This window comes from Pygocentrus nattereri, chromosome 2, assembly GCF_015220715.1.
Source record: "Pygocentrus nattereri isolate fPygNat1 chromosome 2, fPygNat1.pri, whole genome shotgun sequence".
Lineage (NCBI taxonomy): Eukaryota > Metazoa > Chordata > Actinopteri > Characiformes > Serrasalmidae > Pygocentrus > Pygocentrus nattereri.
The window spans coordinates 49,678,525-49,822,703 of NC_051212.1; the positions used below are offsets into that span (position 1 = coordinate 49,678,525).

The following is a 144,179-nucleotide window of genomic DNA, read 5'->3' on the forward strand; positions in this document are numbered from 1 at the left end:
GTGGAAGCAAGGGTGGAGCTTGATTTTCGTCTCAAATGAATGAAAGCTGCTGTTTATCTGATGGGGACAGTTTTGGTGGTCTACCAGGCATTGGGGGGTTCTTATGACTCCCGTGTTCTTTGTATCTTTTAATACCCTTTTGAACTCCATTTTGGAAACTCCTGTTTTGTCACTTTGACTTTACCTTCCTTATGCAAGTGGACTATCTTATATGTAAACCTCCTGAAAAATGAATACGTTGTACTTTATTTGCAATTTTGACTGGTGTTACATAAATTTAGGTCACTTTCTGGCTTTTTCAGAGTACTGCATTCACCTTGCTTCAAAGGGCAAAGTTTTGACAGGCAGCATAGTTTTTTATTTGCATAGCTTCTACGTAGGGATAACAATAGGCAGGTACTTGTAATATTGCTTCTAGCCTTTAGACACTATGTGGCCTTTATTTCCACCCCATTTCGACTGAACCTATTCGCCAGTTCACCTTAGCTGCTTATTTGCCTGTCTATCCAAGGCCCATCAAAATGCAAATGGGCCCATCGCTCAGAGCAAATGAGACTGGGAGGCGCATCTCCTTCTCATGTGCTCTCCCGCCAAGCCCAGACTCAGGCTCTGAGGGAGCCCCTGAACCCCTAAACCAAAAGCATTCTTTCTTTGCCACTTTCTGCTCCATTCACCGGTGCGAATTAATCACTTCTTCTATAGGTAACTGATCTTGTGGTTTCCTATTACCTGCAGTCGAAGTCCTTTTGAAGGATCTGGTTTGGACTGGCCTTCTTATCGTTCCTTTGGTTTTATACTCTCTGAAAGAAGAGTCTGCCCACCTTATTAATCCAGTCATTGAATTTAGACCACAATAGAGGCTTGCGGGTAAGCTCTATTTTTCGATGTCAAACTTCTGTTTCTTTAAAGGAAGAATCCCAGGTGTGGGAGTGATCTATCCATCACTATCAATAACCTTATAGCTGCTCAGGATGACTTTGTGTCTGGGACACAGTGGCTTGAAGCGTGCTCACAGTGTATAATGTAGCACCTGTGGTCATTCCTAGTTTCTCAATGCTTATGTTTTCACATCTACAGCTCATTATTGTAAAGTACACTGCCTGGTTGCTTTATTAGAACCCCCTGCCTTGTAGCTCCAACTTACACTGTTGATGCATGGTTTGGTCAGAACTGAGGTGACTGACATCTGCCCAAAGCATGTGCCTGAATGCAAGGGCATAATGTAGCAACCCGCTACTGGCCGGCACTGACCTCTAGACGTGTGACCATGCTGACAGTGATGCCAGGAGGCTCATGGGAAGTTGGCCCCTCTGAAAAAGAGACTTCAATGTTGTTCATGTTGTTGTCTGTCAATTAAAGACATGTCGTATGTGTTTATTGTGCTGTTCTGTGCTGAAGTTTGGGCTTAGTTAGTGCGGGTTGGTGGTCACCATGAGGATGAAGTGTATGGCTGGCTGAACCTTAGTCCTTTGTATATGCCTTTCTGCCTGGGAGTTTAATAAAGAGCACTTTTAGTTGTGCAATCATAGCCCTCGTTTTGTTTTACTCTGTTACTACAATACCTTGCAAAACCAGATGCTATGCTACTGGTTATGCCAACAAAATCGTTTAAAAAAGTTGTGAATATGGAGTCACACCAGCTCTTTGCAGATAAGATTTGACACCCCTGCTTAACATTAAAGTGAACCACTGAACTGTGGATATAAAGTGTTATACTGAGATCATGAAGTGGCTGCATTAACTCAGCCAGAACTGGCTGGCTTGGCTGACAAAGCAGAATGCTTCCCTGATGCTTTTTCCACAAGTTGTACAATGTCATTTTTTTCTGATGGAAGCTGCCCTTTTGTTAATGGTGTCTCTGGACACCTCTCACTCTACGACTTTGGACCCATCATGGCAGCTCTTACAGATAGAAAACAGCAAGCTACTGTGATTTTGTGATGCTCAGAACTTTTCAGCATGGCCAATAATAATCAGTGAATAGGTGTACAACACTCTGCAAAGTCAGAGACCATTCCCTATCAGTTCCCCCATCAAGAAGGCCATTAAATTCATCTTATTTATTTGTAAGGAAATATTTCTGGGGTGATTAGATATGGCCTAATCTATAGTCCACAGCACAGTTTGCGACACAGGAGGATAAACAGCTTACAAGATGGATGGATGGATGGATGGATGGAGAAAAGATATAAAGAAAATGGGACTCCTAACAATGACCTGCAAAACCTGGTAGACCACCAAATCTGTCCCTGCCAGATAAACAGTACTTGAAGTTTCCATCTTCAAAAGGGGAAAATCAAGCTCTACTCTTTGCTTCACATCTGTAAAAACAATGCAACACTATGGGTCTGAAAGGATGTGTAGCTGTCACGAAGCCATCACTGACAATAGGAAATGAGAAAAACTGAAAATTTGCAAATCAAAGCTGCTGGTGTGATTAATAGACTGACCACCCCAGAGTCCAGACATCAAAATTACTGTCTGTGTTTTGGAATATGGAATGTGAGAAGCAGAAAATTCAACCAAGTTCTAAGATTGAACTTTGGATGTGTGAAAAAATATCCCTGCAGATTTCTTCCAAAATTGCAAATTTCCTGGGAAAAAATGAAGCTGTAATAAAGGCAAAGCGTGGGCATATTATATACTGAAAATTTATATTTATATTTCTAATATATCTTCTATAATAATCAATATTTAGTTGTTAAGACTTCTGTGTCATTTTCTGTTGCTCTGTGTTTGCATTGAAGGCCTGATCTTACCACAGAACCAATGTCCCCTACACAAACCTTGACCTAAACCTGTACATCTGTACCCTAAAACTGATTGCATGTAAGGGTGCAACTGTCCACAGCATGTCCCATCTGTGAAGTCTTTGTGTTGGGCAGCAGTGAGCTCAGCTGGCCGGAGTATGTGGGCCCCCAGGGATGGGCCAGGTGCCACACTTAGCCTGCTTTAATTGGGATCATTTGGTGGGAAGTTGTAGGGGGGAGTGATGGATGTTCTGTTGTAGGGAAGATGCACCATGCTGACGGCAGTCATTTGTCTGTCCAGGCTGGAGTCTGACTTCCGCTCCAGTCCATGCTGGACATTACTCTAGCTCTTTATTTGTCCTGCTTGACTCCTCTTGTTCTCCTCTGTTTGCTTTAATTTTGCACTTCTTCTCACTCTTTTCTCCCCTTGGATATGCATCTTTGCTCTGGCTTTTGTCTCAATTCACTGTCTCATTAAACTCTTCCTTCATCATCTTCTTGTCCCCGTGAGAGCTATAAAATCAAATTATGTGGACATATTCAGGAGACACTCCTCTGACAGTTGGGCTTTCAATGCAGAAGCAGATCTTCTCTTGCTCTCCTCTCTCTCTCTCTAAACAAATCCTCCTGAAGCTTTGCATCTACTCCGGCAATTCAGCTTCAGCCCGAGTCTTCCCTCTCGACAAAGCAAGTCCGTAACAGGGATGCGAATTACCCACGGCTTTAAAACGTGCCGATCTCCTTTTCTTCAGCAGAGGGGTGAGGGTATTTTGGCTCCTTGTGGTGGAAACAAAGTGCTTGCTTTGTCCTTTCAGTGCCTCTCAAAGTCTATGTCAGGGGGCTTGTCTTACACTTCTGTTTTGCATATGTATTCGGAGCCTTCACGAATCATTGCAGAGCGTATGTCATAAATATAGTAGAGCTGGTCTTTTTCTCCCTCTGTCTTCCCCCTCCTTGCCAAAAGGCAAGAGTATTTTTGGCTTGTTTTGCTTCTCTCAAAGGCAGACTGCTTTTGTTAGGGCTTTTTCTTGTCTTCCGCTCGCTGTTTCTACTGATCCCCTCTTGCTGTTTTCACTGATCAGGCGAACATAGCTCCGCTACTGTCGTCAAGCACAGCAGGGGGATGCCAACTCAGAGAGAGACCATACCCAACAACCCCTCCTCCCTCAAATGCACTTGCACATGAACACCCATCCTGTTCCACAAACATTGCCACTCAGCACTGTGTTGCGCGAAACCCCCCAGGGAGTGCCATCCTGACTTGTGCTTTGGCTTTTACTGCACCCAGAGAAGCAGAAACAGTACAAACTGCACCTGCCCAGCAGTGGCCCAGTACAACCTCATTGAACTTCATCTGCTTTCAGCCTCTGTACTCTGAAAGGTTAATTAAGAAAAGGGTAAATAGTTAAGATAGACTGTCTGGCTGGTCTCGGTCCATCTACATCACATTCACTTAAATGAGAAAACTGCTGGTTTAAGTAGAACCTGGAGCTGTGGATGCTTACCTTGTCCCTGTGTAATAGAAGTGTCAAATGCACTTATTTGCAGATATCAAATATGGTAATCTAAAGGGGTTTATTTGCATATCCATTTGGAATCTCATTTTCTATGTATACAGTGAGATACATAACATTTTTTTAGAAATGTTAATGTACAGTCTCTTTAGATTTAATGAAATAGTCCATGGTGGATTTTAAGGTGTGTTTTGGGTCATTGTCCTGTATAGCAGCCCGCCTCTTTTCAGCGTCGTTCATTCAGCTTCAGTGTCACATTTATTTCCAAAATATTCTGATATTTAGTGGAATCAATTCTTCCATCTACCTGTGTAGTGTTTCCTGTGCCACAGATTGCTACCCAACCCCATATCATGATAGATCCACCCATGCTTAACACCTGGCAGGTGTTCTTTTCATCAAATGCTGTTCCTGTTTTAATCCAAACATGACTTTCGCGTGTCACAAACTGCTTCACACGAGGGGCAGGAGTCAAGTGCAAGTTTAATTCCTGATGCAAGGTAGGTAATAACAAACAGGGGGTCAGAAATCCAAAAAAAGCAGGCCACAGCAAGCAGACAAATCCAAAGAGGGCAAATCCAAAAGAGTAGTCAAAAACAAACCAAGAGGCAAGGTCAAAACCAAATCATAAACATAAACACTCAGAACTGTGGAAAAACCAAACAAGACTTCGCAATGAGCGCCTGCAAACACAGGGTGTATATACACAAGATGGCAGACTAACGAGGTCAAAGGATCAAGAAATGCCTAGTATTCGGGAGACGGTGACCTCCTGTGGTGGGGAGGGGAATGGCAGGCGGCAGATGTGACATCGTGTTTGTGGCCAGAGAGTTCGATTTTTTCTTCATCAGTCCACAGCACTTGTTTCCAAAATGCCTGTGGCTTATCTAGTTGTATTGCATACTTCAGATGTTGACTTTTGTGGTGAGGTGGCAGGTTTCCTTCTGATGACTCCTCCATGCAGATCATGTTTGTACAAGCAACACTGCACAGTACAGGATGGTGCACCACCAATCTTGTGCCAGTTAAACCTTTCTCCAGGTCCTTGCTGTCATATGGTGGTTTTGCTTTGCCTTTCTGGGCAGCATCTGAGCAGTTCTATCTCAGATTTCTTGTCCAAAAGTTTAATTCTATCCACAGTTCCCCTTAACTGCCATTTCCATATCTTCAGCCAGCTGGTTATTGAGTGCATATGTGCTAGAACAAAGTGACCTCTTATTTTCAGTTAAGTTTTAAATGACTCTACACATATGTGTCAATTTTTATGAGTTTATGGGCAAGACATTTGAAAAGATATAATGAAAGACTTACACAAGCCTGTAACCAGAAGGTTGTGGATTTAAGTCCCAGGACTGACTGGGTATTCCTAGATGATTCCTAGTATTCCTGGAGAGACAGTGAGGCCTCAAAATATCCACCAATAAAGGTTGACATGGCAGATGTATCAAACCAATTTTTCTGTGGATTCATACACACATGAGATGGAGATGATGGCATCATCCTATCTAACAGGAGACCTAACATGAAGTTACTCAATGTTTGCATGATAGATCTGCTGAGAGAGCTCCTATGATGGCACGGACATTGTTTTTTTCCTCACAGAGCTTTGTGAGTGTATGTATGGTCTCATTGGTTGTGAGAATGGGGTGATATCACCCTTCACATCGGAAGTAGCTGTGCTTAGAGGATGAAGCAATAAATCATTAATGACGTTTTGAGTTGCCTGACTCAGACTCACTCAAGTCATGGCTGAAGTAAGTCTACACTGCTACCGCTTGTGAAGATCTTCTATTTGTTTTTCATTACAACTACACACACATTGCCCTACTATAATTTTTGTGCATTTCTTTGTGTGAATGTGAAGCTACAAAGCTTGGGAAACGGAGCATGTTTGCAGACCGTTTTAGATTAGTCTGGGAATCAGCCAGCGGATGATGAAGCAGAGGTGGAGAGAGGAAGGCGGTGGCTGTCGCTCGGCTCAGACTTCAGGCTCTGCTGGTCATATGATATGCAGTCTGCACTGCTAATCCATTTCATTGTAACGGTATTGTCAAAACACGCACACGCAAGAGATAGTGGGAGACATCTGAAGCTTTTTATAGAGGTGCTTGGTTTTCAGAACTAGGGCACCACCCCCTTCCTTTTATTTATTCATTCATTCATTCATTCATTCTCTCTTTCCATTTGGGAAAAACAAGAAGTGGGTCAGCGCCCTCTGTGCCTATTCCGATTGGAGTGTCGTGGCACGTGGATCGGTCTGAACGTACAGTGAAGCAGTTAGACGGATGATGAGAAGTCTCGGTTCGGTCCTCTCGGGGTGTCGAAGTGGGTCCGGGTTAGAAAAGGTGAAAGGCAGCCTAGTCTGGCCTTATTACCTTACAGTCAGGCTGAAGTGACTCAGATTCCTCAACGTCTCTTGTTCTGAGAGTGTAAGTCAGATTAGATCAGAGGCCAATATGTTCATGCAGACATTTGTTTGTAAAGTTAACAAATAGTTAATAAGTAAATGAAAACAAAGTATTTACCCATGACAAAGTATCTTGTCACTTAATATACTGTGTTCTTGAAAGCTGTTGAGCTTATCTAAATAATTTACACTATGTGGCCAAAAGTATGTGGACAGCTGGCTACTTGTGCAAAATGTGGTATCCTTAGACAGAACATGTTTATAGTCACTGAGCTTTTATGTACGACCTATCTACTGCCAGTGTTTGTCTATGTATTGCTATATGCAATGGGTGTGCCTGAAACCCCTGCAGTGTCCACATACATTTGGCCATATAGTGCACCTTTTTCTTTGAAGTGTGTTTTGACAGATTTGTTAGATTGAAGGTGCAGAGGATCAGACTGAGTCTGATGAGATGTGGATGAGGTGGTGATTGTCCGTGCAGATGATGACTCAGTGGTGCAGGGACAGGCCTATAGACCAATACACCAGCACTACTGGCTGTTCAGCAGCCTAATGGCCTGGGGGAAGAAACTGTCTCGGAACCGGCTGGTTCTGAGATGGTCCTAACCCTTAGGAGGATTTTTTTCCAAATTAAATGATTGAGATGTTATTTATTGTGTTTTGGCTTACAGCGTCGTTAACCTACTAGAATGGGGTTATTTCTTCAAAAAGTGGATGTTTTAATTAAAAGTGTACAGTAGCCAGGACTGGTGTTAGGGAGTCATTTAGTGGGGCAGTGCCTCACCAGCCAATCATCTTGTCGCATTAAACCCACTATGTTTACACATGTGTCTATACTGGGCAGGTGGCAATAAAAAAAATTTTAAAAATAAAAAATCTAAATGCTTGTCATGCTGGCCAAAATTGCTCAAAATACCATTTTATCTTACAGTAGAATGTGGATTCTACTTGTTTTGCAGAGGATCCTCTTAATGAAGTTGAAAAATGTTCATCTTAGGTAGATAAACTCTGCTCGTCATGTTTCTTCAAAGGTATTTTTCAGGCATTGCTGGTTTGTAATTTCTGATCAGCTTGTTTCTCTAGAATTCATTTCACATCAATTTGGCACTATTAGGCCAACCACAATGGAGAAACAAGAGAAAAAAAATGTTCTCGGTATCTCAGTATGGTAATAACACACACACACACACACACACATTTTATAAGCCACTTCTCCCTCAGGGTTGCAGAGGGGGTGCTGGAGCCTATCCCAGCGGTCATTGGGCGGAAGGCAGGATACACCCTAGACAGGTCGCCAGTCCATCACAGGGCAATGGTAAAAACAATGTAGGCTTATAAAATTATTTTCTCTGAAAATGGAAATTTTCCTGGAAAAAATATCCCTGAAAAAAAAAAAACATCCATGGAAAATATGCATGACCAGACAATCAAATTGCAAAATGAGATAAAGCTAATATATAAGCGAGTGAAAACAACTTCAATTGATGATACAAATCCTTGTGCCAGCCAGATGGGTGTGAGATTATGGTTGGTGTGTGGTGAAACACTGGTTTGGCCCTAACTCCCCAGAGAGAGAAGAAAGAGAGAAGAAAGAGAGACAAAGAGAAAATGCAATACAAAAAAAAACAAAACAGGACAAGGAAGAGGCCACGGTTCATTTCAAGTCTTTCACCTCCTTAACTCAGGGAAACGAAACAAGCGCACTACTAATGCAGCTCTGTGGCCACGCGTTTCCGCCAGAACACATTTACATGTGTATTATGCAGTGGCTGGTTTGTCGGTCTTGTGTTTGTTCATTCAGATGCACCTGGGAAGAGCGAATGCAGACAGAGACAATGCTGATTCAGAGGAGCTATTTTCATAGCCCATTATGAATTATATAGCACGGTATGTCTTGGCCTCTGGCGCCACCAAAACCCGTTACACAGGTTACATAAACACACACACAATGCTTCTGTTATTAATATTTAACTATCAGGATGATAGTGATACATGGTGCTTGCATATAGTTTGGACAGCAAAGAATTGAGTGAACTTTTCTGTATTGCTTTCAAACATGGATAGATTTAATCTACTACTGACTTCATTGAAATATTCGTTACTGATTAGAAGTATTTAATGTAATGATATCATTATCATGACGCAATGCAGTACATCATTATTGCGAAGATGAATACATCACTTCCGGTATCCACATCCATCTTTAGTGATTCGATCAGAAGTTGCAGCGAGACATATAGCCATTTTCACCTGGCATTACCAAGGTTCTCAAGTACATCTCTAGTAACCCCATTATTGGATTTGGTGACTGGAGCAGGCCCGGCATCAAGAATGGGCATGAACAGGCTTATACCGCGTGAGAAGTTATCAAGCACCCAAAACCCCCTGCCATCCCACCACACTCAGAGAAGGGTGAGAATGGGTTAGAAAGAAATGGGTTAAACTTATCACTTAAACGAAACTTTAAGGTAGTTCTTTAGAAGCATGCAACTTTTCATTGGATATATTTTGAAAGTGAAGCATCCTATACAATCAGAAGATATGCCTGGGGGACCTGGGGGACCTGGGGGACCTGTGAACGCAAGACCTGTCAGAGGAAAGTGTGTTTTACATCCATTTCTAAAGCCAAATACAAATTGAAATTTGCTGTGTTGGTGCGAATCAAGCCATTAAAGGTAAGATATAAATGGTCCATAAACATTTTTCACATCCACCACAGGAGTATATTATAGCTCAGGATGCTTGATGGTTTATTTTTTTATTTTACTAATGTTGTTTATCCTTGATTTGGTTGCGCAACATATATCTCAGCTGTTTGATTTTAACTGTTATGTACTCTTCACTAGGTTATAATTTGCGCCTATTGCAAGCACACATGCTTTTTTGGAAAGGCATACAAGTTAATGTGAAGGCTGACTACCACCTCCAAGGGCTGTTTGAGTGATTCTCCAAGACGCACTGGACCCTGTTCTTATGCTACATTCAACTCAACAGAACAACTTTAGTCATGTTATACCTAAATGCTAAAGGTTACATTATTTATAGAGAGCCCGAAAACAACAACCACAACAACAACAGCAGCAAGTATATTGGGACATAAATTGCATTGTAACAAGTGCCTTGTTTGCTATTATCAATTATTTATTTATTCCAGTACTTTATTTAGTAAACATACTTTTTTTTTTTATTTAAAAAGGTTTTTCAATGCCTTTTTTTTATATGGCACTACTGTGGGTGAACTTTGTTCATTACAGTTTTTGCAAATTTTTGAGAAAGTACATATTGTGGTACTTATTGCGCCTTGTAAAATTACCTTTAACGGGACGCTCTGGCCAAAATGGTAACTTTAACCATCGAGACATTTGTTGTGAACATGCTTACTTGCTTTTTTGAGTCTTTAGAGTGAGATTTTTTGCTTGAAAGAAAACGTTCTTGATGTATCTTGAAGATGGGAGGAACTTGGCTATTCTTTGGGGTGGATTTTTGGGTGTGGACTGCTATGAATTTTTGCTTTTCATTAACTGGTGAATGCAGAAGGAAGGCAGAGTAACAGCCATTATAGAGGAGAGAATAGATGGCTCAAAGAAAAGAACTGGCTTGCCAGATGCGGAGGACAGCAAGCTGAAAGCTGAATTGAGCAATGTAGCTGGCTATTTGCTTACTCTTGTCTCAGTTTGGCTTCTTTTCTCTGGCATACATTTTGTGCCAAATAAAGACAATGGCTTATTTCATTACATTTTGCTAGATGACTGAGGTAAGAGCTACATTAATGCTAGCCTGGTATTTATTAGCCAAAAAGGTCAGTGATTTTGCTAGCAGTCTGGATTGGTTGACACCACAGGGATTCCCAGTGGCTGTATGATGTATGGGCTCAACACACACTGGGCATTGTAGTGAGATTAACGAAAGAGTGAAAACAATATAAACTCATGATTGCTGCTGAACTGATAAGCTCCACCCTAGAATACTGCAGGACATGACAAATAACATATTAAGCTGTAGATTTATATAATACTTTGCCAAATCGCTGACCTTTAGTGTTGAATTTGTGCTTATTGTGTTATTGCATATGAAAATGAGGATGTAGAGGGATTAGAGTTTCTTAAAATAGCACATGAATGGCTTCCTTGGTTGAGACAGCCTTCCTTTCAGCCACAGCCATACCTTTTAACACAGTGGACAAAAGACTTACATGTAAAAGCTCTAACACGTATGAGTGGCATTGGGTTTCATTATCAACAGAAGCAGGATAATGGGCTTTGTAAGAGGTCCTTTGTTGTGCAAATACCCTGCAAACTATCAGCATTTAGGAATTGGAATTGTTGGATGACATCGCCCCGTAGGTCCTCTCCCTTTGAAGGAGAGAGAGTGAGCAAGCAAGCCTGAGAGAGAGAGAGACTGTTTCTTTGAGCTGAAGCTCCACTTACATTCCCAGCTCATGTGTCTCTGACTAATTCAAGCTGCGCCTATTGATTTCAGCAAGGGTCACCTTTATCAACACGCACTACCGTGGCCCAGAGAAAGAGAGCGATAGAGAGAAGCAACAGATAGAATCTGAGTTCAAGAGGTGCGGTATGTAAGCAACGGTAAGGAGATGTGAAGAAAAGACAGCAGTCAGTCTTGTTTTGAAGGTCAGAAAGCCAAGATGAAAAGACTATTGCAATGGAAGAACATTTTCAGTCTAGAGTGCAGAGGAGTAACTACAGTCTTTTCTTCAAGCGCAAAATAGAACATGTTCAAGATTTGTGAGCTGAGTGGTCTTAGAGTTCTGGGTGCTGTTTGAGGACGTGCAGTATATGCAATGCATGTGTACCTCGCTGAAGGGAATTCTCAGATACCTATGCAATACTAGGTGAGCTGAAGATTCTCCCTCATCTCATATCTCAGGGACCAAAGGATGAGTCCCTTCATCCATGATCCTGTGGCCTGATCAAGCACTATCAAAATGAAAGAAATGGGTAGACAAGTCTACAAATGGTACTCTGTCTTCTATACCCACACAGACCCAAGCACAAGTATAAGTCATTCCACTTCTAGCGTCTGGCTGTCTGCTTACTCTTCACTTTGGAAGCCCAAACCAGCAAGTTTTATATTGCTCTCTTAGCTCGTCTAAAGCCCACTGTAAACTCTGTGGGCTTATACGGTTATTGCAGCCCACACTGTACCAGATGATGCCAATCAAGTCTTGGCCAACTGTGCAATATCATTTGTGTTGCATGCATCTGTGCTACATGCCAGATGATTTTCCAGTGATAGGCCTGCAATGTGAGGCTGCTATTGAATATTTTTATCACAGTGGATCTCAAACCAGCCCTCAGGGACCCTCAGTTCACATTGTTGCTCTATCCCTATGTTTTGCAAGTTAGGTTGGAGCAAAAATGTGGACCGTCTGGGCTTCCTTGAGAATCAGTTTAAGAGCCACTCTTCGATCGAGAGTTCTCGCAAATATTTAAGCATTCTAGAAGAAAAAGAAAAGATGATTTTAAAGGTTTTGTTATTATCTGTTTCAAGTCAAAAAGAAAACAATCACTGAATAGCAAGTGGCATAAAGTGTTCTTCAGAGGGATCCTGCCCAATCTGGCAACCCTGCCCAGGCTCCTGAAACCTGTTTTTACAGTGGCTATAAAATGAAATTTCCACCTGTTTTGGAGCTCCCTGAGCAATATTTTGTCTTAACATAAATAAATATGATTTGATGGAAATGTATGATTTACTAAACAGCTAACAGCATTTTCATCTTCATATTTGAGAAATCAATTCAACATTTACAGTGTTATTGTGTTCAAGTTATTTTTACACTTTAGCAGTATCTCAGCACAACTGTCTATGGAAATGCTCTACGTGAACTGTTTTCACAACAAGGGGTTCTCACTCTTCCTCGCCCATCATTGCTCACTAGCAGCTCAACACAGAGTCACAGTTTTGCAATTAATGCAGTAGAGAGCAAGCAAGCTAGTAATTCAGAGCAGTAGAAAAAAAGCATTTGGACAGCACAGGGTGACTAAAAATGATCTCAATTTGAAACCACAAGCAGTTTCGACGCCTGATTACTGCTGAGGTATCATCATGGTTTTGACAGGAGAGCATCATTCGACTGGCATGAAAAAAGACCAACCATGTTTGCATGTTTTAGCATGTTGTGCAAGCAGATTACTTGGCGCTGCTACTGAGCGCTACTGGTGACATACTAGCAAGCTAATTAGCTAGTTTAGCTTTGTTTTCCATTGGGTTTTCCTTTCCATTCAAGTTGCTTTTCTGTTTCTGAGATTTTCGAATCATTAAATGTATCGGATTTTAACAAATATTCATCGTCCTTCTAAAATCCAGGCAAATGAAGACATTCTGCTTGGGTCTTCTCTCTCTTATTGGCATATGGTGTTCTTATCATGAGATTTTGGTCCAAAATTCCAAAATAACATTGTCAGATTATTTTTATTGGCCTATAGCACTATGTTGTCTGCTGGTGAAAATATCAAATTACAAAGCATTAAAATGGGGCTAATTACTGACAGTCTACAGACATTTTGCTCTGATGGGAGTGTACAATTTAACATGTTACCTATTAGGTTAAAAAGAGGGGAAAAAACAGGCCAAGCCTTATTTTCTCCTGCCAGAAACAACAACGGCAGCCATGTTAGTGACAGAAATAAGCGTTTAAATGTTTACTGTCTTTAATTATTATAATAATCTTCTCCCAGTATTGTGCGCTCGGAGTGCAGAAAATAGTAGCAAACCCCTTTTTAGTTTTATTATGGGTATTAAAGGGTCCCTATTTAGTAAACCATGACAGTCGCTTTTTAACGCCAACACAGGGTTTCGTGACAGCCCAGAATGTATGTTAATGTATCCCAAGTGTTCTTAAGCACTATTAAAGCAGAGGTGGTTACATAATGTAATTTGACTTGCCAGTTTAGCCTGGATAACACAGGTAGCCTGAATTGAAAGGTCATAGTCTGGATGGTTGTGACATCTTGAATAGGATACTATGCACTATGAAACCATCCTCAATAACAATAACAACACGTCACATAGCCAGGTTTAGTTACATCTTCCCGAATTCCTGCAAGAGGCTTAAAGAAATTTACACACCCTCAAAATTGTTTAAGATTCACACTGAATTAAAACCAAGAATTTTGTCAGCAGTCACTTAAATTGCAGAACCTCCCTAGATAAAGCTAATCCATTATGAACAGGACTTATACCCACAATTTCCACTCACAATTTGCGTTTTGTCTGTGATAACATTATCATGGCGAAAATCATAATGAGACTTGCTTAAGCTGTCACACCACTGGTCATGTGGTGTGAGATCCCTCGCTCTACCCCACACACCGTCGGCCATGGAAGTGGTGAGCACTGCGGTATGACCTCCTGGGAAATCTCCTTGTGAATTGTCTGGCCTCTGGTGGGGTGGCATGAGACATACGTATATAGCTCTCTCATTATACCCGTCTTTATTTGCCCTACTTTCCCCTTCTATTGCCTCCAATGCTTTCTGTCTCCACTTCTGTCCTTCCTTTCTCCACATTCCAAAAGTCATCCATCGATGACTATCTGACCACACCATCAATTTTCCTGTTGTCATGGAAACATACACATTTCTACACACTGGGGTTTTAGCGTCATGGAAAATGGGATTCTTTCATTACATCTCCCTTCACTTTCTGTTCCCATGTCTTAGATGACAACGTATTATTGATTTGCCTTGATCTTAAATGCATTATTTTGGCCCAATTAACTAAACGCATGTGCTGCTGTGCATTCTGGATCTTTTCTGCTCTCTCTGAATTTGATTGCATGCAGTGTGCTCATCAGGAGTCTAACTACATTGTCCTGTGGATTGAGATTATTAATCCTGGAACCCAAACCCAAAGACAGGTTGCCCTTATATTAGGGGTTGCCACATGATATGGATCATGTATTATTGTGGATACTGTGATAAGCCCCGAAATGGCAACACCCTAGCCCAAGACAGATGAATCATTATCACAAACAGCATAATAACCCATATAAGCTTTTCAAAGGAACATCTTACAGTGCCACTTCTACTAATCTCTTGCATTAAACAGTGTAGCCTTTTATACTGGCAAGCAGAGCAGCAATGTGGCATTGTTTGTGCACCAAAATCAGATCTATTTTTGCCGCTTGCCTTTTACAACCTGCCATTCATTTCCCTACTTTGGTGCATTACGATGGTTTCTCTCATCATCTCATACGAACCCCAAAATGTTTTGCATTGCCAGCCCCTCCACATTAGTGCAGATTATCATTGGTTTCTCGGTTTGCTTGCCTCTTTATGAAATAAACAGGGTGTCAGAGTGGTTAACTTAGCAAATGTGGGATAGCAAGCTCCAGGAAGTTGGTGTGGTATTTCAACTTGTTGTTAGAGTGTTGGTTGTTAGGTGGTTGCTAGGGTGTTGCAAAGCTGTGGATCTGGGATCCCTAGTGATGGCTAAGGTATTGCTAGGCCGTTGCTAAGGTAGCCAAGATGGTTGCTACTGTGTTGCTAGACCATTGCTAGGCTGGTTGATAAGGTATTCCTAGGCCATTGCCATGGTATTCCAGGTGGTTACTAAGGTGTTGCCCATATACTTTACTGAATGAGGAGGAATAGGTGGTCGAGCTATGTGCATTACGCATTATTGAAGTGAAGTGACTCAGTTTCAATTACAGTACAAACACTAAGCTGAATCACTAAAAAAGCAAAAAAAAAGCAACCTATTCAGGTAAAGGCTCTACAATCCTGCGAAGTATTACGGTTCTCACTTGAAAGCTGTAAATCTTTGATTAAAAAATACTATTACTAATAATAATAAACAAAGAACAGTAAATTTCCCAGCTAAAATAATGACAACAATTATATTATAATAGTGTTATCATCAAAGCAATGGAAAAATATCAAGATGTAAATGTAATCTTATACCGCCCAACCCTGTCTAAAGAAAAATGTCTCTCTACTTTGTGTGCTTCAAAATCACTTAAATAAAAAATAAAACCTCTTTACATTTACTTTAATTAAAAGTTAAGAATGTTTGCCCTCTTCTGCAAAGTGACTATTTTGGAGATCCCTGTTTTTGCTTTGGACAGCAATGATATGTAAACATACTTGTTCAGTAAACATTCCAAATCTGATTTTGACCTTCAAAATAGCCGGAAACTTTATTTCTGGACTTTTGAAAGGTCTGTGCAATGCCTCATGGCAGGCTACAACACAGAGGAACTGTCTGGAGCCAGCAGACGGCTTGTGGTTCTTACCTCTCCGCTTGTTGATGTGGCTTGGACAGGGTAAGTATGTGACCCGGGTGTCCTCTGACCCCAGAGTGCAGATTGCATGTTTATTTGACCATTCTTGGGGGCACGATGGAGAAAACATTAGTGAGTACAGCCTGAAACACACTGTTATGTCTCTCTCGCTCTCTCTCTTTCTCTCTTTCTCTATCTCTCTAGTGATTTTCACCTGTTCTTCCTGACAAACTTGCTCCAGGTTTTCAGGTTGGTTGGATGACACTTGTGTGCTCTGTTCAAATCACTGAATCTCAATAGAATTGGACTTGGCCATTGCAGAACATTCACCCATTCTTGTGCCTGAGATTATTGGGCCTTATTTAGCAATACTAAGGTTTTTTTCTTGGGAAAGGTCCTAAGAAAACATGTCTGTCAGACTCATGACATGTTCCTAAACCACAGAACTGTTCAGACTTTTGTGCATTTGAGTGTGTGCAGATTCTGTTTTCACCTAAGATGATGATGCTTTCACCCCCATACTTCACTGTTGGGATGGTGTTTGTTGGGGAATGGGCAGTGTTAGGTTTGTGCCATGTTGTAAGTCCAGAACCTTGACCAGTTGTATGCAGAGCTCTTGATACCATTGACTGGCGCTCCTTCACTCCAGTCTCAGCCACTGAACTCCGTAACTCCTTAAAAGTGATTGCTGGCCTCTCTATGGCTTCCCTTGTAAAGTCCCATTCTTGCTCTGATGCTGAGTTTTGAGGGACAGCCTTGTCTTGGCAGTGCAAGGTGGAATGGTGCAGCTTTCATTTATGCACAATTGATCCCAAAGTGCTCACTGGGACATCCAAACACTTGAATCTTATTTTGTGACCTATTCCTATCTTATGTTTGTGTATGTATGTTTGTATATTCTATAACTTTATCTGTAATTTGAACTTAAGCCACTGTCAGTTTGATAAATTCTTTACTCTTCCAGGTGAAGATAAACTCACTAAGCACTATTACATGACCAATGAGTGCACCAGAATATAAGATACCTTAAAGATGCTTTATAGATGTATCAGTTGCTATTTTTAGAATTATTAGAGTTCGATAAACTGACAGTCAGGAAGATAATACTAATGTTATTAGCATTTATTCTAGCTTCCACAGAATGAGTGGCTCATATTTCAAGTTCAGGGGTTTACTCCCTTCTTAGAGTAGAAGTTATCATGGAACAACATGAAGCATGAAGCAAAGTATCCAGTGAACACACCTCAAGTTCAGCCTACAGCCCATTCAGCCAATGGGAAGTCATGGTGCTGCAAACAGGATCCCACCACCCAGTCTCCATGGTAATGACTGTTAGCATGCCATGTGTTAATTCAACTTGAATATAAGGAAGCAAAATGACTGATACTAAGCATGGACACGTGCCCAGATACCTGAGCCACTAGGGGGCGCTCGTGAGCAATTATGAGTAAATGCAAACAGACTTATGATGCCAATAATGGTGGGAAATTTACAAGCAATATATGAAAATTTTTTTGCAATCCCCACCACCACCTCATCTCCTCCCTCTTCCTCAGTCACATGTTGGGTCCAGCCTTCCAGGTAGAAGCCGCCCAGAACTCCAGCCCAAACTTTCAGTTCTCCCCCCTCCATCAATCAGTCTTCCTTCATACTAGCACCATATGTTCAAGGCGTAATCCAAACACAAAAATAACATTTATCATGAAAGTTCCAGCTATCCCTCAAGCAGGTGGAAAATGAACTAGAACTTCTGTTGGTTCCTGTTTGGGTCGATTCTTATTCAATTTTAGAACGAGCTGTGGAAAAGCGCCCCGAGTTAAAAACACTTTTCAGTGACCGTTTTTAATCCCAGTGAAGGCATCGATGACGGCGGTTCCTATAGCAGTGGGGGACGAGTAGATGAGTCAGAAGAGACGAAAATGTTATTTAATCCTGATCTCTTTAGAGCTTTGTGAACCCCAGCTAACCAGATGATCCTCAAAATGGCCATCAGTAACCGCTATAGGCTGAGAATAGGTGGCTGGTGCCTTTTGATAAAGTGGACCTGGAGATGGGCGTTAAATAATGCAGAGGGATGTTGGCATGTCTGACAGTAATCGCATGCGCACACATTGAAGAGAAAGAGAAACTCTCCACTTATTTACTGTACATGTATACACTCTCTCTCTCTCCAGCTCTGGCTCTCCCTCTCTTGCCCTCACAAGCACACACATACTCACACACACACACACACACACACACACACACAAAAACACTTCTGGTGCAGCTCTTGTTGCCCAGAGAGATGCTGTGGTTGGAAAGCGGATCCGAGGCTCTTGCCTGTCGGCCAGCCAGGTAACTGGAGACTGTGTGTCTAAATATTTCAGAGAGAGGGAGGGAAATGGAGAGAGAGGGGGGGGGGGGGGGGTGGAGAGGGAGAAGCAGAAGCAGAGACACATCCGTTAGCCTCTGCATGGTAGGATGAAAGGGTCAGGTTACCGGGCCCTGTATCTACTGCGTGGTCAGGCTCTTTGGCTTAAGACTGCAGATCCATTGTGCTGATAACAGAGAAAGACAGAGGGAGTGGAATAACATATGCGCCTCTTTTAAACACTAGTACAGTCATTAGCCAGGTGCTATTCGCTGCCCTAATGACCTCTCAGCAGTGACTGGTTGCAGCAAAATGTGGATTTACTGGCGACAATTGCCAAATTGAATCAGCATAGTTTAGTGAAATCTTAGGAGAAAAGTAAAGGCCTAAAGGTCATAGCCCAAACATGTGACAAATTAGAGGAAAAGCCCACATAAAGTGTCTTAGTAAGGTGATGAGCCACCACAAGCTGCCAGAACATTTTCAGAAGGTCTTGGCATGGACACAAGAGTCTGGAACGGTACTGGAGGGATGGAACACCACAAGATTTTCACGCTTGTTTTGACGATGGTGGTGGAGTGCTGTGTTCCACATCTCCCACAGGTGTTCAGCTGGGTTGAGATCTGACCATAGCATATGATTCATATAATCTATATACTCTTTAAAACTTTCAGTCACCCCTTGTGCCCTGTGGATGCTGGAAGAGACTGTTGTGAGGACATACAGTTTAATCATGGGATGAAGATGATCAATCAAAATTACTTTATATTCATTTGTAGTGACCCTCCTCTTTGAGGGGACAAGCGGCAGCAGAATACCTCCACAATATAACCAATTGTCCTTACTTTAAGGGTCAAACATGGGCCTATACCATTCTCTTGGCCTATGCTGCACATGCACTCACCCACTTATGGTAAATATGGTGAAGGATGACTCATCTGACCTTATAACTTCTTTCCACGTCTCTGTAGACCAGTGCTGATGGCTGTTGCGCCACCGAACTCTTAAACTTGCATTCATCTTTGAAATGTTTATACACTGCAACCGTACTGTAACATCCCTAGGTAGTTGGATGGGCTGGTCTTGCTGGTACAGTCTGAACACATCCTGCATTGACACCCTCAGTTACCTGAGGAACAGTTGCTCTCCTGTTTTTCCATAATGCACTCATGCATGATCCTCAGGCCTACTGGATGTTTGCTTTCAACCACAGTTTCCATCCCTATTTACATGTCTTTCCCATAGATCTAAATGCATATATCACCTTAGACATCTATTTTTATTGAAACACTGGCCAGTTGAGGAGCTCCTGCCATTTGTGCCACAATGATTATCCCTCTTTCAAAGTCACTTAAATCTTTTCCTTTTGCCATTTTGATCCAAAATCAAGGTCACCTGGGCCTGACCACTTTTACACGCCCCAGAGCATGGTAGGATGTTAACTGTTTAAGTGTATGATGGAGTACAGCTGTTTGAAAGCAACTGCACTTGTATTCAGGTTATTTTATTTGCAACCCATCTCTATTTAACCATGCATTGATTTATTGGACGTCATTGGCACATGTGTTTTTGTGGGCGACTCTGGTGATAATGGTCGCTCCCTGTGTGGGGGTCAGCCACAATCCAACAGCTGCTATAGGGTCGGGGGTCAGTTTTGTGCAGGGGGGTTGGCGGGGGGTGAGCAAGGACTCATCAATCTGATTAAACCCTGAGCTCTGACCTCTTAGCCCTCCCTTGACCTCCCAAAAAGCTCCCTCTGTATTCAGCTTCTGTACAGGAAGATTGGGTTTCAGCAGGATGGAGCAGGGTGGAGAAAGCATTGGATTACAGCGGGAGTTTACTCAAACAAAAAATGTGGGTAAATTACCCCTAATTTTTTTCATTATTATTGTGTGGTCTGCACAATATTTCTGTAAAGGCAGAACCTCAACCTTATTGCAAACACTGGGCGTATGATAATATTAATGTGAAGACACCTGATCTATAAGTGCCTGTAATAGCATGCTGTGTTAGTTTTACCTAGGCATTTTTAGTGTAGTGGACTGTCACATGTGTCTGCATTTTTACACGTAATTGTTAAGTCGGCTTGACAAAGACAACTTACTGTTGTTTATTTTTATTCTATGCTTTTTATGCAGTTTTCATGAGTTGCGATAGTTGAGTTAGAACCAAAACATTTTGCAGGATCTTAAAGCCTATATGGGAATAGGGCACTTGTGTTTTTGGAACTCATTGCACCTACCATTTTTGTGCAGGGTTTGTTTTTCCCCATAGGAAATGAAAGGCACAATGCTGAGAAAATTCAAATATAACTACCACAAATGATCAAAAAGGTTATTAATATTATGTACAGAATGACATACACACTAGCACATTCACACATATTAGCAACCACCAGGGATACCATAGCAATGGCCTGACAACACTTTAGCAACCACCTGGGATACCATAGCAATGACCAAGAAACTCCTTAGCAACCACCTGGGATACCATAGCAATAGCCAAGAAACACTTTGGCAACCATTTGGGACACCATATCAGTATCATGTTTTTACCGTTTCAGCCAGAAAAAAGAAGCCAAACTGAAGTGATGCATCTACAGACAGGTAACTTGCTCACTTTAGCTTTCAGCTTCTCATGTAATAAGTCCTTTCTGTTTCTTTGTCATGGCATATCCAATTAGCTTGTAGGTTCTGTAAATTTTTACATTATTTAAAATAATAATCAGTTTTGTGAATACATAATAAAAATGTTTGACCCAATTCCATGGGCTTGATGAGTGTATGTCACAAGCACCAAAATGCTCTTGCAAATGTCTGGCTTCTGATGGAAATCGGAAAGAACTATCACAAATCTGAATAGCCATGGTCCACGTTTGTTACAGGCCCAAATGCTCCAAAATGCTAAAAGGAACAACATCCAACTGCTTATTACACAGTTGTGTGTGTGTGTATGTACACGCCATCATACGCCCACAGTGGTGTGTGGCTGCAATTTCCTGCAAGCGCCCACCAGCTGTACATAGAGCGAAAACATGGTACATTTTCTCATTGAAAATCTAATTTACATGCTAATGTGGCTACGTTATCTACAGCCAACGTCATAGGTCACTGCTAATTAGCAGTTTCTAGCTTTCAGAAGTGACATTAGAATTGGGCCCTGCAGTAGCCATTTTTAGCAGAAAGAAAGGAACAAGAAATAAAAAAGGGGTGGAATAGGAAACAAACAAGAGGCAGGAGGCCTAGGCAAGAAGGGAGGGGGAGGGAGAAAAAAAAAGAAGGAGCAAATCCTTCTTTTATCCTCATCCCCTCTTCTGAGATTTCCGATCATCAGCACTTTTCCACCTCTTAAGCACATCGATTCAGAATCGTTTAGCATTGTTAGCTCTGAACTCTGCTCACATTGATCAGAAATAGACTGTAATCAGATTCAGCCAGCAACGAGACTGCCTTACGCTACAGTGAGTCCATTTAATCTCGCTTGTAAACTGGTCCTGCTTATTCGTTAACTCCACTATACAGTCTTGGTTCCTTTCAGTGGTTCGTCTTAATGCTTTTAGAGGTTTTCTCTTCCTCAGTCTTGGTTCCTTTCAGTGGTTCGTCTTAATGCTTTTAGAGGGTTTCTCTTCCTCAGTCTTGGTTCCTTTCAGTGGTTCGTCTTAATGCTTTTAGAGGGTTTCTCTTCCTCAGTCTTGGTTCCTTTCAGTGGTTCGTCTTAATGCTTGTAGAGAGTTTCTCTTCCTCAGTCTTGGTTCCTTTCAATGGTTGGTCTTAATGCTTTTAGAGGGTTTCTCTTCCTCAGTCTTGGTTCCTTTCAGTGGTTCGTCTTAATGCTTTTAGAGAGTTTCTCTTCCTCAGTCTTGGTTCCTTTCAGTGGTTCGTCTTAATGCTTTTAGAGAGTTTCTCTTCCTCAGTCTTGGTTCCTTTCAGTGGTTCGTCTTAATGCTTTTAGAGAGTTTCTCTTCCTCGGTCTTGGTTCCTTTCAGTGGTTCGTCTTAATGCTTTTAGAGAGTTTCTCTTCCTCGGTCTTGGTTCCTTTCAGTGGTTCGTCTTAATGCTTTTAGAGGGTTTCTCTTCCTCAGTCTTGGTTCCTTTCAGTGGTTCGTCTTAATGCTTGTAGAGAGTTTCTCTTCCTCGGTCTTGGTTCCTTTCAGTGGTTCGTCTTAATGCTTTTAGAGAGTTTCTCTTCCTCAGTCTTGGTTCCTTTCAGTGGTTCGTCTTAATGCTTTTAGAGAGTTTCTCTTCCTCAGTCTTGGTTCCTTTCAGTGGTTCGTCTTAATGCTTTTAGAGAGTTTCTCTTCCTCAGTCTTGGTTCCTTTCAGTGGTTCGTCTTAATGCTTTTAGAGAGTTTCTCTTCCTCAGTCTTGGTTCCTTTCAGTGGTTCATCTTAATGCTTTTAGAGGGTTTCTCTTCCTCAGTCTTGGTTCCTTTCAGTGGTTCGTCTTAATGCTTTTAGAGAGTTTCTCTTCCTCAGTCTTGGTTCCTTTCAGTGGTTCGTCTTAATGCTTTTAGAGAGTTTCTCTTCCTCAGTCTTGGTTCCTTTCAGTGGTTCGTCTTAATGCTTTTAGAGAGTTTCTCTTCCTCAGTCTTGGTTCCTTTTAGTGGTTCGTCTTAATGCTTTTAACAGTCTGAACAACCAGATCGGAATTCATGCAACTTTTACATCAGTCCAACTGGACATTTGTCATGATTACGCAGTGCTGAAGCTCAATGACATTTAGGCTAATGCTTCTGTACCAAAAAATTAGAAGAGACGTATCACAACCGCTTCGTGTTTGAAGAGGTTTCAAATGGTTGAGCGCGGCCGGAGGAGACAGAGCCTGCAGCGAAAGAACAGTTTAAAGAATGCGAGGACATGAGGAAAATTGCCCGTGTCCTTTTTATAGCAAACTCAAACACATTCTGGGTGATGAGCCCAGCTGTCAACCACTGGAACTTCGTAATTGCACCTGTAATGCTGGAGAAGACTAAACTGAAAGCTCCTGGAGCAATAGGTGTTGACTGGTTACCTCTGGACGAGTCTCGTGAAGCATGCAGGTCGGTTTAGGAGCTGATCTGTTCAGACTGATGTCACATACAGCTCACATTTAAAAGATAATATGAACAGCCAAACAAAAAAATTGGATTTGGTGAGAAAATCAGATTTGGGCCACTTTTACTGTTGTGAGAGTTTTACTCTGAATTATTGTTCTTCTAGTTTTTTTCCCTTTCGAGTCTTCATTCCTCAGTGTTTCTTCTTCATGCTTTTAGGGAGTTTTTCCATTTAAGTCTTAGCTTAGTTTCTTAGTGTTTCTTGCTCATGCTCCTGGGGTTGTGGATGCTCCCTCTTCCTTTTTTAATGCCATTAATGATTGTTTCCTTTTGAGTCTTGGCTTTTCTCAGTAGTTTCTTAAGATCTTCAGGAATGGTTACCTTTAGTCTTGGTTTATTTTAACACGTGTACCTCAAACTCTTAGAGAGTTTTCCTTTTTGAGTCTTCGTTCTTCTCGTTTTTTCCCTTCTTGGCTCCTTTCAGTGATTCTCCCTCATGCTTTTAGAGAGTAGTTCTCTTTGAGTTTCAGGTGGTTCTCCCTCATGTTCCTACAGTTAGTTGTTCAGTAGATCAATGTTCAGTAGTTATTCCTCATGCACTTCATGATTGTTTTTCCTTTTGAGTTTTAGCTCCTCTGAGTGTTTCTTTCTCATGCTCTTCGGTAGTTTTTCCTTTTCAGTCTTGGTTCCTCTTAGCATGTGTTCAAGCTCTTAGAGGGTTTTCCTTTTTGATTCTTTGTTCTTGTCATTTTTTCCCTTTTAAGTCTTGGTTCTTCTTAGTGGTCAGCAGTCCCTTTTGAGTTGTGGGTCTAATAAATTATCTACTTCTTCATGTTCTTAGGGAGTTTTTTTCTTTTGAGTCTTGGATCCTTTGAATTTTTTTTTGTCCTCATAAATCCTCATTCTTCTTGATGTTTATCCCTGGTAGGGAGTTTATTCCTGATAGACAGATATGCTCATTAGAGGACTGGACTCACATTTCTGGGATGATGTATTAAAAATAAAACGCAAATAAAACAGAACCCAATCTGACTTGAAATTAAGGACACACAACAGAACAGTATGCTCTGAGACCGAAGGGAAAGATCAAACAGAATACAGTGTTGTTTGTTGCTGAGCTTCGCCGGCCAGTGTTTGTGCAAGCCGTGTTGCTATTGGCTGCCTGCGCCTGTTTGAAAGTGATGTCGTGTTTGAGTGTGTTTGATTGTTGTTTGTGGTGTCTGCATGGAAGGAGGCTATTGGTAATGTCTCTCTCTGGAGTAGCTTTGGCAAGCCTTAGTTTGGAACGCCTTGCGTTTGTTGAGCAGGGTGTGTTTTCTTGAAGTCTTTTGTGAGGTTGGTCTTGTGTGTATTTGCGAGTGTGTGTGCTTTTGAGTGTTTGTGGTCCAAGCATGTCTTCAGGGAGTTAGTTTTGTCTGCGTCTGTGTGTTTGTGGTTTCTTTATGATGTTTTGTCTGTCTCCTTTCACATCTCTTTGTAGGGAGGTTGGCATATCATGTGAGAAAGGTTTGTTATACATGCATCTTACTCCAACTCGATTTTCTCTACTGTGGAGCTACATGTTCTCCCATCCCCCTCATCTCCAGAGCCCACCCGATGGATTATCCCATCCACACACACACATACACACACAGACAAAAAAGAAGTGTCTGTGTGGGTCACAGCCTTCACACTTCATGTTTAACCACAGCAAAAATATAAGAAAAGACTTTGAATACATTTTTGGTCATGCTCTATTTTGAGTCCTTTAATTTACACCATATGGCCAAAAGTATGTGGACAATTGAAGACACCTATATGAGCTTGTTGGATTCCTTTTCCAAAACCATGGGCATTAATATGGAGTTGACGCCCTTTTTACAGATATAACAGCCTAACTTCTTCTGGGAAGGCTTTCCACTTTATTTGGAAGTGTGTCTGTGGGAATTTGTGCCCATTCCATCAAAAAAACAACTGTGAGGTCAGACACTGATGTTGGCTTGCAATCAACTTTCTAGCTCTTCCCAAAAGTGTTCAGTGGAGTTGAGGTCAGGGCTCCTTGCAGGCCATTGGAGTTCCTCCACAATAAACTCATCAAACCATGTCTTTATGGACCTCGCTTTGATCACAGGGGCACAGTCATGCTGGAACAGAAAAGGGTCTTCCACAAAATGCTGCCACAATGTTGGAAGCGTATGAAATGTCTTTGTATGCTGTTACATTAACATTATCCTTCAGTATGATTGAGAGAGGAAACCCACGTAAACAAAGTTGCATGCAGTTACACAGTTCCACCAGAGAGGTCTCCAAATCCCCCAACTTGCATAGTGTATAAGTTACACTATGTATTATCTTGTGTTAATGTGTTAATCTTCATGGGAAAGAAATAAATGTATGACAAAAAAACGAACTTTTTAACAAATTGTGAAGTCCTTCGTTTTATTAATATTTCATTAATATAGTTTAAAGATTTATTTTCTTCTGTATGTTATTATTTATTTATTTTCTTAGCATTTATTGAACTGCTGTGGCTGGGAAGCTCCCAAGCGGATGGTCACGCAGGACTTCCAAATATTCCGAAAATATCCCTGTGTATTTCCATTTTGGAATAGTGGGTGGATGCTAAAGTTAATATTTTTCATATTTATATCTGTAACTACTGATACGTAAGTGGACTACATCTAACTGGATTAGCATTTCAATTTAACATGGAGTTACAAATGCAATATAATGAATAAAAATGTGGATATTTCGGGCATAGTAACCCAACATGGCCTAAATATTCTGCTCTTCCATGGTACAATAAATACCTCATCAGTCAAATATAAACATCTTCCCAATTCTGACACATTTTTAAGCAATTATATGCCCACCATGACATCGTTTTGAAATCATTGTGCATCCCTAGTGTAGCGTACATGCACTCCGTGTACATACACCAGACATTGCTGACATAGCATGGAAAGGCTAGGCAAAGCAGCATGCCCTGATTACAGTAAACAGCTATCAGAGCCGTCTCCTCTCACATTTCTTTGTTTGTGTGTGTGTGTGTGTGTGTGTGTGCGCACTGAATGGTATCAGTCCAGGCCCAGCTGCTGCATGACTGGTTTGATGAGGGGCTGGAGTGAGTGGTGTCCTGTCACACCATGACGTAGGTGTCCATTGTGTCATCCAGGGAGAATAGTAGAGTAGGTAACCCTTATTCCCAGTCTGAGTGTCTGTGTCGGTTTATGTCTGTACATGTGCTGAGGTGTATATATCAGCAACAAACTATAATGATTAGACAAAGGCCTTCAGTTGAGCCCTAAATGTAAAAAAACACATCTCTACTACAGTGGAGTAATACCTTTTTGTAAATTAAGGCCTGTGAAAACATAGTTAGGCTGACTTGGTAGATACAGTTTCCAAACACACTGTCATAACATCAGACTATAGCCTATTCCTGACAGCTTTCCAGTCAACACCCTACCTATTCCAATGCTTCTGCCCTATGGTGATACAAAAACAGTAGCACTCAGCTTCACCTAAAACAGCCGTTAGTAGAAAGCATGCTCACCACACACCAAAGCCTATTACCACAGCAGACGGACCCAAAGAAGACACCTGAGATCAAATCAGACAGCTGTAATGCACAAAGAAGATACAAAATGTCACAGCAAACTTAAAAAAATAAATCTAATCATCATTATACGCAAAACAGCAGGCATTAAACATTTTTATGGTCCATTTATGTCTTACCTTTCACTCACCTTCCACTCCATGCACTGAAGAAACACTAGACTTTGATGTTTTCACAGAGCCTGTGATCTATGATAGTGCTCATTTCTGCTAGCATCTCTATGGGACTCTAGTATTATTTAAGCGCTAAGCTAACCGCAATTCAGACTATTATTTTTTTGACTCTCCTAGATCAAGAAAGGATATTTCAAGCTTTAAAAATATATCCTGTGCTTTTTTAGAAGCTTGTAAAAGATATTGAGTTTGCCGCTGTTTTCCATACAACTTCAGGAAACTCAATGGTCAGAATTCTCGCACTCAGCCAGTGATGTAGGTTGGACTTTCAGAAGGCCTAGAGCGATGATTTTTTTCCTCATGAAATTGGTACCACCAACTGGAAATCAAAATGTCTCACTTCCTAATTATGTTAGCGGCTAATCTGGTATGTTAGGCCTTCAGTCCAGCCTATGAAGTCCTGGGAGAGCTAGCTTGACTGTATCTACCTAGATAACACAATGAAAAAAAATCCTATACATTTTCTGATGGACTTCTCAAGAATTGAGCTCTTTCTTTGGTTTCAAGCCAAACTTTTACCAATGGAAAAAGAGTATTATTACAATACTAGCAGATGACTAGTTCGTGGTTGGATAGTGTAGTGTAGTGGTTAACACCTTTGCCTTCTACACTGTAGACTGGGGTTCAATCCCCGACCAGGGCAAGCACCCTACACTATACCAATAAGGGTCCTTGGGCAAGACTCCTAACACCACCTTGGCCTACCTGTGTAAAAATGATCAAATTGTAAGTCGCTCTGGACAAGAGCGTCAGCCAAATGCTGTAAATGTAAATTTAATGATTATGTGAAATTCAATTGAAATAAAAAAAAAAAAATCACATGGCTTATCGTAGACCTGTTCGCTTTATAGCTTAGTAATCAGTATTGCTAATCGGTAAATTGTATTGCCTTCTTATGAAGCAGATATGAAGTTTCTGCCTTAACCATTGCTAATTACATGTTTCTGCTAATTTGACTGTATCTCACACTGTATCAGTGTGACTGAAGAAATGTCATATTCATGTTTGTATGCAGGATTATACAATGGACTTTAGTGTCTCAGCCAATCAGATTTTAGAACCCGATCAACTTACCCCAACTAATACCGACTGCAGACTGCAATGGATACTAAATTTAGCATAATTTTGCTTTATTTAATATTTAATTTATTATTATTATTTAATAATACATATTCAAATATGTGACATAGAATCACAAATTGGATGTGCAGCTTGGACCACCCACATCTTAGCCAATTTATATGTTTTATGACCTTTTGTTGGTACTACTCTTCATGGTTCCACAGAAACTGGGTCCAAAATGCTATGAACTACAGGTAAATGTATATTTATTAAACATTTGATCACAGACGTCCTCCTGATAAATGACTCCTTTCCAAATGGACAGTTCCTTGATATGCTCCAGGATATTCTTCGTACAGGGCACTATTTCTCAGTAGGTGGTGAAAGACCTTGTTATTATGACTTAGTAAGTGGGAAATAACCACAAACTCAAAGCACAAAACAAGAGAAATGCATCTGTCTCCCAGCCATCCATCCACCCTCCTCCTTAAATTGCTCTCCATCTCTGCCTGTCTGTCCACTCCTGTGTGTTTGCCATCTGTGCCTGCTCAGTTTGATGACTGCCAGATGAGCATCCCCTTTAACTACCCCTCTCTTTTCTTCCTCTACCTCTCTGTTCCTCCCCCAGCTCTCCGTCCCCTCCCTCCACCCTACTCCCCCTCCCTCACTTCTGCCTGGACAATTGGCTGACTTTGTTTGTGACACGTGCGTTGCCAGGAGGTCTTTGTCCACCCCCCACTTCACCCCAAAAAGCCCTCTTTTTCTGTTATTGAAGTATTCAGATGGGAGCCCCTCTGCTCCATAGGCCCATTATCCTTGAGTATGTGTGTGTGTGTGTGTGTGTGTGTGTGGCTGGGAGGGTGGAGGGTCTCCTTTTGTCCCTCAGATTAACCCAACCCCCTCCAATCTCTTCTCTTCCCCCACTACATGCTGCTCCTAAAGTGTTAAAAAGCCCTCAAGCAGAAAACAAGGGGGCAATTTACGCCTGCCATCCCGCTGGGGTCAAGAAAAGAAGAGTTCATGGTGTAGGACAGCAAAAAATCTAAAGTATGTCATTTTCCCTTTACCCCCAAATATCAGATCAGCTGAGATGTGTTCGGTGTCCAAAGTTTACTTCTATAGTTTTGCACTGAAGCAAAGTTAATGATCTGACACTGTGCCTCACTTTTATCTTTGAAAATGGACCATTTTATAATATTATGTCCTTAGCTCTTTTCATGCATAAAGCCCAGGATTATCGATAATGTCCAGGCTTTGTGTGACACATGTGGCCCTTAAATGGTATTTGACTAGGATGCACATGTTCATATTTGCCATGAATTTCGGTCAACAGGACATGAGGTCTACTGCATGTGCAGCCAACAGATCTTTAATTTCTGAATCATGTAGAGACAAACGGCCATCCGTGACTACACAGGCTAGCAGGGTAGATTTGTACACCAAATACAACAAAATGTCGTTCATGAAAGAAATCTAAAAAACTCATCAAACCATCCTAGAAACATTCAGCTTTGCTGGCTATAAGCTAGACGTTGCTGTATTTTCTGATTAATTATGCTACCTCCTCCAAATGTTTGAACATTGAGGTGACTCCTTTTATAAAACGGTAGGTAGGACATTTTGATAGCCCACATCACTTTATCAGAAAATGCTACCAGCATTAAAATGTACAGGTAAAATAATTTGATAGCCTAAATATCCTTCTCAGGGGGGCAATTAGTAATATTAAGCTGAGTCTCTATAATATACTTGACGTAAGGCTGAATTAACTGAAAAACCCAGGCTGTTTTGTGCACATGCTCAGTAAGACAGCTCGATGGGTGGGACGAAATGTTAGAACAGTGATTCTGCATTGGCTGTGTTTGATGACGCAGAATTGAGCAGGCTTCAATCAAAATGTTCTTCGATCAACTTCTTTCATCCATAAAAATGAGATTTGGGGGGAATAGGCCTTAAACGCGTTAATAGCCAGGGCCTCCCAGTAGGCCAAAAGTCTTATTACATACTTCTGTAACCTAAAAATAGCTCAGCAAGTTTGTGTTGAAGTCCCTGTAGTTACTGAATAATACGCCTTAGTATGTAACAAGGCTGGGGTTTTAAGGGGTTCAAGGTCAGGAGTTGAGGGAAGAAGATATTATGCAGCTCAGAGGCAACAGAGCTCAACTCTAAATTCAATTCCTCCCCTAAACCTCGCTCTGCTGTGATGTTGCTGACGCAGGGCAAAATAATCAAGCGCCGCTGAATGCAGTATTTATGAGATTTTGATGGAGTTAATAGACAAGGCCTTCTGCAGCGTTGAGCCATTTTTCTCCTAAATGCCAAACTATTTCATCTGAGCTCAGCAGCCAGCTCCACATATTTTGGCTTGATCGCACATACCGCTCGATCTTTGGTGGCTTTGTGAGGTGGAAAAACAGCCAAAGTTACACCTAGTGTAGCCATCAGCAGCTCTCCTGTCTGCAGTTGCTTTTCCATAGCTGGCTGAGGGGTCATATTCCACAGCCGTAGAGGGGAGCTTGTGTATTTGGAGGAAAGGTAAATGGGCTTTAATGTGCGTCTGGGGCCGGCGACCCCCTCGCCCGTGTGTGTTTTTACAACCTTTCTTTTCAGAGGAGGCTTTTTTCTCACAGAGAGGCTCTCTGGCTTTCTGAAAAGGCTGATTTAGTTTTCTGGCGGTGGTGTGGAGAGGGGTCAGATTCAGGTGGAATCTCTCTTGCTCGCTCACTCGCTCTCTCTCGCTCCAGCATTTTGGTGTGTGGCCTCCAAGGAGAGGAAGTGGACAGGAAGTGCACGTCACTCCCAAAGTCTGAATGTATACAGACTTGGAGCAGAGAGGAGTGCGTGTTTTAGGCTTGTAATAGGGGGCTTATTGTGAGATTGGCCGTCATGTTGTTGATAAATTGCATATTAATAAGCTTTTCTGAGCGTATCGTGGATATTGTCAGTACTTAAACCCTGAGCAACTGCATGTTTTGTCATAGACAGAGCATAATTAGCACTGCTTAACTGAAATTTGTACAGTGCAGTGTAAGTAGTGTTACATACAAATCACAGTATTCATACCTTTTTATAGCATTTTGTGAAATGTGGCACAAGGGAGCTGTTCTAGCTAATTAGTCCTCAAGAAATATGATATATCAGGTAGGAAAGTGGAATTTTTAAAATTCCAATGTCCATAATAGCTTCTGAAGTCAATATAATAAAATAAATAAATACATAGATGGATAATATGGGCTGAGAATAATGTTGGTTAGCCAGGTGCTCGAGTAGCCATGCACATCCCTAATATTGTGCCTTTCCTTAATTTAAAAATGATGGTTTAAGCTGTAAAACTATTGTAAAACAATCATTTTTGTGTACTAACTTTCTGTGAGGGAGCTTACAGAGAAATCGAACTGTTTAGACATCTGGTTCCTATCACCACCATTGAAATCAAGCCTAACTTTTCTGAAATGGATTATTAAACCACTGAATAACTGTGTTTACATCTTCACCATTAAATTATGCATAATAAAATAAAATTGGGTGGAATTTCCTTTTAAGTTAGTGATGTCAAGGAAATTAAATGTGTATTATACAGTAGTCTATGAATTAGTCAATACAAACATACCTTTATATACAGGACACATTTAGGACATGCTTCCAATGTACTAGAACCTTAGGCACCAAAAACAGTTTTTCCATTCGTTTCCTCAGCCATTGGTCCAATACTGAAGGTTCCAGTTTAATGGTTTTTGGTACCCATCAAAGATACCCCCTAAAAGGACCTAATGGAACTAGATGGTGTTCTCATCTGTTCATGGTCACACTGGCAGCTGAAGCCAATTCTTTATTCTTCTAAGTGAACTAAAAGTCACCAAATACTATTATGTGAGTTAAACCATGTAGATGTGTCAATTGCTGTTTTTAGAACTATAACTTTGCAAAAAGTTCACTAAGATGACAAAGGTAGTTAGGAAGCTAATGCTAATGCTAGTGCATTTAGGCTAGTGGTCATGGAACAGAGTTTTTGTTTAAAATCAATAAGAAAAAAATGAATTAATTAGAGAGCAACTTACAGTTTGATCTTTTAATATGGGTAGATGAAGGTGGTGTTAGGAGTCTTGCCCAATGACTCTTATTGGTATAGTGTAGGGTGCTTGTCCAAGCAGGGAATTGAACCCCACTGTACAGTGCAGAAGATAGAGGTGCTACCCACTACACTATACCAACTAAAGCCTCGAGAAATCTAGCTTGCAATAGCATTCACTTTGCCCTGTGTTCTCAAAGCTTATTAGGACTAGGAGGGCTCATCCAGGATCCATTCCCGTCAGGAAAGTCGGAGGAAATAAGAGACAGATCTGATCTTAAGTTAGCACTCCTACTCTGAGAAGCCCCATAATACAGCCATATTTTTAGATGTTAATTTCATGCCTAAGTCTGTAATTAAAAAGTTGACAGTTCTGAAAACAGGTATGTTGGACCAATATTGGTATTAGCCAATAGTCAAGGTTACACAATTGGTAGAAGCAAAAGTGATAGCATGATATCTTGAACTTAGTTCATGCTAACTTTTTGTCCAAAACCTGGCCATGAACCTGAAGCCTGCTTAGAGCTTTCCTTCTGCCATCTATGCTGTGCAGACAAAAATTTGTTTTACATCAACCAACACACACACATTATATATATATATATATATATATATATACATACACACACATACACACACACACTCTAGTTCACTAGTTGAAGTGTTTAATCCTGAAGAAGCAAATCCAGGTTATCTCCAGAAACAGCCTTCACTCTGAGGCACGGATCAGAGAGACGAGGTCGTGAGGAGCAAAAGCAGGAAAACGGAGCATGTGCGGTCGTTCTCGGGTCTGATTTGCCAAGGGAGGCGAATGTTGAGGGAGGGTGGAGACTGTGGAAGCCGGGGGCGGGGCGGAGGGGTGTGCTTTCTGTCTCTCCCTGTCTCTCTCTCTCTCTCTCTCTCTCTCACCCATCTTTTCTCTCCCTATCTCTACTTGACGAGAACAGAGGATTGCCTTTCTTCAACATGAGGCAGCTGCTGCTGCTCCCAATACCTATCTCTCTGTCCTCCCTCTCTCCCTCTCCCTCTCCCTCTATCTCTCTCTCTCTGGGAGTGACTGACTGAGTGAGTGAGCCCGAGGAGTTTCGGAGCGGGACGGCCACGCCGCGGATTAGCCCCCAGGGAGGGGGGCTTTGGGAGGGAGGGAGGGAGGGAGGGAGGGGGGGTAACATCTCAGGGGCAGAAGCTTTCTTTCCTACCCCCCTCAGCAGGAGCAGAGAGCCAGAGAGAAAGGAAGAAAGAAAGAAAGAGCAGTGAAGAGAAGAGGAGAGCAGAGGCAACGTGTTTCTTCTGAAAAGAAAGGAGCTTGGGGGTTTTCCTTCTCTTGGTTTTGCTTTGCGCTGTTTCTTCCTTAGGAGAATCGCCGGACGGGAGAGTGGACTTACAGTGGACGGGACTTCCACGACTGTAAGCAGTGTGAGAGAGTGCTGTTTCTGAATGGTTGTCTTCCTCATTCTTCTCTCTCTTTTTTAATTCCTCCAATAGCAGTGGGATCCCACTGGCAGCCCTGTCTTTCTCTCTTTTTATCAAACCCCCTGCAACTCTTATATCCATAAAGAAAAAAGGAAAGGAAGCTTCCTCTGTAATGTTTGAACAAGCGGGATACTTTTGGATGGAAGAAAGGAAAAAAAAAACCTTGGTAGCTGTGAAGGAGAGAGATCTGGGGAGAGTGCTGGGGCAGGACAGTATGTGCGTTGGTGTGGATAAAGAGGTGTTTTCTTAAGGTGATGAGATAAGGTGATTAGAGAGACAGAGCGCAGGACTACGGGGGTTTCTGAGTGCACGGCAGTCCCGCTGGGTTTTCTTTCACATTTTTTGTTCTCTCTTGCTGGAAGGAGAACTCAGGAAGGACATTCTGGAATGGGATTTGAAGGCTCCTTGTTGTGCCCTCGGCTTGTGCGTGTCTGCGTGTTTGTGGCTGTGCATTGCCAACAGTGGAATGTGTTTATGTTAGGCCAGATGGAGCACCAGTGGTTTAGACTCGGAATGGAGGGGGGAGACGGGGGGTGGGGTGTAAGAGTTCATTGAGGCATGTGTGAGGTGAGTTTTGTCTGCGAGAAGTGTGGAAAGGAAGCCTGCTTCAATTGCAGTATCCCTTTGTGCATAGGTTTTCTTTTGAATTACTTTGAGTTATGATTTCACTTTAGTTTCACTTCAGTGCATTTGAGGGGAATTTGGAATTCCAGACATTTTGCAAAAGGTCTGCGTCCTAAAATAGTTCAGATGTAACATTATTCAGAGTGCATTTGTTAGAGATTCTCCATTCTACACGGTTAGAAATAAGGGTACCGTGCAGGTACAGTGTCATTCTTCAAGGTACAAACAATGTAAATGTACCCTCAAAGGTGCAGCAGTGGTTTTAAGGCCCAGCTGAGTACCTTAAATAAGTTTATCCCAGTAGAAACATACGGATTTGTACCTTACCTTTTAAAAAGCCTGGAGATGAGACGGGGTGTGTGGAGTCAGTACAACTTAGAAAATATCATTTCAGTGGATTATGGTTCAGTTAATCCCTGACTGAACGTACTGAGATGTACCCTTGAGTGTACCACCCCAGTGATAAGAGGGGTACTGCGCCGGTGACAGTTTAGTACCTTTTTTTCGGAGAGAAAAGTCAGAGTTCACCCTGGTGGTGATCCTAACCAAACTTCTGCCTTTAAGCATGAAATGGTTATAAATACAGTATGTTGCCTGATGCATGATACATTGTTTTATGGTAGTTGTGAAAGAAGATCTAGGCCTGTATTTTGTTAAATGGATTTTACACATGCAGGGCATTGTAAGGCAAAATACTCCCCAAAAACACCTTGTACCACTTTTTTGGCCACTGTCAACATTCAGTATAAAAAACATGTTACCCCTGGTTTCTATTACAACTGTACAGAGCCCTGTGAAGAAATTTAGAAAAATCCTATTTAAGTTTTTCATTTTTAGTCAGGAACTGAGGCTGAGGATTTACATCACAATTGCTTTTGATGAGTTTAAATTAGCACAACAGTAGACCAGGCTCAGCAAAGTTGAGAGCTTTACTCAAAGGCAGCACCTCCTGGACATTTAAAAGGTATTTGAATCATCCTTGACTACTCTTCATATGTTGAAGACACAAAAAGTAGTTTTAATTTTGTCACTTTTCAATTTGGTGCACTTAATCAGGTGTCAGTAATCAATCTTAATGTTGTGATTTCATGCTGGCATTGAACAAATACAGTGTTCATGTCCGTGTCAAGGTGATGGTGTTAGCCATTATTATATCCTAAAAAACAAAGATTTTTATTGCACATGAATTGGGAGCTGGTGATATCTATAGTATCATGATGCTTGAAGACATTTTCATGATACACAATATGTACCACAATGTTTGTTTTTCTGAAGTTTGAGAAAAAGCCCCAGAAATGTTGTGTTTTAGTTGAGCAGGACTATTAATGCAGTCTTGGTCAGTGTTCTTTAAGTACGGCGGATGCCTAGAAAAGCGTATTGTTACATAATTTCTTACGGTAATGATAAAATATAATCATTTTGCACATAAACTGATATGCCTTGTCTTCCCACAGTAAGCACTTATCATCTGTTTTAGAACAATTCAGCATCTGGGTTATTTTGATGGAATGTTCCACTGACCGCTGTGGTGCATGTCCATCTCCGCTGCTAGTGGCAGAATTTTCCATCACTGCTCCATTCAAAACAATGGAAAATCCAGTTTGACGTTGTCTGCCTACCATATTGCAAACACAGCATTAATAACAAGGCTTAATACTCAGTAGTAGTCAGTATTCTATACATTTTTGTTTGGCAACTACTGTGAAAAGTGTGTATGCAAAAGGTTTGGAAAGTGAAAATAAGTTCCCATGTCCTCCACATAGAGCAAACAAGTACTGTTTAACTGCTGGATTTAACATATTGGAAAATAAAACACAATAAAATGCAGCTTGTGGAAAAATTATGGCACATTTTATATTTTGTTTTTCCAACACAGCAAATAAATAGAAAACCTGGACTAAAATTAGCTGAAAATACCATATTTAGATATGTTTAAGTGTTTTCTCTGATGAAGATGTGGTAACTTATTTTTGCTTAGTAAATCAAGAGAAGATGTCATTAAACCAAGGCTGTTAAATCTTCTGCATTTGACTGTATATTATTATTTCAGTGGTGAGAGAGCATTTGAAGTGTGACTCCACATATGGGTCCCTCAGGGCTTAATGGGCTAATCAGTGTGTGTGTGTATGTGTGTGTGAGAGCGCTGGACTGAAACACACTCTGTTTCAGAAGCCCCTCTGGGATGCTGGAGGTCCCAGCTGTGCAAGGCTGTTTAGAGATGTGCACTAGTGTCTGTCCAGACCACTCCAGTGTCTCCTTTCTGGAGGGAAGCTACTGAATCGGTGCCAGTGGTGGTTCAGAGTGTGTGTGTGCATGGCTTGGTGAATGTGTGTGTGTGTGTGCTTTGTGGCTTTACTGGACAGGAGGGTGCCTTGCACATCTGCCATGTGAGAGAGAGCTGTTGTGCTGCATGTGTGTGTTGTGGACTCCTGCAATTGCTGCCTGTGGGTCGGGGGTGGACACTTTGGTCACGCTGATGAATGGCTTCAGGATTGTCACACTGCAATTGCTGTCTCACACATGCTCTTCTCTCTGTGTTGTGCTTTCTTTGGCCAGCTCAGTAGGTGCCAGTCCTGGGCCTGGAGTGACTCTGCCCAGTTTTGTTGTTTTCCCTGCTGTAACTCTGGGAGGTGGAATGTAATTGGGAATATGTATTCAGTACACAGAAAAGTGTCTGCGCTCAGTCCATGTCCCATTTTGCAAAGGCAGTATTCAGAATAGTGACTTTTTACATTTGGTTAGTCTAATTTTATGCTTTTTTTATTTGCCCTCTAAAAAAAAAAACGGATCTTAAAAGAAACACTATCAATGCTTGTAAATTAACAGTTTTAAAACCGTGGCATGTAAAGATAGACTCTACAGAATAAAGAACTTCCTGCTAAAGACTGAGTAGACTGATAAATCAATGTAATGATCAGGATTCCTGACTGTTTCAACTTTAGAAGACCTAACCAATGTTAACTCATTTTGTGATAATGATTAACGACTTTCTCTATTAACTGTGCACATCAGAACATGATATTTATGCCGAATAGCCAATTGCGTAAAGCACTAAGAGTCAGACAGTTTATTTTTAAGGAAAAGAGAAATCATACTATCTAACATTTTTAATTTGGGTTTTTATGCTAGAATATTATGAATATTTCAGGAAAAAATTGAATTGAAAATAGTACAAATGCCTTGAAATTGTGGGAATCATTTCATAATATTCTTTTCACAATCTCATAATGGGAAATGTTATATATAATGATGATTTAATACATTTTCAGTTGTTAAGATATTTTTGCAGTGAATTGGATTAATAATTGCCACCACCATTTGAAAGTTGTCTCTGATTAATCAGAAGCTTGGTCTTGATTGGTCCAAGGGTTGTTTATTATAGGTTACCCTGAACATAACCTGCCCTGAAGCAGGTTGCGCATGTATCATAAATTGGTGATATAGGTAAATAGTGATCCACCATCGTGAGGCAGAAAATCCAGGGTTACATTGAGCCAAGCCTAAAGTTAGCTTAAAGCTTCCCTGATCCAACTGATCTTCGAATTTCAAGTCCTTCCTGAGTTGAGGTGGGTGTATTTGACAAGCACAAAAAACTAAATGTGCAAGTCATTGGGTGCTTCAGGACCTGGACTGGCACAGCTGAACATCTCCTACACTCCTGAGTCAAATCAAGTATAAATTCCTTGTGTGGCCAAAAGATTTTAGGATGTCTTTGTTGGAATTTGCGGGACACCCATGAGCATTCCTTTACTTCCTCTAGCCTCTCACAGTTTCACGGATTGCTAGACTCCAAATGGTTTCCGACACACCATTTTATTGGGTCTGAGCTGTTGTGTCACCCCCTGCGGCAACGCTGGAACAGGGCAAGGCTCTGGGGCGGGGGGAGGTGAGAAGTTTAGGAAAATAGCATCTATTTGTCAGGCTGCCTGAAAGATTAGAAAAATGCATTGTTTACTTTAAAAAGTGCACTTTAAGGTTTTATAATGTACTATTGTATATCAGCATCCATGATGAGTGGTATTAGACTGAGATCAGAAAAGGCTCGGTCAGATATCAAAGGGGGAAATAGAACAAATCCTGTAACAAATCTAACCTGAAATAGCAAACATTCACAGTAGCAGAACTCACTTCAAATACCTTTGTATAATGTGAAAGCTTGTTTATAGACAAAAATATCATTTTAATTAAATAATATTTAAGGTTTCAATACTGGCTTTACTGTCAGAAAAGAAAAAGTGGTACTGTACTATATTTTAGCTGTGTTGCAGTCTTTGTAACAACCTGCAGTACATTACATTGCATAGCCATTGGTTTCCTTTGTTGATGGCAGTTTATCGACTCCCTACCGAAATAATCACATGAATTAGGGCATGCTTTGTGTAAATGATATGTACATGAAGTGCTGATAGGGTGGCGCTTGGCTTCACATACACTATATTTCCAAAAGTATTTGGTCGTTCTTCGACATCAAACTCGCTCATCCATGTCTTTATGGACCTTTCTTTGTGCACTGGTGAGCAGTCATGTGAGAACAGGAAGGGGTCATCCCCAAACTGTTCCTACAAAGTTGGGAACATGAAGTTGTCTAAAATTTCTTGGTCTACTGAAGCATTAAGAGTTCCTTTCACTGGAACTATGGGGCAGAGCACAACTCCTGAGAAACAACTCCACACCATAATCCCCCCTCCACCAAACTTTACACTTGGCACAGTGCAGTCAGACAAGTACCGTTCTCCTGGCAACCGCCGAACCCAGACTCATTTCCATTGCGCTTGGTGACGCAAGGCTTGGACGCTGCTGCTCGGCAATGGATACCCATTCCATGAAGCTCTCTACGCTGTTCTTGAGCTGATCTGAAGGCCGCATGAAGTTTGGAGGTCTGTAGTGATTGACTCTGCAGAAAGTTGGCGACCTCTGAGCACTATGCGCCTCAGCATCTGCTGACCCCACTCTCATTGTCCGTGGCCAACCGCTTCGTGGCTGAGTTGCTGTTGCTCCCAATCATTTCCACTATGTCATAATCCCACTGACAGTTGACTGTGGAATATTTAGTAGTGAGGAACTTCCACAACTGGACTTGTTGCACAGGTGGCGTCCGATCACGGTACCATGCTGGAATTCCCTGAGCTCCTGAGAGCGACCCATTCTTTCACTAATGTCTGTAGAAGCAGTCTGCAGGCCAGGTCCTTGGTTTTACACACCTGTGGCCATGGAAGTGATTGGAACACCTGAATTCACTGATTTGGATGGGTGACTGAATACTTTTTGAAATATAGTGTACTTAGGTCCTCAAATTGCTACTTGTTTCCACATTGTATGGAAGTTCCACAACTCAGACACAGAGTACATCATTAAACGTGGTCAAACCTGTGCCACTTTAATGATTACAGGTCAATGGGTCCACACTAAGTTTAAGTTACTGTTTCTGCAATAAGTTTCTGAGCACAGTGGCATTGTTTCAAGACAAAGGTTGAACTGCGTCCATGTTGTAACAGTATCTCTCAGCTCTAATTGGAGCCAGTGTTGGTGGCAGCTTCATGTTTGTCCTGGCCGAGCTTTATCCCCCCCATCTGAAGTCTCCCGCAGTCTTTGATGTGACAGTCTCCGAAGGCTGTCCGCGAATTCATCCGCCCGCGTGTCACTTCAGAGCCCATCTCACCAGTCGGAGTATGTCACGCCGGAGGAACCCACACATGCACACAAACACACAAGCACGAACACTTTAAAGGCTGTTTATGAACCCAAACCTCTCCTAGGCGCCTATGAATCATCTTTTTTTTTTATAAACAGACGAGATTGAATAACGCTGAAAGACACTCTGTGGCCAGCCCGTCCTCTCCCACCTCTTCTAGAAGGTTCTGGGCGGGAAAAAAAGCCACCACCGCCTGGCAGAACAGATGCCTGTTGTCTAGATGGTGCATATTTCTCACACCATGCGTGTGTGTCTGTGTGTGTGTGTGTGTGCGCGCTAGAGAGTTCTCACGAAGGACTGTGTGTTCAATTAGGATGAGCATGGACAGAGGGACCACAGGAGTGGATGTGTCAGTATCTCGCTGTCTGTTGGAGCACAGGCAGTGTAACCTGAGGGAGAGATAGAATGATGGTGAAGAGGCAGAGGGAGATGAGGGTGAAGAAATGTCCAAATCAAATAGAGTTGATGAGAAAAGGTAAACAACAGATGGCCAGTTTGCATTCCTCAAAGCCCCCAGTGGCCAAAGGCAATGGCGTCCATCCCCTCGCTGGTGACTGTGGCCAGGAATCGTGCACCATGAGTCCTGTCACATACCGTAGGAAGGATCCAGGTGTCAGTTAATGTGTGTATGTGTGGAAGACAGGGAAAGATAGAGCAAGGCCTTTCTTGGGCTGCAGGGCGCTGTAACATAAACACAGAACATGGACAGGGAGTGTCATAGACTAAACAATACCAATGTACACGCAGATACATCAAGGCAGACTTGACTCTTAGGAGGTCAGAACGTTTAAAATGGTGAGCAGCCTGAAATAAACTAATCCTTCAAAACTATAGAACAGAATCTAGAGCGCTCATGAGTAAATCTAGATTGCAGAAAACTCCATGACCCAGGCACTTGTACAGATAGAACCCCAGGGATGAATTGAGCCCCTGTCCTTTTGCCCTAAGACAGTACAAGTGCCTTCATGTTTGGTACGTATAATAATTGGATTTCTGCCGTTGTTCAAGGTCTGTTTCAGTGATGTACAATTGGTTCATTCTCACCCCAGGAATAGAGCTTGTGGGTTGGCTTGGCTTCCACTAGTCTTGCAGGGCCAGACGTGATCTTGTAACAAGAATGTCTGGGGACAACCATGAGAAATTTTGGGCTTGTTGTGGGTGGGAATGTAGACTTATTCGGTTGGGAAGGAACGGAGTGTGAAATTTCTAAACCAAACCAACACTTTGTGAAGGCAGTGCTCAAATTGTGATTGTGAACTTATCTGCATTGTCCAAAAGACAAGTCTGCCATTAGCAGTAAGTAAGTTAGCATATCTCAGAAGTCTCCCAGAACACCTTACCTCTCACAAGGAAAACAACAGTTCCATCACCTGATAAAGTTTTGCTACTTGGCTAGTTTTGTTTAGATTATTGACTCCAGATGTTAAAAGAACACAGTCTAGAAGAATTTGGGAAGGGGGTATCCCTTGTTTGCAGTGCAATCCAGCACCAAATGTTGTCCAAAGACAACTTTGTATTGTCAATATGAGATTGTAACAAGAATAAGCTTCACTTGGATGTTAACTTGTGGGGTTCCAACCTTTGTCTACCCAAAGTATTAATTATACACAAAATCAACTGTATATAAAATAATTATTTATTGGGTACTTAGTGTTGAGAGCCATTTTTGCTATATTTCTGGTTTCTTTTGAAAGAGAAACTGAACATTTTAGAAGGATTATAAGTTTAATTTTTAAATAAATACTCCAACATTTAAATGAAAAAGCACTCTAGCGTTCACAATTAGCTTAATCTGTCACTACTGAAACATTTGGTAAGGTCCTGGTGACTTTAGCATTGCTTTGGTAGTGGCAAAATGAAATGTTCACTTCAACAGTCCTTAAAATCCCTTAAACAGAAACTAGCAACGCTAGACCACAGAAAGCCCCATTGCCAGTTCTCCATACATTGCTTAGTCATAGACTTCAAAGAGGTTTTATTCCTCTTTGTCTTGTGGTCGCTCCATAGGACAGTTTGTTTGGTCTGGCCATTCCTTCAAGACGCCTTCATTTACTACTGCACATGATACTTTTGCCAGGACAGACAAGTGTATTATGTGACCATTAGTCATGCCATGCAAAATTGCCTTTGTCTTCTTCAAATGCATTATGTGTCACAGGAAACAAAAGCGCCTTGAAGGAATGGCACGACTGAATAAACTGTCCTGTGGAACAAGCACAGATCACAAGGGGTACAAGTCAAAGAGGAAGAAGAAAACCTTGTGTCGCCTGCACCTACCAGGGGGCACATTCAAAGCTCTGCTGTTTTGACTGGCTTGGCACCATGGTGGTTTGACTCACAGCTGTGACTGTCTTAGCCCAGAGGCGCTGCAAGTCAACGGTGATAGCAATTGTGCATTTCCAAAAGGCAACCGTATTTGGACAAAGAAGCACTGTTGCATACGTAACACTCATGAGCTCAAGTAAGCCAACCCTGTTACTTTCCTGTCTCTGTACAGAACTGTGTCTCACATTCCCGGGCAGATGAAGACGGCCATGCCCGTGATCCATTAGGACATGGTTATTGCGGTTTTAGCGTTGCTGGGGCACGGTATGTCTTGCCTCATTTACCCTGACAAGAGAGAGACCGTAACTGATGTCGTTTGTGTTCCTCAGCCTCAGGATGGATGACTGCCAACTCAGCTTAGTCACGTAGTCGTCTTCGTTCATGATGTGACTCAGTGAGTCGGCAGCGATACACCACTGCAGGCTGCTCACTGTCCCTGGGCCTTGTATGTATGATGTGTATCTGAGTGAGTGTACAGTAAAATTTGGACTCTTGCCATTTTCTCAATTAGGTCCATGAAAAAACGTGCCAGGAATCTTTTCTAACAAGTTCTACTGGTAAATTGCTGAATATTATTTTCAGGAGATATTGACAAATTCATATTTTGCCCTTTATATAAGATTATATAAAACACAGTCAGTCAATTAGGTATGTCCTACACTCTCAGAAGATAAGGTACAAAACGGTCACTGGGCAAGTATCTTGTCACTGGGGTGGTTCTCTCAAAGGTACATCTCAGTACCTTTAGTCAGGGAGCAAAATTGTATCAAAATCCATTGAAATTATATTCTTGAAGTTGACTCCACACGCCCCGTCTTGTTTCCACGCTTTTTATTTTGTTGTTCTGGTTTAAAAGGTTGGTTATGAAAAGGAACAATTATGTACTTTTCCACAAAATACACAATTGGACCTTAAAACCACTGTTGTGGGTACCTACCTTTGAGGATACATTCACATGTTTGTACCTTAATGAATGAGAAAGTGTACCTGCACCTTTATTTCTAAGAGTGTAGCTAACTACCAGTCTGCTACATGACCAAAGCCTGAAGGGGCACAAAAATATCAGGTTTTGGGCCATAATTGGTCCGGTTCACATTGTGTTTGTTTTCTAATGAACATTTTTAGTATTACATTTGTCTTTATTTTAAAGATTATGCCTACATATAGTGTTGTTAGTTAATCTTCTCTCAGTGAAGTCAAATGCTTAGTAACAAAGCAAAGGATTGTAAAACAATGTCTGCAAGAATCTCTTTTAGTGTGTGCAAATGGATTCAGGTCAGGTTTGGGTGAAACCCAAATGAAATGGCTTGTTGGGTCAGATCTCAAAGATGCAGGCACAGGTCGCTTTGGCTTCAATTTCATGTGCAGACCTCTAGTTCTCCTTTTAGCTCTTCACGTAGAGGGACGGAGTGTCTGATGTCCACTGCATATTAAAACTGGCATGTTAAACTATCGGGACTTTGTCAGTTGCTACTGATGCACCGGTTTTAATCTGGGAAACAGTTTTTTTACAGGCAGGTCAAGAATTTTAAGAGGAAAATATTAGCAGTAAGGTTGAAAACTACACATCTTTAGATCAATTGACCCTTATTAATCCCACAACGGGGAAATTTCACCTCCGCGTTTGAAACATCCATGCAGTGAAACATCATATACACTCTAGTGAACACACACACTTGGGGCAGTGAGCACACTTGCCCAGAGCAGAGGACAGCCCTATCTGCAGTGCCCAGGGAGCTGTTGGGGGTTAGGTACCTTGCTCAAGGGCACATCAGTCACACACACTTGGCTCAGAGGATTGAACTGGCGACCTTATGGTTGGAGGGTGGTTCCCTAACCTCCAGCCCCTGACTGCCCCTTTAAAAAGTTATTTAACAGTTTTCAAGTAGGCCTGCCCCTACACACCTCAAAAAACAATGTTCTACGATTTGTTACTTTGCTTGTCGGGCAGATGGTTTGTTTCTGTCAAAGTAGTTGGTTCTTGGCCATGTTAAGCAACAAAATGTACAAACACTCTCTGACAAAACACAGACGTCTGGCTATCTAGACTAAATATGTCCAGACTTTTGCCTGGTACTGATTGTGTTTATGTGAAAGACTGTCGGCGAGTCTGGCTGCCTGCTGAAATCTGCACTTGATGAGCAGTTCCAAGACCAAATAGATGCAGGTCGATGAGACAGTGGAGCATTTTAATGCATGACAATGTGCTCTGTACTAATGGTGAATTTTGGTAATGCTAACCATATCAAGATACTCTGATTCTGCATAGTTCCACATCCATTTGTGCACTTTGGCTCTGAGTTCCAGTGGAAAGAATTGATCTGGAATGAACTTTCATTACTTTGCTAGCTGCCTTTCCATCCTCCCATTTGTCCTTCTTATCACCACACTGAGGTGAGCGGCACTTCACCGGCATTTTAATTGAATTACAGAGTGGGAAAAATTGAATAACAATCAAAAGCTTGTCCTGAACTACCCTTCCCTGCTAACTTTGCAATTATGCCGCTATTGGTTTTCAGATTAGTTTAATTATGGTGATTAACGGCAAAACGGTGGCCCTGAGTGACTGAGGGGTTTTTAATCTGACTGTCTGAAACAGAGAACGGCTGATTGAATAACATTAGTGTAGCAAGCAAATCTGTTAAACCCTCTTTGTCCTGATTCAGGAGCCTTTCCAGGCACCTGAGTCACCTAGTTTTTCAAACCCAGATTGGCATTTTTGGTGAGCTGGTCTATCTGCCTGCCTGGATTTTCCTCTCTTTCTCACTCATTCTCTCTCCCCGTCCCTCATGACCTCATTTATTTTTCCCTTTAACACTAGTAACGCTTGCCCAGGATTCCCGGCTCTGACTGTCTGGATGTCTGGCCGCCCTCCTTCCTGTTGTCTGCACTCAGCCCTCTCGCATTCGCCCTCTTCCTCTCTCTGTAACCTCAGTGTGGTGAGAATGTCTGAAGCCAGTGTCTGTGTACGTGAGTGTGTGTCTGTACATTCGAGTCCCTTGGCCTGTTTGTGTGTTTGCTGTTTGACCCAGGCCATGTGCAGGCACTGTCTGATTATAGCCTGTCTGATGCATGTGTTAGCTTGATTCTTGGCTTCTTTTTCACTGTTTACGTGGGACCGCAGAGTCATAGCCTGAGCGTGTATGTGTGTGTGTGAGCTAGATCCCCTGGCAAGGCCTCGTCTTCCTCTGAACAGGAAGCCTCTACTCTCATTCCTGGAAAAAGACAATGCGTCACTGACTGTAGAAAGAACTGCCTGCTAGCATTTCATATGAAGTATGTGTGGCCGATCACTGTCTCAATCTTCCATTACACTCCATCTGTCTCTTCCCTGTACTTTGACATCAGCCTGGCCATTAAAAGGATCCCAGAAATGCCAACGTTGCTGACTGGGACCACTTAAAATGCAGTTGAAACCTGTGTCTGCTCTTTGTAAGCCACCTTAACATTTCATAACTGTTGAAGCCACAGATGTTTTCCCTTTCCCCAACTCTATTTCCTAATAGAGCTAAATGAAATATTACACAAACTCCACGCACAGTTAATCACATCTTTACCTCGTCTTCATGGGAAATTTCTGTCCGATTGGATTAAACACATTCCGATTATGAATTAGGACTGACGTGTTTATATGCTCACTTGTTAAAATCTCACTTACATGCACACTATAAGTAATCTGATCCAAAACTACTGGCGTGTACCACTTAGTGTAGACGTTACCATGACAACAAGCATCACGTGAGTCCAGTCAGCGTGAGACGAGCAGCAGTGTGTTTGCCGGAGTTTACAGCTGGAGCGCTTGTGGTTTTAATTGCTTTAAAATGATGTCAGACTCTGGAAAACGTGCTTCACACGTACTTATTAAAGAAGTCAGAGAGGAAGATGATATGCTCTGAGACACACAGGCTGGATGTCTGTTCCACTGCCGTCTTTTAAAGCTCAGAGCATAAACTATGTCTCTTCTGTAGACCCGTTTCTGCCATGTTGAACTTTCACGCATATACAGAACATTCTTTCTACTTGGGACTAATCAGATGCAGCCGTTTACATGGATATTCCTCTTGTGTTTAACATGATTTACAGGATTACCTTCCTCATTCAGCAAGATAGGACGGTCTGTTCCAAATGAGGTGAATACTTGGACGTATTCTATTCGGATTGAACTACCAGCCAGATTATTAATGGATGGTCACTCTGCATGTAAGCATGGCTAATCAGAGTGGTTGGATGTGATTTGCCCTATTTTATAGAAACCAAGTCAGAATTGTCCACAACACCAGTGATGGAAACCAGACATCCAAAGCGTTTCATCCCTCTAAACTGAAACATTGTCTTACATTCATTTTGAGACGGTTTTGGCCTAAAAATGTTATTTTACACTTTATTAACAGCAGAGGGGTGAACACAGGGTGTCGTAAGGTACCCAGGTCCCATAAAATAGTACTCAAATAATATTTTTTTCAGATTTACTGCTGTTTTACCATTGTTTACATTACATAAAATCAGAAAATAAGTTCATTGGTCATTTTGCACAGTAAACTAAATTATACTGCGCAGTTTATTCACATCCCTGGCTTCCCATCACCACCAGTACAAAGAAACTCTACAATGAATCACTTCACAGATTGAATTATGCACAAATGTTGAAAACTTCCCTTCTCATAGAGCCACGTAATCTTTAATAGTCTTGCTTATGTTTTGTCTTCCACTCAATGACACACTGTTATCTATAAAAAGGGAAAAACATGTGGTTTGTAAGCTCCAGTGCAGAACGTCATCCACCCAATATGTGTCGGGGTCCAGAGGAAATTATGTAAACATGACGTTTTGCTGAAGTATTCTTTTAATGTGGCAGCGAGCTAATGACTATCTCTTATGCAAACCACGACCTTTCTCTCCCTCTTACGTGGACGCCTGAGGCAATAGAAGACTAGGGGGGCTTGGTGCGGAAAGGGGCAGGGGGACTGGAAATAAATTATTACCCATTTTTTGTTTCCTCCCTGCTTTGTTTTGCATGCCACAGCTCTTCCAAAAGGCTCTCATTAAATATGGATCTGCTAAATTAGTCTACTTCCAGAACATTCCACCACAATGTAGAGAGCTGCTGTCTGGGCAGACACAGACAGCTCAATACTTCAATACTGCTGTTTGTTTATGCACACATGTGCACCCAGCAAGGGTTTGTCGGAGATGTGCTGCCTGTTTTTGCGATAGTGAGCTAGTGGCCTATATGACGCATCTTTAAGTAAGAGTGCTTGTGGATGGTTTTTTTGCCTGTCAGTTTCTTACATGATGCACATGGAGTGAAGTGATCTGATTTAGTCAGACTATATATGTGTGTGCGTTTGTGTGTGTGTGTGTGTGTGTGTGTGTGTTAGAGTGAGTCAGAATCAGTGTGTTTCCTCTCTGCCTCATAACCTTATTGTTAATTCATTCTTCCTCTCTATCCTTCACAATCATGCATGCATACATATGCATTTCCTCTGTCTTCTCTGTCTTGTTTTGGCCTTTCCTCTCAGGTGACATTTCCCTCTTGATTAGCTAAGCCTACTCCTTTGGTACTTCATTACGTCCCTACCACATTGGTTATAAGTAATGGTGCAACGATTCATTCGGTTTTTTGTTTTTTTTGGCGCAGTCTTTACAATTCCTCCTGATGCCGCTGCATTAGTCTTGTGTTTTTACATTTAGTGTTTGCGTAAAATTGCTTGCATTGGTCAAAAATTCATTTTAAAAGCTACGAACTGCAAAAATCATGATTGGTTACCAAAGCAAACTTCTTTAACCCTTCATAGCGACAGCATTCACTTGATGCAGCCAGCGATTTCTGCTGTTTGATCTGTTCCTCGTGCCTGCTCATGCCTTAAACTCACTCACCAGTTACTATTTTTGATTAGATGGCATGATATTGCAGAGGGGATGGTAACAAAATGAGGCTGGCGGTGCTGCAGTGAACCCAATTTAAGGTCTTTATTTGGAAAGTCACATACACTGAACTTCAATTCAGAAAAAACACTGTTCAAAAAAAGGTCTTTTTCTTGATGACCATCCCACAACCCTCCATTCTCCCGACAAAACAAATTATCTTCAGAACTGCTGACCTCTTAAATCACTGGCATTGTTTAGATGCTTTGTTCAGAGGCTCTGTGTCCAGATCATTTTGAATGGCCAAATAGAATTGCTGGATTGAACAGCAGTTTAATGTACTGAGTCAGATCAATATATTCAAATCTATATGGAAATCAACGAGTGAATCAAATCAATTTGCTGCTATGTCAAGTAGCATAACTTTTAGTAACATAACTTTTTGTATGTGTTCCCTTGCAGGGCTCCTTCGAGGCTGCATGAAGCCAGCATCTGTCGGCCCTTGCCACATTCAGCGGCTCTAGGCCTGACACCCCAGCGCTTTGATGAGGTAACGGCAGGCACCAGCCGACGACCCACCCAACTTAGCTCCACTCCCCTTCCCCACCCCTTCCCCTCTCCCCCACCACTGAGGAACCATGGGTCAGAAGATCTCTGGCAGCATCAAGTCAGTGGATGTGCGGGGTGAGCCCTCATACCGCCCTCTACGGAGGGAGCTCCGTGGGCCGGACTTCTTCAAGCCAGCCCGGCTGGACCTGCTGCTTGACATGCCACCGGCGCCCTATGAGCTGCAATTGAGGCATGCATGGAATGCTGATGACCGCTCACTCAACATCTTCATCAAGGATGATGACAAGCTAACCTTTCACCGGCACCCTGTGGCCCAAAGTACGGACTGCATCCGCGGGCGTGTGGGATACACACGGGGCCTCCATGCCTGGCGCATCCACTGGCCCGCACGCCAACGTGGCACACATGCCGTAGTGGGCGTGGCCACTGCTGAGGCACCCTTGCACTCAGTGGGGTACACGTCCTTGGTGGGCAGCGACAGCGAGTCCTGGGGCTGGGACCTGGGCCGCAACAAGCTCTACCACAACAGCAAGAACCGGCCCGCCTCATCGGCACCCACATACCCCAGCTTCCTAGAACCCGAAGAGGCCTTTGTGCTGCCTGACACCTTGGTGGTGGTGCTGGATATGGATGAGGGCACACTCAGCTTCATGGTGGATGGACAATACCTGGGTGTGGCTTTCAGAGGGCTCAAAGGGAAGAAGCTGTACCCTATCGTCAGTGCTGTCTGGGGACACTGTGAAATCTCCATGCGCTACATCAATGGCTTGGATCGTAAGTCTGCATTTAATATTGGCACTCCTGCTGGCTTTGCATGTCTTGCATGTGTTCCTGAAGTTGTGGTTCACAATCCTAGTCCTGGATTCTACTCATTAGCTAATTGACAGGCCTTTCTTGATTTGAAGTACAAGACAAAGAGCTGGGAAGATGCTAAAATATGCAGGGCAGGGTTACACCATGACTAGAATTGGGTACTTATGAAAGGAAGGAAGGAACTCTTCACCCAAAGGTTTGGATACTGCTTCTAAAGAAAGGAGGCTAACTGCATACCATTATTACTATAAATTGCTAGTCTAGGCAATGGTTTCTGATGAGTGATTCCTATGAAACAGAGTTTGGGATGCTACTTGTTGGGGTTCTACTTTTTATTGACCTGCACATGTTCTCTTTGATATACTGTGGATTCTACATCTCATATTTTTGCATATTCTTTGCTTCAAGGTCACTTTCCCTGTATACTGTCCATGCTATCCTATGATAAAATTGGTTTGGTTGTCTCCGTCTTGGCTTGGAGTGTGAGAGACCCGTACAGCGTGTCCCGTGATGTATGTTTATAGCCTTACTGTGTGTATAGACTCAAAAGGAATAAGTGATGTTACCTTTACATACTTTGGCCCCCAAGCAATCTGTCAGGACTTCAAGCACATGTTGATTATTAATGTATGAAACACGGTGTCTGCTTCACACCTGGCAACTCCCAAAACTTGTGTAGAAGGCACTTTAAAAACAAACTAGACAGCAATGCAGCCCAGCCTCCTTTGAAGGTGAAAATCGATATATGTCAATCAAAAACTATTGCAATTATAGGATTAGACCTAGATACTTGTGAACCATGTTAGAACCTATATGGATGTAACAGTAACTGCTGTATTCTTGCACATTATACTGTTAGGTCAGGACAAGGTGTTTGTTTTGTTTACAGGCATGGCCCGTTACTTTTGCTTAGGAAAATATACATGCTAGTATGTGTTTGTGTCCCCCTTTTATGGTCTCAAGGGGCCATTTAATGGGATCTCTTTGCTCCCAGTGCTTGGAAGGATTTCTTTTACGTTGCCCGTTCCACGCAGGTGCCGTGCATTTGCGCAGAGAGCCGGTTTTGATGCTGGAGGCCTGCTGTTAGGAGCTCTCACAGCTCTGCTTGATATCTGACATCAAGCCCCATGTGCACTTCTCATCCGCCAGAACAAACAGATGCCTGGGGAGGTGGAGCTGTGGAGGATCCTGGCCTACTTCCTCCATGACAGCCTCTCATGATCCCGTTTTTGTGAACATGCTTCGACAGTCATTATGCTAGGTGACTCCTAGTAGTGCTTGTAAACAGTGACAAAGTTGGCATAGCTTAAAATATATGAAGAACTATAGTAGTGAATCCTTGATGGGACATGGTGAAAGGCTGGTCTGCATTGATTTTCATTAGTTAAATCACATTTGTGATTGAGTCAGGTCTGAGTTGAGTTGATCTGTTTGCATGTAAGTCCAAACTCAAGAGTTTTTCAGTGTTGAAAATCTATTATTCAGAAGAGCAGAACTAAAGAGCTAAATTAGTTATTATGCTTGTCAGCATACTTACTGTCTGAACTATGTGTCAGCCAAACAAGTCGTTTTGCCCTTTTCTTTTGACTCCTTAAACCCCCAGGCTTATTACATACTAGGGCTTATTATTCAGTAACTACAGTGCCTTCATTGCAAACTGGCTGAGCTGTTCTTAGGTTAAAGAAGTGTACGATAAAACTTTGGGCCTGCCGGTGACTGAAGGCATTTCTATGATAAATGCTTTGCTTTTAAGCTGCATCCAACTTAATGCGGCATGGTGCAGAATGGCATTGCAGTAATGACTGCATGACCACAGCAAAGTGGACAGGAAAACCACACATGCATAACAGTTGACAGCCCTAATTGAATCAATGTGTTTTCAGTCAAAAAATCTATGAGTCTTAATTCTTGAGTCCAGGCTGAGTAGTGAGCTGGTTAAGGGTGAGTCAAGAGGTCTGAGTCAGTCAAAATGCAACAGGAGTGCAACTCGAGTCCAGGTCACCGAGTCACAAAATTACATATTGTAGACTTCTGCAATGTCAGTACTGCAAAGGCCAATATTGAGATATAGATTATATATATATATATATATATATATATATAATAATTACATTACATACATATACACACACTTATATATAAGGTCCCTGCTAGCTTTAGCACCTGAGCATATTAACTAAAGCCTTCTTTTTACTCAAATATGTAAATACACTGAATTGTTTTGACTCTTTAGATGGTGCCTCTCTGACTTTTCATATTGACACAAAGTAAACAAAGGAAGCTGATTTATTGACCAGGTAAATTAACTCACTCTTACTTTTTTATAAAGAGAAAAACAGAAAAAAAACATTGCAGTGTCCTCATCAGACCCTTGAGAAACTCACATTTATGATGGTTCAATTTACATAAATGGAACATACACACACACACACACACACACACACACACACACACACACACAGTAGTAGTAGATTATATAATATATATATAGTAGATATATAAGTACCTTTTTTCTATTCATGACCACGTCACCTGTTTGGCAGTTGTTGCAGAACTGAAGGAGGAAGTCCAAGATTAGCAGGAAGCTGCAGGATGCTAGCAGGGTGCATTTATTTCTTTTGACCTCCGTTTTAGTAGCGTCCACTACTCTCTTTTATGCCTCCATGGCAGGGGACTGAGAATGGACTGCCAGTCGTTTTTTGGAGCATTTGAAGCTGAAAGTAGTCTCGCTTGACTTCAGATAGAGGGAGCTCAGTCACGCAAATTGTAATAGGGGAAGCTCAGTGAGTGGCCAACGACGGTCTGAAAACCTCTTCAAAGCTTCCTTTTAGGGCCCCGTTTCATAGCGGATGAATTGTGTGATGATGGAGAGCCCTCACTTCAGGCTTAGAAGTAAGAGCCCCTGCAGAAAAGTGTTCCTCCCTCTGGAAAAGAGCTTTTTTCCACTTCAGCTTGGTTGTGGAAAACTCTGTTGAAAGCTGATGCCACCATCCGCAAATCATCTACAGTCATGAAAAGGGATGATGGATAAGATGTAGAGAGGACAGGTGTGATCACAGAAGGCCTGTATGTCATTTCCCTCAATGTAAATGATAGAAAGTGAGTCATCTTAAGACCATAAGCATCTGCATTTGAATAGGCAGAGATATTTTTTTATGAGGATAGTGCACTTGGCTGGCACCTAGACAGCTTTATAGCTGTCCAACATCCAAACATGGCAAGTATCAACATGCATTTCCTTTGCACATATCAGTATGTTCATGCATACCCATGCATGGGCCCTTTCTAAGACTCTCCACGGAGAAGCAAACAAAGCCTCTCTGTTCCTGCTTTGTTTTTAAATGCATTTTTGATTTGCATCAGCAGGTCCCAGGCTCCCATGGGCACCCCAAGGTCTATCATGAGTGTGTCGATCTCTATTCAACTTGCTAGGTTAAACAAGTATACATCATAGGACTGTGATACACAGTGGGTATCCCCCCCAATTGGTTTCCCCTGTGATACACAGTGGGTATACCCCAATTGGTATCTCCTGTAATGCCCAATGCATATCCCCCCAGTTGGTTTCCCCTGTGATTCATGGGTATCCCCTAATGGGTATCCCCTGTAATACCCAATGAGTATTCCTCTAATTGATTTCCTTTGAGATACCCAGTGGGTATCCCCAACAGGTATCCCCTGTGATACATAATGGGTATCCCCCATTAGGAACCTCTTGGATTTAATACCAGTCAAAAACTAGACCTATTCAGAATTTTGAGTTGTTGGCTGCAAAGCAAATTACTGAGTCTACTTTGCCTATTGCTGCCTGTTTTTAGCTGGATTGGGTCTACGATGGATCAAATGCAAAGATTATTCTTGTTTACAACATACCAGACTCTGATGGTAGGCTTTAGAGACTACTGTCTCATGTTTTTAGAAATGTATTGTGATTTAAGCTTGGCAAAATAATGAATAACAAATTTTGATGTAATTAACAACATGAAGGCCACCATATAAGGTCGCGTGCATGGGGTTATAGGGCAGTTGAATCCACTTAGGACAGCACTAACTGCTTTCTTTTGCGAAAGTAAGCAGCACTGCTGTAGATCTCATGTCATGGCAATAGGATGCAGTCCTCTTAGCCTTGTGTTCTTGTTTTTAACTCCACTGTCTGACCTGTAACCTGAACTGCATTAAGCATTAATATGAGAGAAAATGCGCATTAGAGACAGACCATGGATACAACATACATTAATGCCAAGCAGCTCAGCGAGAGGGAGAGATTAGTCGATTTCTAAGAGGAATGTTTCTGGAATGTGCAGATAATTGTGTGTGTCTGTGTGTCTGTGTGTCTGTGTGTGTGTGGCAAGTCTGAAAGCCCTGATCATGTGAAGCTGGAGGAACCCAGACGGAGTGTGGGAGAGATGATGTGTGCATGCAGCTTTCTGTGGACCATGACCACATGCTCTGTTACAGGGTGTCTCAAGCAGGAGTGGAAACGTCCAGGTTTTACCGAGGACCCTTATTTTGTGTGATGGGCTCATAAAGGCTTATTTCAATAGATGTTGTCTATTATAATGGCTGCATTTGTCAACGTTCATGTGAAGCTGATCTAGCATTTATGTCAGGTGACATTAATATTTCTGACACTGGCTTGTTTTGACACTTGGGTGAAATGGCAGGTTGTAACAACTGAGTTTGTAGCTTAAGGACACTGCATGCTGAACACGTTGCATAGCATCGTCTAGCAAAATGATGCTGTATTACATAGAATGTGTTGCAGTGAGAGTGCCAAGTTCATTTTTACATGTTATTCATATACATTTAATGAAATTACACTTCCAATATCATTTCTCTCCTTTCCATCACTTTACTACCTCTTCTCAGCTGGTTGCTTGCTGTAAGATACAATGTACAGAATAGACTAGGCTCTTAATATTGGCTGAGAACTTACCACTAGCATTTGTCCGTTTCTCTAAAAGACGGCTGCCTTTTTTCTGTGTAAAAGTGATCTACTATGGCTTTCTGTGGTCTTTATATAGCTTCAATTTAATGTAGTAATGGCAGAATGCTGAGTGGCATGTTCTGATGTACAGATAAATTGAGCATTGGTGTCCTTACCTTCATCAAAAACAATGGGTTCCAATTTTTTGACGCCGTCACTTCATGCCCAGTGTGCGTTGATCTTTAGTGTATATCACAATGACATACTACTGATATCATACCTCAGATCTTATAAATGACATTGTATTATTAGGGGCAGTCGTGGGCTGGAGGTTAGGGAACCAGCCGTGTGACTGGAAGGTCGCCAGTTCGATCCCCAGAGCCGACAGCACATGACTGAGGTGTCCTTGAGCAAGACACCTAACCCCCAACTGCTCCCTGGGCGCTGCGGATTGGGCTGCCCACCACTCTGGGCAAGTGTGCTCACTGCCCCCTAGTGTGTGTGTGTGCTCACTAGAGTGTATGTGGTGTTTTACTTCATGGAGGGGTTAAATGCAGAGGTGAAATTTCCCCATTGTGGGACTAATAAGGGTCACTTAATCTTAATTATCAGCATTATGGCACTGTGCCAAAATGTCAGAGAAAGCATCATGATACAACCTAAGAGCCAATGTAGGTGTGAAGGAACACTGCAGTAGTGTGGCTGTTTTTATTAGGAGTTTTTCTTTGCTAAAGCTGAAAGAACTCAAATTCTGCATGTTGCCAGCAACAGGACTGTTGCTAAACCTCAGTCCTAGAGTAGGGAAATGTAGGAAACCTTATGAAGAAAAGTCCAGAAAAGAGGACGTACATGACAAAGCATAATAGGCTCAAACTAATCAATTTTTAAAAAGTTAAATGAAGAGCACCACATAAAACCTCTCCGTAATGGAGCGCCCAAAACCAAGCCTTTCATCAAGGCAGAGAAAACGTCAAACGCCATCTAAAACTTCCAAACTATCTTGCTCATATATCATGTGATGTGCTCAGCTAGAATGGTCTAGTTCCCATTGTGTCCCAAGAAAACCCTGATCTCCATTTTTGCCCATTTTTATTTTTCTACACTTCAACACACCCACTGTCCTTTACGATGTATGAAAATTTCAAGACATATGGACCAACAGAAATGTTCTAAAATCACTTGGAATCAAACATTAATTACAATGAAAGTTAAGACGTTTTGTCTTCTCCTGTAAAATAATTATTTGAGATGCACATTTTTCTCTGGACATACATCTAAGACGCCATGAACAGCTGACGTTAGTAGGCTATGTAAGGCTTCAAGCACAGTCAGAAGCTCGCAGATGAAACTTATTAAAAGGGCTTTACTGAGAGAAAGAGTTCCAAGTCGTAGTCGATAAACAGGCAGAGTTCAGATCCAGAAGGCACAAAATACACAGACGAAAATCAGACAAAGCATTAATCCAAAAAGGGAAAGCAGTAGCGTTGCTGAAGGTACAGGCAAATGGTCATAATCCAAAATGAGAGAAATAGCAACCAAATGCAAAGGGCAGAGCAAAAAGGGCAGAGACGAGAAAATGAAAAGTTCAAGTTCAAAGTGTTTGTCATTTGCACAGAGGAAACAGGTTTCCTTATATACAATGAGTAGCTTACTTTGCTCCTCGCTAAGAATGCCAGATATAACATTAAAAATACAAAAGAGTATATATACAAGCATATATATTAATCAAGAAATAACAGGTTAGGTTACAGTGTATAAATTACAGTGGTATGGATGGATAGTGCTGTGCCTTGATTATCATGATTATCTGCCGCAGAAATGAGTGGTAAAGTGCAATAGTGCAGTTGTAAACATGTGCTACAGTAAAGTGGCAGTAGGTGCAGGTTATTCCTGAGGAAAGAGTTCTTTACCAAGAGCGCTCAGTAGATCTCGAAATAGATACAATACCTCACAACTCTACTAGGCTACGGCCTGGGCTTAAATACTATCCTAAGTGTATCATATGACACATTACACAGGTGAATCTTATCAAAACTCCGGACACCTAGAGCGCTGATAGGAGCGCAGTGTCACGTGAGATGTTATGACTTCCTAGATGATTCTGGGATATTGAGTCTGTCTCAGTCTTATCGCCAATGGGAAGATCGGTGAATCTTACGGGAGAGTCCAAATCGGCCTCGGGTGTCGGGGGCTGTGTGATAGGCTAGTTGACAATCTTTACATGTGCTTTTTTATTTTGTGGCCATTTCAAAATTGGCTCGCTGACTGAAATTTTCAAATCAGTGAAAATTAATTGCATAGATTAGACTAGACATTAAAAATTTGAGCAAAATATAAAGCTTGCATTGCTTTTATTATTGCCTGTAGAGTTTTTTTTACATGGAGACTGGGTGATCAAATCTGCTCTACTGCAGCTTACCATTGGCTAGACTTGGGTTGCATTCAACACCACTTTGGTTCATGCATGTGCATTAGAAGCAATGTACAACAACAGTATCCATTTTCCATTTTAAACATCATTGTTTAGATTGCAAAATCAGAGTCCCGACTTTTACTCCTGGAACAGTTTTCCCTGTGAGTTCCAGTCCATTCCCACCAATACTGTCAAGTGCTTAGAGGGAGACCATGTGTTTTACCATAATAGCAGGGCACCTTTTGCTAACAGGTCATTTATTACTGCTATAATGTTTTATTTGATTGCAAATGAAAGCAGCAAACAAAGTGACTTACACACCTCAGTTCTCCTAATACGGCATGGGAAACCACTGGGAGGGAGCGGTTATGTGTTGCCAAGCCCTCCGGCACTGGACAGACAGAAGGGCAGACTGGCATCAGAAGCAGCAGTGAATAATGACAGTTTTTCGTGGATGCAGGACACGATGTACCATCCAACTGCATGTCCGAGACTAATGTGTCCATAATGAGGTCCATGGGAGCATTGGCTCCACGTCAGTTATGACGAGGCATGGCAATGAGGCGTGTTCACTTCACACTAATTACCAGCATTGCAACAAAGCAAGGAACGGCAAAGCTGGTCTAATTGTGAACAGACAGCGCAACATGGAAATAATTTGGTCATTTGGATAGTCTGGTGTCTTTGACTCTCCCTCCTTGCCTTCCTCCATCACCCCCTCCCCCTTTTTTTTCTTTAGATGAGTTGTCATAAATTAACTATACACTTCAAATAAGTGCATATAATGTGACATTATACAAACAGTGCGAACCACAGTAAGCTAAGCACCGAGTCAAGGATGTTTAAATCACTTTCAAATGAAAACGAAGACGCAGCAGTCCCAGAATCACCTCCCGCTCTCTACGTCTTTATATCTAAAGTAGCCCATTTTATGAGCCCTGCTACATAGCACTGACATAAAGGCAACGGTTGTACATAATACTGGGTCTCACTTTATTTGGATGGTCCATTATAGTCCCCTATCGATTATCTACAGATTTTCAAAACCATCTGTAGAAATTAAACAGTGGTGGGGTTCGAGTTAGGATTTGGACCAGGGTGAGGGTTGGGTTTAGGTCTTAGGTTGAGGTTAAGATTAGAGCAGGTTTAGAGTTAAAGAATTATGGTCCGTTTAGTAGATATTTAGTTGAATGTAACTTGAAAGTAAATTAAATACATACAAAGCATCAACAATGGAGTATCCAAATGAGGTATTACCCAATACTGTAGTATTACTGGAAATGATCCATCATGACATGGTAATGTTACATTACAGGGTTCAAGGAAAGTAGTACCCTACTTTGTGTTCGAAGCAGGAGACACAAAGGAATGGGTGGTCTTTTGGGGTCAGCCTTACACATGTCTAACAGACACCAGACCGATTGTTATGTCTATGAATAAGCACTCAATCACAAATTTCATTGTCAAGTAGCACAAATAAATCTCTGATTCTGCTTTCTTGCACACAAGAAGCAGAGCAAAGACGCAGACTGAAGGTGATTTGGAAATGTGGATGTGAAAGTCGAGTGAAAAGACTAAATGTTTATGGATTCCCCTCTTACACTACCAAGTCATCATCTGATCAGATGCTTCAACGTGTGTAGAAAATTTGTTCCACGGATGCGTATGCCCTGCTTAAATATTTGTAATGGACAAGGGGCAGTGTAGACTAGCCAACTCATCAACTAAAGTTGACTGTTGGCAGCAGTCAATTACTTAAGGACAGTGCCTGAAACAAGAGGCAGGAGCAGAGAACAGAAATCAGCTTTTCTACTAAACACAAAGCCCAAAGTACGGCATGAAATTCCACTGCAAGCTGCATAAGATTCAGCTTAAGGACTGCCATGGGCAGGTTTCAAGATTTTAATAGGAAAGGGCCATTAAACTGACCTGCAAACCATCCCGTCACAGATCATTCAGTGTGACAAAAATTTGGATTAGCTCATGCACAAGGGTGTCTTGTTTCCTATGAATGGTTTCAAACGCAATCCGGTTTCAAAAGGGATATCATGAATGTTTCCTGGATCAGTGCTTATGCTTCGTTCTGAAAGGCTTTTCAGAGAGTAGATGCCACTGCTTGCTAATAGCAAGGACCACAGCCAGAATCTTCCAGGCAAGCTACTTAAACACTTCACCCACATCCAGAATACTCTTTGTGATAATAACTGATTGACTGATTTTTTGGATGACTAGTGAACGATTGGAAATACACACCCATGGAACTTCACACCCATGGCAAAAACAAGGACTCATGGTGGTACAAATGCAAAAGACAGATGTGTTGAATGTGCCCAGCCACATTCCTTGCTGTCTACTTATCAAATCAGTCAGGATGGATGTTAAGACCATGCATAAACATTGCTGCATAAACATTGCCTCTGACAATACTTTTGAACATTATCGGTAATAGATACTTTGTTTGCTCTCTCTCTCTCTCTGTCTCTCTCTCTCTCTCTGTCTCTCTCTCTCTCTGGCAGCAGGTTCTTGTCACGGCGACCCCTCTTGTCTGGGATTAAGTGCAGCAATTAGCCATGCTTTGATTCTGCAAACAATCGCGTCTGATCCTTTGTGCTTTTTCCTCTCTTGCAATATGCGTCCGCCCCATCTGCTCCAGGTAAAGGACGAGGGAAGAACAAGAGAGATTGTGGGGGTGGGGGGTGGGGGTTTGGGCGATGGAGGATGGAGATGAGAGTGAGCAGGTGAGACAGGGAGAGAGAGATGAGACGAGACTGTGGCAGGTGGACAGAGAAATGTGGGACGAGCGTCATCGAGATAATTGCTGTCATTCAGAGAGACGGAGGCAGGGAGTGAAAGAGACAGGGTCATTGTCACACACAGACAGTAGCTGGGAAACTACAGTGTTCCAATTCTGCCTTCAGCTTCCTGTATGAGTATGTTTGCCCTTGGAGTTTCTGGGACTTCTGGGTCCTCGTCTTGCGCGAGGGCATTTGAGTTTGGTTTTTTTGGGTGTGCCTGATTTTTTTTTTGTCCAGTGTGCTTCTCTGCACTAAGTGCGTTGTGTAAGTACTGTAGTGGAAGGCCGCTATGTGGGTCAGTGGGTTAGCGCTGCTACAATCCAAAACCCGAGGGCTACGCCTACTGAGTCTGAGGGATCATCTGCATCTTATCAGAGCGATTAGTGTCCTCTCAGGCTTTCAGAAGCTTGTGTGTGTGTACGCATATGTGAGTGAGTGGATTGTGAACACCAATCCTTGTGTCTGCAGCTAAGTGCCAAAAATGTAACACTGTAAGGCGTTATCACTGTAAGGCGTTATCACTTGAAGGCGTTTCCGTGATACACAATTTGTGCAGATGCTCCAAGATACATTTTAACACTTTAACACCAGTACAACACCAAACTGGGATTCTTTGTGTAGAGAATGCCTGTAAAAGAATTCCAACCTTTGCCGACTGCACTAACTATACCATAAAGCACAGAAGCACTGGGTCTGTTTTTCTCATAGTTGTATCAATGGGTTTTTAATTCACTGAGCTCAGAGCAAGAGGTTTTGGATGCAAACCTCTCAAAGAGACTGTTGAAATGATCTGACACACCAGCTGATTTTGAAAGAAGGAAAAAGCTGGTAGACACATAAAAAGATGGTTCTTCAAGGGTTCTTTAACAAAGGAAGTTGATAGAACCATGAACATGCAAAGAACCCTTTGCATGACTAAAAGGTTTTTTTGCATTGTAGAAAGGTTCTTCAGACTGATACAGATGTGCTTTATATGGTTCTATATAGCACCTTTTTGAAAGGGTTCTATATATTACCAAAAGGATTCTGCTATTGAGTGTTCATGTAGTACATAGAACATTTTCTTTACTAAAGAACCCTTGAAGAACCATCAAGGTTTTGAAGAATCTTGTGTCAGATGATCTGTTTAAAATAAGTACCACTTGGTTTGATATTTTATCTCCAAACCAAGTATTGTTTTAAGGTATGGCACAAACATTCAAATACTTTTGGGGGCATCTCTTTCACAATATTTAGTTTGTTCACAAACCCTAGAAAAATCTGGAATGGATAAATTGTAAAATAGTGGTGTTACGTTTGAAAAAGGCTATGACAACTATCCTAATGAACATGGCATGTAACTAACTCACTCACATATAGCAGGCTGAAGATTCTCCACAAGGGGGAGCTATTAGTAATAGTAATTTGGTGCTTAAATCAGTGACACTGTGCATCCTTAACAGCTTCACTTAAGATGATCAAAAGTTGTTACGGGATGGCGGGGAGGCGGACCCAAGTGCAAAACTGAAACCCAACAAAAAAGAAAGATATATGGGGTAACAGAGTGTGTGATTAACATTGCTGCTAGTGAGGTGACCTGGACCCAGGTTTGAACTGCTGCTGTTATGGTCAGCGGTCCATGGCGTTACCTCTGCGCCACTGGAGCGCGTAGGTGACCACAGGCAAAGCACCTCAAGGAAGGTGGAAGTGTGGGGGCGGGGAAGAATGGCAAACCAAGGCAACGCCAAGCATGGCGTGCTCAAACAAAGGCTGAGTTAGAGAAAGGTGAAACAAAAAGGTAAACAGAAAAGAAGGCACTTCCTCTGCGAGTGTCAGCTTTAGGTTCAGTCGGTTTGCTCTTCCAGTTTTGCATAGCTTTTTTTTGTGTTATGAGTAATTTGGAGGTAATTACTCTTTTTTGTTTTTTGTGGCAATTTCTTTTCTCAGCCCTCTTTTATTTTTCGTTTTGGGGTAGCTTTGTCTCTTTTCTTTTCTTTTCAAAGAATAGGTACCATACCAGTCACCCCTCTACAAAGTTATGACAAACACTGGCGTTTGCTTCAGCCTTAAATAGGGGAGTTCACAGGTGTGTCGGGTTAGCCTGATTAGTCTGCTGCACCTTGCTCCCAATGCCCTCTGCTGGCAGCAGGCAGGGCAGGCTGGGCGCTTGCTGCCGATGCCCTCTGCAGGCAGCAGGCAGTGCAGGTTGGGTTCCTTGCTGCCAATAACCCTCTGCTGGCAACAGGCGGTGCAGGCTGGACCCTTACAAAAGTAGGCTGTCATACTCAAACTTGGGGCCGTAGATGCAGTGAGGCAGCAATTAGATTGCTGGTTTAAATCCCAGCATTGACTTAACCTCCAACTAATGCAGCTGGTGACTCTGTGCTGCTCTTAAGAATGGACACTGTTATTCAGGTAACTATCCCTTGTGGTACCTGATTTGTTATATACTTACGCTACTCTAACACTCAACTTTCCATAAGGAAGAAATGCACAATTTACAACACATTATATACTGTGACATACACATATATATATATACTGATATACTATAGCATAATATATCATAATAATAATGTCATATTACTCAACAACACTGACTTCAGATTGGAGGTCTGCATTGCTAGCTTTACAACCTGTTTCCTCCCAAATAAGAGGTCAGCAGTGCCATTTGAAAACATCTGTACAACACAGATGTCCAGTGGAGATGAATGGGAAAGGTCTGGTTTGACAGGCTGATGTCTGAGTGACATTGCTACTCTCAAGCATCCATGTTACCCGGCTTATACATCATTTGATTTGACAGCAGGGCTGGTGTGTGGGCAGTGAACAGCAGACGATCTCCCAAGGGAACAATTTTCTGATGCTTCCTAATGTGTTTATAGGTAATGTAATTATGGTCAGTAATTGGCTAAACAATTAAATAAGTCACAACAACCTTTTTACAGATTATTAAACATTTAAGGACCCTCAAATCCGAGTAACTTCAGGAGCTTGCGAGTTGTGTAATGGACTAAGTGTTCACCCCTACCAGAAGGTTGTGAGTTTGAACCCTAGTGATTCCATTGCTAACCATAAGTGAAAGCCCAAGGCCCAATTCCATTTCACCCCTTGCCCCTACCACTTAGTCCTTACCCATCCATTTTGCACATTCATGCCTAGGGGTAGGGCGTCCCGATTTTTGTTGAGATAGAGGGGTAGGGCGCAGTTTCCTTCCTCCTAGGGCTTCATGGTCCTCCACATAGAGGTCTTTCAGAGGCACACTACAAAACAGAATGTTATGAGAATAAAATAAAAACCGGCATGATGGCTCCACAAACCCATACATGTATTTTCTTTATTAAAAATTATGATAAGAGTTTAATGTCATTTCAGTGTATTTTGGTCCTTTTCTTCATAACAAGCATAAATATTGTTAGTAGTATGTCGATGTCTCAGTAGCTAGCTAAATTTCCCATTCCACCTAAAAACCATTCCAAGGTGGAACAGGAAAATTCTAATGAGAAACTGGTGAAAAGCTGATTTGGCAATGATTTCAACCACCATAACTTATAACTCAGTTCCAAGGGGCAAGGTGGCACTCAAAAACAAGGGTAGGGGTAAAAATAAGAAATGGGGTCATTGGGCCAAAGAGGGGATAATGCCATGTAGGATTGTATGATGGAAACAGTTCCAGCTAGTTGGAAAAAAAAACTGCATTCTATGTTGTTTACCTAACTGAGTTGAAGATGAATTGAGTATGATCTGCCATGACATGTTTATGGCATGGGTGTGTCAATATAGCAATGTTCAAGCACAGTATTGCCTTGATTTGTTTATGTTATTTCTGACACTGTATGCCGTTGGATTTCTAGCATGCAACGTCCCATTTGACTGGCCTGCCTCCTTTAGCGATAAGGCTCTCCTCAACTACCCATATGTCCACACATGTCCCCATATCACCTTGTGCACAGCAGCTCACTGTATGCAGAATGCATGTGCATATGTGTGTTCACCTGTCCGTCTGTCACTTATCAGCAGGCAGAAGCAGCTGGCGCCGGTCGTGTGCATTAACCCAGAGAGGCTTATGGGAAATCAACGCCTGGGTTTACGCCTTTTAATTGGCCTATCAGCAGCCATCAATCAGAGGGCGGACCTGCTGCTGTGCTTGTGGCATAGAGGTTCTGGCAAATGAGGCAGTATTTGTTTAGGAAAGCCTTTTTTAAGCCTCTGAGTGAGGCTGGCTGTTCGTCCTTCTGGTACTTCCGTTCCCCCAGCCTGGATCTCACCACACACACACACACATCTTCTAAGCCGCTTCTCCTTCTGGGTCGCGGGGGGTGCTGGAGCCTATCCCAGCTGTCACTGGGCAGAAGGCAGGATACACCCTGGACAGGTCGCCAGTCCATCATAGGGCAGACAGACAGTCACTCACACTCACACCTCGGGGCAATTTACCATGTTCAATTGGCCTGACTGCCCTGAGGAAACCAAAACTGACACGGGAAGAACACGCCAACTCTGGATCTCACCAGATCTCTGGATGATTCAAATCTTGTAAACATAGTCGTCCAGAGTGGTGTGAGAGTGGTGAGAGAAATGTATTGACCCTTTACAGTGGCGCGGATAACCATTTTGAAAAGCGCAAAACAGTGTCTCAGGCATCAGGCGGCATATTTGGAACCGTTTCCGGTGAGGGAGCTTCTGGAGGCATGAAACATGTCAGACATCTGGTTCCTATCACCACCAGTTTCTCTAGAATGGAGCATTTCACATCAAACCGCTCTGACTGATTTCATGTACACATTAGCAATTGAGTGGAATTCCTCAGTCCAGAGTTAACACCACCAATATATAGTCTTAGTTAGTATAAACACAAACTGTTGCTTACACGATGATGAAAGATCCAGTGTTGCTTCATTTCTAACCAATCAGTAAAAACACTGCCATGGAAACCCTAAAGGTAATGTGCATTCCATAAAATGGAATTATGGAAATAAATATAATGTGGTGGTTAATTGGTTGGTGAAGGTGGGAGGAGCCTTTAAAAGACTATGACCATAATGCAGAAGGAAGATGGAACACAATGTTTGTCTTCATAAACCTCTACATTAATATATATATATATATATATATATATATATATATATATATATATATATATATATATATATATATATATATATATGCATGTTGGGTATTATAGTAAAATAACATTGATGGACACAAATGCAAAAAAAGACTCATTACTTCTGTCAGACTGATGAGAATGCAGCTTATAATCCTCTGCACTATAGAATATTACATAACATGAGAACATATTAAATGCTAGTATTACACTGGAATCCCCCTTTAACAATGGCTTCTGGCAAATCAGCACAAGAGCAGCTTCAATCTAAAAGCTTCTGCCTGCTGTCTGAAGTGGGGATGGGGGATGCTGAAACCCAAGCATGAGCATTTTTACCTAGCTACCCTAAACTACCTTAGCAGGCAGAACACTTTATTTATTTTATTATTTTTTTTATTTGTTTTTTGTTGTTGTTGTTGTTGTTGTTATTGTCGGTTTGACTACATCTTGCACACATACAATAACCTGTTTTTATTTAATAATGATTAAAGTATAAAGTATAAAAAAATTCAGTGATTTTCAAAGATAATGGATGAGCAAATCACTAAGATCAGCTCAGAGAGGTTTGATATAAAACTAGAGAAACATACTGATTCAGAACTGTTCGTAGTGGAGGTGATGGGAACCAGATGTCCAAAGAATTTAATGCTGCTAGTTATTACATGAAATGGTTATGAATATATTCCATGATGCCTATGGTATTGGGTGCCCTGGGCAATAAAAAAAAAAACTTAAAATAATAATAAATAATAATAATAAAAAAATAATAAAATATTAACACGCCACATTTCAATGCACAATAACTTTTTTTGCCACATTTAATATGTTGGGGGAAGAAAATTTAACAAAAAACGTGGCCTGTGCAAAAATTACAGCACATTATATATATATATTTTTTTTTTTATTGTTTTATTTTTTCCAAAAAAATGGCAAAATTTGCCAAAAAAACCAAAAAGTGTCATTTGACTGGGTGTGTTCCAACATTTCCATACAACTGAAGTTTTAAGATAAGGTTTTGGCCTAAAACATCTTTTCTGTAGAATGCGCTCAGGGTGGAGGGGTACATCAAGGCTTATTTTTTGAGATTTAACACAATTTTATTGTTATTAACATTATATAAAAACTCAAAGAACATGTAGCTTTCCTTCTCTTTTAGGACAGTAAATAAAATGGCTATATTTGCCTCGTAGACACTGCAATCTCTTGTTTCTTTCACCAAAATCTCGGTAAGAGTCAGTAAGTTTCTCTACATAAGACATCAAACCGAACTGCATGACTGGTTAGTTTATAACTAGTCTATGTTTGAAATGACATAAAGGTGGTGCTGGTCAAGGCGGCACGGTGGCGTGGTGGGTAGAGCTGTCGCCTCACAGCGAGGAGGGCCTGGGTTCGATTCCCTGGCCGGGCGACCGGGGTCCTCTCTGTGTGGAGTTTGCATGTTCTCCCCGGTTTCCTCCGGGTTCTCCGGTTTCCTCCCACAGTCCAAAGACATGCAGTCGGGCCAATTGGATGTGCTAAATTGCCCCTAGGTGTGAGTGACTGTCTGTGTCTGTCTGTCTGCCCTGCGATGGACTGGCGACCCATCCAGGGTGTATCCTGCCTTCCGCCCGAAGACTGCTGGGATAGGCTCCAGCACCCCCCCGCGACCCTGACGGAGAAGCGGCTTAGAAAATGGATGGACGGATGGTGCTGGTCATGTTACTGTTGAACTCTATGACTGATCAGAAGAGGCTGCACCTGCCAGTGATGACAGGATGACTTCATGGATGAGGGAACAGATGGAGAGATAGAACAGAGGGAGAGGGAGAGAAAGAAGGACAGTTCTGCTTAGGAAGGGTCCACTTTGGAGGACAATCAGCTTGGCCATGCGTTAATTGAGAGCTTGTCGTTTGGGGATTAGGTACTGGGATCCGATTTCAGTTAACGCTATACAGCTGTAGTCTCGCTCTGTCATGTACAGCTGTTACATTTGTTCACACTGTACAACACACAAACACACATTCACATACAGACACAAACACACACACACACACACACACATTCACATATACATACACATACAGACACATATATACACACAAACACACATTCACATATACACACACATACAGACATATACACACAAACACACACACGCACACACACACACTCACATATACATACACATACAGACACATATATACACACAAACACACATTCACATATGCATACACATACAGACATATATATATATATATATATATACACACACTCACATACACACACACACACACATTCACATATACATACACATACAGATATATATATATATATATATATACACACACACATACACACACACACACACATTCACATATACATACACATACAGACATATATATATATATATATATATATATATATATATATACACACACACATACACACACACATTCACATATACAAACACATACAGACATATACACACAAACACACACACACACTAACATATATATGCACATACAGACACACACACACACACACACACACACAAACATACACACACATTTACATATACACACACACACAGACATATATATACACACACACACACATACACACACACACACACAGACATATACACACACATACACATTCACACACACACAAACACACACATCCATACGCATACAGGCATATACATACACACACACACACACACAATGACATCTAGCCTTCAGTAGTAGAACATAGAGGCTAAAAAGGTTTGTATTGCATTGACAGTGGAAATCTGATACAGTGGCCTACTTTCTGACAATGGTGCCTCAGCCTCATTCTCTGCCTTGAAAACCCTTAGATAGAAAAGATAGAGGAGGTTCTTGGAATTTGTGTCTTAATTGAGCTCCCAGTGAGTTGGCAGGCATGAAAAACTGTCCATCTCCTAATGTGTGTATTGAAATGAAGGAAACTTCAAACAGAGAATGTGCGAAGCCAGCGTTTGTGTGTGTGCCTGTCAGTTTATGAGCCGTTAGCTTAGTCAGCTCCTTCACCGTATCTCCCTGCAGGCACGTTTCGGGGAAAACAAAGAGAAGAGCGAAGTTGTTTATTGACTGTTGCAGGCTCACGTTCTGGTCTAGTCTGCGTTTTTGGAACAGGTCCTTGTACAACTTTGTTCAAAGACATTCCACAGCATGAAGCCTTTAAACACACTCCAGGTGAATAGATTCATCAACCACATCCAAGCAAACTCTTTTGGACCCTTTGAAGGTTTGAAATGACCGAGTCTTGACAGTCTACACACACTTTGCCCTGGTGAGAATGGCCAGTTTAGCAGGTTATCTGTCTGATGTGGCTGCATCTACTCACTGTCCACTTTATTAAACAGGCCTGTCTTACTGGTCCATCTTGTAGATGTAAAGTTAAAGACAATAGCTCATCTGCTGCAGTACAGTTTGTGTTGGTCATCCTCTTGTCCTTCATCAGTGGTCCCAGGACACTGCCCATGCGCTGCTATTGGTGGTCCTGGGGAGGGGGTTGGGGGGGTCCTGACCACTAATGAAGAGGGTAAAAGGGGGCTAACAAAGTAAAAGGCAAACTCCTATAAGTGCAATTAGGACAAGGCCTTATTGGCCTTATTATGGGCATCTATTCAGTCACTTTTTAATGCCACAGTAGAGTTTGTAATGGTGCAAAATGTTAGAGCTGCCCCTTGTAGTCTCGACAGGCGTGACACCTCTCCTTACACCATTCTTTTGTCAACATTTCTAGTACCATGCTTCTTGAACCTCTTAGCATCTTAACTGCAAGGAACCAAAGTTTGATCAATGCGGCGTCATGCAGGATAAGCCCCCTCTCCCAGCCACCGCGTCCACCGTAACAGAACAAGAGCTTCTTCCTCGTCCTCATCGCATGACATGATTTCACGCTCACTTCTCTTTTATTTGTTTTTTTTCTCTTTTCTTCCCGCTTTCATCTTCTCGCACGTCCTATCTGTCCTAATCCGTTCCACAATATTTGCACATCTAATTGCCCAAAGGAGTTTCCGTGGAAACAGACATCATTCACATACACAGAGGAGAAAAACGGGGGGAGGATGGAGAGAGAGAGAGAGAGAGAGAGAGAGAGAGAGAGAGAGAGAGAGAAGGCTAAAATAAGGAAAGACAGTGTGTCCGGGGAGCTGTCTAACAGAGATTGAGTCGTACACGATGTGCTTTACTCTGAGTTCCTTTTTAAAAACTGGCAACACGAGATTTTAGGCTGTGTCTGGATTTAGAACCCGCTGTTCTGTGCATGTGTACTAGTGTGGAAAAGGGAAGGCATTTTGAGATGGAATCAGGCTATGAATTAGAATATAACATAATTCAGTCATTAAGATGTAAACAAATTCATTTAGAGTGGTTCCATTTGTCCTTACTTGGCCTTTGCTACTGAAGTGATGCCATATAAATGCAGCAGCAAGTGTGTGCTTCCACTGCTTGGTAGCTACATTAGCACCGCAGCTACTGAGTAAAGTAAAGAAGCAAACTTCAGACACCGTCTCTTGTCTACATTTAGAATAAGGGGGAAATTGTGTAATGCTACACTGTTAGAAATGAAGGTTCTGTGCAGGTACGTTTTTCATTCATCAAGATACAAGCAAAGTTAATGTATCTTCAAAGGAACAGCAGTGATTTTAAGGTCTGATTGTGAGCCGTAAATAAGTTTTTCCAGCTGATAAGTACAGATTTGTGTCTTAATATAACCTCACATCTTAAAATTGAACAGTAAAATAAAACCCTGGAGACGAGACGGGGTGTGTGGAGTCAGTAAAACTTAGAAAATATCATTTCAATGGATTATGGTACAGTGTTGGTCCTTGATTAAAGGTACTGAGATATACCCCTGAGGGTATATTACATGTTGAAGCAAAAAGACTTGATGAAAATGAAGAATACATTCACTAAAATGCTGTCTTTCCATTTTGGCCTGGCAGTAGCTATTAAACATGGTGGAGGATGGCAGGTACCAATGCTAAAACATAGCATGCCCAAACAAAGTGTCCAACTGGGGACAGTCCAGGCCGAAGTACTGTGGAGATTAGCATAATGCTCTGAATTCAGTTCATGAAGGCCTTACTAATTAGCTGATGAGCTGAATCAGGTGTGTTTAATGAGGCAGCATGCTGAAGTCTGCATATTTTGGCCCTCAAGCAGGGGAGCTTGACACATGTGTAGTAGATGGTAGGCAGATGCCACCCAATATTGGACAGTTCCTAAGCCATTATTTTTGTTTGTGAGGTCTTATGATTAGGCCAGTCATGATCATTGCATGATAAATAGGTTATTCAAGCTGAGAGCAGCTGTATCTTCCATAGTTGTTAGGTTTCCAATCATTTAACAAAATATGTTTACTTCATGGCAAAGACTGTGAATTCGGTGCATTTTAACTTGAGGCAACTACATGTAAATAAAAGAAAGTAGGAAATGCATTAATACCTAAATGTGAAAACAACAAAAGTTGGTGCGAGTTGCTTCTATCATCTGTCTACGGAGCCCTGCTGGTGACATTCCATATAAATAAAAATAACGCCATGACTTAATATGATGTGGGAACAAGATCCTAATGAGTGGCAATTTAGGAAGGCGTGGGAAGGAGATAGTTAAACGACCACAGCTTAATGAGACATGAGCTCATTTGCATGCCTTGCTAAGTCATGTCTGTGACTTAATTATCTTGTTCCCACACCTTATCAATTCGTGGCTACACATTAGGATCTGGTTCCCACAAGTTAATGCGCATGACTACGACTTAGTAAAACATGAGTACAAGATAATAAAGTCACACGACTTAGTAAGGCAAGGGGAATGAGATCATGCCTTATTAAGATGTGGTCAAGGTTTAATTATCTCATTCTCATGCCTTGGTAAGTTGTGGCCATGCGTTATTTTTGATTATATGGGATGTCGCCAGCAGAGCTACACTGGATAGCGCAAATACAAGAACGATGCAAGATCTGACAGATCACTGTCATTGGTGTATCTAAAAGATTTCTAGCTGTGTTGGACAGAATAAAGTGTGTAAGAACTTCAATGTAGGAACTTCAAGGCAGGATCGCAACTTCAAAAAACAACAACAATCTGATTGCCCACAAGCAAAGCACTTGACACAAGTTACTGCCTCTTCCAATTCCGTGATCAGGTGCAATCGTGTCCATCAGCACCTTGTGCCAACAGGCCTGTGGAGCTGAGAGATTTGTATTGATCCACCTAGTAGTTCTTGTCTAATGACCAGTGGATATAAAAGGAAGACAGCCCAACAGCCCTGTCTGCGCTTCTGCTTCGGAAGCCATCAGATCTACCCCCCCCCATCAGCCAGGAACCACTGGCACCTTCGATTTCACACTGCCCTTACCGCTCTCCCTCACTGCTACTCCATAAATCTCTCCAAATATAACTCCCTGCCTCCTAGCCCTCAGTAGGAGCCCATGTGAGAATTCTGATAGAGAGCCCAGTCACTCAGTATGTTTTGTCTTCTTTGTTCCACTGCGGGTGTCGGAGAGGTTCAAAGACTATAGTGAATCAGCATTTGTCCTTCAAAGCTCTGCGTTTGTGATGAGCTAGTGGAAATTATTAGCGAGTCAGTGAAAGCGTGCCACTTGTTTTTACCATTTTGAGAGCTTTTCTACATTGTAAAATCTTTGTTTATGGAAAAGGTCACATTTCTGCTGGTAAACACGGGAGGAAACTGAGCTACGACTCATTAATGTTGCATTACCTGTTTCCATCTGCTTATATATTCACACAGGCCTTTAAAATTCACAACTCAGAAGGCCATGTTTACTAAGGGTTAGCAGCGACGCTAATGCATTTTGCGTGCACAAAAGCACTAGCAGCTCATTTTTCAACATGTGCAGGAGGCTTATTTTGTGTGCACACCAGGTTGTCGCAGAGATGCAGGTCTTAGGGCACCTGCCTTCAGGAATATGCGTTTTAGAGCTGTTGAGAAGACTGTGTAATTACATGTACAAACATGAACGCAACAGAAAGGTTGTGTGTTCTTTAGTATCAAGGAGGAGGAGCTGCAAATGGTTTTAAAAAAGGCACGAGAGAAGATGGATTTGTTTGTTGAAGGAAGCTTCACTTTTCATCTCGTCCTTAGAGAAAAATGTAGAATTCTACTGATTTATAAGGATTTCTGGATTTTTGTCCATATGTGTATTTTATTGTAAGCTCCCTGGACAAAAATTAGTCACCTTTTGTGTTAGCAGTGGCAGTAATTTCAGACTCCTGCAGATGGTGTTGCACAAGGATGATCCAGCTGTAAATACATGCAGCATGTGTGACAGGATTCATAGATTGAGAAAAGGTGGTACAGTGCAGTGAATGTCTCATTCGATTTGTAGAAAATGGGTTAAAAGCAGATATTAAGGATAGGAGCAAAAAGGAGTGATTGCATTTGGGCATGCCAAAGGACAAAGTGTGAAGGAACCAGCTGAATTTACAGATGTATTGAAGCATGTGATCATACGGGCCAATGAGCAGTGGGGAAAAATCAGAGTATACAGGAAATTTGTGGCTTGTTAAAGTCTTGTGGGAAAAAATCACTTTGTGGTCATTCAAGCAAAGTACTATAGGAACCATGGATATATTTTTTCATTTAAGCCTTTACATAACCATTTACTTTGAATAGGTGTTTTAGATATACTGAAATTTAATAAAGAGTTCATAAATTTAACCTATATTATTGAAACTTTTTATTAACCTTTATTATTGAAACAGAACTCAACTCTTGGGCTAGTTTAAAAAAAAAGAATAGCTTGACCAGTTTGCGTTGAAGTCTCTGTAATTCCTGAATAATACTATGGCTTAGTATGTAATAAGTCTAAGGTTAAAAATCCACAAATTGCACACATCTTTGCAATGTACAAGATTGTTTGGCTTGTACAGGATGTAAGAAAAGCCTACAGTTTTCAGGATTGTCCTGTGAAATACAGGGGATGATCATCTTGATTTTATTTAGCTTATCCACAGATATTTTGGTAGAATTGTATTTATTTTCATCATTGTGATTTCCCAAAATGCACATCCTCTAGCAGCAGGGACCCCCAGTGGATCTAAATATGAGCACGTCTGCAATTCAAATTATCCAGTTTTAAACGGCAGGTCACAGCAGATCAGTCTCAGACCAGAGCCAGTAAATTTTAGCTGCTTGTTAAATTTGGCACTTAGTGTTTATTCTCACCTCATTTCAAGCCACCCACACTACACAATTTTCACCTGACTGCTCTTAATGGGGTTTCAAACTGGGCTGAAATGGGATCAGGCAATGCCTTTCATAACCTAACATGCAGCTAGTTTCTATCAGGGAAAGAAGGTCTTAGATCAATTCTGACAAGTTTGGTTAGCTTGAAGCAAACAGGGCACTGCAGGTCACGGTCAGGCTATTGTGACCACAACTCAACTTATCAGAAGTGTTGAGAAGTTTAGCTCAGCCCTTGTCCGGTCCTATTTGTTGGGGTCACTTTACCACAGGGCGCCAGGCTCACTCTCTTTCTCTTTCCCTCTCACTCTGTGCTCTCTGATCTATCGATTCTCTACTTGCTCTGCCTGCCCTCCTGCTATATGATCCTCAAATCCATGGGAAATCTTTCCCTTTCTCTTGTTTTGTCTGCCTCTCGCCCTTTTTCCCCCTCAGCAGACTGCTTCGGCCCAGACCAAGCTTTTTACATCACCCCGTAATGGCCCAAAGTTGACATTTTTGGGCCCCAAATTGCTTTGTTTTGTCACAAAATGGATATCACCTGATTTGGCACATGCTACAAAATACTTCTTCCTCCTTTTTTCCTAAATCTAGTCCAGCTCCTGTTGAGCTGTCAGCCAAATGAATGTGCACTATTGTAGTTGCCAGGTTTCATGGTGCTTTGGGGTTCTTGAGCATTCCTGGTGTGTCACTGCTGTGAAGCAGAGACTCAAATGCTGAGACAGGATTTGTTGGAATGATCGCTTTATTGTCCACTACCTGCTTCACCCAGCAACAACTAGATGTGCTAAGCACTCTGAAAGGCTACGATCCCTTAAGGAGAAAAAGTTCTGTTTTTGAAACATAAACAAGTTCATTCAGAATGCTTTGATATGAGATGGTGCTCTGTAGAGAAATGTACTGATTCACATTTCCTTATAGTGGTGATGATAGGATCCAAGGTTTGTGGTGTCTACAACACAGATATAGCCATTTTATTTACTATCCAAAATGACAAACAAACCTGTTGCTTCACAGTAAGTAGGGTCTGGGTTCGATTCCCTGGCCAGGCAACGACAGTCCTTTCTGTGTGGAGTTTGCATGTTTTCCCCATGTCTGTGTGGGTTTCCTCCAGGTGCTCCAGTTTCCTCCCACACTCTAACAACATGCAAAAAACAGGCCAAATGGAGATGCTAAATTGCCCCAGGTGTGAATGCATATGTCTGTGTGTCTGCCCTGTGAGGGACTTGTGACCTGTCCAGGGTGTTTCCTGCTTTCCACCCAGTGAGTATTCGGACAGACTCCTGCATCCCCTGCAACCCAGGAGGATAAGCAGCTTAGATAATCTGCGTGTATCTATTTTTGAGCATTATTTAGTCATACAACACCTCTCCACCATGAGTATATTTAACAAGACACGTTTTAGGCCAAAAGCTCATGTCAAAACTATTTGAAAAACAGTGTCCCACAACACTTTTATACCCATTTCATGTAAACGCTTAGGACATTTTCCTATAACCACCACTGTGAACAAGTCTCAGTAAGTTTCTCTAGAATCATATTATGCTTCTAAAGCCACCTCTTTGGTATAGTGTATATTTTCGGACCTCCTCACACCATCCTTACTTCAGGGGAAAAGGCAAGGGAGTGAGCTAAGCATCCACAAGCTTTCAGATTCCAAAGTTCATGGGAAATTCCATTCCTTCTTACTATTAATTACAGCTTTGCAATCACATCAAAGATGACAGTACACTACAACCACAACTTTTACTGAAGTGTGCTTTACTTATGTTCATTTATTTGACAAAGATTAAGACTCACTGTGGATCGCAGTGTAAGGAACCACAGGAAAATTACAGGATGCAACAGTAAAGCAAAAAAAAGAAATAAAGAAATAGCCCCTGAACCCAGTGAAGCAGTTTACCATGGTTATCTGCATAAGAGGACACTCTTACTGGTACAGGCTTCCATTGATCCAAAGTGTACCCGTGTTCTTATGCAAAATTAAGGCAAAAAATAAATAAATAAATAATGGATCATCTTCTTCTCAAGCTTGCAGGAGGCAGAGTGACGGTCTCTAAACTTCGTTGGGGTCATCTCCTCGTCTAGAATATAAGAATGATGACAGGCTACTGTCACTGCATAACCCTATACCTGGCGAGGCAGGCTTTGACTAGAGGACAGGACTCTACAGGATGATCGTTTTCTTATGTTTATATTAGCCAATGGAACCAAAAGAAGGCCTGGATAGTGGATCACTTGTCCCGCCGAACATTTGAGCCAAGCTTTTCCTGACAGCCCTGCTCTCTCAGCAAAGTGAAGCTTATCCACGTTCCTATCTCAGGTGGCAGTCTACAAACTGTAGGGATCTCTTGCCAATGGCAGAGATTACGTTTTCACAGAAATTAGCTGCTGGCAGCCGTGTCCAAATGTGTATGCCTCGTTGCATTCGGTGTGTGTGTGCATATGTGTGTCTATTTGAAGAAGGCCGGGAGGGTGAGTGCGTTTAATGTTGCGTCACTTTTTGATGTCTCTCTCATCGCTCCGCTGTGGCTTGTTTATCCGAGCATAACGAGATGCTATTTGACATCCTGTGACGAGGAGCCAGTAGTTCTCTCCGAGAAATGGTCTCTTGCTCGCTCTCCTTCCCTCTTGCTCATGTCTCTACCTTTCCTCTTCTATCTCTCTCTCTCTCTCTCTCTCTCTCTCTCCCGCTTTGATCTGTTAAATGAAGCTTCTCACCCCGAGCAGGCACATTAAAGGAGTGCACCTCTTTAGATTATGATGATGCACAAATTGCACATCAATTAACGTTGCTGCTTGCAGTTCAGCGTAGATATGGTCATCAGTCACTTTAAAGAGCCTTAATGTCACCAGAGATAGGCAGGGAGCGAGAGAGACAGCTTAGCGAGGTGTGGATATAGAAGCAACGTTGAACAGTCGCAGAAGGAAAGATGAAAGGGAAGAGGTAAAGAGACTTCTCACGTAGTCAGAAAATGAGAATGGGGAGAAGAAGAGATGTCAGGATCACTGGTTAAGATTGAGAGGTGGCTGTGATGAGTCCTTTTTGATACATTTCGGTGACTGAAACAAGCACAGCTGAGTACTGGCAGCAATGTGGTATGATACATATCATCAGAGAGTATGATTTGACACAGAACAGCACAACAGACACACGCAATTATCTAAGTCGCTTATCCTCCTGGGCCACAAGGGGTGCTGGAGCCTATCCCAGCAGTCACCTGTCCATCACAGGGCAGACACACAGACATATACAGGGAGATTCACTCGAAAGAGGCCCCGGATGTTCTGTAACAACTCTGGCTAGGAAGAAACAATCTGAATCTGAAAAAAAGTTCAGTCCTAGGAGTTGGGTGTGTCACAATCCAAGTAATCCCAAACATATTGACTGTTGACTCAACTAGGGAGGTCAGTCCATTTTTCTGACAACACAATATATACTTAATGACAGTCGTACTGAAATTGGGTAAGTTTATTTGTACAGCAGTAAATCCAGCGCCACAGAAAGGCATTTCAAAAATGTGAAATGAATGTGCATTGTACAGAGAAAAAAATTCATTTGTCAAATAGAAATAGAAATTCAAAGTAAAATGAGGCATCAAAGTAAATTAACAAATTAAGAGCTGTACATTTGGTTCTGAGAGGAAAAACAACTGGATATTTTTGGCCTAGAAGTTCACCCAGGATTTTTGGGGAAAAAAAACAAAACAATTAAAAAAAAAAACAAATCAAAGAAGTAATAAATGATGCCAATGTTTTTTTTAAAATGTGATGATCAATATATGCTGAGCAGCTCCTGCGCTGTACTAACAGCGTGGATGCTACTATAATGATGAGGCTTTTATCAGACAAGAACAGCAGTAAAAACCTGTCGTTTGGATTATGCAAGAAATTTTTGAGTCAACTTTGGTCTTGACAACATCCAGCTTGACACCTCATAATCAGTACAATTAGAGTCAAGACCTTTGCCTGTCCAGATATGATACAGGCTACATACAGGCTTCAGACAAATGCCTTCTGTTTCATTATATGATGATTATTTTATAGCATGTGACCTTGAGCCTCTAACTTTGAGTCGAGCCTACTGCTGAAGCTCCCAGCTCTTCTGTATGCCAGCCCTGATTTGATCTTAGATTTTGACATGCAGATCCAGGTTTGGATGATAGTGTTGCTGACACCTGAAAGGCAAAACTGTCAGCCAGAGGGGAGTTTGCGTCAGAAAGAGCACAGGATGACACGGTTGTGATGAAACTCTGTCGTAATTATGCAAGTCTGTAAAACTTATTTTCATACAGTTTAAATACATCACAGGCATGTACAGCATAATTACATTATCTCCAGTTCTACACCTGAAACAAATGTGACCAATCAGGACCGCTTGTGGGAGCGGCATTTATGGTTGCTAGTGTAGCTTACATAAGAGCTCAAAGGTTTTTAAAGGGGAAAATGTCTTTATGGTTCATAATCTTCCGAATAAAAATACAGTTATATCCAAAGACATAACACCTTAAATCGCCAGGCCCAGAGTTTTATAAAAGCTCAATCAGTTTTCACTGAAGTCCCTATAATTACCAAATAAGCAGTTAGTACCAAATAAGCCTGGGATTATAAGGGTTTACTGTAGACTTCATATATGTTTATTTTGATTTATGTTTATTGTTGTTGTGGCGTGTTGGAGAGAAGAGATGGGGAGTTTTAAGTCAGTCAAAATGCAAAAACAACGCCTTAACTGGCTGCTGTCTCAGATTCAAGACATACCACTCGTAAAATTTCAAGCCCTTTAAAAAATGTACAAAATGGATGAAATTAAAACCTCCAAGAAAGTACACACTGCACAGTCAGGCACAGTGCTGCTGTTCTCCCACATCTTGCAGCGTTGTCAGGTTTGAAATAGCTTCAAATAAATCTGCTGAAAGGGACGAAGCGCTACATGCTAGGCTACATGCTATGCTGTTTTGCAATGAAAGAAGCAAAAGAACTTAAAACAGTTGGCTAATGTGGCGTGAATAGCTGGTATGCCAGCTAAGCACAGTGGCTGTTTTAGCTGAAGTTGTCACAATTCTTTAAAACGGACTAAAACTACAGCTACTGAGTTGCTAATATGCTAGCTAGTTAGCATACTTGCTGTGCAAGCTACAGACTAACTCCAAGGCTTTAGCTCTGTCCTTCAGTTGGAATGTTTTTTAATAATGAAAGTCTAACTATTTGAAGCTGCGTAGAACCTGACAAGCTTTTAGTCGGTGCTTTACTTTTGTACAGTGTAGCTAAGAATGACGCTAAACTAAAATTCTGCTACTAAAGACTTGAGACGTGCCGCATACCTGCTTCACAGAGATTCAAGACTAGCCTAAAGTGACTTGTGAACATCTCTGTTGGAGAATCTTTGTTATAGCAACCTCAGCTGGAAATCTAGCCGGACTTATTGGTGCACCTTCCTTAGGCTAAATTGATCTTGGCAGACATTAGCCATGGCTAACAACTTTAAGCAATCCATCGTTGCTGTTTAGCATGGCCAGCCGCCTCTGACAAGTCTGCTTCTTCTCATCCCTTCTCTCCTTCCTCTCCACAATCTCCTTCTCTCGACGACTCCACTCCTCCTCCAGCCGGCGGTACATGTGCAGGGAGAAGTGCCACTCTCCGTTCTCCATCAGCATATCCTCCATGCGGTCCAGCAGGCCGGACACCTGCACTCTGTCCTGGGTTGCTTTGTTGTTCAGAACTCTGTACCTGTACCTGCACTTGGTCAGTAGCCACTCCAAGTGTTCACCACCTCCTTGCAGGCACTCCTGAACTGTTTGCCCTTGTAGACGGTCACCCAATGTGAACACCACCATAGTGTGCCTCCACACGCCCTCTGTCAGCAGCTCCATACGCCTCTGCAGGGCAGTCCGTTCTGACTTTGTGAACTGCAGCAAGGGCAGCACCAGGAGCAGGACGTGGGGGCCTGGATCACAAAGAGACAGGGCACTGAAAAGCTCCAGTTTCTCCCTTCTAGGGATGCTGTTCTCCTCTGGGCCCCAACCGTACGTGTCCACAATGGTCAACTGGCGGCCCTCGGAGATGCCGTGCACGATGGTTGTGCTAGCACCTCCCCATGTCTCAAACGCATGCCTGCCCAAGAGAGTGTTGCCTACGGAGCTCCTGCCTGTCCGTTTCGGCCCTATGAGGAGGAGCTTTAAGGAGTTGGTGCCAATGTTAGAACAACCTAGAGGAATGGATGAAGTGAAAAGGCTGACTGTGGTTTTAGCACAACAGAAAGATGACCATGACACAGCAACAACAGCAGAACTATGGCCAGCAAGAACAGTAACAGCAGATCTTTATTAATCATATCTGTGAAGATTGTAAGATGTCTTAAAATGAGACTTAGACGATACTATGGGTTTACAAATGTGTGCTTAAACTCGTTACATCAATACCTCAGTTTTTTTTTTACCTCATATTTATTTTTACAGTCTTTAAAATCATAACATACCTGTTCCATTAATAACATTTCCGTACCAGTGGACCAAGAGAAATGGTCTACAGTACCAGACTTTATGACAACAGTGATAAAATGACGACTTTTTCTTGCTTAAAAAATAGCCTGTCTAAAAAAAACAGTCCTTCCTAATTGTTATTTGAGTTTTTGTTCTATTTTCAATGCTTGTGGTCATTAAACAGCACTGCCGAGCAAAACAATACGGTGTATTCATTAGAGTTCTCTTGAATTGTATCACTTCTGCAAAACATAGTTTGGGATCGAGTAACTTCTCTTTTGTTGTTAGTTTCTTTATTGTATTGCTGAATCACTCCTTGGTGGACTATAATGAAGTCTGGGAAAGCGTCATTATTTCGCCAGTTCTGTTCAATTCTTTTGTTTAGTTAAAACCCCATGCTCTTTGTATAAGCAGCAAGTTTCCCTTTGCAGCTTCATATCACTGAGGCCATTCTTTATTTAGCAGTACTGTCTACTCCTAAAGATATTTCACCCACTCTAAATGATTATTCCTTCCATTTTGAGATTGCACAGCCAGCTCCTTCCTAATGAACTCTAATGACAAGCCATTTAAAACTATTGATGCTTTGCTTTCTCCCGCATAGCATTCACTTGCTAACTGCTACATTCATTGAACCATTCACCCCACCCGAAAGTACTAAGCCTAAATGAATGATAAAGCTGCACCTACCCCAGTTTGTTGCCATAATACCAGGCACCAGTACCCAGTCTTGAGGTCTGTTAGCTACCAGCAGTAAGCGTATCTGATCTGAGCTTGTGACTGCAGTTTCAGCATTGGCAGGTGAAGTGAAAGAGGAGTGGCCACTATGGAGTGTCCACGAGTTTTCGTCACTGCCCAGCTTGTGATACGAGATTTTAAGATAAGTCTGCTTCCTACACGTGAAGAACGTGTTCTACTATTTCAGCAGTAAAGCCGTCATGTTTATTGCCTGTTTACACTTCAAATATGGCTCTAGTGTAGTACTGATCATGTTGTAGGAGATCATGAGCATAAATGCAATTCCCTAACAATCACAGGAATATGGGCTTACTACAGAAAACAAGAAAAGCTTTATTGCTGTGTATTACCTTTTATAGTCCCAGTTACAGTAAGAGAATAAACCCGCAGAGGAATCCAAGTAGGAACTGCAAGCCAGGAGAATGTTTTGGTAATTTTGTCATTGACTTTCCTTCGAAGTCTGGAGGTGGGGACCGTGGCGTACGGCCAAAACGGGTCAGTCCAGATGAGGGAAGTTTTAGTGACTGGAGAAAAAAAGGAACATGTGATCACTGGCTTTGTTTGCATTCTGATTGTTTTCACAGGCTGATTTGAGAACAATGGATAGAAAAACTGATATAAGATTATATAATAAAATAGATTAAGACTGCCTTATAAGATATGGTACACGGCCTATTACAATAGCTGTTGTTTGTGTGTATTTATTCGTTTAGGGTAACACTTTATTTGAGCCCTGCTATAAGTCTTATTTAACGTACAAAATTGGACCTTAAAACTACTGTAGTACCTTTAAGGGGGTAATGTAACTGTACAGCACCATTATTTCTAACAGTGTACATAGGCCGAATGACATAAACAGACAGGTTTACTCCCTTTTTCACTCCACTTCTTCAGTTTCATCTTACTGTAGTCCACAGAGCTAAAACTGTTACATTTAGGGCTGGGAATCGAAGCTCCATACCTTTCTTCTACCAACTGTATTCCTTATCGCTGGGTCAATAGGCCCGGATTATCACTGGGTCAATAAGGCTCATTGTTCTGTACAGATCTGTCCTGCTGATTGGCTGTCGAAATTACATTTTGCACACATATTATCAACATCAGTGCTTCTTGATTACCTCACACTCATTTCTTCCTTAAGCCACACCCACTTTTATCGATAAGAGGATATATATCTGTAGAGCTGATTGGCAATTCTATGATAATACCTTGATGATGTACAGTTAAGGCCACAGCCATTGGCATAGGTGCGAACACCCTTGCTTGTAATAGGAATGTGTGGACTAGGGGGCAGGGTTCAAACCAAAACTTGTAGAAAACGAATTCTTGTAGTTGTTTTTGTGCTGGTTCAGGTCGAGTATCATTTGGGTGCTGCCCCACCCCTTGTCCAAGGAAAGTCACTGCACTGATGTTAATAACTTGTATACGAAACGGAATTTACACAGCCAATCAGCAGACTGGACTATTGAGAAATCGGGCCTATCTATTCAGTGATTTTGCTGTCGAACCCTGTCCTGTGTGGGAGCAGGACAGCGTAGCCAGCAGAGCAGCGCCACCTGTGGCAGTGAGGGTGTTGCACCTTGCTCAGTGGCACCACAACAGTTCCTGAGGTTTGAACACATGACCTTCTGGTCACTGGCTCATCTATTCTACCACTACTTGCAATTGAAATTTGGTATTGAATAACGCCCAATTTTTCCAAAACTGGTATTTAGTATATTATACTTCGATATAGTATTGAAAGAATATGGTTGGTGCTAGAGAGGCACTACATTTTGATACTTAGCCACAACTGACTGCAGTTTCAGCTCAGGCTTGTGGATCCCTTCTCTCTATAGTAGAGAAAAACTACAAGAAGTAGAAAGGAAGGAAATATGCCTGTTTATATGACCACGGCCTATATATCGTTATTATAAATCCAGTTTGTAGTGAGCTTCATGCAGAGAACGTATATTAGAACACAGTGTTTCAGGCATCATTAACAAAATGGAACAGCAGCGATGCTATGGCTGAGTTAAGGGCTGTCTTCTCATTTTACAGCATCCTTTTAACCTCATCCACATAACAGCTGCAGAAAAATGATAGGCACGAACCGCTGGCAGCCCCCGCAGCCCCCCCCCCTCTCTCGCCCTCTCTCTCTCTTTCTCTCTTTCCAACTCAGTAGCAGAATATCCTGTACAAGGCTTTGAAATACAGATACACTTTCATCAGCAACCACACACCACCTCCAGCATACCTTATCACTGGGCGTATGTCAATGTAGAATGAGCCACAGTAAGACGTTTATATTACATTTACATTAAATTGTATGATATCAAGTAATGCATCATAAGGTGATAAGTACATTCTTATGTGTTGCTATTCAAAAGTCAGAGACCTTTAATTTATAGTCAAAATGGCCACAGGTTTTTCAGGAGATTTTTCTGAACAAGTTAGATATTAAGCCAGTCCACTTGCATAAAACTGGGGAAAGTCAAAGTAAAACTAAGTTTAAAAAGTTTAATATGTAACAGAGATATAAGACCCCTAACTGTGCAAGATCCCAAAACTATATCAATCAGAATAAGTCAAGTGGTCTTTGTTGTCATTGCTCAATGTAACTAAACATAGGTTGAAATGAAATGTCATTCTTCATGGTAAACATTACAGTTGTACATTACACTGGACTACATAGAGTGCAGATACATGACAGTGTCATGAGTGTCAAAGGAAAGAATATACATTAAATATACTAGACAATAAATATACAGAACAATAAATACACAAGGCAATAAATACTAGACTGGACAACAAAAAACAATATACAGAGTATCTCACAAAAGTGAGTAAACCTCACATTTCTGCTAATATTTTATTATATCTTTTCATGACACTATAGAAATTAAACTTGGTCCCTCAGTGGTGTCATGTGACTCTTTAGAGTTACAAGGTTCCAGGTGTGAATGGGGAGCGGGTCAGTTAAATTTGGTGTTTTGGGTACAATTCACTCATACTGGACACTGAATATTCAACATGTCACCTCATGGCAAAGAACTCTCAGAGAATGTGAGAAATACAATTGTTGATTTCTGCAAAGACGGCCTGAAACTGAGCTATAGCGTGGTGACCAAGGTCATACACCAGTTTTCCAGGACAGGTTTCACTCAGAACAGGCCTCGCCAGGGTCGAATAAAGAAGTTGAGTCCACATGTTCAGCATCATATCCAGACGTTGACTTCAAAAAATGGACACGATTGCTGCCAGCATTGCTGCAGAGGTTGAAGAAGTGGGAGGTCAACCTGTCAGTGCTCAGACCATATGGCGCACAATGCATCAACTCAGTCTGCAAGGCCGTCGTCCCAGAAGGAAGCCTCTTCTGAAGCTGACACACAAGAAAGCCCACAAACAGTTTGCTGAAGACAAGCAGTCCAAGAACATGGATTACTGGAACCATGTCCTGTGGTGTGACAAGACCAAGATAAACTTGATTGGCTCAAATGCTGTCCAGCATGTGTGGTAGCGCCCTGGTGAGCAATACCAAGACAACTGTCTCTTGCCTACAGTCAAGCATGGTGGTGGTTGCATCATGGCCAGCATAAATGCGGCCAGCTCTGGTCAGCTGCGGTTCATGGAGGGAAACATAAATTCCAACATGTGCTTTGACATTCTGAGCACGATCCCCTCCCTTCGGAAACTGCACCGCATTGCAGTTTTCCAACACGATATCGACCCCAAACACACCTCCAAGATGACAACTACCTTGCTGAAGGTAAAGGTGATGGACTGGCCAAATATGTTTCCAGACCTACACCCAACTGAGCATCTGTGGGGCATTCTCAAGCGGAAGGAGGAGAAGCACAAGGTGTCTAACATCCACCAGCTCCGTGATGCCATCATGGAGGAGCGGAAAAGGATTCCAGTAACAACCTGTGCAGCTCTGGTGAATTCCATGCCTAAGAGGGTGAAGGCATTGCTAGGTAATAATAGCGGTCACACAAAATATTAACACTTTGAGCACAAGTTGGACATGTTCACTGTGAGGTGGATTCACTTGTGTTGCCAGATATTTAGACATTACTGGCTTTGTGTTGAGTTCTTTTCAGAGGACAGTAAATCTGCACTGCTACACAAGCTGTACCTGACTAAGTTATATCCAAGTTTAATTTCTATAATGTTGTCCCATGAATAGATATAATAAAACATTTGCAGACATGTCAGGGGTTTTATTTATATGGAAGTTAAATGAAGCATGTGACTTGTGCACTGTACATTGGTATATTGGTATATTGGTATATACTATACATATGGTATATTGTTAAATGGTATGATTAGAATGTATTGGGTTGTGCATTGGCATGTGACTACACACTGCACACTTTCTGTACACGTGCAACACAACATACTTTGGGTGTGTATTTAATCTTAGAATTACCACATAGCCATAAAAGCTCCATGTATTGCTTTATACTGGAGGGAAGGGTGATTTGGAGTTAAGTTGTTTAGATCTTGTTCTGGCAATCCATTCTTAGTCACATGCACACTACACAGCCCGCTGCCTCTCTTGAAGTTACTGCTGTTTTACAAGCGCTCTAGGCCTTGTTGTGAGCCTTAAGCACCTTTCAGAGCTGTTCAGTCTTTCCCCAGTGATTCGTTCCCTCTTTGTTCCCACTGTTTTGTGCTCACTGATAAATGGCTGCTTCATTTATTCAGTTCAGTTTTATTGTCATCATAGCAATGTAGCATAACACAAAGATATTTCACTTTTTTATATCTCCACATAACATACACACTGGAGTTCTGGACAGTAAAGCAAGGCCGCACCTGACTGCAGTGGTGAACCATGACCGTTAGAGTTAGGTCTTCAGTTCAAGCCATGAATGCCGGAATGAATAAAAAAACACCTCTATGGTAATGTTAATTTCTGCTAGCATCCCTATAGGATTCTGATAGTATGTTAGCACTGAGCTAACAGTTATACACATTACACAAGTACCTCACACATACCTGGCGAATGCTTAGAACTTAGTGGACTACAAAAGCCTTGATTTGTTGTGATTAAAATTTTTACAGATTGGCAAGAGCTAGAAGAGAGATCGTCCAGAGCTGAAGAGAGTTTGTCCAGAGCTAGAAGAGAGATCGTCCAGAGCTAGAAGACAGATCATGCAGAGCTAGGAGAGATCTTGCAGAGCTAGAAGAGAGATCGTCCAGAGCTAGAAGACAGATCATGCAGAGCTAGAAGACAGATCATGCAGAGCCAGAAGAGAGATCATGCAGAGCTAGAAAAGAGATCGTCCAGAGCTGAAGAGAGATCATGCAGAGCTAGAAGACAGATCATGCAGAGCCAGAAGAGAGATCATGCAGAGCTAGAAAAGAGATCGTCCAGAGCTAGAAGAGAGATCATGCAGAGCTAGAAAAGAGATCGTCCAGAGCTGAAGAGAGATCGTCCAGAGCTAGAAGAGAGATCGTCCAGAGCTAGAAGACAGATCATGCAGAGCCAGAAGAGAGATCATGCAGAGCTAGAAAAGAGATCGTCCAGAGCTAGAAGAGAGATCATGCAGAGCTAGAAAAGAGATCGTCCAGAGCTGAAGAGAGATCGTCCAGAGCCAGAAGAGAGATCGTCCAGAGCTAGAAGACAGATCATGCAGAGCCAGAAGAGAGATCATGCAGAGCTAGAAAAGAGATCGTCCAGAGCTAGAAGAGAGATCATGCAGAGCTAGAAAAGAGATCGTCCAGAGCTGAAGAGAGATCGTCCAGAGCTAGAAGAGAGATCGTCCAGAGCTAGAAGACAGATCATGCAGAGCCAGAAGAGAGATCATGCAGAGCTAGAAAAGAGATCGTCCAGAGCTAGAAGAGAGATCGTCCAGAGCTAGAAGACAGATCATGCAGAGCCAGAAGAGAGATCATGCAGAGCTAGAAGAGAGATCGTCCAGAGCTAGAAAAGAGATCGTCCAGAGCTAGAAGAGAGATTGCTCAGAGCTAGATAGTCCAGAGATAGAAGAGAGAAACCATCCAGAAAATAGAAAAGAGATTGTCCAGAAATAGAAGAGAGTTGAAGAAAGAGAGTGAGGATCTGAAGCCAAGACATGACGTCTCAATTTAATTGAATTGTGCCTTAGATTGAGATGTCATGTCTTTCAAAAAAAGCAGGAACTTGATACGGATAAAATTGAGGAGATATGACAAAGGAGGAGGAGAACAGAGTAGGAGGAATGAGATGAAGGGTGCTTCGGAGAATGAGGGATGGAAGAAAGGAAGGAAAAGGGAATCACTGTTGTTCATGGCCCCCAGCAAAGTCACTTGGCGGGTGTTCCATGGTGCTTTGCTTCTTGCTGTTTTCTTAGTTTGGCTCTGCTGAACTCTAAGAAGCTGTGTAGTTTTGCCCTCTGGCACTGTGTGTGCATGCATGAGAGAGAGAGAGAGAGAGAGAGAGAGAGAGTATAGGTAGTGCTGTAGTTGAATCATGCCATGCAGGGTTAATCCAGGGTCATGGTCATAACAGTCCAGGGTCGTATAGCCAACACGGAGAGCAGGAGGGACGGACATAATGAAACAAACACAGAATTCCAAACAGTACACACCTCAAACATGTCAAACAGTACAAAGAACACCGAACACAAGGGGCAAACACAGGGCTTAAATACAAACCGGGTGGAAAAAGGCGGTAGTAAGTAATCAGGGGCGGAGTCAAGAAAACAAGGCGGCATGACAAAGAACTCAAAACGTAAGCAACTGGACGACTGGGAAGTAAACAGAAGCACATGGATGTCTGGGAGGGGCCAATCGTGACATGAATGAAAAAGCACAGATGGCTTAATATCCATTTAGCTAGCAAAAGCTGCTAACTTACCTGATTTGGCATGACGTGGTGAATTATCTTACATGTCTGTGTTTACATGTGCAAACTCTGCACAGTAGTAAAATTCATAAATCATTTTCATTCCATATGCATTGGGAGCCAACCAGTAAAATCCTGAACTGGCCAGTATAAAATTGCCCAATCAGGAGTTTTTTCCATTTGTGGTATCTAGGTAGATACAGCTAATCAAGCTTTCCTGTTGGTAAGGCCTTTAGGAGCTGAGCAGAAGGCCTTATACATTAGATTTACTACTAACATAGTAAGGAAGTGACAGGAATCAACCAGTAATGTTTTGATTTCTAATAGGTGGATAAAAATGCTTGATTAGGCTTCCTGGAAGTCCTAGATATGTAATCGAGTGAAAAATAAGTGCTAACCCAGCGTTTCTCAAACCAGGTCTCAAATTTTTGCTCTGTCCCTGTGTTGGGAATTGGGACTGAGCAAAATTGTGGATCCTCTGAAGGGTCCCTGAGGACTGCTTTGAGAAGTAGAAATCAAGTTTGCAAACAGAAACAGAATTCAGGAGTTGAACTACTAGAGTATCAGACAAACTCCAAACATAATTGTTTGGTTTACAATGGGTGGGACTAATTTTGAAGAACCTTTATCTAGGTTCTATATATGTTACTGACTGTGAGAAGAACTGGCCTGACCATTGCTTTTCAGTTACTTTATGCCAGGACTCTGTACTGAAGTAGGCGCTGTATAACTGCAGCATACAAAGGTACAATATATGTTAATGTCAAGCTTCAAATAAAACAAAGTGTCTTTTACCGAATATTTATATAGAACGCTTTCCTATTTGTGGTATGTATGCTGTAGAAACTGCATCTGTCCAGCTCTGAGACCTTCCTGTTCCTGAATGTACAGCCAAGTGTGTGTGTGCAGAGCACAGGAGAGGAACAAGTGGTGTATTTGACAATAATTGCACTAAAGTGGATGATAGCTGTTTGAAATTGTGGCCCTCCTGCAGTAGAATTGCACACACATGCTGGGGCACTCACCCACTCATATTCACATTATAGCAGCATTGCACTTGTCAAGTATGGCTGTCTTCTATTGCCAAGTCTGTCGCCTGACAATGATATCTAAAGTAATGAGGCCCAACCATTATTACCATCATCATCATCATCATAATCAGCATCACCATCACTGTCATTATCATTTCTTATCCTTATAGGAACAAATAGGATGGAAGATCATTTTCCAAGGTTACAGATTATGGCCAAGTCTAGGGAGGTCCCACAAAGGCATATTTCAGGCTTCTGCTGTTTAAGGCTCCTCTTGCCTTGTTTTCAATGACAAATTCATTTCTGGTTTTGTTCACTTGGCAAGCCTGGCAGTGTGTGGGACAGTCCCTTGCCACCATTTTTTGGTGCTCTTCCACAATGCCACTCATTATTTTAAATCCGTCTCAGGTTCCCACCGCCGTGCCAACAGGATTTTACTGCTGCTAGTCTGGCCGGCACCGTTCTCGGCCTTAATGAGAGTGAAATGGCATGTGTGTGCTTTCTGCACTTCCCTGTAGGGTGACACACACACCCTTCTTTGCACCTGCTGGAGGTGCATCATTAGCAACACTTTGGCTGCCACACCTCCTCCTCATCGCTTTCTCAAGTAAATAGAAAGTGTAGAAATAAATAAAACAACCCCTGTCAAGCTTATAGTGGGCACATAAACCTTGTAAATAGATTTTTAGACAGTGAATGATCTAGATATGTAATTACATTCATTTCATGTGGGAGACAAAGAAACAGAGCATTTCAGCACGCTGATGCATGTGGTGTGACTCCAGAATGGCTGTCCTCATTAAGCCAGAGAAATACCTAATGCTCTGGCGAGGGACCGGAAGCTGCCGCACATAAAACCTGCATTGCCAATGCATAATACATGGCAAGCCTTGCTCGTAATTCACTAGTACATGGCACACAACTTTGCATTTTGTATGAGTCTATTGTACGGGTGCCAAACCTTTTTGTTTTTGGGCTTTAAGTTTAAGGTGTGTGGTGGGTCAGAGGCCAAAAAGACAGACGTTTTTGAAAATGGATTTTGTATAAGGGGACATTATAGGGGCCTTTGTAATACATGTACTTTGCCTTAACAAACTTGGCTACTTATTACTACTTATTGACCAAACAGTAGGGTGAACTAAGCAATTTCCCGAGCACTATTATTGTCCATTATTAAGTAAGTAAGTGATACTTTTTTGATCCCACAACCGGGGAAATTCCACCTCCGCATTTAACCCATCCATGAAGTGAAACACCACATACACACTAGTGAACACACACACTAGGGGGCAGTGAGCACACTTGCCCGGAGCGGGGGGCAGCCCTATCCACGGCGCCCGGGGAGCAGTTGGGGGTTAGGTGTCTTGCTCAAGGACACATCAGTCATGGACTGTCGGTGCTCCTTCCGGTCACAGGGCCAGATCCCTAACCTCCAGCCCACGACTGCCCCCAATATTATGCACTTAATAAGCCATATCAAGCCAAGCCAACTACTAAATAACTGTCATTAGCAGTAACCAGGATGAAATATGCTTTTCCAGAGCACTTGTCATGATCTTATTAAACCTTATCGAGCCAACAACTACTAATTCATTGGCTGCTTTTTAAATTATTATTAAAAGTGAATGCGTACTACATTACTAAGTAGTAACTAGGGTGGTACGCCCTTTCCAAAACACTTTAGTGCCCATTATTATGCCCTTATTGGGCCTAATCAAGCCAATAACTACTAATTAACTATCTGCTTATTACATTACATTATTAAGTAGTACCTAGGCTAAAGTAAGCATTTTTGGAGCACTTGTAGTGCTCTTTTTACAGCCCCAATCCCAATGAAGTTGGGACGTTGTGTAAAACATAAATAAAAACAGAATACGATAATTTGCAAATCCTTTTCAACCTATATTCAATTGAATACACTACAAAGACAAGATATTTAATGATCAGACGGATAAACTTTGTTGTTTTTCACAAATATTCACTCATTTTGAATTTGATGCTTGTAACAGGTTCCAAAGAAGTTGGGACAGGGGCGTGTTTACCACTGTGTTACATCACCTTTCCTTTTAACAACACTCAATAAGCGTTTGGGAACTGAGGACACTAATTGTTGAAGCTTTGTAGGTGGAATTCTTTCCCATTCTTGCTTGATGTACAACTTCAGTTGTTCAACAGTCCGGGGTCCGGGGCATTCAATGTTGGTTTTCTGCCTTGCCGCTTACTTGCAGAGATTTCTCCAGATTCTCTGAATCTTTTGATGGTATTATGGACTGTAGATGATGAAATGCACGTTGAGAAACATTGTTCTTAAACTGTTGGACGTTCCAAACAGGTGTTTTTTTGAGCATTCCTCAACTTTCCCAGTCTTTTGTTGCCCCTGTCCCAACTTCTTTGGAACGTGTTGCAGGCATCAAATTCAAAATGAGTGAATATTTGCAGAAAACAATAAAATTTATCCATTTGAACATTAAATATCTTGTCTTTGTAGTGTATTCAATTGAATATAGGTTGAAAAGGATTTTTATTTATGTTTTACACAGCGTCCCAACTTCATTGAAATTGGGGTTGTGTTATCAAACCAGTAGATGATAATTAACAGGCTGCTCGTTTTTATTAAGATGTAACTACAATGAATTACACTTTTTTATAAATGCTTTTATTTGTATAATACACACACCAGTTAAGATCACTTAAGACCAGTTAAGTGAAAGGCCTGTATTTCATTTCTGCTTTTTAATTTTTTTTTTATTCTTGGCTTTAAAAAGGCTTAACAAAAGGACAACTGGTACAGGCCTGAACAGACCAGACAGAACCGGTCTAATAGGAGTTTTTGGCCTTGTAACTTGATCCATATTCCAGTTACATTTGCACACATCTGACCTATGGATCGGATTATGACTCAATCCACATTTCAGTTACGTCTTCATACAGTCTGACCTATGATTATAGCATTTATTGGTCTCAGCCTCTCTTATCTGAATCACTATGGATCTTAGATATGAATTATTGCCAGGTGCATCATAAATGGATGGCAAACGCATTATTGCCTATGACAGCACTATATGCACACAGCCATAAATGCATTATGTAACAACATTGAGCATAAGGTTACTGCATAGCTTTTACTGGATAAAGAACGAGTCTTATCTAAGCTTTCCTATGGGTATTTCTGGGCGCAGGGCACTGGCCGTGGTCCAGTCAAGAGCAAGCGAGACAGTCTGTGATAAATGCTTGCAGTCAGGCAGGATCCAGACACATTTATAATGCAGTTAGATGGAGAGACGCACAACCATCAAAAGCTGCAGGAAGGTGATCTGGCAACCGTACTTGCACACTCACATAGGCAATCATTCCTGCCCATCATTTTGCCACACACCAGCACTCCAGACCGGAATATCAGTTTCATTCAGGCACGACAGGTGTTATATTCATTTGTGAATTCATTCAGAACCTCCTAATTTAGCTGATGAGTCATCCAAAGAATAGCGGCGACCGCAGCCGGTAGCTGGCTGCTCTGCTCATTCAGTGCCGTTTCTTATTTTGACCCGTGATGCACTGCTCACTGCTAGGAATGATAACACTGTGAGTCATGTATGATTTTGACTGACTCACAGCCCAGCTTTTCAATCTAGTTTGGCTGGATAAAGCATAATTCTTGTACCGTGTATTTGGACCACTCTGGTTAGCTAGTTCACCATGACCTTCAGTTCTTGGTATAGTATATTTCTCAAATGTGGCAACTCCTGCATGGTCTAATGACCTTTTCGTGAATTGCGTCCTCATTTCCAAGCCTAATGGACTCTCAGGGATGACCAAGCATTGGCCATATCTCAGGAAATCCTCTGGGCAAATTTACTACACTGCAATCAAAGGAAAGCATGCTAATGTCGTTAATAAAGCTAGGCAGAAGCACTTAACTTGGTCTCAGTCAGTGGTAATTAAGTTCATTTTACATTGTTTGGTGAGTTTAGTAGGATCGCTTTGAAAGACCATGAATGTCTTTGAAAGGGTGTGATCATATCTTGGATTTCTGCTGCTAGCCTGAGTCTGCATCTCACTGTAGGTGGCAGGATATCTTAAGAGTGGTGCCTGCTGTTATTTTGGGACATATCGAGCGCACTGGAGTTTTCAGCAAGGCAGGAGGAAAGATTCAGCAAGACAGTGGGTTTGTAGCTGCTATCTGTTTCACTGTTCCTCACTCCTGCACACGGGACTACAGGGAAACATAAGCCTTTTTCCTCCGCTTGCTCTGAGTGCTTTTGGGATTCTGTGGGCAGCTATAGTTGTGTCTGTATGTGTATATATGGGTGCCGTTGTGTGGATCTGCTTGTTGCTATGGCTATATTGCATAGCTAGATTGAAACTGAAGTTTAGACAAACGAAAAAAAGTCATATAAAAGTCTGCAACTTTTTATTACCTTCACTAAACCCTTATTGTGCTAAGGTCCTTATTGCACTCTAAAACCTTTCCTTCATCCAAACCCGTCCCACAGGAGGATATCATGTGGCAGGAGTGGGCATGAGACCATAATGGCCAGATTGTTTACTGTACCCAGAAACAGAGATGAGGAGAGATGGTGGCATCAGACAAGACCAATCCACCAGACTCAGGCCCAGCTCTGTGATGAATCTCTCCATTAGAGAACAGTCCCCCTCCAAGTTAGCCCCCTCCAGTCACCTCATCCTCTGCAGACGCCCTGTCAGCAAGACAAAGTTGTTTACCCTGCCTCTAAAAGTCCCTATGCTTTCTTCCAGCTTCTCTGCCTTGCTTTGCCTAGTTTAAACACGAAGGCTTTTGGAGCGAGGCAGGACTCAGAGAAAAGGCTGATGTGCACCCTGGGCTTTGCAATACTACATTTTTATCACATTCTATTCCAGAGTGTAGGAGTACAGGGAGGATATCATGTACGGAGGTGGCTGATGCATTAGTACCACTGACTAGATATTAGTGCCATCTACAGTGGGTTTTTAGCTGTGTACATTATGTATTGACCACTCATTGACACAGGAGCTTTGGAATTCTTCAGAAGATGAGAATAAGTGCTTTGATATGATCATGTCCACTCTGTTGAGTAATACTAATTTCATATCTTTATTATTTTCCTGGCATTTGCATGTGTACACTGAAAAGGATCTCAAAAAAAATGTGAAGCTGACCCATGGGCTACAACATCATGGGCTATTGCGCAATCCCCCGACTTTTTCCAAAGCCCATTGTAAAAGTGAGCCTGTTATCATTCAGAACATCAGTACACTCTGTTTCGGAAAGACATTCTGTTTCCTGAAGATTGAACCGCCTCCTGGATGCACTGTCAAATGTGTTACAAGGGTCAGATGTCATCAATGCATGACATAACTAATTGCAACATGGAAGTCCAATCACAAGGCAGCTCCAGGTGGAATTTGTCACTGAAAACATCCAGAATGCCAGAGGTTGCAGACGTTGATCTGTGTTCTAACTCAAAGCCTCGGGGGAAGGAGAGAGAACGAGAGAGACAGAGAGTGAATGAAAGCTTCTGGAGGATGAAATTGCAGCACGGCTGACCTTTCAGACCAAGCATCTTCAGAAAAACAGACAAACAGAATTTCAGCTTTTCAGGATCAGGGGTATATTTAGAAGGCTTGACGGTTATCAACTTAGTCCATCTAGGTATTTCAGGAGAGCTGGAGATGCATCCAGGTATAAGATGATGAGTTGAGTTCAAGGGTAACATCGTTGGGAGGTAATAACGGCCTGGGGGAAGAAATGAATTGATGGCTTTTTGCCGTGCATTTGATGGCAAAGGAGATGGGCAAAGGGAGTGCATGCCTTGCTAGAGTGTTTGACCTTGGTGAGATCCATTAGGCTTTCCCATTTCTTGGCATTGCATCCCTTTGCTCGCTTAGCATGGAGGCTTTCCAGGATGCTCAACTCATGCGCCTGAAGATTTGATCACTGGAAACTAACGGCAATCTCATTCTCCCTCTCACTTCTGTTGCTATAGAGCATTAAAAAAAAGTCCTAAAGGGTCGACTGGGTAGGCTTTATCACTCTCTCACACACAGGCACATGGATTTAGCCTGATGTCTTTGAAAAACACAGATCTGAGTTTCCACTTTTTTACACAAATACACTTAATTCCTTTAGCTACCCTTCAGAGCTCGGTCTCCCATTGTCTATTTGTAGAGCTGGGCTCTGTAAAGTATTTGACCTGGCCTAGTGTGATGAAACCTCCTGTTACATAATTCAATCATCACTAATAAGCGTATGCTTTGTGAGTCATCCTCGTCAAGGGCGGTGCATGTAATCATGGCGATAATTAGCAAAGATTGTTATACCTGACACAGCCAACTGAATAATTCACGATGGAGTGTCATCATCCCGGAGCAGCCTCTCTCATCAAGTCTCTTTCATGAAGTCTTCGTAGATAATGCATCAACTAAAGGTCTCAACTGATGGTAGGACAGCTACCATCAGGAGAGACAGAAGCTACAGTTCTGCAAGCCCACAATACAGAATCTATGCCAAAACTATGATAATGTCTTTGTTGTGATCCCCACAACTCTCCCTGGCTCTCCTTGCTTGCCTCTAAAGCACTTTCAGAGCTTAGTACCTTCCAACTTTGACCTTCTGGTGTTATCACAATAAGCTCTCCCTGAGACTTTCCCCCGCCCCAAAACACAGTTTGGCAGCCTAGTCTTTGCTGCTAAAGAGAGTGGGTAAAGTAATTGGATTTAGCAAAATGCGCTGCTTTGATATTTACAGAGTGACTCCCACTGCTTGACAGCAAGCCTCTAGAAATAGCTTCTGAAACTGTAATAATAATTAGGGATCCATGTCGGCCTCATTCCCTCTCTCATTCAGCCATATAACCGATTCATTTGGAGTTTAATAGAGGAGCAGAGGATACAGATAGTGAGAAACAGAGCACATCATGTCAACTTGTCTGACCCTACTTTAAAGGCTTTGACCTGGTGCACCCAAACCTTTGCACATGGCTGTATTGCTCTGCTTAGCAGTGTCCATTATGCTGCATGTGTGCCTGCATTCTCTGCTGTTGTCACACATTCAGTCAAAGGCAACAATAATACACCATTTATTTAAGAAGCTCGCCCATCACTGACGGACATATGGGGCTAACAGGGCAGAGACTGATATAATTCACACTCCGTGACATAATATTGTCAGCCAGTATATACGTCCTCGTCTGTACAGTTATCAGCTTTCACCATATATGGCGTTAAGCAGTACAACGCTGGTGCTGGTCCAGTAACAGCCTGATAGACTTACTGCAGATGGTTATATGTGTCATTCTTGCCTCCATTTTCTTTCAGATGTCATCTTCCCATCTGGCATGCTGTCATCATTTGAAGCTGAAGGCCACTGGCTGGCCAACCAGCACTCAGTTTATATTTGATCATGGACAGTACTGGATTAATCTTTGTGTTCTCCACTGTCAGCCTTAGCTTAGGGGTAGATTTGATTGACAGGTTTTTGATTGGTCCATGTCTGTGCGTGTGTTTGTTCATGCACCTGCACATGTTATTCAAGTGTGTGCTCGAAGGATCTTGGTGACTCCGCTCATAAACGCAGCTCCTGCTGCTCCCTGGGGTGCGGAAGCCTGATTAGCATTAGTGTTTATACCACAGGGCCTATTTTTAGCATGGCTTAGAACGACTTCCTTGTTTTATCGGTTCTCTTGAACTTGTCTTTCTACGCTCTGGCACAGGTGGAGCTTGTAGTGGCTTCGAGTGTTCAAAAGCGTATTAGGCAAACACCAACACTGTGACTCAACCATCCGGCCTGGGGTTGGAATTTTGTTATCGTCGTTTTTCACCAGTCTATTCCGAGACTCATGTACAATCGCACCAAATTGACATATCAGAGTGAAATAATTCAATTTGTTGTCTATAAATCAAATCAATTGGATTTGGTGTCACAAACAAGCAGGCAGTGGCATAATGTGATTGAGTAGCTTCAGGGAATAGACTGAGTGGGAGTACAACCGGGTGTGTGTGTGTGTGTGTGTGTGTGTGTGTGTGTGTGTGTGTCTGTGTTTGTTTTTGTACATGTTCAGGACATCATGGTTCTGATTTTATAAAGTGTGTGTTATATATTACATATGGGTGTATACTGTATAGATATAATACATAGGGGTAATTATTTAATATAGTAACACTTTATTTGGACAGTCCACTTTAGATGCTTTGTAGATGTTTAATTTATCTATCTATGACAGTCAGAACAGAACACTGTACATCCAAAACAGTAACTTTACAGGAGATGGAAAAAACCTGCTTTGCTTTTAATGTAAGTCAATGGAACCAGACATTTTTCCTCAAAAAGTAATTTTGAGTCATTTCTTTTGGTCCATTCATCATGAAATGTACACACACTGTAAAGGGCAAAAGCCATTTTCCAAAAAATTCATTGTCAAAAACTGAAAATCATCAAGAATTACAAACTGGTGTCTCTCCTAATCTTATAAGCCAGCCTTGATCCTTGTAGCCTGTATGTGCATGAATGTGGAATGTGTGTGTGCGTGTGCGTGAAGGTTATATAGTGAGACTGTGTGTGTGAGGAGATGTGGGAGGTAAACGATGATGGGTCTGGAGACTGTGCTGCTCTCTGACTGGCCCATCAGTCACTGGTGTCACACTGCTGCTCTCTGTCTCTCAGCACCCCACCAGCATGCCTGCATTACATCCATATAAATGTCCAGTGTAATGACTACACCCAAGCCTTAAAGGAGTACTTCACCACAACCATGAATCGAAACCACGGAGGACCGGTTAACCCTCCGAGGATCCAGCAGTGCATTCAAAACATTCTGGCTTAATTACTTCTAACTTGTAGAAACGAGCAGAGCCATTCTGCTGAAAGTGTAGAATCTAAACTCAACCTGCCTCACATTTGCGTTACTATGCAGAAGAAGAGATGTTTTAATATGATTTGAATTTGCCATTTTTTTATTGTTAAAATTGAAACAAATGGGATAAAATCAGATATTCAGGCTCTGTCAATACAGTATGTAAGAAGGACACGGTGCGACAGGATGTCTTCAGGTAGTACTCAGCATGTCTGAGCTACAGCGTCAACTAACTAACCATTTTGCTGTATTTTACAAGACATAAGTTACACGCTTCTTTTAGCAGAGCTCTTCTTATTTCTCAGTTCTCAAAGCGTGTAAGCCATTCTCGAAATAAATGTAAGAATTCTCGTTGTGTTTTCAAAGAGGCCACCCTGGTCCTCTGAACTGAGGTGTGAAGGATGTGTTAACTCCTAGAAAATTAGAGTTATCATTGTTGTTTTACCATATGTTTAATATACGTTACATACACTATGTGGCCAAAAGTCTGTAGACACCTACTCATCCATCATTTCTTTCAAATCAAGAGTATTAATATGGAGTTTATCCTCCCTTTGCTGCAGTTGGTTGGTCAGTGTAGTGGTTAACACCTCTGCCTTCTACACTGTAGACTGGGGTTCAATCCCCACCTGGGCAAACACCCTACACTATACCAATAAGAGTCCTTGGGCAAGACTCCTAACAACGCCTTGGCCTGCCTGTGTAAAATGATCAAATTGTAAGTCGCTCTGGATAAGAGCGTCAGCCAAATGCCGTAAATGTAAATGTTACAGAGCCTGCTCATCTGTGAAGGTTGTACCATTGCTGTGAGGATTTGAGTATATTTTGCCACGAAAGCCTTAGATTAGTCATGGATCACAAATGCCACTCCAACTCAGCCCTTTGATATTCCATCACTTCAGCAAACATAGCTGCATTGCTCAACAGCCCATTGCTAGGGGGCTTATACTTCTCTATCCGACACTTGGCATTGGGCATAGTAATCTTGGGCTCATGTGCAGCTGATCCAGATTGTCCCATTCCTTTTCTATGGACATTATACAAGCTGAATAACAATTACATTGGGGTGTTGGGGTTTATGTCTGCTTTTCAGTTTATTTTCCATGTGTTTAGACAAAAAAAATAAGACTCTATGTACAAACTCAAATCAATTAAATCTCCTACGCCAATGTGCCAGTGATAACTGTGACAATGTGCAAAGCTCGTTGCCTTCTGACACTTCTGGTGTGTCAACCTACAGTCCTTATATAGCTTCCCATCTCATCTGGTTAAACAGGGAGGCTTTCCCTCTGCCTCCACATAATTTGATTGGCCCTACCAACCTTGATATGTACCTAACAATTGACAGCCAATCTCAGTCAATGCAAGGGCAGCCGTGCTCATTGGCTCCCCATGTGGCCATGTGAGGTGGAACAGAGATTCTAGGCTTCTATGCTTCCAGGCAGATGGGTAGCGGCAGTGTGGCTTTGGAAGCAGCAGCAGTGCTGTTGGTAAGGACGAGGCTCCTGTGGTAAGAACCATCCATTATTCAGGAACTCTGTCAGCTGGAGTGGAGGAGTGTTCAGCCAGAAGCTGAGCGACACACATACCAACACTCTCGCACTCACTTACACACACCACAGAGAGAGATAGAGGGATGTACTGTTTTGTGCTGCAGACTTGTGAAATGGTTTAGAGCCACCATTGGAACTACACTGTTCGACTTAGACCAGATATAATAGTTGAGAAGTTGGAAAAGTCGTTCTTGAGAAAGAGAAGAAGTGACAACAAGACCTTGTTTTTGGAAATCTCAACGGTTTTTCAGTTGGTCTACACACGACTGACTGACTGAGTCTTTCGGGATGAGATACTCACTGGACTGAGAAAAGCTTGTGATATTCACAGCCTTACATCTTTAAAAGTTCTTCAAGCTTTTAATTGAGATATCCTTGAGAATTATTACACTAAGACTGTGGTCGGCAGTGCCAGTCAAATAGCCTTTCCTGTCAATGTGGTTGGCCATGTTAAGTGGCAAAATGTAGCAGACTCTCTGGAAGTTAGGCAAATCTGGCTTGAGAGATTAGTTTAAAGGGTGTAAAATACAATTTATGCAATAGTTTGGTAATGAATAATATTATTGTCCCCTTACTTTAAATACAGTTTGGACATTTCACCCACTTACAACCCCCAATCCCCTGCCTACCCTCCCACCCACTCACCACCACCACTACCAACTTAGCCATGGCCAATTCCACTCACTAGCTATGTCCCACCCCATACGCTAGTATGGTAAAAGTCATGAAGTGCTACTGCATCTTTCTCTATGCAGCGTGTTTGAGTAGCTTAACACTCTTGGAGGAGAACGTCAACTAACAAACATGCATTCTGGCAAGTGTCACACTGAAAAATGGAGGAACAGAGGGGGCCATGTTAGCCAACAGCCAAGGCATGTTTGGTGAAGGTCTTTAGCTTCTGCCCTGGAGCCACAAAACTAATGTAGCTTACAAGTAAAGGAAGCCTATGTGCTGCTGTTTAGCATTGTTTGGGATACTTGCCTCAAAACTTTGAGTAATCTTAACCTTTCTCTCCTTCTCTCTTCCTTCCAGCGGAACCTCTGCCTCTGATGGACCTGTGTCGGCGTGCGGCGCGACTGGCCCTGGGTCGAGACCGACTGCAGCAGATCGAGACTCTCCCTCTGCCCCAATCTCTGAAGAATTACCTCCAGTACCAATGAGCTGGACAAGGAGGGCGTATACACTCAGACTCACAGAGCGCAGGCCTGAGGTGCAGCTACTGTAGCACCATTACCAGGCTGCCGAGGGCACATGTTTACATTGAGAGCTGTGGCTATCTGGTGGACATTTGTGGACTAACCCCCCCCGCCCCCCCCCCCCCCCCCCCCTTGATTTTCCCCTCTTGGAATGATTTCTTTAAATTATTGATGGTAGGAAAGAAGTAGACGTACCTCTACATGCCTGCAGCACCCCCTGCTGGTGGGTGACATGTAAAGTCTCTCCCTGGACGTTGCAGCACATACCTCGACGCTTGGGAAAGCACACTAACCTTGGGATGCCTTTGAGAGCCTACAGCAATGCTCCTATATTCCAGAAGCCAGGCAGCCTGTGAGGCAAAGCCTCGGGAGGCTGCAGCCCACAAGCCAAGCACCTAGAGGCCAGACTTAGCAGATGCAGTCAAGCCTTTTGCACCTCTTGGTGGTGGCGCAGTGTCCCAGAAGGTGCCGAGCAGGTCTTACCCCACGCACAACAACGACAACAGGCCATCGCTAACCCACATTATCCACAATGCTACTGAGACTGCTAAGACTGACAGAACTTACATAGTACCTTAAGGAAAGTAGGTTCACCGGTGTATACATGCAACATAAATACTCCCAAAAAGTATCAAGCAGTTTCTTTTCCTTTTTATTCTTTTCTATTCCTGAGTTTGTACCCTAATTTTAGTGAGTGTGCATCTCCTCCCAGGCCGATGGTTATGATGATGACTCTACTGCAATGTTATTGCTATGTTTTATTTATCTGGATCTAATTCCTTTTTAAAGAGTATGAGGGTGCACTGACTGGAGCACCCTCAGAAATCCATCACGTATGGCTTTTTATTTGAAACCGTGATGCTGCTTTTATTATTATTATTATTATTATTATTACTGATACTAATGTATCTGCCTGATCAGATAGAAGACCTTCTGTGGCAAACAGTGGAATGTAAGGACATTGCTGATGTTAGCATATTTGAAATGTGAATAAAATCCGAGTGAATGATTTCATTGTTCCCATTTTTTATGAGCTTAACGTGTTTACAAGTGTAAAAATTCCTTCATCCAAAAACAAGCTCAGCACAGCCTATTTACATAATTCCAACTCTTGTTCCCAGTTTTACATGGTGGTTTCCCTCCTTTTTTCACCTCTCATCACCCACATATAGCCACTTACTGACCACTTTATTAGCTATACCTACCTTAACTACACTCATTGGCCATTCCGTTGTCTATTATGCTATTGTCCAGATCAGGTTCGTTTTACCATATATACTATACTTAATTACATACAGTTCCTTTCACCCTGTTCTTCACTGCCCCCAACCATCACATTTATATGAGCTTATTGGACATCTCATTACAAAACCATTGACCTTAATATGGAGTTGGCCCCCTTTTTGAGAATACAAAAACCTCCACTCTTCTGGGAAGACTTTGCATATTTTAGACTGTGAGCATTTTTGCCCATTTAGTCAAAAGAGCATTTGTGGGGTCAGGAAATAATGTTGGATGAAAAGCCTTCATTTTAAGTCAACATTGTAATTAAATCCAAAAGTACTCAGTGGAGTTGAGGCCAAGGCTCTGTGTAGACCACCAGAGTTCCTCCACACCAAATTAGTCAAAACATGTCTTTATGGACTTTGTGCACAGCACAAGTTTGCACGGTCTACAGCTTCATGGCTGAGCTGCTGCTGCTCCAAGGCTCTTCTCTCTCGCAGTCATAGCACCTACAGTTAAACAGGGCAGAAATTTCATGAACTGAATTGTGGCAAAGGTGGCATCTTATGAGAGTGCCATGTTTAAAGTCACTGAGCTCTTCAGTATGACCAATTCTACTGCCAGTATATGTCTATGGAGATTCTATGACTATGTGCTTGATTTCATATACCTGTTAGCTATGGGTGTGGCTGAAACACCTGAACTCAGGAAGGAGGGGTGTCTGCATACTTTTGGCCATATGGGTACATGTATACATTTAGATATACACAACAAGCAAAAGCAGAAACATACATTTAAGAGACATTACACAGACACCTCTATAACTAAATTGGAATAAGTGTCCACCCTCGGCTTTCATTACAGCTTTCTTTCATTCTTTCAGGAGACTTGCTTTCAGTTTTCAAAGAAATTCACTTCCAAAGTTTAGCAAGTGTATTATGTTCTACCTAATCTCCTCAGAAATATCTCCTGAAAAATTAATAGCTTGTACTTATTGGCCTGTACTATATATTTACGGGATATGTGTGGGTATATATATATATATATATATATATATATATATATATATATATATATATATATATATATATATATGTATATATATGTACATATACACATACACACACACACAGTCTGAGACTTCACGCATGTTTTCTAACCCAAGAACTAGAATATTCTTTTCACATTCTACAGTGTGCAAAATCAGTGGGTGGCGTAACTCTCACCTTTCTCCCCTTTCTCCATACTAATCCATACTGCATTCCTTTTTATTAACCCAGATGCCAGAATAGGCGCCCTGCTATTGACCTGAAAAAGCCTGAACCAGGCGACTGTGATTCAGGTTGCTTTTGAAGCTACAGCTAATACTCCTTTTGCATAAACAGAAAAAAAAATGACCTCCTTGCCCTCGCCATTGTAAGACACAATCTTTAAGTGCCTTTTTTTAGATAATGGAGAAGCTTCCCTCTGGGGCCGAACAAATGCAAAAGTTGGGTTTGCCTTAATCATCAGCTTCAGGCTGATGCATCATGCTGGAGGGGTTTCAGTACTGGAAATCAATACTAGACAACAAGATACTGGCTTTTTGTACCTGCACGAACACGGTCCACTTTCTTTTTTCTCCCTTACATAAATGATCATAAAGCACAGGGTCAGAGATAAGGCCTTGATCAGGTAAGTGCTGGCACACTGCAGAGAGTCATGGTCTGGTGGTATGTTTAATGATGACCATCCATAATTTCATCCATGATCTCTCATGTACTTTTAAACATTTCCCTTGTATTTTCACTTACTGATCATTCCAATACATTCGTATATACACGTTATATGGTCATAAGTGGACACACCCCCTAATTATTGAAATCAGGTGTTTCAGCCACACCCAAGCACGTAGTCATGTAATCTCCATGGACAAACATTGGCATTGACAGGTAAGGCTTTCTGCACAGCAGAGGACAGAAGGAATATGCTTTATGGAGGTCAAACTGGTCCAGTGGGGCAGGTGAGCAAGAGCACCCTATTAAGACAGATCCTACAACTGCATCAGACCAGACAGGAGGGGCGGTTGTTCAGCTCAGCAAAGATCACCCAATCAAGGCAGATCTTGCAATAGATACTGGAACATTGGAACAAATAGGCTACAGATGTAAAACTGCACAACATCAAAGTGGACCTACAAGGTAGTTTCAATGAAGCAGCCATGTCAACAAATGCTTGAAAAGAACTTGGGAACTTGGGAACCACCCATTGTTTATGACACACACTCTTACACATTAGCAGTCAATTGTCAGAGTCTGGGACATTAACATTGTGTTCACTTCCTCCAAATGCTGGTTTCAATGTGCTTCCTAGACATCGACCTGTGACCTTTTCCTATGAATGCTTAGAGGTGTGTGAGGAGCGAAAAACAGAGAGGGGGACACTGGTCCACTGCTAAGGGACCTTGGAGACTGGAGCGTGAAAAGAGTAAGACATCCTTGATGCACTTCCTCCCCTGTGGGGCCGAGTTGTTGTGTAAGAGAGAACGGGAATATAAATAGTGAGATGCCTAGAGCGGCGGCTAGGGGGACAGCCTCTCGATGTCACAGATGACCTCAGCTATCGGCTCCCATATGCAGGTGCATCCTGGCTTGTGAGAGTCACAACATTCTGAAAAGCTTCTGAGAACGAGCCATGCATTCTCAGAACAGCCCACACATCTGGGCTACTTAGAAAGCAGCAGGCTTGTGTTTTGCTTGGCCGTTCCCATGTCAGCAGTGCAGGCATTCGGCCTGCATGCTCAAACAACACAGGCTTGGTGGGACAGGAAATCCAAGAGCACATTTTGTTTCTTCTGTGAGAACCCTTGCTGGCAACAGATCATGAACAGACTTCAGACAGAAAGATGGCTAATCTATCTTTAAGCAATCTTGGGGGAAACTGACTCTTTTACCATTATGCATTTCTGGGTAAATTGAAGATTTTGTATGGTGGGAAAAGGCTCTGCAGTTATGCATCTCAACTGAAATAGTAGTAGTGAGGGGAGCTGCTGGGATGTAGACAGACAACTCATATCAAAGAGGGGATTGCAGGGATTTCAGGGATTGCCTGTTTGCTTTTCTATTTAGTGTGGATGTTTAGGGGACATCCAGAGAGATAAGACAGGTAAACATACAGTTGTCATGTTCATACAGAGCTCTATGCGTCTCTCTGTAGCCAAAACCTCTTTTCCTTTTTTCCAAGCCAGCTTGAATAAACACAGCATCCCTCATATCTATTGCATTCATGCTGAACCTGTTTGTAGGGTCCAGCACATTTTGTTCTATCCCAGCTTAACAAAGGCATTAAGAACACTGAATACCTAGAGATGCTGGGATGTCAGAGTAAAAATAGGGGTGTCTATTGAGCTTCAAGTAGGGAGACGAGAAATGCTTTGCTCAGGCCTGAAGCGTTCCTGTGTTCCACACCTGTGTGATGCTTTAAGGACCACAGCACAGCTTAACATAGGCCTTTACAGCATTATGCGGTAGGATGCCAAGAATCAGATGCAGTTAAAAGAAGCCCCCAGTAGACCAAAGTGAGAGTCGTAGCCTCCTGGTAAAAAAAAAATATACCTTGCTAATGTGGAATTTCTATTTGGCAGCAACCAGATAAAGTCTCAATCCTCAGCCGACTAATGGGAGAGTCATGTAAGAGGAGACCGCATTATGCATTGGATGCTTCAGGCCACAACTGATAGATGGGACTGGCTCCCTCCTAAGTCAAAAGAATAGTTACACTATATAAATATTTGAGACAGACCTCTTAATTATTGAATTCAGGTGTTTCATTCTGCCCTGTTGTCACAGGTATGTAAAATCATAAAGCCCTGCTGTCTGGTTTTTTCAAACATTTGTAAAAGAATGGCTCATTCTAAAGAGCTCACTGAATATGAGCATGGTACTGTAATAGAATACCACCGTTGTGACAAGTGAGCTCAAGAAATGTATTCCCTCTCAGATATTCCACAAACAAATTTCAGTTATATTCAGTGAGGCGCATAGTGCATAAAAGTCAATCAATATGACTCAGTAACTGGAGAGTTCCAGACCTCCTCTGGCATTAACATCAGTACAACAACTGTGCACTAGGAGCTTCATGGTATGGGTGTCCATTGCTGAGTAGCTGCATACAAGTATTATATCACCAAGCACAAGCCAAGAGTTGGATGGAGTAGTGTAAAGCATGCTGGCTCTGGACTCTGCAGCAGTCAAAATGTATTCTGTGGAGTGATGAAGCATACCTCTCTATCTGGCGGTCTGATGGACGAGTCTGTGTTTGACGAATGCTAGTGGAACGTAACCTGCCTGATTGCATTGTGCCAACTGCACAGTTTGGTGGAGGAGGGATAATGCTTTGAGGTTGTTTTTTTCATGGCTTGGCCTAGAACCCTCAATTCCAGTGAGGGGAAATCTCAATGCTTCAGCCAACCAAGACATTTTGAACAAATGTATGCTTCCAACATTTGGTGAAGGACCTTTTCTGTTCCAGCATGACTGAGCCCCTGTACACAAAGCAAAGTATATAAGGGTATGTTTGGGTAAGTTTGGTGTAGAGCAACTTGACCCACCCACACAGAGCCTGGACCTCAACTCCATCAAACATCTTTGGGATGAATTAGAACAGAGTTTGCGAGCCAGGCCCTCTCATCCAACATCAGTCTATGACATCCTAAACACTCTTCTGGATGAATGGGCAAAAATTCCCACAAGCACACTTGTAGAAATCTTGTAGAGAGCCCTCCCAGAAGAGCAGAAGCTGTTATAACTGCAGAGGGGGGAACAACTCCATATTAGTGCCTATGGATTTAGAATGGGATTTCATGAAAGCTCCTGTAGGTATAATGTGTAGGTGTTCCTATACATTGTCCATATAGTGTACCAGGGAAATAGTGTGGCACATAAAAGAATAAGGAAAAAATGGTGTTTATTGAGCCTGGGTGGAGATAGCATGGTGGTCAAGAAGGGTTCCTGTCTCTTAAAGATGGGAAGGCATGAAAGTGTTGACATTTTTCTGACACCACTAAGTTCATAGCATATTGGCCTTGTTAGTCACATTGTTGCATGTGCTCAAGTCCCTGTAGGCCTCTAATAGATGCTTTGAGCCACTCAGTCATTTAACAGATGGCCTTTCCCACACCAGCATGGGAAGGAGAAGAGGTGGCAACCTGTCATGTTTTTGACAAGGGCTCTCTCTTTCTGTCTCTACTCCACCCCTACCTCTCTATGTCTGGTTAATACCTTTGGATCCTTCCTTCTGCCTTCAAGCAAGAGGTGATGGACACGCTCGCTTTGCACTCTGTCAAAACCTACATCCCTTGCAAAGCCCCTTGATGAAAGACCCCAGTGGGGCCATCAGTCTCCTCTTCACCCCTCAAAATGGACAACCATTAAACACTCTGGCCAGATGAACGATTGGTCTCTGCTTCATCACTTTTTGCCCTTCATTAATGAGGACCCGTGCAAATCATGTCATCATTTATAACTCACTCTGAAGACCATGATTTGCTACCGAAGACCTCAGAGAAAGGACAGAGAAACCAGAGAAGGTATATGCCTTCAGTGATTAGGAGCAATTTGTCATTTGATGTGTTCGGAAGCTTTGCCAAAGATTGCACTTTAATATGGCCAGATTCCTGCACCTGATATCAAGCCCTCCTTCTAATGACTGCGCAGTACACAGGGTAGAAGTAAAGCCCACTTAATTTTAAAAGGCAAAGCAGGCCTCTGGGTTTGTCTCTTTTTGCACTGGCATGGCTCAAATTAGGTTAATTAGCTCGCACAGCCGGCTAGAATTCCTAATGAGATCTAACCTGCCTGAGACTCAGGGTGTTCTAAGGTGCAACCACACACATATACCCACATACACATACATGTATGGATGACTATAATTACTTATGCACACATAAATGCATAATTTAAAGGGCTGTTTCAGCATAAATTGTTTGTACTTGTTTGTATATTGTTTATAGTTTATATTCAGGCACTCAAGGTCTTTGCCAGTTGATTACAGCCCATGCATTTTGATGTAGGCATATGTCAGTAAGTGCTATCCTCATCTCTAAAAATATTATGTCCTCCCTTTTGACTTCTATATGTTCATTTCATGGTGTCATGGAAGTCCAATACTTCATCGTAGTAATGAGGGGCTGCTTATTACTGAGCTCTGCATGGTATATGGGCATATATGCTGAAATGTGATCTGCTTCATGTCACACAGAGCCTTGAAACGCAACACACATACACATAAACATAAATACGCCTCTGTACTAAAAAGGGTGGTGACATATCCCTGCTTTTATGGCTGTGGATCTTTCCCAGTGACAGTGGCCTTGTCAGGTTTAGGCAGAGGCGAGTGTCAGCGCAGGCATGGTAATAAAAGTCAATAGCTTCATAAATTGTGGCCTGTAAAGTCCCTTGTGGCTGGGATGAGGTGACAGATGCTTTGCTGAAAGAGTGCAGAGTAGCCTAGCTTTGAACAACCTGCCTTAATGCTACACACTGCTCACTGTATGATCTTGATTGTCTGTCATACAAGCTTTGTTCTGACACTAATAAACCTGTGGCACTAAGCTCTTATCATTTTACATTCCACTGTCCCCATCTAACCTTTCTGCCTGTATGTCTATAATTTGAATTGTGCATGTTCGCACAACTGTACTGCATTAGGGCTGTCACTAATTAGCGATTGAGAAATCTATGCATTTTTATGCACATAGACATATTTTGATAACCTACTTCCCTGAACTATAACAAACCATGAGTAGCATTTCTAATGTTTACTGGAAAAAGGAAAACTTGTAAGAATTTGAAGGAACTAGGAAACACTAATATATAGACCAACCCGCTTAATATATAGATTATATAATGCAGTTGTAACATCTAAGAACTGCTAATTAACTCACTGCTAAGTTAAGTTGTTAAGTACTAATATGATATAACATGTTACAATACTACTACTCCTACTACTACCCCTACTAATACCACCACTACTCCTATTACTGCTACTACTACTCCTACTATTGCTACTACTACTATTATTGCTACTACGACTACACCTATTACTACTGCTACTCCTACTCCTACTGCTACTACTACTCCTATTACTACTGCTACTGCTACTCCTACTACACCTATTACTACTACTAGTACTGCTACTACTACTACACCTATTACTACTGCTACTCCTACTGCTACTACTACTCCTATTACTACTGCTACTGCTACTCCTATCATTACTACTACTACTGCTACTACTATTCATATTACTGCTACTACTACTCCTATTACTACTGCTTCTACACCTATTACTACTGCTACTACTACTCCTACTACTCCTTTTACTACTGCTACTACTCCTATTACTACTGCTACTACACCTATTACTACTGCTACTACTACTCCTACTACTCCTATTACTACTCCTACTACTCCTATTACTACTGCTACTACTACTCCTATTACTACTGCTACTACACCTATTACTACTGCTACTACTACTCCTACTACTCCTATTACTACTCCTACTACTCCTATTACTACTGCTACTACTACTCCTATTACTACTGCTACTACACCTATTACTACTGCTACTACTACTCCTACTACTCCTATTACTACTCCTACTACTCCTATTACTACTGCTACTACTACTCCTATTACTACTGCTACTACACCTATTACTACTGCTACTACACCTATTACTACTGCTACTACTACTACTACTAATAATAATAAAAATAACAATAATAATAGTAATAATAATATGCTTTATTTTTATAGCACCTTTCCAAAGCTCAAAGGGGCTTTACTCAGCATTTTCTAGAACAGTTGCAATACTCTTCCTAAGCCAGTAGCTGTTATTTAACTGGTTGCTCATAACTATTATTAAGCATTAACCAGGGTGAACTAGAGTAATGGGAAGTCAGTTACTTACTTTGCTTGATAAGCTAGCAGCTTTTGGCTTCATATGCCTTAATAAGGGCATACTAATTAAAGGCTAAACTGATGTGCCAAAGGTTGCAATGTGTAATACAGAAATAAAGTATTCTAGTGCCACAATCGTTGCTTAATAAAGTATTAATGAGCAGCCACTAACTGCTAGCTTGGTAAGACTGTAAAAGAACATTACTGGCGTGGTGTAAAATACTTAATTTACCGTATTTATAGCTTCATAAAGGAGAAGTCAGCAGCCACTGGCTTGATAGGTCTTGATAGGGCAGTATAATGCCCCTCCAACACTGGAGTGATACAGTGGGTTGTTATGTTTTAATCAAGCAATTATGGTAGTCCTTCTGCATCCCATCACACGTGCATTTGATAGATGACACACAAAACATGGAGCATGGGTTCTCAACCATTTACACCCAAGGCCTACCGATTCATCCCTGGTAAGCATGAAGGCCCACAGGAAACATTATTTAGCTTAGAAAGTTCATTTCTTGGGAAATTTTTTAACACAGCGATGTTTGAATACCTATTCCTACAGCATGCAATGAATATCAGTAATAAAAATAAAATTAAGCATATTTTTGCACTGATGATGACAACAAAATGCCATCACCAGCCCATAGCAGACCACTTGCCCCTACTCAGTTTTGGCCTGAGGACCACTGAAGGGTGTGCTAGGGCCAAATGGTTGAGAAACCCTGACACACAAACTTAAAAAAGACGGTTCTTCAAGGGTTCTTTAGTAAAGAAAATGGTTCTATATAGAACTATGAACACTTAAAGAACCCTTTAGATGAACACAGGGTTCTTTGCATCAGGAAAAGTTCCTTCAGTTTGATGGAGAATGTCCTTAAGAGCCCTTTCCTGATGCAAGGAAGCCTTTAGATGGTTCTATATTGAAAAGGTTTCTATATGGCACCAAAAAACGGTTCTTCTATTGTTACAAACTTGACATCATAATGCTAGAAGATCCCTTTATATAGAACCCTTTTCAATTAGGATCTGTATAGAGCCATCTAAAAGCTTCTTTGCATCAGAACAGTTTTCTGTATAGAACCTTCTACAGGGTACTTTGCATCAGGAAAGGGTTCTTATGAATGTGCAGTAGATGGTTCTATACAAAACCTTCTCGAAAAGGGTTCTATACAGCAGCAAAATGGGTTCTTCTGTTGTTACATACTTGACATTGTGACCATACAAGATCCCTTTTTGGTGCTACATAGACCCCTTTTCAAAGGATTCTATATAGAACCATCTACAGCGTATTCATGATCCAAAGTATGCTTTAATGATGCAAAGGGTTCAGTATGTGTTCATGGTTCTATATAGAACCATTTTCTTTACTAAAGAACCCTTGAAGAACCATCTTTCTGAAGTGAAGTAGAGCAAATACTGCTGGACGTCAAAGCTGATAACCTTCTAAATAGCACCTCTTTGTTCTTTTCCTACTTCATATGCATGAGCACCATAGGGGGGTGTTCAGTCATCTAGTGAAGCTTCTATCCCAGGATTAGGCTTTATTTGCTTAGTTCAGCTGAACAGGGACATACATCTTCGAGAAACGTTTGCAGATCCTGCAGTCAGCATGCTGCATTTGTCCAACACATTTGGCAGATAATGTGGAATAAAGTACAGAAAACCTACAGATGACTTCCCATTAACTGTCCTGGTTTGGCTTTACAGCTGAGATCAAAGGCTGCCCTCTACTGTCTGAGAACGTTAGTTACAATTCTTTCTCGGAAGGTTGCAGCTTCTAACCTTGAGCTTTCAAATGCACGTGTTAGGGCCTTGACAGTGAACTGACATGCATCACTTTAACTCATTTAAAAAGTAATAAAGCAACTTATTTGGTTACATTTTAAATAATAGGACCCTATAAATACACACTTCATTGCTATAGTTTGTTCATGAGTGAATACTGACGTAACTGTTGCTTGGGCATTAATAAGCACTGCTATTTTGAAGTAATTAACTGTTTACTTATGACAATGATTCAAATGATTCAAACACTGTAAATGCTTTCCAGAAATGTTTTATATATAAGTGTAATGAGTAATACAATATATACAGTGCTTTGCTTTGCTTTTTACCTATTGTGTTACATTACAACCTGTATTTAAATGTTTATTTAATCTGAATGGTATGTGATGTATCTGCACAAAATAGTCTAACTTGGTGAAGTTACATCCTGACCCTCACCTGTGGTCATGAGCTGTGGGTAATAACTGAAAGAATGAGATCATAAATACAAGTGGCAGAAATGAGCTTTCTTGGCAGGGTGGTGGGCTACACTCGATTTGAAAGGGTGAGGAGCTCGGCCATCCGGGAGGAGCTCAGAGCAGAGCCACTTCTCCTCCGCATTGAGAGGAGCCAGCTGAGGTGGTTCGGGCATCTGATCCGGATGCCACCTAGACGACTCCTGGTGGGGGCGTACCAGGCAAGGCCTACTGGGACAAGACCACGGGGTCGTCCTAGGACGCGCTGGAGGGATTACATCTCCAAGTTAGCCTGGGAGTGGCTTGGGGTCCCCGGGAATGAGCTGGACGAAGTTGCAGGGGACAGGGTCGTCTGGGATTCTCTGATGGTGAAGTGAAATGAGAAAAAAAAAATATTAAAAAAATCTTTGGAAATAAAAAATTGAAAATTGGCATGTGCATATGTATTCACCACCTTTGCTATGAAGCCCCTAAAAAGATCTGGTGCAACCGATTATCTTCAGAAGTCATATGCTTAGTAATATGAAGTCCACCTGTGTGCAGTCTAAGTGTCACATGATCTGTCAGTATATACACACCTTTTCTGATAGGCCCCAGAGGCTGCAAAACCATTAAGCACCATTAAACAAAAGGCACCACTAACCAAACAACACCATGAAGACCAAGGAGATCTCCAAACAAATCAGGGACAAAGTTGTTGAGAAGTACAAGTCAGGGTTGGGTTATAAAAAAAAACACCATAAAATCTATTATCATCAAATGGAAAGAACATTGTAACACAACAAACCTGCCAAGAGAGGGCCGCCTACCAAAACTCTCAGACCAGGCAAGGAGGGCATAAATCAAAAAGGCAGCACAGAGACCAAAGGTAACCCTGAAGGAGCTGCAGAGTTCCCAAGCAGAGACTGGAGTATCTGTCCATGCGACCACAATAAGCTGTACAGTCCATAGAGATGGGATTTATGGAATAGTGGCCAGAAAAAAGCCTTACAGACAAACAGAGGCGGACGAAGTACACAAATCATGTACTTGAGCTAAAGTAGAGATACCCATGGTAAAAATTATTCCAGTAAAAGTAGAAGTTCCTTACTCTAGAACTCAACTTGAGTAAAAGTACTAAAGTATTTGCCTTCAAATGTACTTAAGTATAAAGTAAAAGTACTAAAAGAGTAATTCTGGCTCTGATCTGGTCCTGTTATCATTTTTATAACCAGACTGGCTTCATGAACTCATTTCAGGTGAAAGTCCTCCAGCGTCTCTCTTGGTAAACCAGTCTTTTAATAGAACGTCATTAATTAGTGACGCTGACGTCTATTAAAATGATCAGAAGCACAAAACACTGAAGGTAAACAGTTTCCATCAGGGAGAACCGAGTGGCTCTGAAATCACTTTTTACACACAAGCAAAGTTTCAGTTTCAGATTTATTTACAACTTAGTTCCAAGTTTAAGTTGAATAAAAACTGGCTTTAAACTCAGGATCACAGATGAGCTCCTTTACTATGTTGATCTGTAGGCCTCAGTTCATAAACATAAACCAGCCCAAACTAATTTACTATAAAATTAAATGGTGTTTGTAGAAATTCAGAAAAATAGAAAAACGCCGGTCTCGACTGCATATGTGGACATATTTCTCTACTGTGGTCTATTTACACAAAGTTAGGTTAGTTCATCATTTAGGGACGTATGTGCTCCCACTGGGTCGGTAAGACCAACAGGTCAAAACAAGCTCAGAACAAAGTGACCGCTGTGCCCTGATTGGTGCTCTGGCTTTGCACTTCTTGTGTTTTGACATGTTACATTTTTATACACAGAAACCAAAAGGAACGACAGATTTCTCAAAATGTAGCGGAGTAAAAAGTCAGATATTAGACTTTGAAATGTCGTGGAGTGAAAGGAAAAAGTCGCCCAAAATGGAAAAACTTAAGTACAGATACACAAAAAAACTACTTAAGTACAGAAACGAATTACATTTACTTAGTTACTGTCCACCACTGCCGACAAACATAGGAAGGCTCATTTTGAGTTTGCCAAAAGGCGTGTGGGAGACTGACTTTAGGGAGGTGAATAATTAAGTTTTCTGTTATTTTGTCCTATTTGTTGTTTGCTTCACAATAAAAAAAAAATCAAATGTTCAAAGTTGTAGGCATGTTCTATAAATGAAATGATGGAACCCCTCAAATAATCCATTTTAATTCCAGGTTGAGAGGTAGCAAAACATGAACAATGCCAAGGGGGGTGAATACTTTCACAAGGCACTGTATTTATGACTACATAATAAAGTCGCAACTTTATAAAAGACATCCCATGATAGAATAGCAATGTTTAAAAAGTATGTATTAACTGCCAGTAAGGTTCATATAGAAAGATAGTAAATACTGTATCATTGATGGGCTGGAGGTTAGGGAACCAGCCGGCTTGACCCTCTGAGTCGACAGTCTGTGACTGAGGTGTTCTTGAGCAAGACACCTAACCCCCAACTGCTTCCCACGCGCCGTGGACAGGACTGCCCACCGCTCCGGGCAAGTGTGCTCACTGGCTGCTAGTGTGTGTTTATTCACTGGTGTGTATGTGGTGATCCACTGCATGGATGGGTTAAATGCGGAGGTGAAATTTCCCCATTGTGGGACTAATAAGAGTCACAATCTTAAGAGGACATATGCAGTTCCTAAGTACTTACTCATACTAATTATGAACTGTTTTCTGCAACTGAAAGCTGAATCTTTCAAGTTTCATATGTTAATTAGTATTAACAAACTGTAATTAATGATTAAGTTCATACAATTCAGCTTAATAGTTGGTCATTTGTAATGTCAGTAAGTAAATCATTAATAATTTCGATGATATTGGTCATTAATGCATATCTTCATTGTCTTAAGTAAAATGTGCAAATTTCCAAAATGGTACTTTTAAAGTAAAAACTTTCTTTACTTTTTATGTCAGTCAGTGTAAAGAGGTTTTATTACAAGGTGCATTTCTTTTGGTCCATTCATTGTGAAATTTTCATACAGTGTAAAGATAGATATTCAAATGAAGTAGAAAAATAAAAAAAATTGACCAAAATGATGGGCAGTGATGATATGAACCTATTATACAATCATCATCAGGTATTAACTATTAGATAAAGATTATGTTTCTAATCGTTATTATGAAGTGATACTGATCTTTTTTTCAAAATTCAGCACAATTAGATCTTTAAGATGTAAACAAAGTGACTCAGCATGGTTTGATGATGTAGTACCCTAAAGAAAAACCTTAGTGTTAGTGACAGGAATCAGACTCTGATGCGCTTAATGCTTCTAAAAGCTACTTCACAGAAAGTTACTTCAAGAATATGCTCTCCGATGCCTGAAACATTGCTTGCTTATGCAAATTTTTGAGGTGAGATTTTAGCCCAGCCACTATTTTTTGGCACTAGTAACATTACATATAAAACTTAGAAGACACATATAAATTTCTGGTCATTTTTGACAGTAAATTAGAGTTAGAGGTCTACACAGGCTGGATTGTTAATGCCTGCACCTGCCCACTCCAACCACCAATCACATCTGCCTGGGCCCACAATATCTAGTGTCATTGCCCATATTTGCCTGCAAAATGTAATGCTGTTTTAACCATCCATTAGATGCCTGCTTTGGGCTGTGCCTATGATCCTTTATTCCCATTCCACTCGTAAGGGACACATTTATGCAACCCCCCCCCAATACAGCCAAACAGCCTCTAGACTCAGCGCACCTCCATGCACTCAGCCACAATGAACAATTCTATGTCCCTAAAATGAGTATGTATTTTGAGAGTATTAGAGTAAAGTATGTATTTTTTGGCTCAACAGAACAGTGTAAAATTACACAAGCGTGCAGAACACTAGCAAAGTAATTGGATTTGTTACCTTTTATCTGTGTCAGCATTATATAATGAGCTAACTGCTTTATAAGACAACAAGTCGGCCAAAATAGATGCTGGGACATACATCAGTTTAAAAAGGCAAAACAATTTGTTGGGGCAGTCATGGGCTGGAGGTTATGGAACCAGCCCCCTGACCAGAAGGTCACGGGTTCAATCCCCAGAGCCGACAGCACATGACTGAGGTGTCCTTGAGCAAGACACCTAACCCCCAACTGCTCCCCGGGCTCTGCGGATTGGGCTGCCCACTGCTCCAGGCAAGTGTGTGTGTGTGTACGCTCACTAAAGTGTATGTGGTGTTTCACTTCACGGATGTGTTAAATGCGGCGGTGAAATTTCCCTGTTGTGGGACTAATAAGGGTCTCTTAATCTAATTTCCTTGGGAAAAAGTCTGTTCAATTTTGGACATTTTGCAGCTTGTGATGATTACTGGTGTTTTTCTCTGCACTTGATGCTTATTTAGCTATGTTCACACTACAAGCCACACTACAACCTGTTGGCTGTTTACCTGCACTGACCAGGGTGCCTCAAAATGAATCCCACCCATAAAATAAAAATAATTTCACACTTCATGTGGGAACCGCAGGTGGACCCCCCCCCCCCCCCGCCCCTTGTACCCACCTCTAAATAGACTGGCTACAATTACATTGGTCCCTAAAGAAATCTGAATTGCCATCAAACAATTCTTAACGACTTTTATTTACCTATCAGTGAATGAATTATGCTATTTCCCAAACACATCTTTTTCTTTGAGCTTCAAAAAGCTACATTTCTAGCTTCAATTCAAAAGATGCTCAGCTTCTGCATCCCTATCATTTTATTTAATTTATTGTCACACAGTAAATTATGTACTGTAGCTTCTCACCAGCAATATTCTGGCCTTGCAGCAGCTTATCCCTGCTGACAATTACTGGGCTGGAAATCTTGGCTCTGTGGACGTAATCTATAACACACTCTCATGAGGCCATTCATCTCCTGCAGGGCCCAGAATTCTAGAGGAGGCAGGCCAAGCACTGTTGTGCCCCGTTAAAAGGAGCATCTGCCCCGGAATACTGATACACTGCAGCTTATCTCAGTGACTGCACTCACTTACATGGGTGTAAAGAGAGCAAATATCCAGGCCTGTATGGAGCAAGTGTCACAGAGTCAACAGTACTGGTCTAAGATCAGTTTCCTCGGTGGGTGTAATGTTATTCATTAGTACTTCAAAAGCAAATGCTGCCCTTTTTGAAAAGGTTAACGCATATAGAGGGAGCTCCTATTATTATGCTTTAAATAATTGGAGTCAATGTCCTTTTGCCATGTCACAGCGTTTCATGTGAGGCCTTATTAAGTCCTACCATAATATAGGCACTTATTATATCTTATACAACAGTTTTCTGCAATGTCTTTATTGTCTCAAGGACATGCAGAGCTTCCACAGTGTGCTGAGTATGACTAGCAGCAGTCAAACAGCATCTCCCATATGTAACTTGGTCGAAATTTATAGCAAATGGTAAACAGTTGAAAGTGAATTCCAAAAATGTCTTAGAGTTCTTAGGAACAACAATGCATGGGCACAACTTACTAAGGCATGGCTATTGAAGCCTAAAGCATGGCCACAACTTATTTTATGAGCTCAGTCAAAGGAAGCTTTAGCAAAAGTTCTGTCGGGAAGACGGCTATGGCATTAATTCTTTCCTCACTCCTGACCAATCACCAGCCTGTCTTTGAAATGATTCCATTTACATACCTATTCTGTTGCTTTCAGGGGCCGATGTTTTAATGTTTCCCTCCTTCCTCCCTGCCATCACCAGTTGGGTCCCCTGTGTGGTTGTCCGGGGTAGGCTCTGGCCCTATTGTCTTGATTTGGCAGGACCGGTGAGGGTCTCAACGCTCCAAGACCTGGACCAAGGACGGCGGCCTGCACACTACGGAAGATCTGCATTTACAGGTGTAATAGAAACATTTCCATCACGACATGCATATCGCTGCTGTCAGTTTTTGACATAATTTGCAAATGCCCATTACTCTTTATACTGTGTGTAAATTTCATGAACAATGGGCCAAAAGAAACGGCCCAAAATTACTTGGAAAAAAGTCCACTGACTTGCATTAAACATAAAGTAGGTTTTTTTCCTTCTCCTATAAAGTTACCATTTTGGAGATAGAAGGTTTTATTCCAACAACAATATTAATTTGGTTAGTGTAATTTAGGTTAAGTGGGTAAGTAGGTCTGTGCTATTCTTCTTTTATGAACTGCTATTTAAGAGATTGCAAGGTTACTGAGTTCCATGGTACTGCTTTACAGTTTACAGTAAAGGTACAGGTTTTAAGTGATGATAAAAAAATATCTAAAATTACCATCATTTAAGTTCTTAGAAATGCAGCTTTTCACTATATTTCAAGCTTCACTAGTTCAACTAGTTATTGTGACATGTTGTACCATAACAACAGTAACAACCATTAAAGCAAATGCATATGTCTGTGAAACAAAGATGCCAACTCGTTTTTGTAAATTTCCATTCTATTTCTGTAAATTAACAGTAACAGCGTTAAATTACAGAATGTGTATGATTTATTTTTAATTACAGTATTCTGACTTTTTTTCCATGTAATTAAGGAAAGACATGTTGTTTTAGGAGTATAGACAGATTTGAGAAAATATGTAGGAGGGCTATGCTTCCTAAAATTACCTTCTGTCATTTGTACAAACCTTTTGGCACCTCAGTAAAGTTGTGTATATGTTCCTTTTTAGCACTCCCTGAATAAATAGAACAGTCTACAAGAAAAATACTTAGGAATGCTTCAGCACATTCCACTGTTTCTATACCTTTCTCTCCTTTGAATCTTTCCCTGTAAGACTCCTAATATGCTGAAGAAAATATCTGCTTAAATTCAGTTTTCAATTTGTTGGGCATATGTGCCCTACAGGTATGCCTAGGGCATTCCTACATTCATTGGCCATTTTAGCAGGCATTCCTACCACTTTGCACAACTTATAAGCCCCTAAAACACCCCCAACACCCCCTATCCCCCACCCCTACCCGCATTACATGGCCCACCATAGAACCAATGCTGCAGTACATCCCTTGGGTGGGTTAATTAGCCTCAGCACAACAGTAATAAAGACATGCTACACTCTTACAAAAGATAGTTCTTCAAGAGTTCTTTGGTAAAGACAATGGTTCTATATAGACCCATGAACCTTTGTATGATTAAAAGGTTCTTTGCACCATAAAAGATTTCTAAAAGGAGTCTTATATAGCATCAAACAGGGTTCTGCTGCTGTTACGATGTCAAGCTTGACAAGAACCTTTTTGGTGCTATATTGGACCCTTTCTGAAAAGGTTCTATATGGAACCATCGACAACATATTCTCCATCACGCTTTCATGATTCAAAGAACTTTTTAGTGTTCATGGTTCTGTATATAACTTTTTTCTTCACTAAAGAGCATCCATCTTTTAACTATTCCCTTAATCTACCTTGTAGATGTAAAGAAAGAGACAATAGCTCATCTATTGCTGCAGTTTGTGCAAAAAAACACTGTAAAATTACAGTAAATTACTGGTATTTGCATTACTGTTACAGTAATTTACTCAACCAGGATAACAGTAAATAACAGTAAAAAATAAACTGTATATTGTGAATCCACAGTGACCCAGACCACAAGATAGCTGTGATGTAGTTGTTTTCTGCTGTACACTCACATTAACTTAACACATTGTACATAACTGTAAAAACAATGCAGCTCAATAGCCAGTAATTCACTTTGCCCAAGTCTATATTATTGCTACATTATATATATATATATATATATATATATATATATATATATATATATATATATATATATATATATATATACATACATAAGAATATATAAATGGATATATCACCGTCATTTGCATTCAATGTGTAGTGGTAATTAATAAAAAAGCATATTTTACAGATATTACAACTTTGCTGATCATACATCAGTGTACTAACATTTGAAAAAACAGACAGACAGACAGACAGACAGACAGATAGATAGATAGATAGATAGATAGATAGATAGATAGATAGATAGATAGATAGATAGATAGATAGATAGATAGATAGATAGATAAAAAACAGAAATGTATTTTCAACTTTCACCTCCTTTTGATTGCTGTCATATGCCATAATATCAACCTCACAGTAATTTGCTGTGTCATTGTATAAGATAATAGAGTAATTGTGAAGTGATTTTAATCCAGTATGAATCTGAAATGTGTGTAGTTTTACAGTCTGATGGTAATAATTGTAGAACGAGTTTTAATTTTAATATAAGTTCTGTTCTAATCCTCCTCATGATGATGGAATAACACATGCTAGCTCTCTGCAGTGTTGTTATTGTCATTGAGTGTCATTCTCAACGTAATAATGTACAACCCCAAATGTAGATCTGCAGCTGCAATACAGGAACATCCCAGCTCTGAAATCTTGTTCGTTTAGTCATTCTAACCTCAGTTAGTACTGAATTTAGGACAGTAGCTATTACAGAACAACAGTTCTTAATATCATGATCTTATTTAAACTCCAGATTAGAACACAATATTACAGAATGTTAGTGCCTGTTTTTTCTCTCCCCTCTTGGTTGCTCTTCTCATGTTCTTTTCTTTTGGCTGTCTTTTTGGTTTCAATCACAGTCATGGACATCAACACCCAATCAGCTTGCACAGTTGACCCTAAAGAGGTGGAGCTTGACCTTTAAAAGTAGAGTTTGTCATCAGGTCTGGGCTTCCTGTGACACATGTCTCAGCTTTTGGCTCATTTGTTTGATTGCTAGCGTTTGTGTGCTTGGCCTTGCTTGCTTTAGCCCTTCCTAGCTTTAGCCTTTGCTAGCTAGCTTTAGCCCTTCCTAGCTTTAGCCCTTGCTAGCTAGCTAGCTTTAGCCCTTATTAGCTAGCTTGAGTCCTCCCTAGCTTTAGCCCTTGCTAGCTAGCTAGCTTTAGCCCTTGCCAGCTTTAGCCCTAGCTAACTAGCTAGCTTTAGCCGTACTTAGCTTTAGCCCTTCCTAATTAGGTAGCTGTAGCTATTCCTAGCTTTAGCTCTTGCTGGCTTCAGATTTCTTGACGGCCTTGTTAGCCTTTATTAGAGGTGCATCTGTCTCTTCCTGTTACTTATGAAGTGATTCTTTGCTGTTGGTCTACTAATGTTTGACTGGATGTACTGGCTCTTTCTCTTAAACAGGTCTTTCTCCTGGGCAAAAAACTTTTCCACTAGCACACTAGATTAGAGACAGGTAGAACTCCCTGTAGGTTTGTTTTTTTGTTGTTGTTGTTGTTTGTTTTTTTTTAGCTTACCATAGGGTGGCAGCAAGAGCTGTTTAGGTCTTACAGTTTATTTTGTTTATTTCTTTCCTTGCCCAGTCTGCCAGGACAACTTTGCTATAACAAATTGTTGTTTTTTGCTCATTCATAGCCCTTTTGGAGTGTTTGGCTTGCTTGTCTATAATAAAACTGCTCACGCTTTATCTGCATTGTACTGGTCTCTGCACCCCTTTATAGTGCTTCTCCATCCTCTTGTTACTCTCCCTCCCTCCTCCTAGCCCTGAGCCTATGATTGAGAAACACAGAAGCTCGACAAAATTTCGGAAACTTTAGGAAACTGGAATTGTCCTAACTTTAGGATAGTTCCAGTGGTGTCCTAATGTCTGTTTTAACTGTTTCTATCATTTTTCTATCTATATATTCTATCTTTGAGTTTTTTTTTCCCCCAGCTCTTCCTATTCAAAAATGCTAGACACCACAGACACCATCTCCTCCATCCCAACGTATTGCCTTTGTATGTTAATATTAATGTTAATGTACACAGGATAATTAATACAAATACATATTTTATAGACATTACAACTTATAATGGCCAAAAACTCATATCTGCCAATAACAATAAATATTTTAGTCAATATATCAATGCCAATACCAACATTTAACAAACAAGCAAGCAAATGAAATGGAAAAAGTGTATCGTTGGTTGATTAGTAACAGACGAAACAACTGATTATTACCCTTGATAAAATAGTTCAGGATTTCCTAAATTCAGTTAAGATGCTGTAAGATGTGAGTCCTAAATTCAGATAGGATTTATTGCTGTAATACAAATTTGTGAACAGTCTTATCTTGACCTTATCAGATCTTAACTTACAACTAAAGATAGGAAGATTCTGCAGAGCTGGTTAAGGGAAGCCTGGCTTCTTCCTATTTCCCCCATTATATCAAAAACATGACTGCAAAATCCCAGAGGGCATCCACGAGCAAGACCGCAATGAATGGGTTTGATATGGAGCTAAACAGCTAAAAACAAAAAGTTTAAATGGTTTCTAATCACTCACTTGTCCAGAACTTTCCTTTAATTTTTGAAAGTAGAAGGATGTATTTCACAAAAAAAATCAAAGACAACTTATCTGTATGTGTCCTTTTTTCTACAGCAAATGGGGTTTTGGCAGTAGGATGTTAGCATTAATGCTACTGAGTGCTGATTGGCTGGCAAGCAGAACGGCTCATTGGCTATTTGTGCTCACTGGTGTCATAAACATACATGGCCATTTTAAACTCCTATAACTCGAGTTTAAATGCTCTTAAAAATATAACAGCACTGTTAAATGTTTTATGCTGTTTTTTGTTCAGGAAATGAACATATTCTTTTACACTAAAAATGTTGAAGCATTTACAAAGTATGATTTCGCTCAAATACTCCATCATAAAGCATTAATTTTGGACTCGCTCAGGAGCGCCCTCTAGTGTTTGCGAAACTCAGAAGACATTACAGCGTGAAATTCTCCTCTCTACAAATTCTCTGGTTTCTGTAATATGGCTCCCAGTGCTCACTGTAAGAAGCAAACTTTAGACATCTAATGTAACTTGGCTGATTGACTATGTTTGTGAGAAGATTAAACTGAATTTTCACTTTAAAATCTTTGAACTTGTACATACTGCACCATAGAGTGTGCAGAAACCCAGTTTCTCAAAAAAAACAAAACAAGGGCTTTTCATCTTGAAAACTGGTTCCATTTCAAAGGAATACTGGTTCAGACCTCACATGGAGGCATTCCAAGAAGACAAAGGCTTGCCACACTCCTTTTGAAACACTTTCTACTGTATTTTAAGGTTGATGCAATATTTTGTTCAACTCGTTATTGTGCTGTTTACTCCCATTACACCTTTGGTGTATAGGGGGTCATTATAATGTTCTTGTAATGTAAATTACACAATTGTACATTAAACAATTGTAAATTAAACAATGATGATAGTTATGATAATAAATTAAGCCATTCAGAGCATTCGAGTACCTCTAGTTGTATATCATACATCATAATATTTTGTACAATATGTATAATTATACAACAGTTAGTTTTGTTGTAATTATACAACAGGTACTTTTAAGATCAACAGTTGATTTGGTCAGACTCCGAAGATGAGATGACCCAAACGGTCATCCCCTCTTAGCAGCTTTTCAGTCAGTGGCTGTGACAGAAGAACAGCTAAACAACCTGGAATCAGCCAGAAATGAACCCAGTACCATTCGCCAAACCTGTCTGATCAAATCTGACTGAGCCACAAAACTACAGCAATAAAAAACAAAAAAGCTGCTCAGTGGTGATGACAGTTTCAGAGTTTAGTGTAAGGAGCTGGAGAACGAACTTCCGGCTGTGCAGCGAGTGGGCGGAGCTCGTTACTCTCAAGCTGCTTGTTAAGGAACTATAATTTGGCGGAAGGTGTTGCTAACATTAAAACATATTAAGCACCGCATTCACAGCCCAGTTTATTCATTTCCTACTTTATTTATTTAACTGTTGCATAAAAGCAATAGAAGGCACTCGAGGTCGTGTGTTATTACTATAACACCATGGCCTTCGGTTCATGTCATAGCCATGATGTTATTTTACTATAACACACTCCCTCTCATGCTCTATTACTTAAATCTGAAGACACCATACTAATACTGTGCTAAGACAATCTGATGAGATTCAATATAACAAGTTAAATATTAACTTGAAGTGATGTTATCAAGCACAGATTCAAAGAAGGCTATGCATAAGAAGTTATTGCCTTTCTAGTACATGCTAACTAGATAACTTCACTTTAGAGTAGGGCACCATTTATCTTCATTCAGACCTAATTGGTGATGTATTGCTGAGGACTCAAGGGTAATAACTACATTATAGACCCAGCTCTTAAGGAGTATGCATGAAATTATGATATATATTACACATGTAAATGTGCTCTAGAAAAAGCTTAATTCAACTTGGTTACTACCTAATAACATTAGAATAAGCAGCCAGTTTATGAGCAGGTATTGGTGTGATAAGTCACCAGATACTGGATTTATTAGGCTTAATAAGAGCATAATTAAGAGCACGTTAATAAACACCAACAACACTATGCATAAAATTATAATGTTCTGGGAAATACTTAATAAACTAGTAATAGACAGTCAATAACCAGCTACTGGTTTGATATGGCTTAATAAGTGCTTTTAATAAGCACAACCTTTTATACATGTACTGTGATTTTTTTCCCAAGTAGCTGTGGAAGCTCATTCAGACCATAATTTAAATTGATGATTACTTACTGACTGTGTTTATACAGTTTGCTCTATAAGTAGCATAAGTATAAGTATTGGAATGGCAAAGCCAGTTATTTTGTTTCTAAAATTGGACTTGGCCAGTCTTAGACCTTCAAGTTTTTCTGCTAATGAAGTTCTTTGTTGTGTTGGTAGATTGTTTTGGATCATTGTCTTGCTGCATGATATAACTCTCGATTAGAGATTAGACTGGATGCAATTCTTTATGTGATTCCTTCAACCCTTTGGAGGTTGTTGGTGATGTCACTGACTGTTGATTTTAGGTTTTCTTCACAGCTCTCAGAGTGTTTCTCCCATCAACTGCTGTTGTTTTGCTTGGTCAATCTATTTTACGTCTGGGTTTTGGTACACCAGTGGTTTCCTTCTTTTTCAGGACATACGAAATTGCATTGGCTATGCCCGGTGTTTGTGCAATGGCTCTGGATGATTTTTCTTTTATTCTCAGCTTCAACATGGTTCACTTTTCTCCCACGTGTTGGTTTTAACAATAACTGCAGTCTTCACAGACGAAGCCCAGGCCTCAAACCAAGAGTATTCAGAGCTTTTCAGAGCCATTAATTGTTCAAACAATCAATGTAACAGGGCACAGCTGGGCACTTGCCAGTTACATGTTCCAATATTTGAAAGATGGGTGGGTTCAAACTAAAAGTGCCAATTTTTAAGTTGTTTAAATATATATAGATGTAAATATATCATACTCAAATGTCTTCAGTGTACAGCAAAAAACAATGCATCTGTCCTAGCTGTTCCAAGACTTCCAGAGGAGACTGTAAAACCTCTTTTTTATTCTTTATTTACTCTTCAAACTAGTTATTTTGGATAGTAAATAAAATAAAAATACAAATACAAATATTTGTATTGTAGACGGCACTATTCTTGTTCCACTCTCAGAGTTTTGCAAAAAATATCCACAGAAATGTGTGTAATTGTGCTTTAATTACAGTTAAGAGCTTTGAAAAGACTTAAACAGTCTCATTTCCTATGAAAATTTGATGCTTATCTTTGCATTTGTAGTTTTTATGGGCATTAACTTAATGTAATATCTGTTTGTCCTGATTTTGAATCGATTTAAACAGTAACACATCTATGGAACCTCATCAGTTCCAGAAGGTAGAAAACACTTGTGAATGTTAGTTTAATCACTCCATTTGATTGTAGTAATGAAGGTGAATAAACTGCTCTTGCTGCTGAGCAGCTGTATTTACAGGGGAAAGAGGCTGTGAAAACACCATGCAGCTGGTTGACTATAAAGTAGGACTGGGCCAGCACCTGTGAGCATGAGTAAAGAGAAGCACTGGCACACTCACAGCATTTTCAAAATTTTGCCTGGGGGCTCTGGAAGTCAGGCAAAGAGCATAGCAAGAATCTGCTGGAACTGCTGAACACTATACACTGGCATGCCAAAAGTCATGGGATAGCAATATGTAAATTGAATATGAAGTTGCACTACCTCACGGGAGGGCTTGTATAAGTTTTAAGGTCTTATCTTGTGTCTGAGGTTGAACCCTGGCCAGCATGTACAGGGCAGGGCAACGTGAATCAGAATTTGAATGAGGCATGATAGTGGGTGCCAGGCAAACTGGACATATCATTTCCAAAGTTGTGTGGGTGTTTAATATTCCTTGATCCACAGTATCATGTGTGTACTGGGAATACATCATAGAAGTCATTACCACCCACAGTGGACAGCGCAGTAGCCGCCCACATGATCGTGACTGGTGGCGTCTGGCTAGAATTGTCCCTGCAAACAGAAAAGTGATTCTGGCCCAAAATCACAATTACATTCAATGTAGGAGGCCCCACACATATATCCCAAAGGTCAGTGCTGCGTTCTTTAGCTTCCGTGGGACATGGGAGAAGAAGATCCACTACAGTGCCTCTGTTAAAACCATGACACCGGGTAAGTACCATGGGCTTGTGAGGTTGCTAAATGGACCCTAGAAGACTGGCAACAGATGGCATGGTCCAATGAGTCTTTATACCAATTGTTTTGGGCTGAAGGTAGAGTTTGTTTGAGGCAGAAAACTCTTCTAAACACAATGTAAAATCTCTCAAATTGTGGCTGAGTAAAACTCCAGAAAAAGGTTTCACAGCTCACAGCCCAGTCAAACATTGCTATTTTACAACCCAGTCAAATTCTGTGTCAGCAGTGAAAAGCCTCCTGTTTCACGTCACAGTCAAACACAGCTACTGTGGTAAATAGTGTCCCAGTTTGCGGTTCAGGCAGATTCTCTTACTATGGTTCTCCTACACTTACTGCGGTGAAAGGCCACCTAGCTAGCTGCTGGGGAAGGTCTCACAGTCTGCAATCCAGTCAAAATCCATGACTTTGATACAGCAGTGTAAAGTCTCTCTGCTCTACACAGTGAGAGAAGACTACTGCAATGAACTAGGTAAAATCTGCTACTACAATGAAAAGCCTCATGGCTTGTGGCCCAGTCAAAGTCTACAACTGTGATGGAAAGTCTTTCAGCTTGTGGCACAGTCAAATTCCACTTTTGAGGTGAATCGTCTTTCAGCTCACAGTTCTATTACACTCAGCTACTGCAGTAAAAGGCCTCATGGCTTGAAGCCCAGTTAAACTCCACAACTGCATTTAAAAGTTGCTTGGCCCAGGTGCAAAGTCTCTCAGAAAAACTAATTGACCTGTGAGGAAAGATCATAAACACAAGTGTACTATAAAGAATAAAATAAACAACAAACAAGAGCCCGGTGTAAAGCAGCAGTCAAAACTTGCAAAGCTTTTTTACACTGGACACACATCATCCTCATTATGATTGTGTTTGTGTTCATTCCACCACACATCATTAAAACCATAACTGTCCCATCTCTAATTGGGACATAGAAGCTAAAATTAAAGGAAGTCAAGGACAAATTTAAGTAGAGTCTTTACTTTTTCCAGTCAGTTTGGAGTACAGCCTTTACAGTCTCCCAGTGTCAATGTAATGTTTGGAAGCGATGAGGAGGTGGACACATTTGCGGAAATAAGCAAGATTTATTCGGGGCAAATCCAGATTTGGAGTCAGAACAGTCCAGGGTCAAGGAGCCAACACCAAGAGATCAGGGTACAGACATAATAAACAGAAACACAGAACTACACATCAAACAAGACCAGCAAGGGACTAGAGAAAACATAAGGCTAAACAGGGATAATGACGGTTAACATGACATAGGTGGAAAACAGGTGGTTACAATCGGGCCGGGTCAAGAAACAATGGGGCAGGACAGGGAAGAATCAAAACAAAGAATGCACATATAAACAAAAGCACATGGAAGACTGAAACCAGAACAAAAGCACATGCAAGACTGAAACCAAAACAAAAGCACATGCAAGACTGAAACCAAAACAGAAGCACATGGAAGACTGAAACCAAAACAGAAGCACATGGAAGACTGAAACCAAAACAGAAGCACATGGAAGACTGAAACCAAAACAAAAGCACATGGATGACTGCGAGAGGCCAACCATGCCAGTCCAGCAATTAGCCAGTGCAGGAAGCAAAAATGAAAGAGGAAAGTTAATGAGGAACAGGTGTTTGTCGTTTCCCTTACCCACCTGGTATGCCTGTTTTCACTTGGTACTCAGGTCTCATCCTTGTGTTTCCATAAGAGTCCTCTATGAAAAGTCTGAATTTCAAAATGTGTATCTGTTTATATGTTAACATGTTTTTAACACTTTTAACACTACAAAATTAATTCATAATCAGTCTGTAATACACTACCTCATTCTCATTGCTAGACCTCATATGCTCTTTGCTCTTTGTCTACTATCACTGATTTTATTTATTTATAAACAACAGAGCACCTTTCAGTCTTGATATTTATTGGTATTAATTTATTCTGGCTAAATTTAGAATGACTTTTCATAACACTCTGAAAATTACAGAGCCCTGATGATGGCATACCATATAAATAATAACAATGCATGGCCACAACTTAGTAAAGCATGGGAACAACATAATTAAGTCATGGCCACAACTTAATTACCTCCTTCCCAAACCTTACTAAGTCATGGCCACATATTAGGATCTCGTTCCCACTTACATTTACGGCATTTGGCTGACGCTCTTATCCAGAGCGACTTACAGTTTGGTCATTTTACACAGGGAGGCGAAGGCGGTGTTAGGAGTCTTGCCCAAGGACTCTTATTGGTATAGTGTAGGGTGTTTGCCAAGGTTCGGATTGAACCCTAGTCTACAGCGTAGAAGGCAGAGGTGTTACCCACTACACTAACCAACCACACTTCTTACTACATCATGGCCATGCATTATTTTTTTTAATGTAAAATTTAACCTGCAGGGCTCTATAGAAAATAAAATATTACAGTATTAAGCTATACACGCCCACACACACTCACATGCACTATCTAAGCCACTTATCCTTCTGGGCTGCAGGGGGTGCTGGGGCCTATCCCAGCGGACATTTGGAGGAAGGTAGGAAACTCCCTGGACAGGTTGCCAGTCCATCACAGATATTTAGCAATACAACCTTTATAAATAAAAGTGGAAGCACAACTTATATAGAGGCTTTAAAACATGCAAAAGTAGCAAAATTATTCAATGTGTTTCATCAAAATCATGGCAACATATTCCAATAACAAACAATGGATCACAGTGTTGACAGTGTTGTCACGGCATATCTAAGTGTTTTCTACTGGTCTATTTTTAAACTTGTTGAATAAGAATTAGATTTATTAAATGCATCAACAAGATGCAAACATTAGTGAATTATGCTGTTGTATAGAGTTAAGTAGAGTTGGTAGGTTCCTATTCCTTTTGCATACAAAAGTTTGCTCTCGTCCAATGACGTTTTGTTGATTTTCTAAGTGAAAGTAAGTTAATATAGCTTACGTTCTCTTTTGTCATCAACAAATAAACAGAAACTGTGCACTAAACTTTTACACACAATGGTGCAACTAGTTGGTACCTCTAAGTACGCAAATATACCTTTGTGTCAAATGAATACATGAGTGCTTATTTGCATCATCCCAACTCTGTAAAACCATGGAATAATGAGGGATCAATGTTTTTGTGCCCTAAATACATGTTTACTCTAGGTTAAAAATTAAGCCTTTTTAACCTACATTAACAGCGGCGAAGCCCAGACAGACCATCTGAAACAATATCTGTGAATAGTAGTTTCTGGTATATGATCATGACCAGCATATCTAGTACAGTTGGCAGCCTGGCAATGAGGGAGTTCTATTTAGTGCTTTTGGTATTGCTTGGGTGCAGCTACTCATCTGTAGGACAGGTACCAGATGAGACAGGTACCTCACTAGGCTCTATAGATGGACAAATTGGCATAGACCTACTGAAAGCGCTGCAGGCTTTGGAAGCCAAGCTTCAGGCCAACGAAGAGGAGCTGGAAAGGCTGAAGAAAAAAGGTAGGACACTGGCGAAGGGAGGACTAATAAAGTCTACAACCACATGTAAGACTGATGGCATTCTTTCCTGATAGGACTTTCAGACACTTTGAAACATCATAACAGCTTTATGTTTGGTTAGTATTTACATACATTACCTGATTGATGGAAAATGAAGCACATCAGAATATATTTGTGCTTTTCTTGTTTGTTTCTTGGGTGTTTTGCATAGAGAGCTATAAAATAGCATTTGCTGCTTCTCTGGGAAGCGATGGAACCTATGGACCCTATAGCATGGACACCAACTTAGTCTACAGTAACGTCTTTTCCAACACTGGGAATGCTTACAATTCCAGTACAGGTATGTTCTATTGTGCCATTCTTTTTTTTTAAATATATATATATATATATATATATAGAACCAAAGAATTATAAAGTTACAAGCACCAAGCACCAAATGTGCATTCCAGTCCAGTAAGGGTCAATAAAATTTATAGTCATATGTCTTAAGAAGAATTCTGAGAGCAGGCATGCTGTGCAGCACATACAGATCAGGCATAACATTATGACCACCTCCTTGTTTCTACGCTGATTGTCCATTTGATCAGCTCCACTTACTGTATAGCTGCACTTTGTATTTCTACAGTTACAGACTGTAGTCCATCTGCTTCTCTGATACTTTGTTAGCCCCCTTTTACCCTGTTCTTCAGTGGTCAGGACCCTCACAGAGCAGGTAATATTTGGGTGGTGGATTATTCTGACGTGGTGGTGGTGTGTTGGTGTGTGTTGTGCTGGTCTAAGTGGATCAGACACAGCAGCGCTGCTGGAGTTTTTAAACACCTCAGTGTCGCTGCTGGACTGAGAATAGTCCACCAACCAAAGCTATCCAGCCAAAAGCGTCCTATGACCACTGATGAAGGACTAGAGGATGACCAACACAAACTGTGCAGCAGCAGATGAGCTGTCGTCTCTGACTTTACATCTACAAGGTGGACTGACAAGGTAGGAGTGTCTAATAGAGTGGACAGTGAGTGGACAAGTGAGTGTTTAAAAACTCCAGCAGCACTGCTGTGTGTGATCCACTCGTACCAGCACAGAACTACAAAGTGCACCTATATAGTAAGTTGGCTGATAAAATGGACAATGAGTGTAGAAACAAGGCTGATTGGTGCGTAGCCTCGAAGTTCAAGTTTTTGACAAAGTAGTAGTGCTGTGTTACAAAAAGACTTTGACCTGCAGACCTCCATAATTTGACATTACACACATTTAAATCTGGATTCCTGCCAGAAAATAAAAGCTTTTAAGAACCAAAGAAAACCCATTGCTTGATCTGTGGTTGTTTACATTGACATGGCTTCCCCCACCATCTCGGAAATGTCCACACAGTCCTGATTACACAGAGAAGCTGAGTTTTTTTTAGCTTTTGACCTCATTTGAATCGCAGAGTTCACATTTATTTTGCATTTGACCTTGGTTAATGATTATAAAGTCACATGTCTTTGGAATCATCATCTTTTCAGTTTTTGGGTGGATAGGAGGTAAAAACACAGTGGAAAAAAACTACCTGTTATCTAACTGCTTGTTTTTTGGTTGTTTCAGGCATATTTACAGCTCCCATCAAAGGACTTTACCACTTCAGTTTCTCTGGAATTAATTCGCCACCCACATCTATGTTCCTGCTACTCTATAAAAATGAAAAGCTTATTATAAGTTGTTATACTAACCCGTCAGATGATCGTTTTTATACAGCTTCCAATTCTGTCTCTCTGAATCTGGAGGTGGGAGACCAGGTGTATATGCGTCTCGGAAGCGACACATCTGTCTTTAATAATGTCAATAGCCACACCACGTTTTTGGGCCATTTGCTTTATGCAAATTTAGAATAATACTGCTATCAAAACAAAGTGAGCATGAATTATTCTGTATTCAATAAACTGGGAAAATTGCTATTTGTATGTGCACGTAATGTATGTCCTGGTTAACCTCTTTTATAGCCAGGGTCCTCCAGTGGACCCAAGGTTTTACACACTTCTATCACCTAAGAATAGCTCAACCAGTTTGCATTGAACTCCCTGTAGATACTGAATAATAATCTTTAGGATGTACTAAGGCTGGGAATTTAAGAGGTTAAAAGGAACATTTTGGTGCCACTCACTTCAAATAGAGTTGATCTGCCAAGACATGTTTGGTGCCCAAATGTGGCTTCTTTAGTTTGGAGCTAGAGATATGATGCAAACATTGCTTTCAAACACTATAAGTAAATATCCTCCCAGACCATATCCTCAATACTTGTTCAAAATGTCCTAATTAACCAAAGTCAGATTGAAGAGAATACATAAGAACACATAAGCACTATAAGCTAACGTAGGTGGAGAAGACAAGTGCTTAGAAAATCAATAGAATGTTACATGAGTATGCATCAGTTGGACTCACCAGTGACTTCCCCAGGCGCACCTCTCAGCACAAAGCTAAAGATAACTTCTTTTCCAATCCACCTGAAGTGGTGGGATGAAATAGAAGCTACTGAATAGGAAGCCAACGTTAGCCAACTTTAGCTGTGTATGGTGTGACAGTGAGCAACAAAAATGGAAAAGTAGTAAACAGTGCTCATCTCTGGTTCATTTCTTTGGTGTCATCTGTAAAAATGTGCTTGCGGTAGATTTTTATATGTCCGGCTGGAGACTTAGCATGGTAACTTTCGCACGCATCTTTTGTTAGTTTTCAGTTCACTGCCAAAAGCCACACTTGGCATGTGTCTGCATCAGTAATAAGGTACCAGACCGCCCATAGATTTTTATGTCCTGTTTTTGCAAAAATGGAACTCCTCATTGCCGAAGATTTATCATTTCATTTACATTTACATTTACATTTACGGCATTTTGCTGACGCTCTTATCCAGAGCGACTTACAATTTGATCATTTTTTTTACATAGGTAGGCCAAGGTGGTGTTAGGAGTCTTGCCCAAGGACTTTTATTGGTATAGTTTAGGGTATAGTTTCAATCCCAGGTGGGGATTGAACCCCAGTCTACAGTGTAGAAGTTACTGTGAGGTAATAGGTATTAGTAATACATTTTCATTAAAAGATACAATACTGTGGGAAAGTTTAGGCATCTAAGCAAATTTTTAAACAATTTACCTCAGCAGTGAATTTATCACAATATACGTGAGAATAAAGTCACATTCATAATTCACAAAAACATAAAAACAATACAAAGTAACAAGAATTTCTGAACCACATATAATACTGGGCTTCCCCAAGGAGAGCTTTGAGTAGGCTTAAACAAACACACAACATCTATAAAATCACTATTTTATATATATTGTATATGTTTTTATAAATCATTATTCATTAATATTCTATACATTTGGAATATTCAAATATTAACACTTTTCTCAGCAAATAAACACAAACTCCAATCATGCTTCCATCAAGGAAGCCTTGGGTATTACTGTGCATATGCTGGATACCTGCGTAGTGACATTTTACAACTAGCCCCTTCACTTCATCCTCCTAAAGTTTGAAGGTGGAATAATACCAGAAATAAGGATGTTATGCAGACGATAACACAGTTCAAAAACAAGTTTATGTAGCTTTGGCATGTATTTGTGGAAATGGACTGTATGTCTATGGACCTCTAGTCTTCTCATTAACAATGTTAGCCTAGTACAGGGCTTGATAACCCAAATGTTAAGAAGAACTATTTTGTCCTCTCAATAAAAGTCAAACCACTTTGGAAGCCACATTATTTCGCGTCCATTTTACTGAAGCAACATTTCACCGTCTTGGCTGTAAATGTGTTTCAGCATGTGCTAATGTACTAGTACAGGCTATAATACAATATAATATAATATAATACAAACAAAAACACAGACTTAGTTTGCTCTGCTTTAAGCTTCAGCTCAGCTGTTGCCACTTTTCTCACATCTCTGGCAAGAAACTGTTCCACAGAAGTGTAAAATGTCTCTCAACATTTGACTTTTTACGAGACTGAAGTCAGCTTCTCATTTGCCAGCTTCTTGTTCAAAGTTTCCCGTTCCACCTTAAATGGGGCCTGAGGCACCAGAATGTGACTGCTGCACCATTTAAGGTGGGACTTGAAAATTTTGTCAAGAAGCTGATGAATAAGAAACTCACTTTAGCTTCGTGACTATGTTAACAGATCAAACGTGTCAGGAAACCAGCTGGAATGATTATAAATGTGAAGTCCATTCATCTCCAAATTATTGATGTTCATCTTAAATCTTTTTCTTTACCTTTCTGTTAGCTACTAGTTGAGTGAGACTGTTGTCTGCATTGCTATAGTGACCAGCAGTCTGTCCACCAATCTACAGGGTTAAAGGGTGAATTAGCAGTTCCACATGAACTCCAGCATTTAAGACTGTGTTAGAACGATCAGCAGAGCTTTATTTTACTGTAAAGGAGGATTATTTTATTTTTACCTACAAATCTAATTCTACTGTGGAGCCACAACAGGGCAGTAAAAGAGCTGCAAGTTGCCAACCCTTGGCCTAGTAGCTCCAGTTCTGATCGGAAGAAGAAAACCCTGGACAACAAACATGTCCTGGCTGACCAACTCTATTCAGAGTAACTTGAAAATCATGTACATTTGACATTTGGCCAAACTATTCCTGTGCGTTCCTCGTGAAATGATGTTGTTCTTTTCTTTCTAAACTTTTATTTACATCTCAGTCTCTGTTTTTAACAAACTATGTGAAGAATGACCTGCAGAATATTCTAAAGATCAATGCAATTTTAGTCAATGCAAGATAAAGTCACAGTACATGAATAAATAAACAAACTGTTGTGCAATACTTGGGCATAATTGTTTGCTGGTCTCACTTCATTGTACCACCATCTCTTCTACAAGAAAACCAATTAACCTAAGAGTCTATCACAACTAAGTGATGCTCATAATCAACTTAATTATGAACATAACTTAATTATCATAATCTCTGGCCAATGATGAGATTTGCTGAGCCCTCTGCAGTTACAAATAAAAAAAGACCTAATTATGTCATGATGTGTAATAACTGTCTGTTTGGCTGAGAAAAGGAAAAAGTAATTATCTTTTGTTATTGTGTGCAAACTGTTTACTGCGATAAGACCTGAGCTTGCATATCACATGATGCTGACAGGGGACAAAACATGCACAAAAAAAAGCTTATGTCAGCAAAACTGCTCAGACAGGGACTGTTGGATTCATCTTTATTCCCCCACATTCCTGAAATACAGCAAACTAAGACATATTTTGCGAAGGCTTGTGTTCATTGTTAATGTTCTTTGCAGCTGGCAATTCATTTAGAGCAGTATAAAAGGCCACATGGTGGAGAGAATAGAAGACATCTTTGTAGAGTTCAGATCCAGCCATTGCCCCTAATCATCCAGTCTGATGTTTTCTGGACCTGCAAATCTAGTTTCCAAGGCCTTTTGTGCACAACTGCAAAATATAGAACAAATTTTCACTTGGAAATGCAAAATGAGTTTGACACTCCACTGAAGATGGTCATGTTGAGCAGGCAGAAATGAGAGCAGTCTCTGAATAGACCACCTGGCTGTGAGTGCTAATGATGTTTTGGCTGCATATCGAGTGTGGAATTCTCACTGGCTGATTCCATACTTGGTAATGGAAGGGGCTTGGAAGGTGTACTCGGCACCCCATGTGAGGAAGCTTGTCTCGAAGCAGCAGGTCTCCAACCACTCTGTGAACATATGTTCCTCACTGTCAGGGTCTGATCTCTGGGTGTTCTGCAGCTGAATGTGAAAAGACTCCAACTCTTCCCCCATGAGTGCCTTCCAGCCTGCAAGACCGTGTAAGAAATGGATTTCTTTGCTAGTACCTCTTATATCAGACCTTCTAATTTTAACTGAATCCGAGCATGGTAGTCCACTAACTGTAGACTTCTGCTTATTGAGGAATAACCATTTCAAATATCTAACATAATCTTACAGAACTGACCCACTGAACCTCTGCCCACTAGCTACACTTCCCCTCACATCGTATCCCTACGTGGTGATAAATGGTAGGTTTTGCTTGTGTTTCTGCTGTAGCTTCTGGCCCAGCCTGAAGCTCCTCCTCATGTGCTTCTCTCTCTATTCCTTCCAGATACCCACTGGAGACAGAGCTAAGGCAGGATGGACTGTTTCTCTAGGAGGCTCATCATGTCCTTCAACAAGTCCAGGAGATCTAGGGCTACCTCCTGGGTTGCCTTCCACCTTTAGGAAGACCCCAAGGTCTTTAATTTCTCTGAATTTAGCAGACGACTCTCTAAAGATCTCAACTGAACCTAATCATGGAGCACAAAGTCCACGCCCTTCTTGTCAGCCTTTTGGACTGCTTCATCAATCTGTAAATGTATCTACTTGTCCTATGCCCATTGGACAAAGTTCAGAACAGCAAACAGGCTCTCACTGAGCTCCTTACTCTGCAGGCTCACCACAGTGATATGGCACAATGATATGCACTCCTATTGATATGCACTCCTACTGATTAGTGAATTCAGCTACTTGAAGGTACATCCATCAGTGACTCAGGCAAGCTTCATGAATGAAAAGGGACTTTGGAGCAGCCACACATGAGCCCAAGGTTGCCATGATCCATCCCAAGCATTAGCAGTGAACTGTGCCCTCAGGAGTCTTGGAGCTCAATCCAAAACCTTTGAGATGACTTGGAGTGACGTTTGTAAACTAGAACTAATCATCAAACATCCGTACCTGTTCTCATTGATGCATTTATAGCTTAATGCAATCAGACGCTCACAGTAATGTTCCAACATCTAGTGTAAAGCCTTTTCAGCAGAGCAGAGGCTGTTACTGCAGCAAAGGGGAACAAACTTCTTTAGATGTCTCTTTCTACTCATACATGGTGCTTTATTTATATTTTTTTATGTATTCTGTCAAAATAATGGGTAACACTTTATTATATGATACTTCCATAAGCTTGTCATGACAACTGACAAAGTCAAATAAACCTTTGATTAGATTTATAAAGATTTATTGCAATTAGTATCATCTGTCATGATGCTGAAGCCAGATTCAGAGCATTCTAGACAAGGTCCCTCTACCTGTTAAAGGCATCTTTGTTCTCACACTGCAGCCAGATTGACTCTTCACTATGCACTCCTCACACACTGCAGAGTGGTCAGCAAAGCCAGAGAGCATCTGGGAGTTTGCCTGATGGCTCAAGGAATGGGTTATGGCACTCCAGCACAGACTCCCTAAGGGATTGGAACTCCCTGTATGTCCTCCTTCTTCAGGCATGTCTTGCAGGTCCTACACATGTTTCAGGCCTCACAGGCTGCAGGTGGCAGTTTCTTGTAATTCATGGAAATTCCTGCAGCTTCAAGGCCTCTTCAGCCTGAGGGTGGCTTTATTGTGCTGGGACAGGCATGGGAGAACCTGGCCCAGGAGAAGATTGCTGGGGAAGCTCCAGATGGCGGAGGACACAGGGAGGAAGTACTCAACTTGGCAGGTGGGGCATTTAGCAAAATAGGGGAGGCCATCTGAGCCCACGTCCTTTGTCTCTGTGTCCATGCAGACCTGGCAGCTGTTGTGGCCACAGGGAAGACGTCAGCACAGGAGCGGCAAGACAGGTGAGATATTACAGAGAAGGTGGCTTTGTCAAATATGTGGTCAAACGGAGCCATCATAGCTAAGATTCCAGAGAAAACAATGATACACAATTAAAAATTCTGAATGACATGCGACTGGACGTTTCTAACCAAATTAGCCCAGATTGCAGTGACTATACAGTTCATTTAACAAAAAAATGAAAGAACATCAGATCAATATTTCATGCAGATGTGTCTCTATATAGCTTGTTCAGAGCGTTCACCAAAGCATAGTTTAAAGTTGTATAAAATGTACACAAAAACATACACATTTAAGGTTTCTCTTTGAGCAGCTCTGGATTTTGCTTTTAGTCCTGTTAGTACTGTCAGAGAAACTCACTGCAATATTTGCTGATTATTGAATCAGGCGTGGGCTGTGTCTCCTTGCTAACTATGCTGTTTTTCTGTTAAATGGCAATGGTCAGCTTATCACTGGTGGAAGTGCAGTGGCTAGGCATGAACAAATAGTCTTTATGACCTCATTAACTAGCCTGTCACAGTGGTCCTATGTCACAATAGCCACTACAATAACGACCATGTGTTCAGAAGCACTGAGGCTGCTCAGTAGTTCTTTGCTTTTGGTTTTTGGATGTTTACACAATTATCTTGCCAATTTAGTCATGTCTAATCTAATTCCAACCGCCAGCTAAATCTACCCCAATAACACAATGCTACATATCCTCGATCCTGTAAACATGTAAACAACCACTGGACAGTATACTCAGAAGAGAAGACAACTGCCAAGCCTTTTTTGTCAGGCAACAGAGGTTCACGTAGGCTACCATAGCACTGAGTGATGGAAAGAGAAAGGTCATCCAACCCACACAACCACGAGGCCAATTATGTCTCGGGCTCTGTTGGAACTAGCCTAATTCCTCCTGGTTGCTCCGAAATGTACCCAAATATAGTCATTATGGGATCAGAGCATTCCATAATGAAGTGTGGACAAGAAGCTAGCAACAGTAAATAAACTGTCATTGGAGGCCTAAGAAAGTGATTGGGATTGGTCCAAATGAAGACTAGCATTTATCATACATCATATACTGGTGCAGTATGCAGTATACAGTACGCAATACACCAGTGAGGAAACCTCAAGGCCTTCTATGCCTGAAATAAACAATACATCTGGTATTTTAGGTTTATATTTATTGAATAGAATCATCAAGCTTTTTGTATTTAAACTTGGTGAGTGATGTAGTAATCCTACCTTTTACTATGGGCTACATTCTAGAAATACCAAGTGGAAAATGATCCAGTCAGGATTGTTTTTTCCTGGTATTTGGGTAGATGCAGTCAAGCAAGCTCTGCTATAAGTCTCCTATTGGTCTTCAGGAACTGAACTGAAGGCCTCATGATCTGAAAAAAAAAGGTAACGTTAAGTGTTCTGGAAGTCCTAGCTACGCCACTGACTTAAGGGTAGCCCAGTGCGTTTCATTTAGATGTTAGGAATGGAAACCAGTGGCACTTCTATGCCAGGGCTTATTACCGTGTTTTCTCTTCTCCTGTAAAGTCACTATTTTGGAGATGCTTGGTTGTCAAATATGTAAAATTTGGTAATATGTTTGTCTGTGTACGTTCTAAATAATACATTTAATGTCTTTTAAAGCTCCAGGTGTCCTTGTATAATTTAGAAAGGCCCAAAAAGGTTTGAATGAATTGCATTTAGCATAGAACTTAACATTATTGCTATTAATAGGTGCTATTAACCTCGTATTTTCACTGCAGTACAAAGTATCCCTTTTTGAGCACAGCCTTGAATTCCTGGACATGGGTGGCTGGGGCCTCAGCTCATGATCTCCCAACAATGGAACCACTGGCTAAATGGTTGCACCACTGTTTTGAGCACAGCCTAGAATTCCTGGACATGGGTGGCTGGGGCCTCAGCTCATGATCTCCCAACAATGGAACCACTGTCTAAATGGTTGCACCACTGTTTTGCTGGTTCCTTGTTTTTTTGCAAGCCTTGGACCACAATCGACACCCGAGAAGAAAAATCTACCAGCAACAAAGGTTTTCTTTTCTTTCAGAAAGCCAACGTTTCAAACCTGACACATTCAGTTCGGCATTCAGAAGGGAAAGAGACGCTTTCACTCATTCTAAGGAAAGTCTTTATTGGTCAATGTACAGAAAGTGCTGCAGTGACCACCAAAGAAAGAGTAGAACCCAAACCTTTACAAAACCAAAAAGAGAGAGAAACATATATAAAAGAATAGTCTTACATGATTTTACAGGGTCAATCTTTTCAAAAGATTCTTCTTTTTTTTTCTTCTTCTTCTTCTATTACACACGTGGTAAAAAGACCTAGCTGAACATAGGTATGACCGGGGGCGTCTCACAATGATGACATCACAAGCACAGGAGTCATGGCGAATGAAGAAATGACACATCCTAACCACTGCTACAGACATTACATGTAACCCAATGCACAGATCCAAAAAAGTAGCTTTCCTGGCTAAATCGGAAGGAAAAATGAGCAGATCTTTTAAGTTAAGTGACCCTTATTAATCCAACAACGGAGAAATTTCACCTCCACATTTAACCCATCCGTGAAGTGAAACACCACATACACACTAGTGAACACACACACTAGGGGGCAGTGAGCACACTTGCCCGGAGTGGTGGGCAGCCCTATCTACGGTGCCCGGGGAGCAGTTGGGGGTTAGGTGTCTTGCTCAAGGACACCTCAGTCATGGACTGTCGGCCCTGGGGATCGAACCGGCAACCTTCCGGTCACAGGGCCAGGTCCCTAACCTCCAGCCCACGACTGCCCCCTAATCTTGGCTACAGTAGCCTTGATATTTCACGAACATCCTTCCTCCCTTCTATGACCGCGCTGTTCCTCAATGAGCCTCTCGTAGAAATGTAACAATCCTTCACGGATGTCTTATCGCCTGGTCACAATGCTTCTATCTTCACGACACAAACAAAATCTGAATGGATTCCTCTAAGATTCTTACTTTGATTCTGTGGAATAAACTGTGCTGTGCAGAACTCCGTGCTAACGTGCTAAAAACAAAGGTCAGGCAAAACTAGCCTTCACAAATGACTAATATCCTAGCCAAAGGTCAAGGAGCAAATTTCTTATTTTTCATCCAAAGACTTCTGTCTACGCTGAATTTATGATACAGGATGGAGACGTTCCTCCTACTTGATGTCTATGGGGAGGAGGGGTATGAGTGGGAGACATAGAGAGACAAAGAGAAAGAGAGAAAGAGAGAGAGACCCTCAATTTCAATACTGTTTTTAACATGCCCTCATTGGCTTATCCTCATTTCCCAAATAATCCCTGCTCTGTGGTGGTCCTCTGGGGGTCCTTACCGTCAAAGAACAGGGGAAAAGGGGGCTACAAAGTACACAGAGAAACAGATGGACTACAGTCTATAATTGTAGAACTTCAAAGTGCACCATATAAAGTAAGTAGAGCTGGTAAAATAGACGAGTGTAGAAACAAGGAGGTGTTTTTTATGAAGTGGCCGCTTGTATATAAAGATTCTGGTACCACTTTACAGTAAGACGGTCCTTATAAAGGGTTTATGAATGGTTTATTGGTTTAGTGGTTATTAATTAGGCCATATACAACATTAATAATCATGTGCAAAATTGTCTCATTAGTATATTCAGCATCCATGGCTGATGCAGCTTGTATAATCTCTATAGAGAAGCATTATAAGTAGAATGGCATGCTCTGGCATAGCCACACACTAAGGCCACCATGCCCAATGCCAAGTGTCCACTGAAGGGGTGTAGGCACTGGACTGTGGATCAGTGGAACTACATTCTGTGGAATGATAGAGCTCCACCCAGTAACTTTGGGATGAGTCGTGGTGATCCAGAATGATCTAACATCAGTACCTCACTAATGCTCTTGTGACTGAATACAATCCAATCCTCACAGCAATGCTCCAACATTATATAACTGACATTAATAAACAGTTATAACTGTTTATTAATGATTAAGGTTTTTATGACCTACATACTAACCACTTTAAAGCATCTGTATTCTTATTGTAAAGGGGTACCAGTATTTTTAAACCCAATGACAGTTTTGTTTAACCTGGGCTTTGAGCAGCTTCTTTAGAACCTCATTCTAACGGATCATGGTGCTCATTCTAAAGCTGAAGCTCAATCAGGGAACAGCATTGATGTTCAAAGTGTAAACCAGGTCATTCAGAGTGGTTTGATGTGAAAGGCTCCATTCTGGGAACCAGCCATATGAAGCATGTTATCCAAAGGTCTGACGTCCTTGAATCCAGGGAACACTCTTGGGTTTTGTAGTCACTGGCTTTGTAATCAACTGCTGATGCAACTGATGTCATACCAACCAGTGATTACAAAATCCAAGACAGGATTCGAGGTCCAAATGTGAAGACCTGTGGTTTTATGCTTCTAAAGCAGTGGTCACCAACCCCAGTCCTGGACATCTGATTTCCTGCAAAGCGATGCTCCAATGCAGAATACAACAACAGGTCTCCAGGAGTAGACCTGAGGACCACTGATCTTAAAGAAGAAAACAGAAAAGGGTGAATGAAATGGTTATGAAAATGCTGCTGGATGTGTGAAACTCTGTTCTATGATAGTTTTGAGGTAAGATTTTGGCCTAAACATATCGTTGATGTCAGGAAAAAAACCGAGTATCTCCAAAATGGTAAGGAAGAACCTATTTTACTTTTAATGTAAGCAATGTCAATGGAACCAGAATATTTTCTAATAATTTTGGGGCATTTCTTTTGGCCCATTCTTCATGAAATTTAGAAACAATGTAAAGGCCAACAGGCTTTTTAAAATGATCTCAAAAACTAAAAATGACACAAATGGAGATACGAGGTTTTGTTCCGACAGCAGTGATATATTCTTGGACATATTCATGGCCGAGAGGTATATTCAGGGAGTTATAAAGCAAAATAGTTCCCAAAGAAAAAGTATTACCTTAAGTTTTCCCATCATCAACTTTACACATAAAAGCTCAGAGGATGTTTTACGGTCATTTTGATATTAAATAAGCAAATATATGAACATCACAACCTTTGCAAAGAAAAAAGTGGACAACTTTGTCTACGACGCATCATTTCACATCAAACCACGTTGAATGATTTTATTTAAACTGCTGAATCATGAAGCCTGACAAACCAAAGATTATGTATGATACGCTGTGAGAAAACTATATGCGTTGCCAAGTTTGCTCCGCTAACCAATTAGCTCGCTGAGGTTAGCCTCGCTGAGGGCAACTGTGGTCCTATTAAAATCTACTCCATGTAGCCCCCTTCTCCCCCTGTCCCACGTTGTCGCTTAAATAACACATTTCTGAATCATGATATGAAGACAGCAAGGACACAATAAAAACAGCTTTGAAATGGAGGCAGAGACTGAGAGACAGAAGTGGACAGGTCAGCTGCTAACACAGAGAGAGGAGAGGGATTTCCTCTACAGCAAGCAAGTGTGGACACAAAACCAGGCAGCATGGGGGTGTTGGGGGGACGGGGGGGTGTTGGGTGGATGACGGATGAGGGAGACCATTTGACTACTCTACTCTATTTACAGAAGACAGGCATATAAAATTGTACAGCCACTCCTTCTATAACCACAAAGCCTAAAGGGTAACGCTTTACGTGAAACTCTGCTACATAACATGCGATACACACGTCTTGGCAGATGTCATATGCTGTCATGACAGATTTTGTTCAGTAATACAGCAGGGTCATGTGACCTTTGTCAGTAAATGTCATGTGTGATATCATGATAGCTTACATGATGTGGCCAAAAGTATGTGGACACCAGCCCCATCACACTTTGTGGGACGTTCTATTCCAAAACCATGGGTGTTAATACAAAGTTGCCTTGGACTTCGCTGTCATAAGAACCTCCACTCTTCTGGGAAGGCTTCCCACAGGTTTGCCCGTTCAGTCAAAAGAGCATTTGTTAGGTCAGGCACTGATGCTGGACGAGAAGGCCTGGCTCACAATCGATCTTTCAATTCATTGCAAAAGTGTGCGGTTGGGTTGAGGTCAGGGCTCTGTGCGGGTCACTGGAGTGCCTGCACAATAAAACATGTCTTGATTGATGCAAATCCCAGTCATGCTGGAACAGGAAAGGGTCTTCCTCAAACTTTCCACAAAGTCAGAGGTGTATAATTGTCTTTGTATGATGTAGCATCTTTGTATGATGTAGCATTAATATGGCCAAATCTTGAAAAACAATCCAGACCATTAACCCTCCTCCACCAAACTGTACCCTTGGTACTATGCATTGCAGTGGGTTCTCTTGGCATCTGTCAGGATTTATCCACTCATCGTTCACACATCCATCAGACTGCCAGATAGTGAAACGTGATTTATCACACACAGTCCTTGTGCCAATGTTGCTTCTTGTAACGAAGATGGCCTATGACAGAGCCGTATTTCTCACTGTGTGCTGCAGTCTGACCTATTCTACTGATCATGTTTATCTATAGAGATTGCATGGCTATGCGCTCAATTTAACACACCTATTAATGGGTGTGGCTGAAACATCTGAACTCAATAATGAGAGGGGGCGTCCACATACTTTTGGCCATACAGTGTAATGTTTTTCTAAATGTCGCTAAACATTAACATCATTACAATGACCAATAATGGTAACATGACACTGTAATATTACTGGACATAAACTGTCCATGTTCATAGCCTGGTCATGCCAGTGCCACATAGCAGGGTCCAAGTACAAGTGTTACTGCCTAAAGAACTCAACAGAAAGAAAAGAAAACCTATCAAAAAGTTAGACGTTGTCTTTTTTTTTTTTTTTTTTGTCTTTCCTCCCCCCAAATATGTCATCTCATTTTTTATATACCTCTGTTAAAGACAAATGTGTGAAACAAAATCTCTCAGAGAATCTAAAATAAACATTTCTGCTAGATTTCAAATGAAAAAAAATAGAGATTTTTAATTGCAAAAAACAATTTAAAGTATTTCACATTGCAAATAAATGCAATCTCCAGTGTTATTCGTTAGTAGAGGAACAAAAAAAGAACAGTGAATGCAGAGCCGCGCACAAGCTATTTCGGCTTTGAAGGTCAGCGTGTTTTTTTTTTTCGGAAAAAAATAACAAGCAATCTGACGTTATGATAAGATGTTAATCTAATTACTCAGCAAAAGGCATAAACCATCCCCGAGATGTCGATTTTGTTAATCAATTCTTGTGTCTGTGCATCCATATGTTGCCTTGTTAATGCCGCTGCACTACGCCGGATTAGTCTTTGCTGCTCTCGGAGCTGTTACGATTAGGCTGCTTAAACACTTACAGTAGCTCTTTGATTCGAGTGGAGATACGTGGGTGCATTTCCATTGTTGACCAGCAGAGGGAGACATTGCATTAGAGGACGCCGTGTGCGAGTGGCAGCGGAAATGTTATGGACGGGTGGGTCAGTTCAATAATAAATGGAGAATCTTGGATCTTTTCAGGCAACAATTTCTGGATTCTGTGAGCGCGTTTAATGTGTGTGTGTGTGCGTGTGTGTGTATCCTGTGTGTGCGTGCGTGTGTGAGATGTGGAGGGGTGTTAATAAGGTAACGTAGAGGGGTCCCACTCCAGCTTGCCCTTCGCTTTGCCCAGCACTTCTGTCTGCTCCTCTTCCTCACTGTCCTCTGACTCCGCGCTGGACTGATCTCCTGCCA

The 144,179-nt window shown here is 41.4% G+C and overlaps 4 protein-coding genes across 4 annotated transcripts in view; 2 read left to right on the forward strand and 2 right to left on the reverse strand.

Annotated features, from left to right (window-relative positions):
- Positions 1-33,367: 33,367 nt before the first annotated feature.
- spsb4a (splA/ryanodine receptor domain and SOCS box containing 4a) lies at positions 33,368-99,785 on the forward strand. Its single transcript, XM_017719589.2, has 3 exons — positions 33,368-33,606; positions 48,641-49,522; positions 99,496-99,785. Exons 2-3 carry the CDS (start codon positions 48,817-48,819, stop codon positions 99,621-99,623), a joined length of 834 nt encoding a protein of 277 aa, XP_017575078.1. The 5' UTR covers positions 33,368-33,606; positions 48,641-48,816; the 3' UTR covers positions 99,624-99,785.
- On the reverse strand, positions 76,457-80,317 carry zgc:136870 (uncharacterized protein LOC664693 homolog). Its single transcript, XM_017719590.2, has 2 exons — positions 80,169-80,317; positions 76,457-79,204 (listed from the first exon to the last, which is right to left on the reverse strand). The coding sequence occupies exons 1-2, from the start codon at positions 80,182-80,184 to the stop codon at positions 78,462-78,464; spliced, it is 759 nt and encodes a 252-aa protein (XP_017575079.1). The 5' UTR covers positions 80,185-80,317; the 3' UTR covers positions 76,457-78,461.
- Positions 99,786-128,656: 28,871 nt separating the features above from the next.
- LOC108442841 (complement C1q-like protein 4) lies at positions 128,657-130,870 on the forward strand. Its single transcript, XM_017723084.1, has 3 exons — positions 128,657-128,944; positions 129,156-129,284; positions 130,523-130,870. The coding sequence occupies exons 1-3, from the start codon at positions 128,707-128,709 to the stop codon at positions 130,807-130,809; spliced, it is 654 nt and encodes a 217-aa protein (XP_017578573.1). The 5' UTR covers positions 128,657-128,706; the 3' UTR covers positions 130,810-130,870.
- A 12,446-nt stretch (positions 130,871-143,316) lies between these two features.
- Positions 143,317-144,179, reverse strand: part of clstn2 (calsyntenin 2) — a 398,921-nt gene continuing 398,058 nt past the window's right edge. Inside the window, exon 17 of the mRNA XM_017723092.2 lies at positions 143,317-144,179. This exon is cut by the window's right edge and continues 85 nt beyond it. Within this exon, the coding sequence (XP_017578581.1) occupies positions 144,064-144,179 (116 nt within the window). The 3' untranslated portion in view covers positions 143,317-144,063.

Coding starts and splice junctions, on each gene's coding strand:
- spsb4a (XM_017719589.2), top strand. CDS start 48,817: ATGGGTCAGAAGATCTCTGGCAGCATCAAGTCAGTGGATGTGCGGGGT. Junction 49,523..99,495: donor CTACATCAATGGCTTGGATC/GTAAGTCTGCAT, acceptor TCTTCCTTCCAG/CGGAACCTCTGCCTCTGATG.
- LOC108442841 (XM_017723084.1), top strand. CDS start 128,707: ATGATCATGACCAGCATATCTAGTACAGTTGGCAGCCTGGCAATGAGG. Junction 128,945..129,155: donor GGAAAGGCTGAAGAAAAAAG/GTAGGACACTGG, acceptor TGTTTTGCATAG/AGAGCTATAAAATAGCATTT. Junction 129,285..130,522: donor TGCTTACAATTCCAGTACAG/GTATGTTCTATT, acceptor TGGTTGTTTCAG/GCATATTTACAGCTCCCATC.